This window comes from Trichomycterus rosablanca, chromosome 20, assembly GCF_030014385.1.
Source record: "Trichomycterus rosablanca isolate fTriRos1 chromosome 20, fTriRos1.hap1, whole genome shotgun sequence".
NCBI lineage: Eukaryota > Metazoa > Chordata > Actinopteri > Siluriformes > Trichomycteridae > Trichomycterus > Trichomycterus rosablanca.
This window is the reverse complement of record NC_086007.1, coordinates 23,127,094-23,271,272: the sequence shown is the minus strand read 5'-3', so window position 1 is coordinate 23,271,272 and position 144,179 is coordinate 23,127,094. Positions and strand designations below refer to the sequence as shown.

General features: G+C 39.0%; 7 protein-coding genes and 1 non-coding gene across 10 annotated transcripts; 5 read left to right on the top strand and 3 right to left on the bottom strand.

Annotated features, from left to right (window-relative positions):
* Positions 1 to 6,650: 6,650 nt before the first annotated feature.
* On the top strand, positions 6,651 to 23,098 carry itgae.2 (integrin, alpha E, tandem duplicate 2). Its single transcript, XM_063016265.1, has 33 exons — positions 6,651 to 6,729; positions 6,831 to 6,933; positions 7,044 to 7,120; positions 7,239 to 7,312; positions 8,267 to 8,372; positions 8,469 to 8,519; positions 8,607 to 8,666; positions 8,742 to 8,863; positions 10,520 to 10,671; positions 10,776 to 10,929; positions 11,397 to 11,544; positions 12,078 to 12,148; positions 12,261 to 12,387; positions 12,798 to 12,925; positions 13,021 to 13,158; positions 13,251 to 13,472; positions 14,292 to 14,422; positions 15,361 to 15,506; positions 15,630 to 15,778; positions 15,882 to 15,998; positions 16,154 to 16,227; positions 18,409 to 18,532; positions 18,624 to 18,710; positions 18,808 to 18,887; positions 18,977 to 19,057; positions 19,151 to 19,229; positions 19,730 to 19,831; positions 19,923 to 19,955; positions 20,864 to 20,944; positions 21,667 to 21,753; positions 22,330 to 22,440; positions 22,530 to 22,585; positions 22,892 to 23,098. Exons 1-32 carry the CDS (start codon positions 6,699 to 6,701, stop codon positions 22,581 to 22,583), a joined length of 3,300 nt encoding a protein of 1,099 aa, XP_062872335.1. The 5' UTR covers positions 6,651 to 6,698; the 3' UTR covers positions 22,584 to 22,585; positions 22,892 to 23,098.
* Positions 23,099 to 26,899: 3,801 nt separating this feature from the next.
* On the bottom strand, positions 26,900 to 36,949 carry cul5a (cullin 5a). The gene is made up of 19 exons (XM_063016266.1): positions 36,910 to 36,949; positions 33,918 to 34,027; positions 33,712 to 33,811; positions 33,406 to 33,582; positions 32,638 to 32,779; positions 32,008 to 32,153; positions 31,770 to 31,850; positions 31,546 to 31,639; positions 31,317 to 31,447; positions 30,611 to 30,718; positions 30,151 to 30,215; positions 29,893 to 30,025; positions 29,667 to 29,798; positions 29,432 to 29,555; positions 29,164 to 29,339; positions 28,913 to 29,074; positions 28,097 to 28,215; positions 27,469 to 27,592; positions 26,900 to 27,353 (listed from the first exon to the last, which is right to left on the bottom strand). Exons 1-19 carry the CDS (start codon positions 36,925 to 36,927, stop codon positions 27,159 to 27,161), a joined length of 2,337 nt encoding a protein of 778 aa, XP_062872336.1. The 5' UTR covers positions 36,928 to 36,949; the 3' UTR covers positions 26,900 to 27,158.
* A 2,273-nt stretch (positions 36,950 to 39,222) lies between these two features.
* trnastop-uca (transfer RNA opal suppressor (anticodon UCA)) lies at positions 39,223 to 39,309 on the top strand. The gene has a single exon. It is a non-coding gene; the product is annotated as a tRNA-Sec (tRNA).
* Positions 39,310 to 39,862: 553 nt separating this feature from the next.
* mrpl28 (mitochondrial ribosomal protein L28) lies at positions 39,863 to 43,674 on the top strand. Of its 3 annotated transcripts, none has more exons than XM_063016885.1 (6): positions 39,863 to 39,967; positions 41,428 to 41,726; positions 42,057 to 42,209; positions 42,467 to 42,601; positions 42,724 to 42,807; positions 43,472 to 43,674. In XM_063016885.1, exons 2-6 carry the CDS (start codon positions 41,439 to 41,441, stop codon positions 43,565 to 43,567), a joined length of 756 nt encoding a protein of 251 aa, XP_062872955.1. In that variant the 5' UTR covers positions 39,863 to 39,967; positions 41,428 to 41,438; the 3' UTR covers positions 43,568 to 43,674. The 3 variants fall into 3 exon arrangements, with proteins under 3 accessions (XP_062872955.1, XP_062872953.1, XP_062872954.1); XM_063016883.1 differs by having other exon boundaries at positions 42,721 to 42,807; XM_063016884.1 differs by having other exon boundaries at positions 41,425 to 41,726; positions 42,721 to 42,807.
* Positions 43,675 to 45,602: 1,928 nt separating this feature from the next.
* Positions 45,603 to 61,890, bottom strand: relb (v-rel avian reticuloendotheliosis viral oncogene homolog B). Its single transcript, XM_063016459.1, has 10 exons — positions 61,609 to 61,890; positions 58,476 to 58,630; positions 55,719 to 56,000; positions 52,570 to 52,730; positions 52,158 to 52,249; positions 51,900 to 52,031; positions 50,610 to 50,714; positions 49,957 to 50,172; positions 48,402 to 48,473; positions 45,603 to 47,389 (listed from the first exon to the last, which is right to left on the bottom strand). Exons 1-10 carry the CDS (start codon positions 61,655 to 61,657, stop codon positions 46,962 to 46,964), a joined length of 1,692 nt encoding a protein of 563 aa, XP_062872529.1. The 5' UTR covers positions 61,658 to 61,890; the 3' UTR covers positions 45,603 to 46,961.
* Positions 61,891 to 64,714: 2,824 nt separating this feature from the next.
* On the top strand, positions 64,715 to 65,933 carry mos (v-mos Moloney murine sarcoma viral oncogene homolog). The gene has a single exon (XM_063017132.1). The coding sequence runs from the start codon at positions 64,715 to 64,717 to the stop codon at positions 65,705 to 65,707; it is 993 nt and encodes a 330-aa protein (XP_062873202.1). The 3' UTR covers positions 65,708 to 65,933.
* Positions 65,934 to 70,042: 4,109 nt separating this feature from the next.
* clptm1 (CLPTM1 regulator of GABA type A receptor forward trafficking) lies at positions 70,043 to 84,013 on the bottom strand. The gene is made up of 14 exons (XM_063017050.1): positions 83,960 to 84,013; positions 80,363 to 80,499; positions 79,676 to 79,799; positions 78,906 to 79,064; positions 78,241 to 78,358; positions 78,056 to 78,141; positions 77,791 to 77,911; positions 76,571 to 76,815; positions 76,287 to 76,380; positions 75,666 to 75,856; positions 75,474 to 75,569; positions 75,252 to 75,387; positions 71,557 to 71,724; positions 70,043 to 71,282 (listed from the first exon to the last, which is right to left on the bottom strand). The coding sequence occupies exons 1-14, from the start codon at positions 84,011 to 84,013 to the stop codon at positions 71,113 to 71,115; spliced, it is 1,899 nt and encodes a 632-aa protein (XP_062873120.1). The 3' UTR covers positions 70,043 to 71,112.
* Positions 84,014 to 87,235: 3,222 nt separating this feature from the next.
* hip1 (huntingtin interacting protein 1) lies at positions 87,236 to 139,422 on the top strand. Its single transcript, XM_063017202.1, has 31 exons — positions 87,236 to 87,429; positions 114,406 to 114,469; positions 115,474 to 115,616; positions 116,668 to 116,724; positions 119,773 to 119,853; positions 120,071 to 120,147; positions 120,291 to 120,352; positions 121,126 to 121,266; positions 121,664 to 121,721; positions 121,917 to 121,992; positions 122,128 to 122,271; positions 122,579 to 122,676; positions 123,294 to 123,366; positions 123,455 to 123,638; positions 123,742 to 123,830; positions 123,937 to 124,053; positions 124,572 to 124,673; positions 125,855 to 126,049; positions 130,108 to 130,255; positions 130,360 to 130,446; positions 130,980 to 131,087; positions 132,245 to 132,381; positions 132,557 to 132,667; positions 132,799 to 132,857; positions 132,945 to 133,038; positions 133,711 to 133,811; positions 133,908 to 134,013; positions 134,454 to 134,577; positions 135,137 to 135,198; positions 135,293 to 135,410; positions 136,171 to 139,422. Exons 1-31 carry the CDS (start codon positions 87,310 to 87,312, stop codon positions 136,179 to 136,181), a joined length of 3,147 nt encoding a protein of 1,048 aa, XP_062873272.1. The 5' UTR covers positions 87,236 to 87,309; the 3' UTR covers positions 136,182 to 139,422.
* Positions 139,423 to 144,179: the final 4,757 nt, after the last annotated feature.

Below are 144,179 nucleotides of genomic sequence, written 5' to 3'. Positions count from 1 at the left end.
ACCTCATTTATCATCCAGGATGTTTTTTGTTTGTTTTTTACTGGAACTACACTATGTGTCAAAAAATGTAGACACCCCTTCTAATTACTGCTGTTTTGTCACACCTATTGCTGATAGGTGTATACAATCAATTACAGTATATAAAATAAATAATGTTTCATGTATCCAAGTCTGTGGCAACAGCTTGGGGAGGGCTCTTTCATGTTCCCACTGCTATGATTGTGCCTCTGTGCTCAAAGTGCAGTCTATTTGACTATTTAGACTAATTAGACGGGCACAGTCCAAAATCATCCAAAATAGAGGCTGTTATAGTTGCAAAAGACTGTTGATTGTGATGTCCAACAAGCCAATGGATAGGTATCCACACAGTTTTGGCCATATAGTAAAAGTTCAATTGTTGTGTAGTTTAGCATAAATGTGTTTCTTTTACTTGGAAATAACTTGGATAATTTTACAACTGATGCAAAATTAATGCTGACATTTTAGTAGTTTCCATACAGTACAGAAAGCTTTTACTAGCAACTGGATCCTTCTGATTACAACTATTGGGATATTTAAATACTTTCTCCTCCAGTGCATACCTTTGGATGCCCTGTGTTCACCAGTGTCCTCACTCTCTGAATTGATCTCTCCCATGACTGTATTTACATAAACTTCCTCCCGATCTTCCTGAACTTCTTCTTCATGCTGACCATCAAGCTCCTCTTCACACATGTTTACATAATCACCACCTTCCTCGCTACTCTCGATTTCTTCATAGGCACCATCACACTCGTTGTCGTTAGCATTCTGGTTCTGTACCCCATTTTCCGACTCGCTATTGCCTTTGGAGAAATTAGCTGGTTAAGAAATCTTTAGCGTACGGTGATTGCAAATTGTTTAAAACTAAGTTAAAACATCTGAAGAAGGCTGGATGCCATTCAGAACTCACCTTGGTTGTGCTTGGAGTTAACATAGTAGGAACTATTTTTTCTTTTTGACCATTTTCCTGTGAAAGCAAAGAAACTATGTAGCTATACCTACTTTCCAGAGACATTAGTAGTGTGGGTTTATTTGAGACAACAAACTTTTAAAGAGCTAAAAACCTTACTGTGGCCAATACATAAAATGCTTTTTGTTTATCTGTACATATATTTTAACATTTTTACTACTTTTAATTTTATGAATTTTGCCTATAACTGCTGAATGCTGATTAAAACATAACCCTCTATGGGGAGTTTGGCATGTCCTCCCCTTGTCTGTGTGGGTCCATTACAAATTGTGATAAATTTGTATTACAAATTATAAAAATGACAAGAAAGGGTGGGTAAACCATTAAGAGCAATTATTTGTAGGACAGTTAGTCACTAGCTAAAATGTTCCAGTCCGTTCCAATAATTCACACACTAGGACCCTGAATTAGGACCTTTAAAGGCTGCCTATAAGGTTAAAACTGTAAAAAACTAAAACAATGCTTACTTCTGAATTCATATGTCAGACTAGAAACAATCACAAGCAGAACTAGGCATCCAAGTCCAGCAGCAATATAATACCATTGAAAAGGAAGACCTGCACCGACAAGAAGAACTCAGTGTTAATATTGAGTGAAACAGAAAGTGGCTACAAGTTTAACACATAGCTAAAGGTCTGGGTTTTTTTTCTGTATAACTATGCTTTCTGTTTGCCTCTTTTTTCATACTTTATTGCTTTAGTTAATTACTAATTACTTAAATTGAAACATGACAGGCCTAAGTTTTATTGTTTTAAATTATATTAATGATATTAATTAAAGAAAATGTTACAAGATCAACTGATTAACTACATTTGATTAATAACTGACTTGTATTAGACTGCACACACCCATAACTGATTGCTGTCATTCCTGATGAGTCTAAACATGACTTGAATAGAACCATTCTAAGAATGTTCAAGAATGTTTGAGTGACGTCAACGCAATTTAGTTTGATAGAAGTTTATATTAATTATTAATATAATATTTATAATATTAACAATAATTATTGTTATTGTACACAGAATTTTTTTTATTTAAATTTTTTAAATACTTTTCCTGCTGACACTAGACTTCATTTAACTCTATTTAGCTGGTTTTACAGTCCTTCTAAAACATCACTTTGGGTTTATTTGATGTCACTGATGTTAAGTTTTATTACTTACTACTTGCTTGGCTTTTGGTTTTACCTAATCATGTCAAAACTGAGAAGTAACTGATACATAAAACAAATCTTGAATTTTACTTTCTGAGAGGTTTATTTCCACTCGTTGGCACTCATGACTTAGCTGGCAGCAGTATGTCCCCAAGTCAGAGGCCTTAAACTGATGAATGAGGATGGAGAAGTTTCCTCTGCTGAACAGGAAAGGAAACACAGTTACTCTTCCATCTCTGGGATCCTCAAAGTTGACAGTTCCATTGTGCTTAATGACTAGCAGGCTGGAATTCTGGCTCCACTTTGCTACTTCCGTTTTTTTGCTTTTTAAAAGGGTGCACGGGAGTGTAACCTCTGAGCCCAGTGGGACGCTGATGGTGATGCTGTTACATGCCACTGAGCAGTTCAGACCTAAACAATTTCAGGGAGAATCATGATGAGTTTCAAAATTCCTCCTCAGCTGATTTGCAGCTCATTGTCTAAAAGACATAATTTGGCCCAAGTACAACGCAAAGCTCAAATTATACATATACAAATTAAGATCTTTAATTTACAATATTAAAAAAAACTAATTTTAAAGTATTTTGTACTTACCGTGTGGCACGAGGGCACTGAAAAATGCTGAAAGATAAATAAAGTATTTAACAAGCATGACCAGCCAGTCAGCTGCACTGAGTTACAATCAAGATGTGAAGTCTGGAGGACAAAAAACATTCTGTAGGTGGACGACCTCTGTCATTTCCTGGCAAACAGCATCTTCTTAAGCCATCAACATGTATGGACACCAGCAAGAAGACTCTGCTACATGCTCCTCTCTAAGAATTAGATGTAAATACTTTGTGATTCAGTGATTGCTATTTGACAAACTTTGTATTTTTGTGTTTTTCAGCATTGAATCAAATTAAATAAATACTGTAAATATCATTTCATTTATAGTTTTACAGGTTACTAGGTTGTAAGTGCTTGACTTAAACCACACAGAGGTAGTGCCTCAGCTTTGCAGTTTTAAAACCACATCCTGTCATACTCTGCATTTTATTTGAATCAACCATACAATCAAAAAGAGATAATAATTTTGTAAAAGTGCAAAAACTGCAAAAGCAAAAACAGTATCTACAGATATTACAGTTGTATGTTTTAAATATATAAAGTATATATAATGTTTGGAATTATATTATATTAATTATATAAATACAGGGAGGGTGACAGAGTGTACAGAGCAACAGATGGTCTAAATGGAACAGAGTTCTCCACCCCTCACCTTTCAAAAACAATTAATGTCATTAGTTCCCATTCACATGCACATCCTACTTTCAGTTCAGCTTTTCATGTCAGACATGACCCTTTTTGAGAATTGCAAACCACATTTGCAGTATTTCCACTACGTTGTATTGCCACCAACTAAATGAATGTGTTAAACCTGCTCTGTTAATATTGAACAAATTATAAATTAATTATATATTTACTAGACCTAATGATATTTTTTTTGTTAGGAACATTCATTTACTCACTAAACATCCTTAATTTTTTGAAGCAAGATGTGAAGGAGAACATTTCTTTAAGAATTAGGTCCATGTTGACATAACTGTCTAACATAATTTTTGCAGATTTGTCACTTAAATTATAGCTTAAATAGTATATCTACTATTGTTAATTCAAAATATCTTCCTATGTTAGATGGAAAGTTTGGTTTAGTTAATTTTCATTATAAGATCATGTTGTGTAATTTTGGGCTTACATTATAAAAAATGACCTAACTGCATCATGGAATCAGTGTTTTTATTATCAGTGTTTAAGCGTTGTGTTAACGAAGGAACACGAAAGCTGACGAAGAATCATGAAGGCACACGAAGCAGGACAAGGACTCACGACAACACACGAAGATGCACGTAGGCCTACGAACGCCCTTAATAACACGCGATAGAGGACGAAGGTTCACAAAACAGACACAAACATGCACAGCAACAAATCGGATAGACTTTGAGTACGCTATTTTTGTTTTAATTTTTTAATTTCTCTCTTTATCCGGCTGCAAGAGTTGCTTTAGCCGACAGTCTGAAGGATTGTGCTGGATGTGGGCTTTCACAGGCGAGCAACTGCATGCAAGCCTGGACCACCAAAAACAATGACAAGAGTCAAATAGAATGGTATAAAGCATGCAACTGTTGGATTGAGTCTTACTGGTAATCAATACCAGTCAAATGCAGTATTTAAGTCACTGCTATCTGGCCTTATTTGCATTATACTTACTATAACTCTGAACCACATGCAAAATCAAAAGGAGATCATGAAAAAAAGGTTATGTAAATATTTCAGTTTGGAAAGGGTAAAAGCCTTTTTATGGCTATAAGACTTTAGTGAACCACACTGAGAGATTGATATTGTCTTTAGACGAAGGACAGCCTACCACAGTTCCTCCAGAAGTGCATTTACAACATATGCAAGAAGACAACTGAACAGAACAGTTGGCCAAATGTGGCCTTATGATCTGCTGTGCTGTTAATATATCAATTTCTGTCTGGATTGTTTACATGAGAATTTGCATCACAGCAAACTGTTCCAGCATCCTCTGGCTCATAGAGCTTCAGAACCAGTATTTTAGTTGCCATCTGAACAGCTGTCAGAAGTTGTAGATGCAATACTGTAAAAAAAATGTTTTTTTTTAAGTTAGTCAAGTCTGTTTTAACAGTAAAGCAATACAACTGATACTTTAAGATTGTGCTTCTTCTTACATGTCTTTTTTGTTTTTAAAAAAAGAAATAGTTTAGTTAATCTGTAGCATCACTTACTACTGGTGAAAGCTTGCAAGAGGGAGAACTGAGGGAGAATTTTAGCTTTGCTGTTTTTACCACATCCTGTCATAGTGTATCAAGCAAGCAGATTACTTATACACCTCCTTCTCACAGGTGAAGCGCCGCACTTACATTTTGCTAATTTGAAGTCTTAAAAATGTAATATTTGTTTTATAATTCATCACGCATTGGCCAGTTTGAAATGGTGCTTTAGTCATTCATGTCAAATCACAGCTGTCTGTTCTTATCCAAAACAGTTCAGTCCAGCACTTAAATTCTATATTCCTTTACAACATTATTCTGAGACTAGAACACTTAACAGGTTAGAGTTTAAACCATTTTGTTGTTTTTATTTATCATTGTTCTTGTAGGGGGGTGGTATATGTATGTATGTTTTACTATCTGAAACAACATATCACAGAAATTAAGCTACCAAAAGCACCAGTAGAGTTTGTAGTGTTTTAAATACTACTTTGTATGTATTATGTATAAACAATTTAATATTAAAGCTGATTTGACAAATTAATCACCCTAAAAAAAATATAGTCAAATCTTAGTGATTTTTCTTAATTACTCCTGTAGGATCAACTCCAAACACAAACATCAGAACAACTGACTTTATGACGAAATTCTACGTGACATGCTCAGCCTACTTTCAGTTCATCTTTTCAACACAGCTTAAAGACCACAGAAAACACATGACCCTCTCTTTTTTTAGCACAGTAAACCATATTTTGACTAAATAATTAAATAATTACAAACATTTTGCCATTACACCATAAAACACAATGCTGATCCCCAAGCACTGGGATGACACACCTTTGTGAAAGGTATGGGTCCTGTAACATCTGTTGTAAAGCTAACAGAGCATTTTACATATCAATACTAAAACATAAGTTATATATGGTATAGAAAAGAACTGTGTTAATAAAGTACTTAGAAAAAGTAAGAAAACTTTTAAACAAAAGGGTTTAGGGTGCGAGAGGTCCTGGGTTCAAATAACTGACGAGCCCTTGTTTACCCACGTCCTATTTCATAGTTCTGGGAACAGTGGTAGCTCAGCGGTTAAGGTACTGGACTAGTAATCATGAGGTTGCCGGTTCGCCATCGCCTTATTGCCACTGTTGGGCCCCTGAGCAAGGGCCTTAACCCTCAATTGCTTAGACTGTATTCTGTCACAGTACTGTAAGTCACTTTGGATAAAAGTGTCTGCTAAATGCTGAAAATGTAAATGTAAATGTAAACCAGATCAGCATTTCTGTCAGGTCTGTTACACACTGATCCATCAGTACACTAGTTCAGTTGTTTTGTAACTGCATTACTTTTCTGGTGACAGAATTTAGTCATATACAGTACAGGTATGAAAACAATATTGTGGTAAATTTGCTGTAATAAAACACTAGACGTGTGTGTGTGTGTGTGTGTGTGTGTGTGTTTTAAATCCTGTGTTTCACTTTCTATCAGCATCAGTCTGTCTCGGTTGGTTAATAAAGGAACGTCACACCCTCATGTCAGTCACCTCAACTTAACGACCAACCTTCAGGCTAATGTCAGTGCATGACATGGATAATATTCTTAATACCTTTAATCAGGGAATCGACTCTTTTTGGAATTAGTTAACGGTTTTACAAATTATGGCGAAGCTGGCAAACAAAATTTGTTAAAAACGTCAAACCAGAATTAAGAAGCACGACAGAGGAAGCGGTTTTATCTTCTAAAAGCTGACTGACAGACGAGTTTCTCATTCAGCCATTTTAGCAAGATGATGTTAGCAGCTGTGCTGTTGTTGACGGGTATGTGTTTTGTTTTTAAATTGTTTGTTTTTTTGTACTATCAAGTTACAGCTATGTATATTGTATAATATTAACATTAATTTTATTATAATTAATTCTAGGTATATACTCAACATTGGAATTCAATATATACCCAAAGCCAGAGTATAATTATTCCAGTGCTGATTTACTGTTTGGACAAACTATTATTCAGACAAGGGATGGGTTAGTAAATTCCTTTTTTTACAAAATTAATTTTTTTTTAATATAATTTTGCATAAGTTTATAACTCATGATCATAAATATCAATCACCAAATCGTCTTTATTTTTTTAGAGTTCTTGTTTTATCTCCCAGTAAAGGAGATGTTTTCAGATGCACAATGAAAAGCTGTTCAAATATGAATGATAAAGGTGAGTAGATCTTTTCTTGTTGTAATTAAAGCAATGTGTGCTGCAATTCTTAATTATTACATTATTTTTATTTTTTGAAATAGTTGACTGAATATTTATGCTAATGAATAATTCACAGAGGGAGTAGGTAAATATGTGAGACCAGTATCTTCTGCCACATCCAGCATAAATGAAGACAAAGAGCAGCTGCTGGTATATTTTCCCCTATTATTTATTGCCATAAAATGAGACATTTTCTTTAATTTTAACTTTATTCTTTAAAGTTATTGAGCGTAAATTGTAAATCTACAGTTAAGACTTAGTGTCTGCTTCTCACGGCAGTTTGCTCTTTGTGTTTAACCACAGTTTCCTCTGTTAAAGCATCAGACACGCTGACACAAAAGATACCCTGTAATGTTTTTTCTCTTATCATGCAGTCACTAACCAGTAGCCTGGTGTATAAATGTTTAGTAAAGGATGTTCCAATTTTAAACTTTTTTTTGTTGTTGTTTGGGTTGTGGAGTATCCTAAAGGCCATCCCAAAACATCTCAAAATGTATTTTCAGTAGTCAGCTGCATTGAAAAGACCAAGGTTGTTAATTTTAAGTTAGAGAATTTATTAAATTCTGTAATTGTCTACGGATGGCAATTCAGAATAAAAATACCTTTACTTTATTATCCCTGGCTTTTTATTTCATTTGTATCGCTCTTCACACTCATGCATACTGACTATAGGTAAGTATTTACTTTGATTTTATTTGGCATTGTGGGGGGGCTCTCTCTGTTCGCTGTTGGTGGGCCTGTCCATGAGATATATTTTGTGTCTGGGTTTGGTCATTGCAAAATTTTTGAATGGAACCTAAACCAACCTAAACATGCAAAGTTCTCTTTACGTGGGTCCTTTATGATATTTAACGTTGCCTAGGAACATTCCTATTACTGTTCAACACTGTGAAATACTGTGACTCATGACCTGTATTAGTCATAATTCTGACCACACACCTACACATTACTGGTTGCCTCAGAGTTATGCAAACAACCTGAGACAATACCACAAATCTAAAAGAACTGTTTGCAACCATGTTCTTGTTCTGCTTTTTTAAACTAATGATTCAAACGTCAGCTGACAAAACATGAATAAAACAACCTCTGCTCTCTCAACTAAAGGTCTGTGGCCAAGTCCGGACCTTGAATTCTTCAACAGAGTATTTGAATGCAGATTGTGTGCATATGTCAAACCAAGAAAAGTACATTATCTATCCTGCCAAATTACGTAAGTACTTGTTTGCACTAAATTATATAATAAATAATTATGTCATGTAAAAGTGTGTTCATAATTTCTGCTCAATACCCTTAAACCTTTTCACAGAACAGAACAACAGCAACAATAATCCAGGCATAACAACACATCTTAATCAAGGTAAAACAAACAAAATAAATTATCATTTATATATTCTGCAAAATGTACTTTTTATAGCTTTTAAATCACATTGTTATTTGCAATTAGATCACTGGAGAATGAAAAGAGATGCTGGCAGTGCTAACACAGATGAAGAGGAAGAAGAAGGTATTTTTTATTAGTGTCACTGCTTTCATAGAAAATACTACATTCCAGTATGGATAACCTTTCTGAAATGTACAGATGCTGGAACGGAAATTGCGTTTGTGCTGGATGGCTCAGGTAGCATTGATGAGGAAGATTTTGAAAGAGCCAAGGACTTTATAATTAATGTGACAACTAAAGTTTGGACAACATGCTTCAGTGTAAGTATTAAGATCTTTTATTAGGCATAATTACAATGAAGTTTAAAGCACTTGGAGAGATTAATAATCAGTCTAGAAAAGGATTTAAATCTATATTGGCCAAATAATCTTCAAGGTTCACAGCTGGGAAATTGCTGATACTGGTTACGTCTTGGTTTAGGACGTCTTCCTGACTACTATTAAATAAAACCTACGTAACCAGAAGTTGTTTGGGAGGGTTGCTAGAAATAGCTTATTGGGCATTTTAGTGCTGGACAATAATTCGATATCGATATATATCGCGATAGAAAATGTTTCAATAACGGTGATAAGATTTTTAAACAAATTCGAACGACATATATTACGTCAGCTTTGCCGGTGTTACTTTTTTGCGGAAGCATTTTTGCACGCAGGTGTTCCCACAGGGACGCAATTCAACAGCGCACCTTAAGTACAGTAGTTCTCCATCAAAACAGTGCAGTAATACACTCAACATAAATGTCAACCACCAACACAATTACAGAAGAACTACTAATACTGAGTACTAATGATACTTAGTAGTTATACTAAGTTATAATACTTATTAGTTGTGGCGCGTTTTTTTTTTCCGAAAAACAATTTAATGGAATTTAAATAACACTTCTATTTAACAGAAAATATTCAGTTTTAAGAAGTAAAAATGAAGTGAGATAATTACAGTTTCACTTTGAACTTTATATTCAAAGAACATAATTCTGTTTAATGCAGTGATACACTAAAAATGAACAAAAATCTCCACTCACAAGTGGTGTAGCAGCTTAACTTGAATATAAAAAAACAAATAAGTTACTTAACAGCATTACAGTAAAACCTGAATACCAAAATAAAATGGAAAGTCACTCTTTTGTTATGAATGATGGACGGGTCTACGCAAAGTGAGTGTGTTTTGACCCTTTGGGGCTTTCATAGTGCATGGGATAGCGTGCTCGGCTCTGGCTGTCCGCTATTCGGAACAGAAGAAGTTAATAAAGTGTTTTGCTCCCGACAATTGGTGACTATACCGTGTATTTTATTTCTTTATTAAGCGAGTGCATCACTACGACGCTCGGTTACATAACTAAGCCAATCAGAGAGCTTGATACTGAGATGTCGTTCAGTCTTGTAACAGGTAAACTTGTAAAAGCTGTATGTTATGGTCCTGAAGTTTTCATACTCGGATTAAAAGTTATTGTTTTGTAAACCGGAGTGATCCTCGACTCACACACCATATAAACAGTAAAATTCTACAGTAATGAACGCAGCTCTGCTCCTACCGCCTCATGAAACGCTTGCATTGCAGACATTACACCGCTGTTGGACAGCGGACATGCTGACGTAAGACAAAAGATCGGGTTATGATTGGCATTAGTAAAGCCGATTTCCGATCAGTTAAAAATGCCTTGATCGGCCCCGATCCCGATCTGTGAGATCGGATCGGGACATCCCTAGAACTAAGTACTGTTTGCTATGAAGAATGGGTCAGAGTTAGACCACAGCTCCAAAAGCTCATTAAAAGATAACTGAAAGTACTAATGTTATTTTTTTTAACCTGTTTTGGCTTTATAGACTCATACTTTATAGAATACATACTTATTCTTTTTATATGCATTAGTGCAATGTGAATGTATGTGAATTAAAATGATTTTACACTCTTGTCAGTGCAATTTTGGAATAGTTCAGTTTGGAAGAAAAATAAGGACAGAACTCTCTCTAGAAGAAAATAACGACACTGCCCGGGCTTTGGAGAAAATAAAGAGCATAGAACAGATTGGCGAGATTACCATAACAGCCTCCGCCCTGCACCATGTTCTGTAAGTATTTTATCATATGTAAGTAATTTCAACCAAAAATTTTATTTAAAATAAAAAAAGCTAACTATAAGCTGTGTTTATAAGCTATTATGCATCACTCACAGCACAGATATTTTTGTTCCTGAAAATGGGTCAAAAAAGAACGCCAAAAAAATGATTATTCTGTTGTCTGATGGGCAAATGTCAGGAGATAAGCGAACCCTTCCAGAAGTTTTGGAAATGCCAGAGATGAAGGGTATTGTTCGCTATGCTATAGGGGTAAGTGTACTATTGTTTTGAGCTCTTGTCACTGAGCAAAGCAATGTAATATACACAAGTATAGAAACTAGAATCATAGGATCTGTTGATTTATATAGTACTTTATTTGATTGCTGACACAGATTGGCTAATGTCCGAGCGGGGACGTCCAAAACAGCCAAGTTAGGTATGCGGACCAGAATGATCCGCTGTGGCGACCTCTACAAATAAAGGTGCAGCCAAAAAAAGTGTCGTTTTTAAATTATTTTGCTGAATTATAATAATGTATATTCCATATATGTAATGAAAGCACAGTTTAAGTGGGGTCCTCCATGTGCATAATACAGTCACACTAAATTGATAATTTTTTACAGAGGCAAATAAATAAATACATTACAAAGTTCACATGCACAAAACAAAATTGTAATTCCTAAAATACAATAAAATTGTTGTTATTATTACCAAGACATTCTCTGTTCTCTTCTTAGGTTGGACCAGAAATTGTGAAAAGAACTGAAGCAATAGATGAGATGATAGAGATATCCGGGAGCGGAGACAGATTTTTTAATGTTTCTAACTATGCAGGCTTGGAAAACATTATATCTTCTTTAGAACAAAGCATTGTTGGGATTGAAGGTAAGAAGAATTATATATCAGCGGTATGAATGCATGATAATACTTAGACCTAGTCAGTAGTGTTTGAAGGAAATGATACTTGGTATGTTAGTCATGTTATCCTAATCATGAGTGGACCAACTGATTAGGCGAGCTGGGGCAGTGGTCAGCACTGAGCTGGACTCACTGGTAACAGTGGCAGAAAGAAGGACCCTGAGTAAACTGCACTCCATCATAGACAATGATAGTAACCCATTACTTACAGTCATCATAAAACAGAGGAACAGAGGAGTATGTTCAGTGACAGGCTGCTGTCATAGAGCTGCTCCACAGACAGGTAAAGAAGCTCCTTCGTCCACAGAGCCATTAGGTTCTACAACTCCATGCTAAAAGATACCAAAATCCCACCCATACCAGCCTGTGCCTAATGCATTAACTACCTGGTCTGATATTATTACATGGTAGGAGGAAAGAGAACATATCCAAATTGCATACTATCTATATTAATACATAAAACATAAGGATCTAAAAATGTTTTGTTTTATCTATACCAGGCATTCAGAAGGGAGCTGGATTTCAATTTGAACTTGCAGAGGCGGGTTTCAGCTCTCACCTTACTCATGATGTAAGTTGCTAAAATTCCATTTTAGGAGTTTCTTAACACATTTATTGTTTAATAAACAATTTAAAGAGGTCATTATGAATAACACTGGATCTGTTTCTCCTATAACTTAAAGGGGTCCATGCTGTTTGGGGCTGTGGGGGCCTATGACTGGAGCGGTGGAATCATTTTGAAACAAAAAGACAAAGAGACTGTGGCATTTCTAAATGCAACCAGTGAAGAGCCCAGATTTTCCTATTTGGGTATGTTCATGAGATATTACATGTAACATATGCAGCATGGACAGTGACGATAACTAGGTGCATTCGGTCTATTAATTATTGCATCACTCAGTTGCACTTTTCAAACATCAGAGCTCGCAACCACAGTGACTGATAGGTGGTATGTAAGCATAGGCTGCATTCCAAATTATTACTTGTTCCCTACATAAGAGTACTACATAGTGCTGTAAAATGTATTTGCCCACCTCTGATTTCCTTAGTTTTTGCATATATTACACTTTGCATGTCAATTATATGTAAGACAAAAACAATGTTTGTATTATAAAACTAACTACACAGTGAGATGAGTGTATTTTACATCCTTATCAAATAGTATCACTGTTTCAAAAAATGACATTTTAATACACTATGGTTTATTTTGGTTATTACAGGTTACAGTGTGGCATCTGCACATGTTGGTGCTAATACACTCTACATATCTGGAGCTCCCAGGTACAATTTGACTGGTGCAGTGTACATATTTGATGGAAACAAACAGGATTTGCTAAAAGGAGATCAGGTTTGAAATAGTCTTTGTGGCTAAAGATAAATAATGCATTAAAAAAAACAATGTGACACATGAACATCTTACTGATGTAACTATTGGTTTTGCAGGTTGGCTCATACTTTGGATCAGTTCTCTGTGCACTTGACATAGATAACAATAAAGAGACGGATTACCTTTTGGTTGGCGCACCGCACTTTCATGAAAAAGGAGAAGAGGGCAAAGTGCTGGTGTACAAACTGCATCAGGTTTATTTAATAATTATATATAAATATTCACCTTTTTCTATTAGTGTTAAACTGTTACTCATTGAGATGAACTGCCTGATGAACTGCTCTAGGGAAAGTTCGAGCTTCAAAAATATGAACTGCGACATCTGGAAAAGTACATCTATGCAAGGTTTGGCTCTGCTATAGCTGATATTGGAGACATTGATGGGGATGGATTTAGGGACATAGCAGTTGGAGCTCCTCTTGAGGAAGCAGATGATCTGCCGGGAAGTTCAGGAAGTGTCTACGTGTTTAATACAGTTGGCACAACAATAAGTCAACAGTTTTCACAGGTGAGGTTAATCTGTGCATCTTTGATCTGATGCAGATTTCAATACCAAGTATGTACATACATGCAGTGGATTGGCATCTTGTCTGGGGTGTGGTGCTGCATTGCAGCTGGGGATACCAGACTCACTGCAAATTTTACAGTGTTTAGTTTTTTAAATGATTGCTTATTAAAATTACTTCTGTAAACCAAACTACAGATTTTTGTTGGCACAGAGAACAATTTACTCAGTAGCTCAGTGGCCTTGTGCTCCCGAACAGTCAGACAAGTGGGAAAGTTAATGTCATTAAATGTCTTGAAAATGTTTCAAATTGATATATTTTTTAATTAATTGTTTGAGATTTTGGAGAATGCTGATCTCAACATTGGTCCCAAGCCCAGATAGAAATAGGAGGGTTGTGTCAGGAAGGGCATCTGGTGTAAAAACTGTGCCAAGTCTGATATGCGGACCAGATCCACTGGGGTGACCCCTAAGACCCCTAGGATTTTGGTCAAAACCAGGATGAAATGGGTTTTAGACAGTGTTGGGACCTAAATCAAAGAACTCAAGAGGTCTTAAAACCAAAAACGTTCTCATAGACTTGGCAACCTTGCTCATAAGGGCTGACCAGCTGAAAAACAAAGTTCTTACAAAGCTGCCTATAAAATACTTGGAAACACTGTAACATAGTCTGTGAACTGCTTTATAGAATATCCTTCTCCATTCAAGTGATTTAACCAGCAGAAACCAACAACCCTAAACATCAACAATACATGATCTGCGGTCATGGTCTGCGTAATCTGAAGTTTTTGTTTTGTTTGTTTATTTTGCTTCTTCTCACAGAGAATCTCACCATCAGATTTCAGAGAAAAACTCGTGCATTTTGGCCAGGCTGTAAGTGCCATGTCTGCCTCAAACAATGATAAAGCAAAACTCATCTGTGTTGGGAGTGAAGGGGCCATAACCACGTTTAAGTGAGTAAAGACAGTTTAATTATTAAGAAGCAGGGGAAAAGCACTTAAAGAAGTGACCAATATCCCATGTATTATATTTTTGGTTTCAAATATTACATTATTTTAACAACAAGCCAATCAAGACAACCACTCATAGTTTTGGGACATTTAAGTTTTGTTTTTTATTAACCCTAATTACTGCAGTTTTATTTTTTATTAACCCTAATTAATGCAGTTTCAATACTAGTCTGTATCATGTATTGAAATGTTTCATGAATACTGTTTCTGCGCAGATAAAGAATAAGTAATTCTTTAAGTAAGCATGTTAGAATAGAGTTAAGTAGATGTCATGATGTCTATGAAGATTTAATCAGTAAAGTTAACTTTCTTGCATCTAAGCCCATGCTGATGTAAAGCATGCTTGATTGTGGACAGTCACCCATGTTCCAGCAGGTTCTAATTCATAGAAAACATTTTCAGGGTTTTCTTGGATTGCACTTGACCATCCAGACAATTGTTCTCACATCATGATGTAACAGTTTGGGCTTTCTTTTTAACCTTGACCAAGATATCATTGTCTATCATTATTTTATGGTCATTATGATATGTAGTTGTACGCATTTTTGACCCACTATATTTGGTCGTATTAAAAACAGCAAAGACTAAATATGTGTTGACAGCCAACTATATACTTGTTGGATGATTCCAAAAATCTGACCATGAATATTGTCTTGCCCCTCAAGCCTTCACTTCCATGGGGAAGCTTTTCACATGAATTTGGAGTGTTTCTAAAAAACTCATTTAGCCCATTTAGTCCAAAACACATTTGTAAGGTAATGCACTAACGTCCTTTACAAATGTATGGGAACTTAAAACTGTCTGTAATTTGTCTTGTTATTCTGCAGCTAGAGAAGATTCTTGTATAATTTTACCTTTATTTACATTTTGTTTGTTAATAGGACACTTTCAGTCATCATTATCAATCCACAATTCAAAAAAATTGATGATGAACCCATTCCTCTTAACATGCAAACCGATAAGAAATCAGTTCCACTAAACAAAAACTTCCAAATCTGTTTTAATACAGACAGAGGAAGACTTATCTGTAAGTAGTGCTGCCAGTTGTAGAATTTTTTTAGCATAAACCATATTTTCTTTTTTAAATGTATATATTTAACTATTATTTAACTATTATTTCCTCTCCTCACTTTGTACTCCTTTATTTTAGCTGATGATGAACTACCAATACAGTATGATATAGATTTGGACTATGGTAAAGAAATCAAAAGATTTAGTTTTGTAAATCCTCATGAAAGAAACACCTTTACTCTAACAGAATCACTTGCCTGCACAGACGTAATTAAGATAAAATATGAGGTAAGTTGATCTGGACAGAATCTGTTTGATCTAGTAGAGTTTTCAGCAGTGTTGTGTATTAATTTAATTAGATTTGCTATTATGCATTTCATCTTTTTGGCAGGGATGCACTGACTGTTTCTCACCTATCAAAATAAGGGTGAATTTTACTTTGGCTCCAACGTCTGGAATACCTTTGCGGGTTCTTGATTTGTATAGCTCAAGAGAGGCCATAAAAGAGGTAAATACAGACTACATAGATAGAGTTTTTTCATCTGTGGTCACAGAATGGTTAATAAATTAATCAGCGCATCTTTGTACTTTGATTCTGGAACTGTAATAACTAATAAGACAAGTGTGCATAATTTGCATTAAATTAGATTTTTAATTGTCTAGATTCTTTTTGAAAAGGACTGCAAAGACAAAGAAAACTGCACAGCAAAAATTTCACTAGCTAACTTTACACTGAGGTGAGTCTGTCATCCTTTTTTTTTTTTTTTTAGAATTTTGAATAGGTGAAGGTACAGTGTATCACAAAAGTGAGTACACCCCTCACATTTATGCAGATATTTAAGTATATCTTTTCATGGGACAACACTGACAAAATGACACTTTGACACAATGAAAAGTAGTCTGTGTGCAGCTTATATAACAGTGTAAATTTATTCTTCCCTCAAAATAACTCAATATACAGCCATTAATGTCTAAACCACCGGCAACAAAAGTGAGTACACCCCTTAGTGAAAGTTCCTGAAGTGTCAATATTTTGTGTGGCCACCATTATTTCCAAGAACTGCCTTAACTCTCCTGGGCATGGAGTTTACCAGAGCTTCACAGGTTGCCACTGGAATGCTTTTCCACTCCTCCATGACGACATCACGGAGCTGGCGGATATTCGAGACTTTGCGCTCCTCCACCTTCCGCTTGAGGATGCCCCAAAGATGTTCTACTGGGTTTAGGTCTGGAGACATGCTTGGCCAGTCCATCACCTTTACCCTCAGCCTCTTCAATAAAGCAGTGGTCGTCTTAGAGGTGTGTTTGGGGTCATTATCATGCTGGAACACTGCCCTGCGACCCAGTTTCCGGAGGGAGGGGATCATGCTCTGCTTCAGTATTTCCCAGTACATATTGGAGTTCATGTGTCCCTCAATGAAATGTAACTCCCCAACACCTGCTGCACTCATGCAGCCCCAGACCATGGCATTCCCACCACCATGCTTGACTGTAGGCATGACACACTTATCTTTGTACTCCTCACCTGATTGCCGCCACACATGCTTGAGACCATCTGAACCAAACAAATTAATCTTGGTCTCATCAGACCATAGGACATGGTTCCAGTAATCCATGTCCTTTGTTGACATGTCTTCAGCAAACTGTTTGCGGGCTTTCTTGTGTAGAGACTTCAGAAGAGGCTTCCTTCTGGGGTGACAGCCATGCAGACCAATTTGATGTAGTGTGCGGCGTATGGTCTGAGCACTGACAGGCTGACCCCCCACCTTTTCAATCTCTGCAGCAATGCTGACAGCACTCCTGCGCCTATCTTTCAAAGACAGCAGTTGGATGTGACGCTGAGCACGTGCACTCAGCTTCTTTGGACGACCAACACGAGGTCTGTTCTGAGTGGACCCTGCTCTTTTAAAACGCTGGATGATCTTGGCCACTGTGCTGCAGCTCAGTTTCAGGGTGTTGGCAATCTTCTTGTAGCCTTGGCCATCTTCATGTAGCGCAACAATTCGTCTTTTAAGATCCTCAGAGAGTTCTTTGCCATGAGGTGCCATGTTGGAACTTTCAGTGACCAGTATGAGAGAGTGTGAGAGCTGTACTACTAAATTGAACACACCTGCTCCCTATGCACACCTGAGACCTAGTAACACTAACAAATCACATGACATTTTGGAGGGAAAATGACAAGCAGTGCTCAATTTGGACATTTAGGGGTGTAGTCTCTTAGGGGTGTACTCACTTTTGTTGCCGGTGGTTTAGACATTAATGGCTGTATATTGAGTTATTTTGAGGGAAGAATAAATGTACACTGTTATATAAGCTGCACACAGATTACTTTTCATTGTGTCAAAGTGTCATTTTGTCAGTGTTGTCCCATGAAAAGATATACTTAAATATCTGCAGAAATGTGAGGGGTGTACTCACTTTTGTGATACACTGTATATACTGCAGATAAACAGTATATAATAAAAGCAATTAACCACAATTTTACTATTTGCTATATGCACTACATGGCCTAAAGTATGTGGAATCCTATTACTAATCCTAATACTAATTATTAGCTTTGAATATTTTGGCAAAACTTACTATTAAAGTGTGTAAAATTAATTAAAATAAATTTATGAACAAAATAGGGCTAGTAGGAACAAATAGGGCAAAGCTATTTCCTTTTTCAGTGTGACTGGGCGCCTGTGCACAAACCAAGGTGGACAAAGACATGGTTTAAACAATATGTGTGTTTCCAGTGCCCTGACTCTGTACTTTTGTCCATATAACTACCTGCAGATTTGCAAAGGAAGCCGCACCAACTTTGCAATGCAAAAAAGGCATGCATGAAATAAAAAACAGGATAAAATAATAAACATGAAAATGCATGTGTTGCTATTTGTGCAGACTACTTATTTTTTCAATATGTGTCATTGCAGCAACGACTTGATTCTAATGGGATCCAGTCAAACCCTGAATTTAAGGTTTGATTTTACGAACAAGGGTTACAGCTCGTATATGACCACTCTGATTTTAACTTATCCAGCAATACTAAACACAAAGGTAAATCATATTTCTGCATACAGTTATCAAACTTTAAAACACTTTCACCGTGCTTTAACTGTAGTTAACACGTTTCTGTTGGATGTTACAGAAAGCTGAGGGATTCTGTGAGGTCAACAAGGATGAAAATCAAATCATTTGCAAACTTTTACATCCAGTTTTCAAAAGGAATGAATTGGTATTAATCTAACATGCTGCAAAATACAATCCAAATCATTTTGTAAGTATATAATATGACTACAGTATTCTTTTTTTTATATACTTTTGTTCTACAGATCAGTGTTGAAGCTGCCTGGCAGTCTAAAGGTAGCAAATCAGACCTGGGAAATGCTGCAATTACTGCTGTCCTAATAGGGTGCGTACATAAACATCCTCTGTTTTTAATTAAAACGATTCTGTATATTATTTTAAACTCAATATTTTATGTCTGTATTTTATTTCCAGTGGAAATAATGGCACTGAAGAGCTTGGCAGTAAAAGCTTTCCTTTCAAAGTGAAGAATCCCCTTAAAGTTTTGCTCTCTGGGTAAATAGAATATGCAGAACTTAAAATATTAAAATATTAATATAGTCATGTGTGTGAATACAGTTCATTTGCTGTTTTTTTTTTTTTTAACAGAACAGCACATCCAACAAGACTCACTATTGGAGAGGGTAAAGAACACACCGGCAAACAAGAGCTGAAGTTTACATTTAAGGTAAATGATTTGTAGGCAGCTACAAAGACAGTTGAAATATTTTGCAGTCATGAATTTTAGCCCTGTTGGTTAAGGGGTCTATTTATACAGTCAGATTTAGAATTGGTATGTTTGGTAAAAGTGTACCAAGGAATGAAAAATTTATTTGTGGTTAATTTGCTCAGTCGTACACAGATTATTGTTATGCGCTCTACAATTGTATAGTACTTATTTGAGTTATCATAGCCTTCCTTTCAGAATAAATCTTTCCATACATCCAGCAGAAATGCTGTTTGTGTGTTTTTTGTGCCAGTCTTTGTAAAATGTAGAGACTGTTGCATACACAAAAACCTGAAAGATTAGTGATGATTTGTAAAAGGTTTATGTCATAATTTTGGCATGATTTTAGGCTAATTAGCCACAAAGACAATCTGTACTGACAGTTTTAGAATAAGTTTTATACTTATAGCAGGCTACTTGTTTCATAAATGACGTGTATGTGTTCATGTTGTTGTTTGCAGTTGTTGGGTGAAAACAAATATATGGACAAATTGAACGTCACTATAAGGATAATAAAGAACACAACTAAAACTGATGTCAGAATTGTTAAAGTTCAACCTGAGGTAAATGCAATGATGGAAGTTTTTTTTTAACTGCAAATGCTGGCACGTTCAATATTAACTTGTGACTTCTGACCTGTTTTCTTTTGATTAGAACTGCACGTATCCCTCCAACACAGAAGTTATGGTAAAGTACTTCCATCAAATTCATGTTGTTTTTGAGGTCAGAAGTTTGCATACACTTGTAGGGAAGATGTGTTTGATGACCGGCAGGCTTTTGATCTAATTCTGATTAAATCATTGATTTTGTCAGACTGGGTCAACATATTATTGATAGGGTTGGGGTCAGGATTTTGGAAAGGCCATCCCAAATTCCTAATTTTAACCTAATTAATTGCTTGGATGTCTGTTTTGAGTCAGTGTTCAGATGAAACATCCAAACAGCCTCAGAGCGTAATACTATAGTACATCATTTATAGTATAGAAGGCAAATAAAGAATATAGAATAGAATATAGAATAAAGTGTGCTTGACTGTAGACTGTAGGTCACACCCGTGTATAGCAGCTTCTAATTATTTAAAGACCTGTTTTTGGTGGTTGCTGGATTACATCTGACCATCCAGACAAATTTTATTTAAGGCTTTGACACTTTGGTGAAAAGACCACTGTTCCATCCATGTTTTAAATATGCAGAACCGTTTGTAAATTTAATTCTGGGACTTCTGGGAAATCTAATGTAATTAAATTAACCTTTAATTAACCTTTTTATATGGGCACACAGAAATCTCCAGTTGTTCCAAGCCACGATCACTAACAAGGAATTAGGGGTCATACTAAAAGGTCACATCACATTATAACTCTTTCTACACCAATGAATTATGAATCTAATTTATTGCATGAAATATCCTTGACCCAGTAGTTACATCTTATTAAAAAAACTCGACAAAGATAAGTGCTACAATACCAAATACTGGAATGATAAACATGTCCCTCACAAGTGCATGTAACTGTTGACCTCATCTGATTCTTTTAAAGACACTAAATTTAATTCTGTTGAGTTTCTCTTACTGTGATTTTTGTTTGTTGTGCTTGTAGAGCATCTTTGAGATTGTATGCACGCTGACAAATCTGCAAGACATTAACGTTATCGCTGACACAGATATCCATGACATTGAGGTACAGTAGATGAACTTTATAATGATCATTTCTTTGTTTAGATGTTTTATTTTGATTTTGTATTAATTATAATGATTTTGAAGATGATTAATGACAATTAACAGGTCAACTGGTCCAACATCAAAACAGCTGTTTACAGTTGGATTCTTTGCAGTAAATGACCTTAAGGTTACCCTACATTCATTCATGCTGTTACTATAACTGCTGCTAAATGCATTTATTTTTTTGTAAATTCCTTTAACACAAAGGCTTACAAGTACATCAGAAATGAAAATAAAATGATTATGATTACTGAAGAAAAGAAGAAAATCCTAGTTTCTTTCAAATTGTGCAGGTTGTTTTAACCGAACAATTAATAATATTATACTGTGGGGCGGTTCGGGTCCTTTCTGTTCGGAGTTTGAATGTCCTCGCAGTGTTTGCGTGGGTTTCCTCCGGGAGCTCCGGTTTCCTCCCACAGTACAAAAACATGCAGTCAGGTTAACTGGAGACACTGAATTGACCTGTAGGTGAATGGGAATGTGTGTGTGTGTGTGTGTATGTGTCTGCCCTGCGATGGACTGGCGCCCCGTCCAGGGTGTTACTGTGTGCTTTGCGCCCATTGAAAAGCTGGGATAGGCTCCAGCACCCAACAGACCAAAACGTACATTTACAGTATGCAAAGATGTTACAGCAAATCAGTGTGAACAACTTGTTTTTTTATTTGTTTTTTTATTTAACAGAACAAAGATGAGAAGATCACTGCTATTGGAGAACTGAGCTTTAATGAGACCATCTTTGATGGAACAGGCATAACAAAGACAGATAAAGTAGGTTAAAATTTGATTCTATTTTTAGGAAACTTACAGACCTAGTCTTGCATGTTTGAAGAGTTTTCACTAAAGGATAGTTATAAACCCTGCTTATATTAAGCACAGGCTAGCACCCCTGAAGCAGACAAGCTTAAGCACCTTACTCAAGGGCCCAACAGTGGCTGCATAGCAGTCTGGATTTGAACCAACAATCTTCCGATTATTAGCCCCTAGGCACCACTGTCCCTAAACTAGGTTTCCCATTTGTGTAGGTTTTCTCAGAGGTTTCTTTCATGTATTACTTTCATGTTTACGACCGACAGTCATTGTTAACATGGTGCCAGTGATTTTCTGCCTTTGTACTGAACTGCATCATGTGTGCTACATATTGCGTAAACACACCACTCGTAGTAACTGACATACTGTTTAGTAAAGTATGGTGCAATTTGGGATACACTGTAAATTAAATGTTAGTCCTGCTCTAGTAAGTCCTCATTCCCTCCCACTTTCAGAATAAAATCCATCACAAGTACCTCTTCTTCTAGACAATTTGAAGTGTTTTACTGTGTCATGATTGTCTTTGTCTCACTGCAGGTGGTGGTTTTACTTGAAAAGCTGAAAGTTAAGACAAATTATGGCTATATTATAGGCAGCGCCATTGGAGGCTTTCTTTTGTTAATCATCATTATCATTATTCTTGTCAAGGTAAATTCTCTTATTCTTTTTTTCTTCATGTTAAAAAGAGCTTATTTACACATAAAACGTCTATTTAAATGTAAAATGTTTTTATGCAGTGTGGATTTTTCAGTCGTCGCCAACATATGGATCGCACACGGAGTTCACACTGAAGGTCTGAACAGCATAAATACTGTATATTCATTTCTTATTAAATCTGTACGTGTAGATGCCATTACTGCTCTTCAGATCTTTACCATCGTAACGTTTTCTTATTCTCTCTGATTTGTTATGTCAAGAACATACTGCGAAAATCTCATTTTCATTTTATTCTTCTTTAAATCAAATGTAAATCATGAGATGAATGTGCTCGTTTCTTTTATGCTGGAGCTTTAAGTTTAATGTAACAATGTAACTAAAGTAAATGCTTGGGGTTGTGACTAATACAACTTTACAATGTATGTCTTGCCTTAAAATTCAGCTTGTCCTATGGTCTGCTGTTTTACAATCAATTTAAAGTTGTACCAAAAAGACAAGGACCAAAGTGTCAGGAATTCAGCACTGGTGACGACAGCGCCCCCAGTAGAGGATCACCTAAATTGTGCAGAAGCTACGACCATGAGATAGTTTGAATATAAATTAATAATAAATAATAACAAATAAAACTCTATAATATAATAATGAATAATTGTAAATAATTTTCTGGAATAAAAGCACATCAGCATCATTAAAAGAATTCTTTATTTTGCAAGGAAATAAATTATACACCATAAAAAGAAAACCATCTGAAGAGGGAAAAACAGACTGTGTAATAAACATCCACTCGAGCGTCCTACACCTACAAACGCCCACTGCACATAGTGGCCAACATTCACTTGATCATTTCAGTACGGGGTTTAAAAACGCAATTCTTCAAGTTTATAGGTGTCAGGTTTGCAGGATTTTAAAATGTACAGATGATCCTAATCCAAGTAAATGCATGTTTAATAATGAACTGAATATTTTTACTCGTGTTGCAGAAGTGCTGTTTCACATTGTACGTGCAATTTCCTACCAAAAATAAAAATGTTAAGTGCAGAAACTTAGAAATTAACACTGAAATTTGTTTATTTATCTTTCTATAACCCTTGAGACACCGGTGAAATAAAATACTGATTAATATGCTTCACTGCAGCTGTTCACTCTTGGATAACGTAACAGTTTGTGTTTCATGTTAACGAAAGTGAAAAGACAAAAACAGACCTCTTATGAAATGAACATGCTGAAACCTAGAGTCTGGGTTACAGATACAGATGCTGTTTGTGAATGCAAGTATAAAACAAAGTGAACCATGGAAGTCAATTTAAGCTACTGTTTCCTGTATCACTTGACATAAGTATGATGCTCATAAGGCTACATAAACACTTATAAATGCTCATTCCAGAAATTGACATTGACTGTCATTTTAATGTTGATTGAACCTAACTCCTCTTAGTCAGGCCACATAGGTTGATTTTGATATACGGTTGTTACTGGAGTAGGTTTACTTTGTTGATATTTCCTTGCTTAATTATTGCTTATATCGAGCAGACTTTAATACATATGCACACTGTCTGCCTGCAAAAATGCTTCACAAAGCTTGATTAATTATAGTATTTTTAATTTGGTGAATTTATTCATTTATTCATCTTTGAAATATCATTTAGTCAGTGCATTTAATGTAAAGCTTGAAACGGATGGGGGCATAGAGTACACAAAATACTACTACATGGCCAATAGCTTAATAAACTTACACCTGCTACACATAAGTGAGTTCTGTTTGGACTAAGAACTGATTAACTAGCTCATTAGCCAAGTAAATCCTCTAATGTGTTAGGACAGTCTTAGGCTTTGGTTGCCCAGAAGCATTTTTAATCCGCTAAAAAAGCCAGTCACACACGTTATCCCAAATGTCTGACATGCTAGATATCTAATTATGATTGCGTTCATTCGACTTGACTTAATTAGGGATAAACTACTAAAGTACCGCTGTAGACCTGCTACCTGTTGCCTCAAAATCTTTCGACTGACCCGAAAACCATGGTGCTAGAAGAACGAAAATCACAACAGGTAATTTTAATAAAGACTACAGGTGATACAGATGCCCCGCACACTAAAAAGACTCCAATAAGCTCTGTAGTGACATAGCAAAGTGTGACCTTTAGTACTTCAGAGAAAAAGAAGGTAAAAGCAAGATTAAGCCATTGGCACAGCCTGAGCATTTCATTACTCTCTTACATTCTGTTTAACTTGTTCACTGGGCTACTACAAATATGAATATGGTACACTAGACTAGAAAATCTGCTCGTCCTGAGCCTGTGTCCGCACCCACAAGGTGCTTCATGTCTTAAACAGCCTGCTTCAGAACCCTTATACACCTGTCAAGACCTGAGCAGGCACTGCAGACGTCATGTCATTCATAAAGCCAAAACTGAAACGGAATACTAAAGTAGCTAAAGGTGAAGAAAATGATATAGTACATGTACATGCCCTGATGCTCCCCCAATCATCTCAACATCAAACATCTCAATTATGAATAAATAAATCACCAACCATATTTTAACTGGCCTTAAAGCACGTTTAACGGAGCTCTATGTTTAAAAAAAAAAAAAAGCAGCAGTCCTTCCTGTGTGTTACGTGCTTTCTTGTTAAATCATCATGAGACCTGTGTGTCATGAAAAATGAGGATCGTTTTATGTTCCTTGTGTGTGAAGATTTTAAACGAGCGATAGATTAAATTAAACCTGGAGTATAAAATAAAGGGAGTGAAAATATAGAGATCTCACAAGTAGAAATATTTTACTGAATATAACTTGTAGAAGAACACAGCTCAGCTCTCCCGGCTTAAAGAATAACAATGGCAAGAAATGTCAGGTGAATAACCAATCAACAGTCTGTCGTTATATATCCAGGAACTCGTATTATGCACGATTTAATTTCCATCGGGATCAATAAAGTATCTATTTATCTATCTCGCCATCTCTGATTGAGCTGCATTTGCATTTTAGTTTTTTTTTGGGCACAAGTCTTAATATTTTCTCCTCTCGACTGAGCACTAGTGCAACTTTCTACATTTTAAACTTCTTGTGCCAAATGATTCCAACAATCCAGAAGACTTGAGGTTCATGAGCCGAACGGTTTAATACTTAAATACAGGCTGTGCAAATATTAGCGACTAAATATTTTGACATTTACTTGATCACTGAACATCAACGTCATTTCTCACAATTCTCAAATCTGCAAACTGATTGCAATAAAAAGTAACTGAACTAACTTACACAGTGTAGATTAAAGGAGGCTTTTCCACTCCAGGTGGCGAAACAAGAACTGAAGGAAAGTAAGGAAGGAAATGAAACAAAAATGGATTTTAGTTTTGCTTCGTATCCATCAATTGTTAAAGGCATAGTTCTTGTTTCCGGGTATCAAATCTACAAGTAATCTGTGCAGTGAAAAAATCTCATGGTATCTAAGAGTGCCATCTCAAAAATGTCTTTCATTACTTATCTGTTCACGACTCTGACTGGTGGAATCGTCTTAACTTGATTAACAGGTTTGAGAATAGAAGGAAAACTAAATATACTTCAAAATCTTCCCTACAGTATTTTATGTACTGGTAATATCACCTTCCATGCTTTGCTTTGGCAATGTGTGCAGGAGTAAGTCACTCTGTATTAGGAGCTGCTTTAAGCATTTAAACTATTCCAGCATCATTCATCAAACATATAAAACTCGGTTTCCATCCTAGGCCTCTGGTTCATCACAGACTGCCACATCAGAAAACCATTAAGTCTTTCAAAACCTTAAAGGTCAGCAGAATAGGAAGAAAAAACACCCTGGGAATGGCAACATTGCCCAATGACATTTTCATTATATTCAGGTTGTCGTGTCTAATAATAACGGAAAACCACGGCCAAAGACACCTACAAATCACCAACATCCTACAGCTGGCTTATAAAGACTGCACGTATCACACTGCATCATCTAAGCCAGACACCAAATGTTATAGAGATGGAAAATCAAACGCAGGTCTTTGTGGAATCAAGATGGCCATCTTGCAGCGTAAAACTGCAAAAAAAATAAGAATTCAAAAAAAAAAAAAGAACACACACACACACGGGTGACAGAAACACGGCCATGCTGACAGTGTCGCGAATTAAATAGAGTGCTAACACGCCAGTCTTCTATCCTGATGCAGGGAGCGCCAACGTGGCGGCAACGTTTGCTTTTTTTAGGCCGGGTCGAGAGCCGAGCCGGAGAGGTGGAGAGTGGATACAGCCTGGTCCAGACAAGGTAGCGCAGGTGTGTGCGCACACACAAACACGGCACACACAAACAAGTCCGCAGTTGACAGAGACCACAGACAGCATGCTGTTGGAGATGTCGACACTCAAACAAAAAAAATAATAATAAGAAGAAGAAGAAGAAGAAGGCAAACCACCCACCATGCATGTTGACTACCAGTTGGCAAAAATAGTTCATTTTTTTGTGTGTGTTTAGTTTTTCAACTGAAATCTCCCATCCTCATCTCAGGTTTCTTTACTGTAAGGTAAGGCAGGGATTTTTTCTTGAAAACAAGCTATTCTGGTGATGTGTGACTGCTAGAAAACAAGCCCATCACTCCACAGCAGCCAGCATGGTTTTTTTTCTGTGGTGTCAGCACTCGTCTTCCACTGCTGAGCTGCTGCATGTTCACCGACTTTATTGTGATTGAAACGCTAAGCACCTTTGCGCTACGCCATATAGATGAAGGTGTTAATGTCCAACTCGTCGCGCTTGATGTACTTGTGCTCGATGAGCCATTCGATCTGCTCTTTGATCATCTTCTTCTGGGGAAGAAACATGTTCTTCAGGATCTCCACCAGCTCGGTCTGCAGCTGGGCGTTATTGATCTTCTTTCGCATCTTCATGATCTGAATAATAGCTTCCTGTTTTATTAAAGGGAGCAAAAGAAAATCAATGTGTGTTATAATGAAGAACATATAGCTATTAAATTCCAGCAGTTACAGTGCATGTTTTCTTTTTTATAAAAGGATTGCATACCTGTGTTCTTAAAATTCGTAACTGAACAATGCCCTCGTTCTCCTCTTCTCTCATTCGTTCTGTAGTCAGCTGAAGTCGGCCAATCAGGTTAATCTTACCGCGCTTCTGCACCTTGGAGTTTTTTCTGATGAGCACAATAGTGGACAAAAATGTACAAAAAAAATCAGACATAATAATCTATTCACTATTTACAGTGTGTGCAGTGCACAAATCCATCAACTGTCCATGTAACCACCTCTTTATCCTGGTCAGGGTTGCAGCTGGTCTGATTCACTTGGCAAAAAGTAGGGAAAACCCCAGACAGATCGCCAGTCCATCACAGGGCAAACGCACACGCACACAATTTTTAGTAGATCCAATTGGCCTGACCGCATTGGGTTTCCTCCCTCAAGTCCCAAGGCATGCAGACACGAGGAGAACATGCAAACTCAACCCCAGGCCCTCCTTGCTCTGAGGTGACAGTGTTACCCACTGCGCCACAGTGATGCCCCTTAGTGCACAAATGACAGTATTTCTTGTATTGTTAAATAAGTGCATCCTAACACCCCCTCTATATCTAATATTTAGCTGTTTTAACCTGGATGGGTGGGTGTTTGGCTGTTTAAATAGTACAAAACAATATACTCACATCAAGGAGAACTCCTGATTGACGAAGAACAGTGTACTGTCTGTGAAGTCTTTGGGAGAGCTCACTTGAGGTTCATATGACAGGACCTGCCGTTTGAGTTTTGGGAAGGCAACGAGAGACTAAAGGCAGAGAGACACAGACAGGCCAAATGTTATACAGAACTTCTATCAACCTAAGTTGAAAAGTTAACACAAAACATCCATCCTAAATCAATAATTAAAGCTAAATTCTGTAATGTAAAATATCTATACATTAACTGCAATTAAAGAGACATTTAAGGTGCTACAGAGGCGTAGCATTCTACTACGTGAGCCCATTACTGGTGGTGCTTGATTCAGAGTTTAAATCTAAGCCATTTTACCAAATCTCAGGCTCACATGTCGATTGCAGCCCCTTTAGTGGTGGACAGGAGAAAGTATGGGCACTTTGACTGGTCTGCAGCTATGCAACTCCATGTGCAAGAAGCTGCAATGGACAATGTGTCCTGACACATGACAGGTTTTTTAGCAATTTGTGCTACAGTTGCTCTTCTGTGGGGGGTGCCAATCAAATCGGTTCACCAGTCCTCCTTTGACTGACCATTCATGGTAGTTTCTAACCACTGAATGCCAAGAAAACCCCACAAAGCCCTGCCATCTTGGAGATGCTCTGACTCCAGCGTTCTCGCCATCACACTTTATCCCTTGTCAAAGTCACTCAGATCCTTAAGTTTGCCCAACAGATCAGCTTTAAGAAACAACTGTTTACTTGCTTAATAGACAAAGCACTTAATAGATCTACAAACACAATGCTGAACTTTAGACTATCAGCACTCACCCATAATGTACGTCTAAGCTCGGCATCAGGCAGCTCGGTGGCAAGCTTCAAGTTTTCAAAGCTGATCCTCTCCCTGGGTCTTTGATTCCAGGCAAAAAGAACCGCCAGCTGGAAGGTAGTCACCTCCAAATCATACTGACCCACTTCATTTTTAAATGTGATCTGTGGGATGAACAGATGCTGTAATAATCTGCAGGTGCTACTTTATGCTTAATTCCACACATAATAGAATAAAAACAATCCTGGCTTACAATGCCATTAGACATGAGGTGGTGCCAGTGGAGCTTTCTACCACTGTGGTTCTTTTTGTAAAAGTCTTCAACTTCAGGAATGAGGTCCTCCAGCTCAGTGGGAAGTGAAACAAAGACCTTCTCTGAGCTGCGGGACCATGCTCCAGCATTCAGGATCTTTATATTTACAGAGTCAGCTGTAAAACAGATTATACGATGATATTAGAACTGGGATGTTTTAGGATTTGGGCTATTTGGACTTGGTAACACTGATAGGTTTTTATGTCACCTGGTAAAGCGAGCTTGTTGTGTTTATGCATCTCCTTGAAGACCTGGTTTAGATCCTCAGAGACTTTAATGTCCTGAAACATTCTAGCCAGCTTGTTAACATAATCAGCTGGCATACCAACTTCCTAAAGAATAAAGAAAAAAAGCATTTCTATGACTGTCAATAATGAAGAAGTGTTTGCGCTTATCTTGACCAATCTAAAATCAGACAGCAGTATTGTCCGGCCTCTCCTTACCCTGAGCCACTCCACCATGTTTTCCTCAATCTCACTGTCGGCTGAAATATCCAGGATCAGCCTTCTGGTCAGATGAGCTTTATGGTACCTCATGAACACATCCTTATTCTGGACGTATTTTAGCACCAGTAACTACAACCAAAAGAACATCTCAAGGTCAAAGGCAAGGTTTCTCAGGAATATGGGATCATTCTCTGTTGTCTATGACCTTAAACTGAAGTCTTACCACTTCTTTTAATTTCAGCTCGATCTCCTCAGAGGTGAGCTTCTTGCTAAGCGGTGTCTTTCTGAGCAGCATGTCACAGTAGTTGGCTAGCAGCTCTGGACACTTGGATTCAGGTTGCGTTTTGAGGCCCACTCTGCATATAAGCACCAAAAACATACAGCCAGCATATTTATGTGTTTCAGAGTCTATGTATATAAGGAGTTCCAAAATGTAGTAGTGTAATAGCAGGACATGAATCACAGAGCTGCACTGACTCACCCTTTCTGCTTCATAGGTAGCTCCAACTTAAATATTGTGGCATCATTTACAACTGCTTTGTAAGCCTAGATGAAACGGGTAAAACTGTTAGATCTGTTAGAACTGAAATGGGTAAAACTGTTAGATCATCTGGTCAGAAAATATTTTGGTAATAAATGTTTAATTAGCCCAGATTTGAATCTCAGGTTGCTATATGCTAGCTAGGAGTCTACACATTTATAACTGGCTGTGTTGAAAGGGTGAAAACGATGGAAGCCCTGCACAGGATCGGCACCCTGTCCTGGTTTTTCCTGCCATGCACCAAGTGTTTCATTGTAAAACGTGGCTATCCAACTGCCACTGGAACCTAAGCTAACCTAAGCCAATTTTTTAAGATCTGAAATGATCTAACAATGCTCACTACATCACAGTGTTTATTAGAATCACTATTTCAAAACAATCAGATGTTTAACAGACTTACTTTATCTCTAGCTGTAAGAAATCGAGGATCATCCTGGAAAGCCTCCTTTACAAGTTTACTAAAGCGGTTAAACAGGGTTAGAAGCTGCTCCACATACTTCTCTGAGTCCTGAACACAAAAATATAAGTTACTCATTTCAAAATCCCTCACATCACTTACAGCATGACATTTTAATTCAAGGTGCTACTGATCTACACAAAACAATAAAGTGGACAAAAAACTGCCAGCTTTTTGTCCTGCATTCTTTTATTTATTATTGTTAGGTTGAATGGGAATCGGGTTCTTAATCTCGAGCTGAAATCTCAGCTAGCATGTTTCAAACCCAGACTTCTTTTGATATTTATTTTTCTTTGTGATGCTGTTAAACTGTGGGCCACTTATGTACCACTTTATTGCACAGCTGTATTTTATTTAACAGAAGCACATACATAACCATAGCTTATTTATGGGCTTTACAAAGAAGGAAGAAATATAAAAGGTAATAAAGAATTTGTAATTATGGGATATGTTAATTTCTCGTCACCATAATTGCAGGTTTGTGTGTGTAGATCAGTACCATACAATTGAAGACAAATGTAATTTTCAGGCTTTGACAACATTGGAAAAGTACAGTAGGATAAACACTTACACGCGGCACTGAACAACAAATCATATAACCATTAAAACCTCTGATATGCATAAATGAATAGTTTTATTTGTTACTCACAGTTGTGATGGTCTCAGCAGCAGCAACCATGTCAGCCAGGCCAGCACTGATTATGTGTTCTTCTAGATCTTTAAGCATGGGTTCAATTCCACTAGGCACTTTATCCATCAGTGAGAACATCAGATGCAGCTCTGAACAATTGTAAAGCACTATTATTATTTACACTACAGACATCAGCAACAAACCAGCTAATCAGCAAAAGAATAAGTGAATATGTTCTTTAACTCACTGTCAGTTTCATTGCGTTTAATCATGCCTGGACATTCTGCCAAAATAGTTTCTTTGAATGAAGTCACCAGTGCATTTACACAGCATTCCATAAGCTAGAGGAAAAAATCATTTTACAATCAGTAACTCTGAATAGACAAACATTATATGTTTAGCTGTAACACAAAGAGCTACTGCGAGAAAAAGTCAGTGTTTCTAAAATCTTAACTCATAATTCATACTCACTGCTTGAACAGAGTTACATTCACGTCGCGTCTCTAAATACCGTAGTGCTCGTTTCTCTTCCTCCCTTAACTTAGCGTCTGCCTGCAATTAACAAACATGAAAAAATATAAAATGACCTTTGATGGAATATAAAGGTTTTTAAGCATAGATTTTCCATTTATGTAAAATAATACATTATTTAAATTTCCTTAAATAAAAATGACATATCCTTAGCAACACATAAAACACATATACATACATATTTCATGTAATTTTGCACTCCATTTTGCTGCAAGTAGGAGGGTGCCTGAGTCCTGTAGAACCTCTCGGTGGAGTCCAAGTAAGCCTTCTCAAAGTTATCCCTGTAGATCTGCAGCTTATCATCAGGGTTGGAACACAGGTTTACTGCAAAAAGGGAACATTAGGGGGCCTCAGCTAAAGGTTGTATACACACCCTGCCTCTATGTTGCTCCTAATTCATTAAAAATATACCAAAATATAAAGGTGCTTACGCATTACTTTGACCGATGAATACTGAACACAAACACTGACAAAATTGTTACTTAAATTTAAGACATAAAAACAAAAGTTTAAAATAAAACCATGGATGTTTTCCAATAAGTTATTTATTTTAAATTATTTAATAAGTTTTGACTTTATATTTCTATTGTTGGTTTAACTACGTCTGTTTTGCAAGTTTGAGATTTAGAGAAATCTTTTATTTGTTACATATTTAAAATCACGTAAAATTTAATTCGCCAATATTGAAGTTATCTGAAATTTCAGAATCTTAAAATCAGTATTAAAAAACAACGTTTATATTGAAGTTCTAGCAAAACTCCAATTAATTCCAATTAATGTCTAGTGCAACAAATCAGGATTTTCTCACCATATGATTCCCGAACCCCGATGACCAGTTGGGAGTCAAAAGCCTCTCCAAGTCTTTCTGCATGGACCAGCTTCATTGCACTGTCCTGCAGCCTGTTCTTGATGTTGGAAAAAATTGATTCATTCCAAGTGTCCAGCATCAGCTAAGAATGGACAAAAGCACAAGAGAGAGAGTAAAAGTCACATTACATGTGGTGCTTGCTCAGACCATGCATTCGTTCTTTCTGCTACCATCTAAATCAAAGCATTTGGTTGCTGTTTCAGGTTAATGTATCAAAACACCAAGCAAGCGACACCAGTTCTACATTGTCACACACTTTTATTCTGAAACAGTGCAAAATTTAAATTATTTGCATTTCATTTTCATGTTTTTAATAACGTTTTATCCTGGTCAGGGTCGTGGCAGACCCGGCTTCCCCAGAATCACTGGCGCAATGCAGTAACATGGCCTTGACAGGAGGCCAATTTAGCATGTGGTCTTAGCTATCCCTGTCTGTATGCAGATGGCCGACCAACCCGACTACCCAGCGGTAGTGGGGTTAGCATAATTTACCATGGTAATAAATATTTTGATCAATTATGCCAGATTATGCTTTTTCACAGTTACCATTTTAGAATCTCACACACAAAATGTGCTTTTACAACCTACCCCTTGTTTGGTCAGCGACAAACCCCCAGTACCCCCATAAATGATCAAGGCTTTTTGAAGGACATCTCAGGCTGCTATCCAAAATATTTTCTAATAAAGCATACTGCACATTTAACTCACCTTCCGCACTATGCTGTCCTCCACATTAGACTTCTTGTTGCTTCCTTGTTTGCCCATAAGGGTGATCTCAAGCTGGCAAAATGGCTTAGGTAGTATGTCACACTGTGTAAAGAACTTCCTCCACTCCACAATGTAGGCCTTGAGAAGGGCTGTATCATCTTGGTGACTGAGCACCCTCTAAAAATCACAAAGTACAAGTGCAGGGCACCAGCTTGATCAGCAGGGATTATTCTAACAGGTTAATTTTAAGCAGAATCACTAAGGCAGTGTAAATAGACAATTGACTTTCATTCAAGTTCTGCTTACCGCTTGGGCTTGCTTAATAAAATCTAAAATGTCCTCCTTAAGAGCCTGATGGATCTTCGCTGGGCCTTTGTCATCCCACAGACAGACTGCATGCACATCTCTGGGGCAAAAGAAAAACAACAAACCTATTAGAAAGATGCTTCAAACTAAATGTAAAAATGTCAGCATGAATAACAGGATAAATGATTATTTATTAATATTCTTACGAGAAAAGGTCGAACCACTGCTGCTTCGTTACAGATTCCTGGCGAAGTAACTTGAGGACAATTGGGCGCATCAGGTCCCACTTGTCCTCAAACTGAAGGGACCCTTTGTTCTATTGAAAGATTAAGAAAAATATAAATGTCTTCAATATGAAGATTAAAAGGCAAAAAAGAACACTTATGATGCAATGTTTTTCAGAGCTTCAAAGGTTTTTTTATCAAGTGCTACAATGAAAGTCACCAAAACACACAAATACTAGGACAGCTGAGGATCGGCATTTGCCAAAATCTAATTATAAATAGACTGAATATAAATAAAAAAGCTTAAAGAGGATCCATAGCTGCCCTAATTTTAATCAAACTTTAATGTTTTACTATGTTTGACTTAAAGGCTAAAGCTTTAAAGTCTTTGCATGGTTTTAATGACTTAAGAATCATGCAGTAAATACAAGTATATATCACTTTCCTCACTGCTGTAATGAAAACACAACTTGTTTAATTTGAATTTGGCTCATGTAACAGTATACTTGATTAATTTGAAGACTTAAAATAATACTCATATTTACTGTATATTATATATGAATATATATGTACCACCTGTACCAATCATGTGCAAACGATAACACATACATTTATTAAAGTACACTCTAGATTCGTACACCTTGCTCATCTCTGTGTCCGGACAATCAGATCAGACCAGATCCAATTTAAAAAATAAAATAAAAAAAAAGACTAGGTAGGTAGGGAACAGAAGGCAGTGTTTTGTAAACAGTCTTGTTGGTGTATTTAAATAAAACAGAACAAATAAGATATTTAATGTTTTATCTTTATTGATTTTTGCAAATACATACTTATTCCTAATGGGACACTTGTAACTCAAAATACTGGAATAAGGCAGACAGTAAAGTTTGTGGAATAATCAAAACCTGCCTTAATCCTGTCGTGGAGCTTTCCACAGGTAAAGAGATAAACGGGTAACAGGCAAGACTATTATAAGAAGAATAAATAAAAAACTTAATAATTTGGGAGGCTTGCCACTGCAAAGTGTATAGTTCAGCAGTTTAACAACAGGCTTTTTAAAGCACAAATGGAAGTAATTTAGGGTTTTCTCCATCTACAGTACATAACATTATTTAAACATTTCAGGAATCCAGAGAACTCTGTGTGCAGTCAATACTGAATGGCTGTATATTTCAATCCCTTGAACAGGACAACATAAAAACCAGCATGCCTGTGTATTAGGTATGACTCTCTAAAAATCCTATTCAGTAAACAGTTTGTGGTGGCATCTGCAAGTGCAGTCTAAGACTCTACTATACAAAACATGAGCCATATATCCACAACATCCAAAAACGCTGTCAAGTTCTTTACGGCTTACACTCATCTAAAGTTGGAATGATGCAAAGTGGAAATGTGTGCAGTCGTCAGACGAGTCCACTTTTTTCAAATTGTTTTTGATCATCGCTGATTGTTTTCCTCTCTACTGTCCCAGCTTTATGGAATTTGGCTCGTTTGTTTGTTTGTTTATTAGGATTTTAACGTCATGTTTTACACTTCGGTTACATTCATGACAGGAACGGTAGTTACTCATTACACAAGATTCATCAGTTCACAAGGTTATATCAAACACAGTCATGGACAATTTAGTGTCTCCAATTCACCTCACTTGCACGTCTTTGGACTGTGGGAGGAAACCGGAGCACCCGGAGGAAAGCCACGCGGACACGGGGAGAACATGCAAACTCCACACAGAAAGCACCCGGATCGCCCCACCTGGGGTTCGAACCCAGGACCTTCTTGCTGTGAGGCGACAGTGCTACCCACCTAGCCACCGCACCGCCCCAGAATTTGGCCTGTGACAAACCTAAGGTCTGGCGTTTTTGTATATGTAATTTACAAAAAGGTGTAACATTTAAACACAATTTTCAGACATACATGTCATGACAAAGAAACTAAATGCTTATCGCCTTTTTAAATGTTTGTCAAGTAGTCAAAAGAGTTATGGGGGCCAGCCAGGGTATGATGTCAGATTCCCAAGATGTACAAATAAAGGATAAATAATTAAAGGGGGACCCAGCGAGCCCAGTTACCAGTAGTGCGGACGTGTAGTTCAAAAATCAGTACTCAATGTCAGTAAACCAGTGCTAAACCAGTAAACCATATACCGCAAATTCATGCACTAGTTACAATCTCATCAGTATCGCGATATGGCTTTTTGATCATATCGAAGATCCGTAAATCAGGGCAGCGATCTGCAGCCAACCTACACAGCTGCTGAGCACAGATGACAGTTAATATAAGCCTGATATCGGTCTCGTCACATTGTTGTATCTGTGCATGAAAATGTTTAATTCACGCAAATCTAAACCTAATTTTAGCTGTTAACCGGTATCCGTCAGCCGACGTTATCAACCTGTTTGCTAACTACCTTTCTAACGCAGAATAACCAAAGAAACTACTGACTCTTTAAATAGCATGCCGGCATTAACTGCACTAGGAGGGACAGAAATGAACTCATTGTTATTCTGACATATACCAGTATTAACATTACTGTACTTGCCAGCCAGCAAGCTAAAACGGGCCATTACTAGGCTTGCATGCTAGCTAGCTTTAGCTTAATGTCCGGCATTTTTCCCCCCACTCATATTCGGATAAGCACCGCCCTGCTGCATTCGGATTGGCTGGTAGGTACAGTAGCGTGGGAATCTGACAAATTAGCCAATCGCATAGAAGGACATCGCATACTAGTGACCAATCACAATGAAAGAAGAACGAACTGCCCTAATACGGGTGGGAAAAAAGGTGTTTATGTGCACTACCCAAAAAAGCTATATAGCCGCTAGTCAGTCTTGTGCAAACTACCTGACTGAAAACTGGTTTGCAAGGATAACACATATGTGTACAATGCATAAGAAAATATATTTCGTTCAACCCAAAAACACAAAGTATTGGTTAATAAAAGTGGAATTTAAAGCACCGAGCTGTAGCTTCTTACCTTTAACAAATTAGACATCGCTGTTTCTGTAACTCTCTGTCCCTCGGTAGATCTCGCGAGAGTTCGGTTGACATGAGACTGGAGTGTAGCAAAGGTTTAGGTGCCCGGTGCATCCGGAGCTACTCATTTATGACATGCTCCCACTGTTTGGCAAAGTACTTTTAAATGCATTGATGATTAAATACAGAAACAGTAAACATTGTAAGAGCACACTATTCACAAGTGTATCATTGTATCTGTATATCAGTATTTGCAAACTTGCACATGGCACTATTTCACTGTTTACACCAGCACAAACAATAATGCATATAGTGTATATATCTGCTATACTTGTGTCTCCTCATTTCACTTATCTGTCCACTTCTAAATACTTTTAAATGTATTAATGAATAAATACAGAAACAGTAAACATTGTAAGAGCACACTATTCACAAGTGTATCATTGTATCTGTATATCAGTATTTGCAAACTTGCACATGGCACTATTTCACTGTTTACACCAGCACAAACAATAATGCATATAGTGTATATATCTGCTATACTTGTGTCTCCTCATTTCACTTATCTGTCCACTTCTAAATACTTTTAAATGTATTAATGAATAAATACAGAAACAGTAAACATTGTAAGAGCACACTATTCACAAGTGTATCAGTATTTGTAAACTTGCACATGGCACTATTTATTTACACCAGCACAAACAATAATGCATATATTGCATTTATCTGCTATACTTGTGTCTCCTCATTTCACTTATCTGTCCACTTCTAAATACTTTTAAATGCATTGATGATTAAATACAGAAACAGTAAACATTGTAAGAGCACACTATTCACAAGTGTATCATTGTATCTGTATATTAATATTTGCAAACTTGCACATGGCACTATTTCACTATTTACATCAGCACGAACAATAATGCATATATTGTATATATCTGCTATACTTGTGTCTCCTCATTTTACTTATCTGGTCACTTCTGCACATTAACTGTATTATATGTAAATAATCTCTAACTTGCACTCTGGTTAGATGCTACTGCATTTCATTGGCTCTGTTCTTGTACTATGCACAATGACAATAAAGTTGAATCTTATCTACTGTAATCTAAAGAAATATGTTCTGTTACATATGTGATTAAAGTAGACAAAGTGACGTGACAGAATACATTTACCTAAGTAACACAGCTGAAGTTTACATTCCCTTGTAAGAATGACATCGGTATATCTTTTCTGTCACAGAATGAACACATTATTTTGTCTACAAAAACCTTTTCTACAAGTGTATTTTGTTTTGTGTTCATTTTGTTGTTGTGTTTCCTGGAAATCAACTTCTGGATCGAAAATCTACAGCAAGTTCTGTTATATAATTTAACTTTGTGGCCTCCAATCCTCTATTTAATTGATTATGATTGACCTCAACCGCTGACCTTTCTCTGACTATGTAAATAGGGTTAGTTTGACTGAGACAAGATCTGAAAAATGTTTTGCCTTCCCAAAAGTGTGTTTCTACTTTATACTTCTGTGGTGTACTGTACAAAAGGGTTTGAGTGCAATTCTTGACATTAAACCAAATGCTTTAAATTTGAATTATGTAAATTTAATTTACTAATTAGAAGTTTAAATCAAAACCATTGTTCACCTATTATAAATATGGCCATGACCAACTTAATTGTATTTTGTATTGTACTTGGGCAATATCTGACATTATATACACCCATAACTGACCATCTCACTTTAAAGTTTTCAGTTTTCAGGGACATATTCATGTTTACACCACATGAATGTCCCTCTGTGGAGCCCTGCGATTGATAGGTGCATTTCCCACTGTGTCCCGGTGAAACAGGATCCCCAGCGAACCTGATCAGGTTAATGAAAATGAAATAGGGGGAGATGAGTGTGTAAAATACCCTCAAAAATACAATGGGGTCGACTGATCTATATCGCCACTAGAATTTAATCACCTAAATACCAAACATATTTTTAAACAAACAAACAAACAAAAGCATTTTTTAGCATTTTGTCTGTTTTGTTTAGTTTATTTCTGCTTCGTTACAGACTCTGAGTTTTAACCAATGACATACAAGTGATTTGCATTTACAGGACCACAATGCACGGCGGCGCTTATTCTTGTTCTTCTTTGTTTAATGTTATAAAATAATAAAATTATTTAATATTTATGAATACATATTTGTACAGTATCTAGTAAAAGCTTATCATATAAAGCAAAAAAAAGGTTTTAATTACCTACCATCAACACAAAAGCTTTGTCTGAACTGCGGTATATTTACCTGTGTTGACAGCTGTTAGAAATGCCCGGATGATCCTCGGTGGTCCGGGGTGCAGGCTTCAAACCTGTAGCTGCTTAGCGGCAGAGTGGTTCAATTCCACCTTTCGGGCGGTGGAATTAGGTTTTGTTTATAGAAGCTTATTGTTCTATAGATCAGTGGACGATGTTTGGTTTACATACACTGGATAGCGAATACAAGACAGGCGCTAAACTGTTAAACTAATATAAAGAATCCAACAGAGATTAAGTCTTATATTTGATCGTTTTAAAGGACACTCATGAGGTAGTGTACTACTATATAGACATGCTGTTTAAATGACTCAAATTTAAACTAATTTAAGTAACTGGCTGGTAAATAAAGCATTCACCGCTTATAACGTAATCCTGCTGCCTGTCTAAATCCACACCATATTCACTTTGTAGTGCACTAGTTAAAGTGGTTGTGATTGTATAAACCAGACCTGGAACACTAGTGTAAATTACACAGACTATTATAAACATTTATCAACAGTCTAAAAGAAAACAGTGTTTAAATAATATAGCAAATGAGACGCTGAACACACAAAAACACATTATATTGAGTAGATAATAGGGAGCATGTAGGGAATATGATTGTATTTGAGACACTCGGTCAGAACCAATCACTGCTGTTTTTCAGCGGAAACGGTTTTGTGCCCTTGACAGACATGTGTGTTCAGACCCGACTGTGATGCACAGAAACTGTGTTTCAAAGGAAAACCTCGTTATAAACTGAGCCACGGTTCATAAGGTGCGTATGTTACAAGTGATAGTTTCAAACTTTAGTGCAAACAATTAACTGTACGACCAAAACGCTTGCAAAATGCTAAGTTTTTAGCTCATTAGCCTGTTAGCTGGTGGAACTGCAGTAACACTGTACATGTACCGGTAGTTTAGCAACAGCAAATGTCTAATCTGACTGATCATGTAACTCAGATATCAGATCCCAATAATCTGCAAAAGACTAATTTTTATAATATAAAACCAGCCATAATTATAGTATTTTTATACACACCAGTAGCTACAGTATATAGTGTGTTTTTGCTGCAGTGTATTCCACAGTTACAAGTTACACCTTCTGATCTTCAGACTCATTGTTGTTGTATTTGCATGCTGCTTGTATTTTTATTATTTATATTTATTTATAATTTACACAAAGTCCATTCGGGTATTAATGTCATAACAAAGCTGTTTGTATTAATACGTATATGTTGTAATTAAAATGAATAAGGTAAAAGTATTCAAACATCACAAATTAATAACAAAAATTGTTATTTAAACCTGTAGTTTATTTAAACCTGTCTTTGGCAAATAGTATGTTTTTAATTTTAAGATTACAGGGTTTCTTTTATAAGTAGATTTTTCTGTGGTTTATGAACAGAGAGGATTTCAGTGTTGTAATTTGCTCACTGTTTTCTGTGTAACTGTTGCTACTGCTGTTTTCAGGTTGTCCTGCTACTTTTTTGAATAAGTGCTGGTTTGTTATTATGCCTAGAGCACATTTTAAAATCTTGTTTGGATCCGGGTAATAGTTTGTGGTTCCATGAATTTTTAAATTGTGGATTATTATATGACTCTTTTTATTGATTTTTCATTCTAGTATTTATTTATTTTGGTCCTGAGAAATTTATGAAGCTCATTTACTTAATTTAAATTGTGAAATTCTCTCAGTTATCTTTTTTTCTACATTATTATAAAATTATTTGTTACAAATCTATTAATTTAAAACTAGTTTTTCAAAAATATTGTTGTGTATAAATATAAATAAATACTGCACATTTATAAACATAAATGTGACAGTTTGAAGGAGATTTATGGAGGTATATTAAATAAGAAAAAAACAAAAGTTGTTAAATACTTTTCTCTCTGCTGTATATCCTAATTAAACCTGTTCCCATGCCATTGCTGATTAACAGAAATACTGTACAACACATGGTAATACAATCTGTCTACATGTGTGATTTATTAAAATGTCTTTGAATGCAACATTCATACCACTATGACACTTTTATTGACACACAACTAACTCGTAAACTCAGGTTTAAAAAATATCTAAAACTGTTTTTTTATCATTATTTGAGATTGAGGTGGTGTTCTTGTAATTACAATATTTAGAAAGGTCTTTAAGTCAGCATGTCTGTATATTATTGGTTGATATATTTTACATTTGCTGATTTTTTTTATTCTGCTTTGTTGTTTGTGTCTTAGCAGCTTAAATCAAGATGCCTTTACACAAATATCCGCCACGCCTGTGGGAAGCCATGAAGTTACAAAAAGGCATCTATTCTCGGTTACCGCAGCACTACCTGAAGGCAATGCAGGACACAACACCTCAGACTCCAGTGCACTGGAAACCTCTGGGAGTGAAGTATAGGGCAAACCCAAAAACAGGCCACAGGGAGCGGGTGCAGGATATACCCATCCCAGTATATTACCCACCTGAATCTCAGCATGGTCTGTGGGGTGGAGAGGGCTGGATACAAGGCTACAGATATGCCAATAATGATAAGGTGAGTTATCGTTTTGTCAAAGGTCACGTCATAGCAGCAGTATGGAGTGCACAGCTTAGCCCTTAAAATTGTTTTACCATCCAGCATGACAGAGTCATAAACATGCTATCTGGCCAAAAGGATGTAGGTGTTTAAAGTCATTTCCTTAAAATCTACCACATAATTGGAAACATTACTCTCTAGTTTTTGCTACTCCAGAGTTCAATAGCGTTGTGCTGCAGTATTTTTGGGTATTTTGTTTAGCTGCTTGGCAAAAAATCTAAATAATTAAGCTCAGCAAAGTCATGTTTTTTATGTTTATAAATGTTGTTAAATATTGTGTGTTTGCAGCTCTCTGCCAGAGTGAAAAAGACATGGAAGCCTCAGCTTTTCCAGAAGGAGCTGTACAGTGAAATCCTCGACCAAAAATGTAACATCACAGTCACAGCTCGCACTTTAGATCTTATCGATGCCGCTTATGGCTTTGACTTCTACATTCTTAAGGTAACTGTGGAAAAAACATTGTATCTCGTTTTTTCTTTGTGTATATTTCTGTACAGATAGATTTGGTAAGGTTATCAAGTATTTGTTATCAAGTTGCTGTCAGTGCCCTTTGTAAAAAGTTCTAAAAAAAAAAGATGAAATTACTTTTCCTCCCAAATCCACTTTACTTTTTGCTCTTTGTTTACAGAAAGTAACTAAACAATAATGCAATACTACTCAGGTTGGTAATTTGTAATCAGATCTTGTTTTTGGTATAGACATCTAAGCAGGACTTAAATTCAAAGTTTGGGATGGACCTGAAACGTGCGATGCTCCTCCGGTTAGCACGGAAAGACACAGAGCTATACCCAGAAGATCCAGCTCAAAGGGGGAAGATCTACAGCAAGTATAAGGTACATCAAGTGTACAAAAATATATATGTTTAAATTGTATAATGCATCTAGAATAGTTGGGTACTCAGTACTTACCTTGGTATGTGTTTATTTTTTTTGGCTTGTACATGACGAGACAGCAGTTTGAAATTCTAGCTGAAGAGGCAGAGTGGGTCGGTTTGACTTTGGAAGAGGCAGTTGAAAAACAGAGAGTCCTGGAGCACAAGGTGATTTAATAAACAGTTCTTTTTTTGTTTTGTTTCTGTCTGCAAATTGTTGTTCTTTTTGGTATTAGGATTGTGAGGAAATAGATCCAACAGGCATTTCAATCAGGAATTAAAAGTAGGGTCTTAAACTCTAACGTCTTTGTTCCAGTGTAGCTCTATCTCCAACCAGTAGTTTTCCACTGAAAAGATACTGGGGCTACTGGCAACATCAATTCAGTTCACTTAAACCATTTAGTAAAATGTAGCTGGTCTGAAATGAAGGCATGAGGTTCTACACAGGAGTGATTAGGGTTCACGCTTTATTACTCCTGCTAGGTTTTATTCTGATCTCACGGGGTGGCACGTTGGCTCAGGTGGGTATCACTGTTGCCTCACAGCAAGAAGGTCCTGGGTTTGATTTCCAGGTGGAGCGGTCCGAGTCCTTTCTGTCTGGTGTTTGCATGTTCTCCCCGTGCCTTAAGTGAGGTGAATTGGAGATACAAAATTGTCCATGACTGTGTTTGACAATAAACTTGTGAACTAATTAATCTTGTGTAACCAGTCCTGTCATGAATGTAACCAAAGAGTGTAGTAAATAAATACAGTTTTTCAGTGCATGAATCAATGGCATTAAGGCCTTGAGTGACCAACTTTGTTCAACCTCTGTTTTTATATTGTCCTTTAGGATCCTGAGCCGCTGTACAAAGGCCTTGTGGAGACCCTGGTTAAGGAACTGGCAGAGCAGAAACTGGTTGAACCACAGATTGTAAAAAAGGACTGATGGCATGGACATAAATGTATTTATTAAAGACTTTGCTTTCACTTCATTCTTTTGTATGAATGGCATTTACAATATGCCAGTTACCTGTAAATATTAAAACATCCTCAATATTGTATTATAATTGTGTGGACTCTTCTCTGTGGACACATTTTGCTGAACACCAGCAGATGGCAGTGGATTTTTCTGTGAGGTGTCACTTAAGAGGAAAACTGCTGTGTCATACCAGGTTTTCAAAATCCAAACTGCTCACTTTATTTAAAACTTTATCTAATGTAATTATTATGTAATTATCGAACCTGTCAGTCATTAGTTGATACATAAAGTCACAAGAGCTTGAGTTAACGACCACATCAATTATCAGAGTAAAAAAAAAAAAGTGTGTGTGTAGGTGATTATGCCCTGGTATGATTGTTTGTGCTAAAGGCTGGTTTAAAAATGTTCACAAACTGCTGAGCATCCAGCAGGGGCAGTTAGGTGGCAGAAACCTTTCGTTAATGAAAGTTATGGGAGAGGAATCACCAGACCGGTTTGAGCTGACAGAGAGGCTACTTTAACTCCATTACTTAAACACCCATTACACCTGTTGGCTTCTTGTCAGCCAGGAACAGAAATCCGATCAACAGAGTATCACTGAAACTGGAAGGTGAAAAATGAATGACCTTAAGAATGCTCTGAAACATTATTTAGTACAGTGGGGAGCACAACAAGATCAAGGTTTAGTTCTGGCCCTCTACTCTTCTAACAATTTCTGAAGAGTTTGGCCTGTTTACCGTGTTTAGCATGTTATTTAGCTTTCCTCCAGGTACTTTGAGAATGTTTGGCTACTCCAAATTGTCCCTCGGTGAGTGTGAGTGAGTAAATGTGACCATGTGTGGTCTTGTGATGACAAAATGATGTAGATCACCACACCATATATGATGCTTGAAATGTGATCAGCAGATACATTGTGAATTTCTAAATAGTATGCTATAAATAAACACCACAAACTGAAAAGAGTTATGCAACAGTGGAGTTTCCTGCTGGCTTCAGGCTGAGCTTCCTTTCATAGACTGTTAATGACATGATGGAATTTTCATTGCAACAATATTCAGTCAATTAATTAGAAGCTAAAAAAAAGCAGAACCTTTACACCGTGACTAATGTTTTCCATGTGAGAAACACCCATTTTTATGATAAAAAAAACTCCTACTTTTAGACATGTCTATCCTGATTTTTAAAGTGGTAATTGCACAGCTTCAGGATCCTGGATTTGATTCTCACCTCTGGTCACTATAAACTAGCTTTATTTTTAGCTTAAAAATAAGTATACATTTATTAATCAAAAGAAATAAAAGGCTGCTTGTGCAAAATTGTTCTCTGTAGCAGAGGGGTAACTTATATTCACTTAAAATGTAGCCTACCTTTTGTTCATCTAAAATAGCTCTATTTAAAGAGGAAGAGTTTTGTTTAGTTAATTTCAATTTCAAAAACATGTTATGTAATGTCAGAGCTCAAATGCTTTAAAACTATGAGGGGAAACTGGCTCAATTGCATCATGGAATCACTGTGTTTGTATTATCAGTGATTTATGACAAGTGTTAACATAAGCGCATGAAGAATAACGAAAGCGTACGAAAAATCACGAAGGCGCACGAAGATGCACGAAAGCTCACGAAGGCGCACGAAGATGCACGAAAGCTCACGAAGGCGCACGAAGATACACGAAAGCTCACGAAGGCAAACGGAGACGCCCGAAAGCGCACGAAGGCATTTAAGGACACACGATAGCGAACGAAGACGCACGAACTTGCACGGAGGCTTAAAGAAACGCACAAAACATCAACATGTACTGCTCCCAGTTTCAATATTCAAACTCGCTTTATTAGGCTTGAAACGCGGGAGAGAGGACGCAGTGGCGGTTCTAGACCATGTGAGGTCAGGCAGGGGCCAGAGGCTATGTTAGAGGGGCCAATTACTTTCTGCCCAAATGTGCATTGTGGGCATTAAGAGGCAACAGTCGATATTCAATAGAATTCAACATTTTATTTATGCAGTTTTCAGTCTACATTTTCTTGAGTTTGATGTAAACAGATCAACAAAGAATCACCATTTAAGGCATTTGCTCTGCTTAAATGTCAAGTCCTTTTCTTTTTCATATTTAATTTGAGTTACATATACTGTATTCCTAGGGGGGGCCGTAGGGGGGACCAAGCTGGTTGTCACAGGGGTACTGGCCCCCTGCTGACCCCCCCAGAACCGCCACTGAGAGGACGCTGCTTTAGCCGACAATCTGAAGGGCTGTGTTTCAATCCACGCCAAAAATAGTGGCTGCATGAACTCGCTTTATCAGGCTGCACACGAAGCAGAAGATTAATATAGTGTGATTAATAATAGTGTGATTACAGCCTTGGATTGTGCTGCCATTGTCAAGTATAAAAGCCACACCTCACCCATTCTATTTTCTTTGTTGTTGTAGGTAGAGATCTGTTTAAAATATAATGCAGTGTGGTGAGTAATAATAATAAAAAACACTAAAACTAGAATCAGACATTTTGGAAAATGATTTAAGTTTAGACAGTTTAATCTATTATTAACCAGCAGCTAATATTTAACATCAGTGATTCAAAACCAAAGTTTGGATACTTTTTAATATAAGACACACATTTAAACACTTACTTACATTACTTCCCAGGCAGAGATAGTGCATTTTGCTTAAGACTTACTATTTACAAGCTCTACACGCAGAATTAGATGTTTTGTGTATCGCTAGACATTTAGGACTTCACTGTTTCTAATCTGCTACGTACTTCAAAACAACATACACACAAGAAACGTAACATGCCTGCTATTTGACAGCGTTGACATCACAGAATGGTCAAGCAAAACCTAAAATGTCAATAATGCATTTATTGACAAGGAAATATGCCTTAGCAGAAATTTTCTTCTAAAACAGTCTATAATACAATGCTTAATGATATATTGATAAAGGTGGGAATGTTAATAACTGGTCAGAATATTTACAGCCCAGTGGACTGACTGTATGAAGGTAAAAAGCATATACAACCTGACAATAAACAAGCATTTTACAGGCATCTTTTCACAATTTAGTGCATGAAGGCATAAAGGCACATGCATAACCTTCCAGATTTTACATGACCTCCTCATTCCTTTTTCTAAAGGGCATCAAGTTCATGTCTACCAGCTCTAACAACACAGCCCCAAACTGTAAAGGTTATGAACAGCCTTTTTATCACATACCCACACACAGTGCTGGAGCAGGGCATTTCAAATTTCTAGATGTTCTACCCAAATCCTCATTAACTGGACATGGCATCCAGTGTGGATCCTAATGTGCATGCATACTTCAGAGTGCAGACCCTGTCCTAACAGACAAGGGTTTAATCAATCACAGCCCTCAGGATTCCTCCTCATTTTCAGTCTTAACCTGACGTAAGAAAACATCCTGTATGTGCATGTCTTGTGGTATTTCAGGGTTCATATACAAGTCATTTAAAGCAGCAGCATTTGCAGAAGGCTGGCTAACATCCTGGGGATTCATGTTTAAATCTGTGAAGTTGGAGTTGAGATCTTGGCTGTTTAAAAGCTGAAGAAAGTTTTGCGGACCCAGGCACTCTGTAATGTTTGCCAGTATGCTGCTTAATGTATCTTGGTCCAGACTCACGCAGCTGTCCTCCTCTTTGAGATCGTCGTCGTATTGAATGAATTCCGGAAGCTGAGCCTGTGTGGATTGGTTCACTTCTGGGGCTGAAATGTTGCAGTTTAAATTGCCGAAGGAAAATGGATCTAACTGGTGAGACAGACCTGGTGTGCTTCCAATCGCATCTAAAGCAAAAACAGACATATGTTCTTTATTAAAACAACAACTACAATCATAATCACAAAATAATAACACTAAAATAACTACAATTAAGGCACAAACTAAAACTAGAAATACTTTCCACATCTAATTATTAAAAATAAATTTCTTTCTTTCCTTTTTTGTCCTTTATTAGAAATAAATCCATGCATCCTGCTTAGGTTTACAATAAGTCCATTGTCAAATGTTTATTGTCAAATGTGTTACTGTTCCAGTGATAGATGGTAAAAAACAGCATGTATTACCTACAAAGAGCTCTAACAATTAGAGGAACATGAGAAATCCAACATGAGGAAACAAGGCCTGCTAAATTGCTGATGCACCAGAAAGATTACATTAAAAGCTAGAAAATGATTTAATGTTTCACGTTCAGTGTTCGAACAAACGATCCACATCAGCAAAGATGAACTGTGGTCTCATGTAAAAGCTCACTGACAGGGACAGACGGCACTTTAAAGGACAGCCACAGGAACACACCAAATTTAATAAAGTACTTTTAAGCTCAATGGCAGTGAGCATTGGTCTATTGCACTAGCCTACCACTGAGGCATGGGCTCGAATGTTAATAGTGCTATCAGCCATTTTGGTGTCTTTCCAGACATGATTTGTTATGTCTTTTGGTGGGTTGGGGGCCAAAGCCCTGCAATGGATTGGCACCCTGTCCAGGGTTTTTCTGCCTTGCACCCCGAGTTTCTGGTTGAACCAAACCCAAAGCAGTTGATAAATATAATATGAATTTTAACATCCCATCATAAACCGTTCAAGACTTAAGTAACATAATTCCATGTATTTTCACATCAAACACACCACAACTGAAACTAAAATAACTAAAACTAGAACTTAAACTAAAATATTTAAATAAAAAAATTGATCTAAAATAAACAGAAACAAAAGGAAACTACATAAGACTAAACTGAAATTCATGTGGAGGTTTAAAAAAACAGGCTGTGTGTTTACTTAAGGGGTGAAATTCCATACCTGAGCTGATACTGCAGTCAGTGTTGAACTTATCTGCTTTTAATTTCAGTTTGCGTTTAACCTCATAAGGATCTGCATAACAAGCAAAAAACAGAAACTGTTTAGCTGAAGTGTGTTTGTTTTATCACATGATGTGCAATAGCAATCATTATTATGAAAGAATCATCCTACAATTTTACAATCCTACATTTTTTATGTATAGGCAAACACCAGGCTCATTATTAACTACCTAGCAAATCACACTTTTATTATAGTTTTATTGTTTTTGTCAGTGGGGTTTTGGTTTATTTTTGTTTATGTTTATACATTTTATATTTAAACTATTTTTGTGTGTGGGTGGGTGGGTGTAATGGATTATTATGGTAAAAAAAATAAGATACTGTATCAAGCAGACAGCGGATGTTTGTGAGATCCTGTGAAATGTCAGTTAGATAATTTATGGATTCTTGAAAAAAAAAAAAACTAAGAAAAGGAATGATGAAATTCTCCTGTTTTTAATGATATGTGGTTGATGTCTGTGTATTTTATGTAATGAATGCTATACAACGACCTCCAGTATATTACAATTTTAAATTCAAGGTATTATTAAGTGCCTATAAATCAATAATTAATGCGTGGTAATTTTTGAGAGTTAGAAACATGTTAGTCATGCAGTCATTATAAATGTGTAAGTACACAGCCAAATTTTCAAGGTTTTTTACCTGTTCTTTGGTAAAACCAACTGTCAAGGAATTTAGAAGTTCAAAATTGAACTAAAAGGTACTATTTTTGGCTCTCATGGGCACAATTTTGTACACTTTTCTTGTAATGTGACTCTTTCTCTTGATGTCACTTTTATCTCTCTTTAAATCAATAGTCTTTAATACTTTTAAAATCACCTTTAATTTCCTTGTGTATGAATTGTTAAAATGGAAAGACAAAGGTGTGCAAATGATGCCAAACTGCATTCATGTGTTTGGCGTGATACATGCTGTTCAGAACAGTAGTGTGCAGTTTGGAATGCAGCCTTCTACTGACTTTTTAAAGTCTATTATATAAAACAAGTTATTTAATAACTCTGTAAGTTACAAAATAAATATAAATATTTATGTTTGGTCAAAATAAAAATGAGTACTGTAGTAAACTACAGTACTGTATTACAATACATCTCTGATAACAGGAGAAAATCAAAGGGAAAATTATTTTGCAATTAATTAAAAAATATAAAAGTGATGATACAGCAGCGTCCAGTTTCACTTCTAAAAATGAAGTAATGAGGTAAATAAGCTTTCCACACCAAACTGTCTCTCATGAACTCTGGGTCCCTCTACTATAACTAATATACATTGTTACAGTTCCTTATTTTGTAGGTTGAAGTCAGTGAAGGGGGTATTAAAGATTAAAATGGACAATCTGAAACTGAAAGTGTTTTAGTTGCCAGGCTTGGCTTAATCGGGGATTTTTATAGCCTCTGCCCTTATTATATATAAACAACATGCTGTGTTATGACTGACAAAACCACCGTGACCAGTGAAAGAACCATGTTGTTCATGCAAACCATGCAGAATGTGCTGACCTGGATTATCAGGCAGGTAGGTGAATTGAACAGGCTCGCTGTTCATGCGATCAGAAATGCGACGCAGACACACGTTCACTTCAACCTCCTCGCTGATGTCCTGCTCCTGATACGGTGGCGATTTAAAGATGATGGCGATCTGGCGATGCACATCGGTGTGAGCAAACTCAGCCTTCGCCTCCCAGCTGCCCAAACTGAAGATTATCTCAATGTCCTCTGGACACAAACATTTTTGGTTATACAGGTAATGCATTATATTGCAGGTTATGCCATTTTTATTTACTTCCATGCCTTCTGACTCTTTAGGCTTTGGCTGATAAAACTTAATTTTGTTCCAACAGGCCTTTCCTGCTCCAATCAGGTTTTCTTACATTACATGAAATGCCCTAGTATCAAATGGCCTTGTAGATATGGTTGAATATTTATATTTCCACAGTGTTTTCAGGTATGATTGAGATATGACAGCCAGCCTTGCTTTACCGGATCTACTGTGTTTAGCCTGTATAGGCAAACTTCCTTTATATACTGCATGACACTGCATTATTTTAAGGCTAGTTTATTGTAGCTACCACAGTGTCACAATACAAAAGCACAGTTTTGCAGTGTGTTATTTATTACCTCAGTTCCTAACAGAATGTAGGAGTGGCGCTCACCTTTTTGCACTTTGTCACAGAGCATGTAGATCTCCGTTTTGCCATTACAGGGACCTTTCACAATGTTCAGCCTGTTGATTTTCAGCTCTGCGGTCGTTGTAGCTTCTGTTCAGGTATAAACGGAGTTAATTATAGCAACATATTTGGCCTGCTATTGAGTCATTGTTCAAACAATGCATCGATTATAGACTACTCTGCATCTTTACCTATAATTTTTTACATCTGCATTTCACTTTTTAAAGACATGATCACACACTACAATATCTGTATGATCAACTATTCATTCACTGAATTAACAGAACATTTATGTTAATATTTTTTTTGTTGTACCTGCATTGTTTTATTACTGGCACAACAATGTATTACTGACTACATTCCCTAATCTTAATCTTCTTTTGGCTGGAAACGGTGAGGGTGGGAGGAGAAGTAATCGGTCATGTCTGAGAGACTGAGAGACGCTAATAGTCCGGATTTAGCGGCATCTAATTTCCACCTTTTTGGACGCTCAAAAAAGCTTTAAAGGAAAGAAGATTGTGATGTGATGATCGCGCTGCATCAGTGAAAACATTTTGCTGATGCCATTAAAATGGTACGACGCTAAGAGAAATGCATCACAAAGGAAGGTGACTATGTACAAAAGTGATGTCACTTGTTTTCAAAAAGTGGAGAAACTTTTTGAAGAACCCTCGTATATAAAGCCCAGTTAAAGTAGTTAATTTTCTCTTAATAATTAAACAATTTTTTGTATTTTATTAATCTACATCTACTTTTTTTCATTCTGTAATTGCTTAGAAAGTTCTTTGTAAGCCATAAGCTGTTTAGAATTAGGATGTAAAATCAACATTCTTTTTAATTGTTCCGAGTGAATGAAAGTCTACTTAATAGCACCTCCTTTTAAGTGTGTTATTCTGCCCAATGACAATTTAAATAATTAAAATACAGCTTCAGACAAACTAAAGGCCTTTTAGAAACTTATGGGCACCCTAAAGAGTAAATTCTGAATAAAAAGTGACAAAATAAATGTGAATGGAGACTAAATTTATATTTACAGCATTTAGCAAACGCCTTTATCCAAAGTGACTTATGACTAAATACAATTCAACAACTGAGAATAAAGGCAGTGGTAATGCTTGAACTGGCAACCTTCTGATTACAAGTCCAGTACCTTAACCACTGAGCTACCACTTCCTTTAATCAAGTCTTATTTTTCTTATTTACATTCAACTTATTAATATTATTTCATGTATTAAGCCACAGTTCTGGATTTATTCCAATACATCAGGGTCTTACTCTTGTCATAGATGGGGTTGGACACCACAGGGCCAAGATGGATCCTGTCCCCGTCGTCCCTCTCCAGCTCACACTGGAAGCACAGCCTCACCACGTTCATGTCCATGTCCTCAATACTCTTTGAGTGACCAGCTGTTAGAGAGAAAGGACAAACTAAACAAACAGGAAGCTCCTCATAGTATTCTATCACAGCAGGCGGAAAGTTGGTGTGATTTGCATATGAATGAACATGATTAAGAGGTTGATGTGTTGACTTACTGTTGAATGGATCTATATTTTTCTTCTTCCTCCTCATCAAGGAGGCATCTAATTCCTTCCTTCGAACACACTGGACGCCTAAATTTACAAAACTGAAAAACAGCTATTGATTAGATTACTAAACACACAAATGCTATATTTAACTTCTTATTCAAATTCATATAAATAAATTTTTCTACATGAAAGAATTACATCAATATTTTGATATGTGATTCATAGACTAGCCCCTTTGTCGTAAACTGAACCTAAACTGAACCTAAATATATATAAAATATAATAATAAAACTTAACACCATGGTAATGTTGCATGATACCATTGTAGATTATTTGAATATTTACTAGGTAAAAAGATTAGAAACCACAGATCTAAACAGTGTCTACCAAAACAGTAGTGAACCAGACTTCAATATACCTGTGGCGGCGAGTGATGTGGGGGTTGAAGCTGATCAGACATATTCCATCTGTACAGTCTTTTCCAACTAAGCAGTGTGGGTGTGGGCGGTGAGGGATGTCCTTCGTCACAAGAGACACAGTAACTGTCACATTCTGTATTCCCTCGATTGGCCCGTGGAGCTATAAGGGGTGCACAAAAAATTAAAACAGCAGATGAAAATAGAGCTTGAGTTTAAAGTGACTAAATCTCAAGTACAAACACCAAGTTGCACTGGTAGGTTTTGTTTGGAAGGTTTTATTGCAGGTGGTTTAACCTGGCAGTAGTCAATACAGGGCAATGAGGTGATACCCCAGCAGGCCCTCCCTCCCTACACTATGAAGACTCAAACTTCATATTATTCACGCAGACAGATTTATGCTTAAAAAAAGCCAAATAATGACTTAAACCACAATTTCTGCTGCCAGCTTTTAAATTGGGGATTTGTACTGGTATGGGTACCATTTTGTGCTTGGCCACACTATTTTGATAATGCTTCCATATTAAAGTAAGATGATGCCACTATTTAATCTGCTAAAATGATTTAAAATCACCACACCTAAACTATAATCACTAAACTTTACTGAAAAATTAAAAAAAGAAAAACATGCTGAAGTAGCTAATTAAAGTTGTTCTGAAAGCTAAATGCTGAAATGTGTTGGAGTTTCATTGTGTTGAAGTTATAATGTTATAAAGTTTGCATACCATATTTGCTCTGATGTGGTGTTAAAAAGGGAATTACGAATCACAATAACAACACACATTTTCCACTCGAACAGCTAGATTGTCTATATATGGCTGTTGATATTGAAGAATTATGTCATCCACTTAATACTCCAATATCAACAGCCATATATAGACAATCTAGCTGTTAGAATGGAAAATGTGTGTTGTTAATGTGATTGGTAATTCCCTTTTTAATACCACATCAATGACACCTTTTACAGTGGGGCTTTTTTATTGTTGTAAACCTCAGGAACATCGGCATTCACTAAAACCAAAACAGGGGAACCCCCTGTAGATTGGGGTACCCGGTGCATTCCAGAAGAGCTACAGAAACGTCCTCGACCCTGCTTATTGTTTTTCTTACAAGCAAATAAGAAGCTTGTGCAAAATTCAAATGTAGGCTTATTCAAATTATACAACATGACCCATGGTTAAGCAGCATCAACAAGCAAGTGATTTATATCTTTATTTAAGCATCAGTGAAACAGGACAGACTTTACTTTAGGCAAACAGCTAATGCTAATACAGCATTTAACTTTCTACTGTACAAAAACTACTAGGAGGAAAAATCAACACATTGTCTAGTTAAGCTCCCTTTTGAAACCTAGTTAAACTTAAAAAGCAGTGTTATTGATTAAGCATGTGCAAGATATTTTACAAAAGGGGCATTTTAGAAGAGACATTTAAACTGTAATTGTAATGTAAATTGAATCAGCTAAGTGTTATGTGTGTAGGAATCCTAATAAGACACACCAGGCAGTTAAAACTTAAAATTTCCAATGTGAAATATGATGGTGATAGCATTGTTATGAAGATGCATTTCAGTCACAAGGAATGACAGTCTAAACATGATATACAGAAAATTGAATGATACACAGTGATGTTTCCCCATTTCCCAAAAACTTTGTCTGAAGTGTGTCTGTTAGCAAGACAATGCAAAAAGTTATGACTTTAAAAGTCTGGATGTCAGCTAGGCCTTGTGGCAAGGCTTTTTACATAAAATAAAATTAGGAACTGAAAATAGGTACAGTAGATACAGTGTGTTTTTATGAGAAATAAGTGTCTAATTCCAAAGTTAAACAGTTATAAATAAGTCAAATTGCTAAAAATTCCAGGTTGTGACAATCAATGCAAAGAAATAAATGACTAAATACCCTGTCACTCAACTCAATAATTCAGTAGTATTGTCTGAGATAACAATCTCACCTTAAAAACATTTCAAACCAGTTTATCTTCTTTCAATTAAAAGTAATAGGTCACACAGGGCTATGTTTATCCTGAAAGGTTACAAGCTTAATAATGTTTTTTCTTTGTTTGTTTAACTTGCTAAACTACAGTTTGTTAGATTGTTTACCTATGCCTATGCGATCAATATTACACTTGACTGAAGAGAACTACTGATCCATATGGACAAAAACAACTCCCTACTCCAAATGTATTCCCTTTGGTGCTTTGAGAGTAATGCATCGAGCCAAGAAGAAACAATCTGCAGGATCCCATGTTCTATTTTTAGTCACATTTTGGAATTTCAACAATATGTGGTTGATGACATTTTAGTTTGAGCCCATGATGAAGTGATAGCTCAACAGTTAAAGTACAGGACTAGTAACGGGAAAGTCTGCCAAGTTGCCACTGTTCGGCCCTTGAGCAAAGCCCTTAACCCTCAATTGCTTGCAATGTATACAGTCTCAGTTGTAAGTCGCTTTGGATAAAGATGTCTGCTAAATAATGAAAATGATGATATTGTGTTCTCATGGTTTTACAGAAGCAAGTAAGTAAATTTTTCTGATAATGTTAGCATTCTTCAATCTACCAAAACGATTTTAAAATGCTTTGTTAAACACAAACTAAATCCTCTTCCACAACTGCCAAATCACTATATTATAACCGTTTTAGTGGTTTACAAGCACATAATCTTGAACATCTGCATTTATATTATCTATAAATCAGTATAAATCCAGAAGAGCTGTTATAACTTTAACACCAACACATGCACATTTATCACAAATATCAAGTTAGAATTTTGTAGAAGCTGCAAGATTTAAAATCTGGCTGTTTAGACTGGGTAGGTCACCACACATCAAATATATTGGAATTTAGTAAAAGTGGCTCAGATCAGAATGAGAAAATAACAAATACCCATGTGATATTTGCTGTTCAAAGTGCATGTGTCAATAACTATTGTTAAAAGCTCCTATTGTAAAGAAAGTTCTAGCTTCTAAATGCCAGTAAGTAGGCAAATAAGTAACTAATATAAGAGCCAGGTCCTTGAGGTGGTTCACAGCCAAAAACCTCAGATACCTGCTGTGTAGGCCTGACCAAAAATCATCACTGTATTTTATGTATGAATCTAAAAAAAACTATTATAAAAAAATTTAGTCATGATGATGTGTTCCCACACTCACCTCAATGGCAGGAAGCGTCTTGTTGACATCAGTGCTCGAGGCTCCCAAGATACTACCGGCTGATCTTCCTTCGCACTCATAGCGGAACCTCATACCCCGTTCTTTGGGCTGTTCTACTACCTTCAGTGTGGGCTTGTCCAGCAGCTGCTCTAGCTGCTCTGTGTCTGTGTGATGAGTGCGTATACGCGGAACCGGAACTTGAGCTGTACCACGCCGCTGCCCTTTGGAGCCGCGAGAGGAAGGAAATGTGGATGTGTTGCCTGAGGGAAACATCGTATGATGCTGAAGATAGAGAGATAGAAAAAATGCAGGTCAATGCAGGCATTTCAAAAGTTATAAACAAAAGTTTTAAAAGAAGGTACAAATAGAAAATAAAAATAAAATACAGCACATTGGGTAGTATTTGAGATATTTATGCATTAAGATCAGTAATCTCCCTTTGTATGTTTCTATATGAGCAGAGAAAAGGAAAGGAAAAGTTCTTCAGTAGTTCAATAAACTGTTTTGTTACACTCAGTTCATGATCAATTCTAAACTGTGTGATCAATATAACCAAGTTAAGAACTGTTAATTTAATCTAAATAGGAACAAAACAACATTTAATATCAACCATCAAAAAACAACAACAGAACAATATGGATACAGGGGAGGAGTAAAAAGGCTAGACAGTGTTAGAAAAAAACAACAACCCAGCCATTCGAAAATCTCAAATCAACACTGTGGCAACAACAAGTACAAACTCAGTAAGTAAAAAACCAAAAGCAACAGTTTAACATTGACCCACAGTCGAGCAAAGAAGTGAGAAAAGTGTCCTGACATGCCTGAGGAAAGACACAGATGGCCTGCACAAAGAACGGCTAACAAGAGCAGAGGAGCATGGTGAAGAAACAGGAAACTCATGCAGGAGAAATAGCAGCCAATGAGAACGTACAGAGGAGGGGCTGGTACATGCTCACTGTGGTGAGAGAGACATACATAAGGTAGAGATCACCAGCTGAACTGAGGAATCAGATTTCAACCCTGAACTCAGCTTTGCTAAAGCCTCTTATGAGAAAATGTGACAGTTACATCATATTGTATCCAACTGACCAGCCAGCGCATTTTAAACTGTGGCATTTTAAGCTTCTGTCTTGTTTGCCAAGGAAGAACTACATTCTCTGACATTCTGTTTTTCAACTAACCACCTGATCTTGGTGGGTCCAACCCATAATGTATCCATTTTTTTTTAATTGGAGCAGAAATGAACATGAGGCTGACTAAAAATTCCTTTAACTTAGTAATAACAAAAGTTGCCAAGAGCTCAACAGACAGTTAGCAACACTAAACTCACAGTAACAAGAGCAAAACACCAACTGAAGAAATAACCCCAGTACCATACCAGAAATCTGAATCTGTGAGAATCTCTTGGAATCTATGCTGAGGTGCACTGAAGCTATTGTGGTGACTGATAGTGGCCCAACATCTTACTAACATGCAGCAATCTATTATGTTAGCCCATTATCACTGAGAACCGTGTTTGAATCTCAGTAATGTTAGTGGCTGGTCAGACATCTACACAGACATGATTGGCTATGTCTGAGAAAGTGGGTGGCTAAAGCCCTTTGTTTCCACAAACAAGTGAAAAGACTATAATATTTTGATCGGATGCACATGGTGCATTAAGCCCATCTGCGTCTCACTGTCTCCACAGAATGAAACCATATGTCATACATGCACTTAACTGTCATGAAGACCATTTTTTCTAAATGTCTTTAAAATTTAAGCCAGAATAGTGCAAGATGCAGTAACAGTCAAGTAGCCATTGTCTAACATCAAAAGCTCTTACATCAACAGCTCTCTAGTTAATCTCTTTTTATCGCCAATATAAAAACACAATCATTTATACTAGGGCTGTCAAACGATTAAATTTTTTAATCGCGATTAATCTCAGAATTTCATATAGTTAATCGCGATTAATCGCATTAAAAAAAAATCTGTGTAAATGTTATAGAAAACAAGATTTTTAAGTGAAATGTTACAATTAAAATGGTGAACACATTTTATGCTAAATGTACTGATGTTAAAAACTGCTGGGACAAGAGAAAACTGTAAGGGAGTTTTATTCACTCACATACTAGGCAGTAAATGTCAGATTGTAGGTTAGAATTTCTCCATCAGCAAACATTGTAGATCAGCGGTGCTTTAGGTGGGATAAGGCGTAGTTATTGTAACAGACTTGTCTGTGGTTGTATCGTGACGATGGTTTGATGGACGTTTCTACACGAAGTGAGTGTGTTTTGACCCTTTGGGGCTTCCATAGTTCATGAACTAACGTGCTCGACTCAGCTTTCCGGTATTCGGTACAGAAGAAGAAGTTAATTAAGTGTAATAAAGTGTTCTGCTCCCGACAACTTGTGAATATAGCGTGTATTTATTTATTTATTATGCAAGTGCATCACTACCACGATCGGTTACATTATGTTAACAAACCGCAAATGAAAAACGGTGGCAAGTCCGACATTAAAACGTTTGTTCTACCAGTCAAGTGTCAACATGAACTAGAATTTGCGTTAATGGCACTAATTTTTTTAATCGCGTTAAATTGAGGTCGCGTTAATGCGTTATTATCGCGTTAACTTCGACAGCCCTAATTTATACACAAATGCACTATGGCCTATAACAACCTATAGCCTCACCTAGTTAACTTAATTTATCTGAAAACAAAGAAAGCTCGATTTCATTTTTGTGTACGTGAACTGTGTTGTTGCTGCTGCTGACCTGGGAGTCTGTGCATCTGGAGACAAGTTTGGGAGTACGTCCACTGAGTGGTGTTATGGTAAGAAGCTCATCAAGCTCCATGGGTGGAGGAGGAGGAGGACCAGGAAGTCTTCTATTTACAGGTTCATTCTCTCTAAGAAATTCTTCTATAACATCTGCAAATCAACAAAAATGTAAAAACAGAAATAAATAAGTAAATAATGTTAGACTTGGGTAAACAGACTGACAGAGTCAAGGGGGATAGAGTGTCTAAAAAGTATCCATCTATCAGCTTTTACATAAATATGTGTAGTTGTTGCCTAGAGGTTAAGGTACTGGACTAGCAATCAAAAGGTTGCAGGTTCAAGCCCCACCACTGCCAGGTTGCCACTGTTGGGTCCTTAAGCAAGGCCCTTAACCCTCAATTGCTTAGACAATATTCTGCAGGTTATAATGAGAGGTAGGTTATAATGAGAGGCAGGTAATAATGAGAGGCAGGTAATAATGAGAGGCAGGTTATAATGAGAGGCAGGTTATAATGAGAGGCAGGTAATAATGAGAGGCAGGTTATAATGAGAGACAGGTTATAATGAGAGTCAGGTAATAATGAGAGGTAGGTTATAATGACAGGCAGGTTATAATGAGAGGCAGGTAATAATGAGAGGCAGGTTATAATGAGAGGCAGGTAATAATGAGAGACAGGTTATAATGAGAGGCAGGTTATAATGAGAGTCAGGTAATAATGAGAGGTAGGTTATAATGAGAGTCAGGTAATAATGAGAGGCAGGTTATAATGAGAGGCAGGTTATAATGAGAGGTAGGTTATAATGAGAGGCAGGTTATAATGAGAGGCAGGTAATAATGAGAGGTAGGTTATAATGAGAGGTAGGTTATAATGAGAGGCAGGTAATATGAGAGGTAGATTATAATGAGAGGCAGGTTATAATGAGAGTCAGGTAATAATGAGAGTCAGGTAATAATGAGAGGTAGGTTATAATGAGAGGCAGGTTATAATGAGAGGCAGGTAATAATGAGAGGCAGGTTATAATGAGAGTCAGGTAATATGAGAGGTAGGTTATAATGAGAGGCAGGTAATAATGAGAGGCAAGTAATAATGAGAGTCAGGTTATAATGAGAGGTAGATTATAATGAGAGGCAGGTTATAATGAGAGGCAGGTTATAATGAGAGGCAGGTAATATGAGAGGCAGGTTATAATGAGAGTCAGGTAATATAAGAGGTAGGTTATAATGAGAGGCAGGTTATAATGAGAGGCAGGTAATAATGAGAGTCAGGTTATAATGAGAGGTAGATTATAATGAGAGGCAGGTTACAATTAGAGGCAGGTTATAATGAGAGGCAGGTCATAATGAGAGGCAGGTTATAATGAGAGGTAGGTTATAATGAGAGGCAGGTTATAATGAGAGGCAGGTAATATGAGAGGTAGATTATAATGAGAGGCAGGTTATAATGAGAGTCAGGTAATAATGAGAGTTAGGTAATAATGAGAGGTAGGTTATAATGAGAGACAGGTTATAATGAGAGGCAGGTTATAATGAGAGTCAGGTAATAATGAGAGGTAGGTTATAATGAGAGGCAGGTTATAATGAGAGGCAGGTTATAATGAGAGACAGGTTATAATGAGAAGCAGGTTATAATGAGAGTCAGGTAATAATGAGAGGTAGGTTATAATGAGAGGCAGGTTATAATGAGAGGCAGGTCATAATGAGAGGCAGGTTATAATGAGAGTCAGGTAATATGAGAGGTAGGTTATAATGAGAGGCAGGTTATAATGAGAGTCAGGTAATAATGAGAGGCAGGTTATAATGAGAGGCAGGTTATAATGAGAGGTAGGTTATAATGAGAGTCAGGTAATAATGAGAGTCAGGTTATAATTAGAGGCAGGTTATAATGAGAGGCAGGTTATAATGAGAGGTAGGTTATAATGAGAGTCAGGTAATAATGAAAGGCAGGTTATAATGAGAGGCAGGTCATAATTAGAGGCAGGTTATAATGAGAGGCAGGTAATAATGAGAGGCAGGTTATAATGAGAGGCAGGTTATAATGAGAGGCAGGTAATAATGAGAGGCAGGTTATAATGAGAGGCAGGTTATAATGAGAGGCAGGTTATAATGAGAGGCAGGTTATAATTAGAGGCAGGTTATAATGAGAGGCAGGTCATAATGAGAGGTAGGTTATAATGAGAGGCAGGTTATAATGAGAGGCAGGTCATAATGAGAGGCAGGTTATAATGAGAGTCAGGTAATATGAGAGGTAGGTTATAATGAGAGGCAGGTTATAATGAGAGTCAGGTAATAATGAGAGGCAGGTTATAATGAGAGGCAGGTTATAATGAGAGTCAGGTAATAATGAGAGTCAGGTTATAATTAGAGGCAGGTTATAATGAGAGGCAGGTTATAATGAGAGGTAGGTTATAATGAGAGTCAGGTAATAATGAAAGGCAGGTTATAATGAGAGGCAGGTCATAATTAGAGGCAGGTTATAATGAGAGGCAGGTAATAATGAGAGGCAGGTTATAATGAGAGGCAGGTTATAATGAGAGGCAGGTAATAATGAGAGGCAGGTTATAATGAGAGGCAGGTTATAATTAGAGGCAGGTTATAATGAGAGGCAGGTTATAATTAGAGGCAGGTTATAATGAGAGGCAGGTAATAATGGACTCACCAAGGTCGAGAGCTGTGAAGGAGAAAAACAAACAAGCGTTACATCTAACACACCCGCAACAAAGTGAAACTGAAAGTGCCTCAATACGCAGTGCTGCACAACCATGTACACTAAAAAATTACAATCGATTACAATTACAAGCTTAAAGCTTTAAAAATGATATTTGCAAACATATAATTCCAGACAAAGTGTTTTACAGAGCGTTTAACATGTATCACACAGTCATGTGTGTAGCCTACATAAACAAGTCATCAGATTACATCAGCCGACACTGACCGTCAGTTTTGTTAATTTAAGGTTTAAACAGTTCGTTTTTATGTTGTTTTCTGGTTTAATTGCCTCTGCTCGAAGACTTTAGATGAATTTGGATGATGTGAACTCGATGAGTCGCGCGATCTGTGGGTTATTGGCCTAGTCCGTTTAACTTCATACAACAAGCCTGATAAAACAATGAACAGAGTTCACACTCACCTCCTGTACCGAAGCTGCCGTTGTGAGTAGATCCGTTCATTATTTTCATGGCAGGTTAAATTAAATAAGAGAAAATGTTTCTCACTCGCAGATGTTTGAGCTCCGTCCCGGGTCCTCGCTACACTCGCATTAGCGCTGGTTCCTCCGCGTTATTATTCAGCGATCGCGGGTGTTGACGGTGAGATTTACGCCACAACAGTGAAGCTTCTGCTTCTGCTTCTGCTTCTGCCTGATCTGTCAGCAGACGCGACACAAAAACATCTCACGTTTTCTAACGACACTCTTTCACTTTAGAGTCACCTAACTGCGGCTGGGTGGAAATCCCCTTACGTCATCGTTGGGAAAGCCCCTTAAACTGTTGCCAGGGCAACTAACTAAAACCAGGTAAAAGAAAAGCAGCAAACTACATGACTAAATTTGGTCTGCTGGGGGCCAAGCCAATAAGAGACACGTTTTTGTGACAGTTTACTATTTTGTAATTAGACTAAATTTTGAAAATCCACTTAAAATGTTTATGGAATTGCAACAATGCTAGTATGAATACTGCTTAGCATTAGTTGCTGGTCAGGGTCTAATATATATATTCATACATCACATTTGCAGCATCAAACTGTTGCTTTTATCAAAAGAGACTTACAAATATTAGTAATATACAATTTAAGCATCTAAGGATTAAGGGCCTTGATCAGGGGCCCAACTGTTAGCATCAGTTGCTGGTTAGGGTCAAGTATAGATTCATACATCACATCATTTACATTTGCAGCATCTAACTGTCACTTTATCCAATCCAAATAGGCTAACAATTATCATTGATATACAGTTTAAGCAATTGAGGATTAAGGGCCTTGATCAGGGGCCCAACTGTTAGCATCAGTTGCTGGTTAGGGTCAAGTATAGATTCATACATCCCATCATTTACATTTGCAGCATCTAACTGTCACTTTTATCCAAAGAGGCTAACAATTATCATTGATATACAGTTTAAGCAATTGAGGATTAAGGGCCTTGATCAGGGGCCCAACAGTTAGCATCAGTTGCTGGTTAGGGTCAAGTATAGATTCATACATCACATCATTTACATTTGCAGCATCTAACTGTCACTTCATCCAAAGAGGCTAACAACTATCACTGATATACAGTTTAAGCAATTGAGGATTAAGGGTCTTGATCAGGAGCCCAACTGTGGAAACTTGGCATTCGTGGGGCTTGAACCAGCAACCTTCTGATTACTAGTCCAGTACCTTAGCCACTAAGTTACCTTATTAAATCGTACAAACCTGAATCAAGGCAGAAAGTCTCCTATAACCTACTCAGCCACTCTTTACAACGAGAAGGAAAGCATCTCAGAACAATCACCACATGTCAAACCTTGAGGCAAATGGGCAACATCAGCCTATCTGAGTACTGGTGCTAACAATGTGCCACTATTTATGGACAGAATTTACCATCTTATAATAGTAACTTAAAGTATGATAATGAACCATGTTAAAATAACAATGAGTTCATTGTACTTTAATGGCTTCCCTAGTCACCAGATCTAAATTTACTGGAGAACTTTTGGGATTTGGTAGCAATTACATTATGCAGTTGTCTCATTTCACCCTGTACCACCACATTTGTCAACCCTGGACAACTTTGCACTTGCAGTAAGCAGTTGTCACCAGCCAGTGGACACATTAAGTACTACAGGCTGCCTTACTTAATTACTCACTCAATTATTCACTTAGTTTATTGTTAATTGCTCAGATTCAAATTTGCCATTGGCGCCATTTCAGACTGACCCCTTTGCTGTATGTTTTACATTCATGGTTAATACTGTCTAAAAAAAAGCAGGCCAACAAAATTACAATGCTGTTAACATAAAAATAGTATATCTATTAAAACTTGTCAAACATGCTTGTGGTAACCTTATTATGTAAACATTAAAGTTTTCCACAGATTAAATGTTGGTTTTGAGTCAAAATGACATTTCTGCTTCCTTAAGTGGCATACCAGTAACAACGTTGTCCTGATCAGAAATGCAGCCTGGACAGGGTGCTCATAGCAGGGCAGTACAAACATATCAATCCATTAACTCCCTTACAGAAGCAGTTTAAAGATGTATACGGTAAAAGTGAATGTTTACATGTTTACTCTCTGGACAAAAACATTGTAATAATTTGTTTGACATGGTGGTCAAACATTTGGGGTTGATAAATGAAAGGCTACAATTTGCCCACCTTGCCAAGTGCCGTGCCACACTAGTAGAAATATACTGTTGGTCAACCCAGTGTTTTTAGAAGAATGCCTTTGTCATTTATACATATACAGATGTACAGTACAACGAAATTCTCTCTTCGCATATCCCAGCTTGTTTTGGAAGCTGGGGTCAGAGCGAAGGGTCAGCTTTTGTACGGCGCCCTTGGAGCAGAGAGGGTTCAGGGCCTTGCTAAAAGGTCCAACAGTGGCTGCATGGTAGAGCTGGGGTTCGACATTTTGCTGTCACAGTATAAGATGACACAACAGATTACATAACACTTTATTCCATACAGTATCTATAAATTATAAAGTGTTCAAAATGCTGTATATTCATTTTTTACCTTTTACTGTTCTCAAATTATTTAAATAAAACTTTTTTCCCCAGTGTTTCCCAGGAAAATGAATTATTTGACTTATTTGTCCACGTCAGAACTGTTATTATAGAGACCTAATACATTCTGCCAGACAATCAGAAATTAGAATATTTTTAAATACAGAACGTGTGCTGCAGAATTTTGCATCAATAGGCTCACAACACCACTTTTATTTTGAAACTGTGGGGTCCAGCCTTAACTTGAGCCTGCAGCCAATAAATGACCTTCGTGCAACTGGGAGCTTCATGGCTTTATTTTAACTCGAGGTTTTATTTAACCGGGTGGTTCTTCCAGCAGAAGGTTATATCTGCAACTAGAAAATACTGGATTTCCATAGGAATTATTTAGCAACTGTGTTTGCCAGTCACCGGTGGAATAATAACTAGGTGGGATTCCGCACCAATCTGGCAACACTTTGAGCGAGGCAAATACAAAATGCTGTAACAGGTGTGTGTGTGTGTGTGTGAGCAGCGTGTAATCTCTTGATCAGCAGCATGCCGTCTCCAATCCCCGTAACCCGCCTGCTGCCCACAGACTTCGGCCTGCTGGTGGGGGTGTGCAGCAGCCCTTTAACCAAACACACGGGCGCACTTACACTCCGCGTCCCGAACCGCACTGTTCCAACCAAACTCGCCAGCAGACTCTGGTCCTCTGTGATCTACTGGCGGGAGCTGCGCGATCTGGAACCCATCGGATCGGGTGGATTCGGCCTGGTGTTTAAGGGCTCCTACCTGGGCGAGACGGTCGCTGTGAAGCGGGTGAAGTGCGCAAAGAACAAACTGGCGTCGCGTCAGAGCTTTTGGGCCGAACTGAACGCGGCGCACCTGCGGCACCCAAACCTGGTGCGGGTGATCGCCGCCAGCACCCAAGCCAACGGCGATGATGTGATGGGGGAGAGCGGGGACAGCGTGATTGGCACGATCGTGATGGAGTTTGCTGGGGAGATGAACCTCCAGCAGGTGATCTACAGCCCCGCGGAGCCTCTGCGCCCTGAATCGTACGCCACCGATATAGTGCGCGCCCTCCAACACCTGCACTCCCAAGGCATCGTGCACTTGGACCTCAAACCTGCCAATGTGATCCTCACCCGGAACGGGGTGTGCAAACTGGCTGATTTCGGCTGCTCGGTGAAAGTGGAAACCCAGCACGCATCGGTTTGCAGGAGTGAGATCGGTGGTACGTACACGCACCGCGCACCAGAACTTCTTAAAGGACATGAGGTCACACCTAGTGTAGATGTCTACTCTTTTGGAATCACGCTTTGGCAGATGTTCACGCGTGAACCACCCTATGAAGGAGATAGGCAGCACATAATCTATGCCGTGGTGGCTTACGAACTGAGGCCTGACCTCAACAAGGACGTGTTTAGTCCCACTGGACCTGGCTGTGTGTTTAAGGAACTCATCGGTAGGTGCTGGAGTGCAGAACCGAGTAACCGACCCACTGCAGAGCAGCTTCTAACTGAACTCTGTGAGCTCTCACTTTGAATCATTGGATTGATTACTACCTTCTGTAATAGTGAGGATACCCCATTCCACCACCCATCAGTATTAGACCTGATAATAGCCTGAAATGCTGGTTTGATTGGTGTTAGGAAATAAACAGAGCTCTAATATTGAAGTCATATTAAAATGGGACATCTCTACTAAGTAAATAAGTCATAAAAGAAGCCAGCTTGGATGCCATTTCATTAGCAATGCATAATCTCATTAGTCCACACAACTGTTTTATGTAAAAGAAAATTGTATTTTAAATGGCTTATAATTTTACAGAATTCATTAGAATTTCCATAGATATAAACATAACCAAAACTACACTGTAAAATTATTCTTTCAATTGCTACTGTCACCTCAAAACATAAAGGCATAAAAAACATAAATCAGTTGTTGTAAAATTTCACATGAATTACTGATTGAATGCCAGGTTTAATGGTCAATTACACTTAACACAACTATCCAAATATACCAGTGAAAATACCTTTTATTTTTTTTATGAAGAATAAATAATAAAAAAATATACATAACAATAAATAATATAACAGAATAAAGCAGTTTTTTTTAAAGAAAAATCATTGTTTTTGAATCTGTAATTAAAAAGTGTGCGATGTAGATTATGTAACTTTGGAAATGGTGTAATTGTGATAATCATTCTATAAGATGTCGGGGTTATTTTGCTCATTTTGAAATGTACTAAACAGGAGGAAACTTTTCATACTCTAAGGAGAGAACTAAAATTACATATGCATTCCCAAAACTAACCCAGTATTTTAAACATGAATTTAATAACCTGAATAAAGCTAAACTAATGACTTTTTTAAAAATGTAATGTTAATATGTCAGATACAGATCAACCAAATCTTGTATTTGTTTTTTTATTTAGTTAAACACAAATCAAATGGGATGGCACCAAACACCTTTTAGGTTTTGTCTGCCCTCTTTTCTTTTCTTTTTTACAGTGGTTATGGGTCTCTCCTGGTGGCTGCAGAGTTTTAAGCAGCTACTTTTTTGCTTATGAATTGGAGTCGGTACATTTCAGAACGTAACCTGTTTAACACCTGATTTACCTGTGAGAACGGAACCATTTCTGGCGATCTCTTTGTAATAGATCTCATTCATATACTACTGCTTTTCTTTATTCTAATCTCTATCCACTAGATCTGTACCCTATATGTGACTACCAAGGACGGGAATGTCATTGGATTTGGCCGCCCCATATCATCTGCCCAAACAACAAACAAAACAAAGTTGTCTTAGTTCTTGCCCATGGTAATCAATCATGTGCCACAGATGCTGTAGATAAGAGTCTCTACTTTAAGTAAAGGACCATGGTTTTGGTCGTTTCTTAAGGTACAGCAAAACGTGTTCTGTTTTAGTGTGATCTTATTGTGTTTTCTGTGATGTCCCTTTGTTATCGGTGTTGTAAATAACTAATATCTGTATAAAATGACATGTACATTTAAATATAATTCTGAACTATGTTTTACATTTACAACATAATTTGATTAAAACTTTGTCTTAACAGTGTCTTTATTGTGATTTATTACTGGGTAAACCCATTGCTACATCACAGATTTAAAAAGCCATTTGTGTTAGGCCCTTCTGTATGCTTTTTATAATTTTAGGTCAAAATATGTCAGTCAGTCTAGATTGTTCCTTTCTTTTTTTATCCGTCAAGTACTAATGCCCATTTGGGATCCCTGAGACCCCAGAGCCACTTTAGCAAAATATACTTGGCCTTTTTTTTTTTAATGAACTTCATATTTGTTCCAAACACCACCTAACTTACCGTATATACTTCTGTTTGGGGTCTTGGGCACCCCAGAATACAAGATTAAGTGCAATAGATTTTTACACATTTTCATGTTTTTAGTTTCTGTCTGGTGTTGAAGGTACAAAAAAATGATCTTGGAACGCACACACTCACACAACCACAACCCTCTACAAAAATCTTCCACCACTTTCTCCCTGGTGGAGTGGTCTGAGTCCTTTCTGTGTGGAGTTACCATGTTTGCCGTGCGTCTGCATGGGTTTTGTCTGGGAGCTCCGGTTTTGTCCCAAATCCAAAGACATGTAAGCTAAATTAGGTGGTTATACTATATTTATTTATAATTGGGGATACAAAATTGCTCGTGATGGTGTTTGACATTGACCTTGAACTGATGTAAATATCTGTGCTGTCATGAATATAACCAAACACCGGGGTCTCTGCTTGGCCCCCAAAGAACAAGGCTTTAAAGTCAATGTCATCAGAACACAAGGATTAAGAGATTTTGAAAGTAGTGCAGTGTAGGTATTTGTACATAGATTGATTGTTGGTCTATTTAGAAGTTTTACAGTGGTATGGTGTATATCAAGAGCAGATCTGCTTACATTACGGTACAATAGTACTACAGTAGATGCTCCACTATCCAGCTCATTGTTACATATATATAAAGTTTTATTAGTAAGTGAACGAATCTCGGAAAACCTAACAAAGTTCAGCTGATCTCTTGAGTTGAAACAAATTAGACATATAAATATATTAATAATCACTTTGTCTTATTATTCCTTATAATTTCTATAAAACTGCAGCAGTAATGAGACCCGCCCATATCTAAACAACAGGCCAATCGTTGTTCATGTGGCTGCTCAGCCTAACCAGCAGGCAGAGCTGAGATTCGATACGATGTATTCGAGATCCCAACTCTGGTTCCAGCATGTGTTACCGCTGCGCCACCTGAGTGGCCCACTGGGTTATTTTTTAATAGCTGGTGGCAGATAATGCACAGAAGAACACGCTACACTCAAGTATTCTCAAGTACCACATTCTACCAGCCCTGGCTAGACAGCAAATGTCTGGTCTATAGACTTCCCTCTTTTAGACCTAGCCCATCTGTAGAGCACCAGAACAGGCCAGTGGCACCACTGTAACTTGAAGCTGGGCTGGATTAATAGACATTAGCATCTGAGCACTCCTTTCCCTAATTAATTCTTGCTGTGATTTACTCTACTGTGATTTTTTTTTTACTGTGAACGTATGTCAATTACAATATAACTGTTTGATCAATGTTTTTGCTTTGCATATGAATCAATAAAAAAAAATTGAGAATGTCTTTTGTCATATGTTTTGCTGATTTGTAACTAGATGGTGCAGCTGTTAGTGCAGGAACTCAGCACCAAAGTCCTGGTTTTAAATCTTTCAGCTTGTTTATCATGCCCATGTGAGTTTCCGTTGGTTACTCGCCTAACAAAAATATGAACTGTGTGCTGTAAACTAACCCCAGGTGGAAATAAATTAGTAAAATGATGAGTTCTTGACACCCTGTGTTATAGTGCTAGAAGTATATGACTGCTTTGCACCCAGTACTTCCAGGAGGACCCACACTGACCCTGAATGCTGGGTCTGGATTGGCATTACTCCAGAAAACACTGGGAACTAAAGCAAACGTATCAGGGGGGTTTCTTACCTGATTACTCATCCATTCAACCACATTTTCTTCTTGGCAAATTACCTTCAGCTGCAAATATCATCATGATCTCTTATGGACTCGCAATTTTAATGTCCTCTATAAATTCATAGTAATGTTTAAATCAGGAGATTGGCTGGGCCAGATATTAACCATCACCTTTTTTAAAAACACTTAAGTTACTTTAGCTGTTTGTTTGGGCTTGTTGACTTGTTTAAAAATTCAGATTGGGTTGCTCATCTGATTAAATTCTTCTCTGATCTGTCCCAGTACATCATCCCATTGACATTTCCCTCTGTGTCATATGACCAACAGTACTTTGCAGTAAGCAACCCAATATCATGACGCTCCAACTTTTATACTTCATTTGATGGATACTGTGTTTTCAGGATCATGCACACATTACCCTTCCTTATTCATAACATGACAAGGTAAATACAATCTAGTTCTGCTTCATCTGTTGGCTGTTTAGTATAAAGAAGGACTGGGATTGAGCTCCATCTCAGAAGACTACATTTGGAGTGGCAGGGGTAGCTCAGTGCTTAAGGTACTGGACTAGTGATAGACGGGTCTCTGGTTTAAGCTCTACTACAGCTAGGATGCCACTGTTGGGCCCATGAGCAAAGCTCTTAACCCTTAATTGCTTGTATTGTACATGGTCACAACTGTCTTTACACTTCCAGGTAGTACATAAATATGTTTTTTAGTTATTTTCTTGGTACAGAAAAATATGGTGATTAAATTCGTGGCTGTTCGTGAACTTGATAAAAGTGAAAATTGATTCACATTAAATTCCATATAAGCATAATTTAAAAAATGAAAAATAAAGCAAGCTGTGCACCAGATTATCAAACTGCACTGACACTTTACTATAAACATGAGTGATCAAATTTTAATGTACCAAAATAAAAAGCCAACAACTCCAATTTTTTTAGGGAAATAAATAAATAAAAACAAGACAAACGGAAGCGTTTCATCCCTTGGATTAGACGACCCAAGTCCTGCATTCATTAGAGCCAGCAGCTTACACAACAGCTGTACACAACACTACATTAATTAATGGTCCTGCTTTGGAGTGTAAATGCAACCAGAAAAAAATAGTTTTAGTCAGTCATTCTTAACCAGACTTTCTGTGAATGTTAGAACATTTGACATCAGTAAAATTAGATTTTACAAGCTTAGATTGTACAGTTTAATGACAAAAAAGACATCTGAAGATGAAAAACTGAACGATCATGAATCACCATTATTAATATTATTAATATTATCTTTAGATTAATACCTACAAGGCTGCGTTTTCTTGTTCAAACTTGGAACACCAACCATTAAAAAAAGAAAGAAAATAAATCTTGGGAAGTCACAGTTTCCTATGAGTAGTGTTAACATGGCAGCAGCACCATCTTTTACCAAAAAATGTGCTGCTTACTCTTACACTACTCACCCACTTTCTGGTACAAATTACTGCCTCCTTCTCACACATGGAATGAGAAAAGGTAAGGACGAGGAATCCACAGAAAAAAAAAAAAAAGACCCTAAAAAAAACCACCCAAACACAAGCTTCCACTTTGGCCTCTTTTTGCCTTCTTACATATTAAAATCTGAACTGCAACAGCCTCATCAAACTAAAGGGACTGAAGGACTGATTTAATGATCTAAACCTTCGACATGTTAACCAACCCAAAAATCTACAATACAGGACACGACACATTTTCACTTCACCTTTACCACAAAATGTTAGAGATGAAAAAATATTAGGGAGGTTACGATAAATTACTTTTTTTGTTTCTTTCTGCAGATTCCATACAAAAAGAGGAAAGCAGAACTGAGATTTCCTGCAGCGTCCTTTATAGAATACCATTCTTCCAGTTCTCTTTCCTGACAATCACACATAAACTCAGCCTTGAAGATGTCACACACCTTCAAAAAAACAAAAGGGTGGAAAATTTGTTAATCATTTTTCTTCTCCCCCTCTGGTTTATCTGTCAGGGCAAGGGTGGCTGTGTCTTCTGCTGATGGCTGGGCTGAGTTTTCTACTCCACTCGTGCCAAACTCGTTGACGCGGTTGGGATCCACTCTGTAGATCCACCTCTGGTACAGGTAGACGAAGAACACTACATCTGTTGAGTGATAAAAAAAGGAACAGATCAGGGACTGGAATACTGGAGAGAATTAAATCAACAACACATGGAATTTGACCAGAACTTCATTTGGTAGTTGGTTGCACCTCCTGTCATTTTTGCTCACATATTGTAGGATAATTGTGTATTCATGGATATTTAGGATCCAAAATGCAGTAAAACATGTAACATGGCCATTACTGCAGATTTCAAAACTGTATCCATCAGCAAACTTGTCAAAAGAATTCAGTGTTGCTTCAGAGTTTATACATACCGTCTCGAAGACAGCCTATCCTGTACATCATGGGCATTTTAATGACAAAGGCAAACAGGTCATCTATAAATGTGTTTAGCGCCTTATAGGTGAGCATTCTCCATGGAAGATGTGCCACGGACTTCATCTTGTAGTTGATGAAAAGCTGTGGCGTCATAGTGATGAAACCTGCAGTAAAACAGAAGATTAAAAAATAAACAACACACACAAACGTTGTCCTGGACAAAGATTTCACATGGAGTTTAAGGGTTTTGGTGAAAAATTACCAAACTGAAATATCCTCACATGCAGCCAACAGATATACGTTCGGTTATTTATTAATTGTTTATTTTACCAGCGGTTTGTCTTGGTCAGAGTTGCAATGATTAATTGAGGAAAAGGTAGTTAAAACCTTGGACAGGTTGCCAGTCCATCACAGGATAGACACAAACACTCAAGGCAATGTAGTAGCTCCAACTAGCCTGACTGCATGAGAAAACCCATTTGGATACAGGGAGAACATGCACCATACAGAAGGGACCCTGGCTTTCCAGTTGGGTAATCAAACCCAGGCCCTTCTTGCTGTGAATCGACAGCACTAATCACTGCGCCATGTTGCCGCCCTGCACAGATATACTGATAGCTAATACTAAAGCCCCATTAAATTTAAGTGTCAACTAGGGTTGGGCGGTATGACGGTATTACGGTATACCGCGGTATTTAAAAATGTTGACGCGCCAAATTTCTGCTTCAGGTTTACCTTGAAAACTGAGACTTTAAGACATTCGCGCATCCACAGTAAGGGAGGGGTGGGAGGGGTAGGCGGTTGGAGCTCACTGATTGGTTGTAGTGATGGGAATTATGGCTCCTTGAAGGGAGCAGGATCTTTTGGCTCGGTTCCTTTTAAAGAGCCGTTCAAAAAAATTACTCTTCGTTCCTCGGGAAGCGCTACTGGGTAAACTATAAGACAGCCCCGATATTAATATCAATGATGAACAACCATGAACATTTTGCTACCTTGCCTTAAATGTAGGCCTAATTCAAACAACAATTAAATGAGAAAAAAAGATTTATTTTAAAAGAAGAGACAAAACTACAAAGAGACATATTGTGGTTGCATCGCATTAAGTTTCAGAACAATCCTCTTTTGTGCAGAGATGTGCCTGTGTTTATTTCTGCTTTAAAACATACGCACCATGAAATAATCAGATTTAACATAATTAAACAAGTTTATTTTCTAGTTATTTGTGCTTGTTTTTGTTCTCTCTGTAGCTCGATTACGTCTCTCTCTCTCTCTCTCTCAGTCTCTCAGTCTCTCTGTGTGTGTGTGTGTGTGTGTGTGTGTGTGTGTGTGTGCGTCTCGCTCGTGTTTTCGGATTTAAATTTCGACAATAAAGAGCTCTTATTATGACTGACTGATTCCTTCTACTGATGCCAAGCTGAATGGGTGGATTACAGCCGATAAGAACTGCGCAGAAATAAAAAAAATATATAAAGAGACGCATTTACACTTATGCGTGAAATATTTATTATAGATCAGATAGGATAAGCAATGACTATGATATTTTATAGAGACACAAAGCCTTTGTGTCAAAAATATTTTTAAAACAATGAATCTTTCATCATCAGTCCAGTACTGCAGGGGTTCTCAATCACTGGGCGGGTGGATGTAAACAACTGTGGTCCTTCTAGTGGATTGTAGACCTACACTCAGAATAAACCAGTGCAGCTCACTTGGTTTGTAACGGCACATCATATGATTTATGATGTGTTCAGATCATTGTGTAAGTCGCTTTGGATAAAAGCGTCTGCTAAATGCTAAATGCTGAAAATGTAAATGTAAATATGATTTATAAAAGCCTTAAAAGCTCAGCCTTAAAATGTTCAGGTGCTTGGGTCTAATGTGCTGGATTGGAATTCACCTCTTTACTGCTGCAACAGTGAGGAATATGGAGAAAATATCATGTTCCTATGTGTGTACTAAGGCTTTTTGTAAGATCTTTTTGATATTAATAACATCATGTTTTTCTTTTTCTCCAGGTGTTGAGGGTTTTGGGGGTGAATTCTTTTCTTTCTCTCTTGTTTTTTTTCTGTTCCTGCCACCACCACCTCTTGTTCATCATGTCTTTCCGTAAGGAGATGGAAAAGTATCGGGACGTAAATGAGGATGAGCTTCTGCAGGAACTCGGTGAGGAAGAACTAAGGAGATTAGAGGATGAGCTTGAAGAACTCGATCCTGATGTAAGAACAAATTGTTTATATTTGTAATATAACGTAGAACATTTGGGTGGATTGCTGAGAAAACGTTTGGGTGGACTGTTGAGAAAACGTTTGGGTGGATTGTTGAGAAAACGTTTGGGTGGATTGTTGAGAAAACGTTTGGGTGGATTGTTGAGAAAACGTTTGGGTGGATTGTTGAGAAAACGTTTGGGTGGACTGTTGAGAAAACGTTTGGGTGGATTGTTGAGAAAACGTTTGGGTGGACTGTTGAGAAAACGTTTGGGTGGATTGTTGAGAAAACGTTTGGGTGGACTGTTGAGAAAACGTTTGGGTGGATTGTTGAGAAAACGTTTGGGTGGACTGTTGAGAAAACGTTTGGGTGGATTGTTGAGAAAACGTTTGGGTGGATTGTTGAGAAAACGTTTGGGTGGACTGTTGAGAAAACGTTTGGGTGGATTGTTGAGAAAACGTTTGGGTGGACTGTTGAGAAAACGTTTGGGTGGATTGTTGAGAAAACGTTTGGGTGGACTGTTGAGAAAACGTTTGGGTGGATTGTTGAGAAAACGTTTGGGTGGACTGTTGAGAAAACGTTTGGGTGGATTGTTGAGAAAACGTTTGGGTGGATTGTTGGGAAAACGTTTGGGTGGATTGTTGGGAAAACGTTTGGGTGGATTGTTGGGAAAACGTTTGGGTGGATTGTTTAGAAAACGTTTGGGTGGATTGTTGAGAAAACGTTTGGGTGGATTGTTGGGAAAACGTTTGGGTGGATTGTTGGGAAAACGTTTGGGTGGATTGTTGAGAAAACGTTTGGGTGGATTGTTGAGAAAACGTTTGGGTGGATTGTTGAGAAAACGTTTGGGTGGATTGTTGAGAAAACGTTTGGGTGGATTGTTGGGAAAACGTTTGGGTGGATTGTTGAGAAAACGTTTGGGTGGATTGTTGGGAAAACGTTTGGGTGGATTGTTGAGAAAACGTTTGGGTGGATTGTTGAGAAAACGTTTGGGTGGATTGTTGATGGAATTTTTAGGTAGATTGTTGGGAATGTTTGGGTGAATTGTTGAATACTGTGATTACACTGTAAAGTTTGTCCAACCCCCTAATCCCCCCCCTGACTGTTCAAACTGTTAGAAATACCAGATACCAACTGCAAATGAGCCTGGATGAGCAGCATTCACTCTGTGCCTGTGTGTGCAGCTCTGTTCATTGTTTTTGTACTAAAAAAGGTCTAACAATGGGTTTGATTGTTTACTTGTGAACAAATGCTTTTACACAATTCTGATTCTGATTCAGCCCCACCACTCGCTAATCCTTATAGCTTTACTAACATGTAATACTGACACCCTATAGAGGCTCAGTTCCAAATGGCGCTGTAATAACTTTATTATGCATGTACGCATATAGTCTTTTTTGCATTGTAGATTTTCTAATGACCTGAAAAACATGCACATGTGTTGTACTTGTATATGAAAGTGAAGTGTGATGAACGCTGCACTCACCAAATGTTAACAAGAAACCATAGAGCATACTGAGCACCCACGAGTACCATCCTTTGTGCTCTACGTAGATTAAGCTGTAAACGGCGTAACACCCGAAAAGCGGGTAGAGCAGCCACGACAGGTACTTAAACGCCATCTGAATAAACAGCAGGCAGAAGTCAAGCTTATTACATGAATCACATGTTTACAAGAACACTAGAACATGATTGAGGGCACACTTACATCATCATAGATTTTGGTTGAAGATTCAACATAAGTGGATTTGTCTTTGAATACCAGTCGTGGAAATATTCCTGCAATCTTGTTCTCTCTGTCTAACTGAAATGGTCAAAGAACAACAACAAAAAAGATTTGTAAAGCACTTCTCCTTATCTGATGAACCGTGATTAAGAAATAGTGGTAGTCGAGTCTCACCCTGACGTCCATAACTTTAGTGATCTTCCAGAAATCGATGAGCAGCCCGATGAAGACGCTAACCTGCACCACGAAGTTGGTCTCGTTATCCAGGATGTAAAGCAGCACTACAAGTGACTGGAAAACCCCGAATATGATGGAGCGTACAGACAGCCCCTCTAAAGACTGGCGACTGTTCCAAAACTGGATATCTGAGAAAAAAGGGAGGATGAAAAAACAATATGGGTTACACACATTTCACAAAGGTTAATGGGTTATCTGCAGACCAGCCGTGAGTACCATGTTGTTTCGGACAACACTGTTATTGATAGGGCTAGTTCATAATATGAGCAAGATGTTTAATAACCATGTAACTAATGACCTAGAACCCAAACCATTACATAATCAGATGTTGAAAGTACTTTACTTTAAGATTTGACAAGCTCTATGTGCTCTGAACAGATTTTACTTTTGACAGTATAGAGCAAGTGTCTAGTTCACCAACAGGAACAGAGACCACATGGCATGGGTTGATAAATAATTAATCTCACTGGTGCTTTGGTGGTGTTTAGGAATTAAAATGGGTTCAAAAAGTACAGAGGCTGAATCATGCATTGTAAAAGCCAAGATGATGATACTCACCATTCTTAAAAGCCAAGAACTCAAAGATGCTGTGTACAATTGACACAACAATCGTCAGTCCCAGGAGGTAGGGGTTGGTCTCCAACAATGCCACCTGTTAAACAAGAGTACACTTAAAACTGGTCCAGCAAACTTCATAACTTATTTCCTTTAATGTCTTAAAATCTTACGACATTAAAAAGAACTACACAAGGAAAATATATGATCTAAAATAGGGGCCCCCAATTATTATTTAGTTTGGTTGCAGGACAGTAAGCATTCAAGATAAAAAAAAGGTGCAAGACCTTAACAGAATCCTGGTCCTCATCAGACTGCTCGTACGTGTCCTCGCCCATAAAGTTCCAGGGTGAGCGGGCATTCTGGGCAGCATACAGCTGCCAGCGCCACAGAGAGAGCGGGCAGAAGGTGAGGCGCAGAGGCAGCTTTTCTTGAGTATCGTTTATGGGATAGTAGTCTTTCTGCAGATTCCAGTAGTCGTTGAAGTAAACTATAGGGTAGTAGTCACCGCTCACAGCATCAAACTTCACATCTGTAAATTAATAAGGACATTTAAAAAATGTATTCTTTAAAAAGTCTTACGGACACTACAGTATGTGAACGATCATTTCTGTGTTTTAGAAGAAAGCTTCTTGATTCAGGCTTTTCAAAAAAAGACTTACAACATTACAAAGCTTCAGAATTCCTCTGTCCTCTGATTAAACAATGCTGCTTATTTAGTCTTACAAATCAAATCTGCTGCATGGTGCTTGGGTGGCACAGCAGTCTATTACAATAGCAAACCACCTTGTTAGCAGCTGGCCAGGCATGGATGGGGGGAATGCCCGAAGCAACATGATGATACACCTTTAAAGCCAAGTACTGCACTAAACATGCACTTATTACAAAGGGGTCTGTTTATCTATTCTTTTTATTTTCATTTTATTTCCATCAACCGCTTTATCCAGGTCGGGTTTCATCAAGAAACACTAGGCTCAGGACAGGAACGGACAGGATTTAACAAGGTGCCAATTCATCCCAAGCTTGGATTGTTCTCTGTTGTTGGATGTCTCTGTGTATGCATGTGGTCGCTGTTCATCTGCTCTGATGTGTAATGACTAAATTATGTAAAACAGAGGCTTCAGTTGTTTAATTAGTGTTGTGTGTGTGTGTGTGTGTGTGTGTGTGTGTGTGAGTGAGAGTTAATGTGTTGGACAAGCAAACTGAGGTACCATTAACAGCTTTATTAAAAGATCATTTTAATTTGTTCCTGCTACACACCAAGTCTAGCAGCTTTACTGCTCGAGAACTATAAACAAATGCCATCTCTGTATTTACTTATTTACTTAAATTGCCACCGTCTCAAAACATATAAAGCCAAAAGATGAGAGTCAAAAACCCCTGCTGAGCAAGCCGAGGGCGACAATGGCAAGGAAAAACTCCCTTAAAATTACAGGAACCAGACTCAACAGGGTCCCATCCTCATAGACCTTAGATGAACAAAGGTATATTCTGGGAAAATACTCACGCTGGTCAAGGGGTGGAGGCACAGAGCCTTTCACCCAGGCTGTATGATCGTCCACCATGTTGATAGTTAGGTTGGGATGCCAGTGGGATATGATCTCCACAGGGCCATGACTCTCTGCCCGCTGTACATGAGCACAGACACACACACAGACCTTAATATAACTTTTAATTTGATTCATCTGTGCCAGTATGAGCCACTTGGACTATTCAGAAAATAAATAAATACTTTTTTGATTATACATCAGCACATGCCATAAAAAACAGACCTTAATCATCTCAGGATCAGCTTCTGTCTCTCCTGTAAGCAGGTTCTTGGTCTTGAGAAATTTCCTTCGCTTGAACTTGTTCAGCACTGAAACAGATGTAAAACCAAACAGTTTCTACCAAAGCCTCAAATTTAACTAAGTGCTTCTACTTAATATAAAGGTCAGTGCTGACTCTGCTGACTTACTTCGTGCTGCGTGGACGGTGGATAGTCTGCGATACTGGCCCTTGCGTTTTGGATCTGGATGGAAGCCGCTCTTGGTGAAGTACAAGTGGATGTACAGAGAGCCGTTCTGCTGGACACTCTAGAGCAGAAAGTCACATCAACTGACAAACTCCAATTAGCCCCGAGTCCATATTCTATTTTTATACGCTGCTGCTGTGTGTTGTTAGGAAAACTGAAATAGGAATCTTGGGGCAACATTTGATTCAAAGCACAAAAGGCTGTTTCAAACATTTGCTTTACTCAGACAGGGGTGAGCTGATTTGCCCACAACTTTAAAGAGAATGGAAATAAAGAAAATGTATTTCAATTCCGTCAACCACTTCATCCTGGTCAGGGTCACAACAGGTCAGCTTCCACCAATAAACACTGGGTGCAAGACAGGAACACCCTGAACAAGGTGTTAATTCATCGCAAAGTCAGAGGCCAGGGCCACCGCCCAGACTTAGCCAATCATGTCTGTGTAGATGCCTGACCAGCCAATAGCACTGTTTGAATCCGAACCAGGTCTCAGCAATGGTGGGCTAACATTAAAGATTCATGTATTCAAAGATTCGTTCATGTACTTTCACAAGAGACGACACAATAACCTTCAGCATAAGCGCTGGTCATTGTTTAAGAACATTTACCTCTGGTGTGTCCAGTTCTAAATTACGTTCGTAGCAGCCATCCCCTGCTTCTCCTGTGCTCCAGTCTCCATAGACCAGATCCTGCTGGAACCAGAACAGGGCTTCTGTGTTGTTAAAGTCTGAGAATACCTCATTCTCAGATATGTACACATAAAAATCCTGGAGGGGGGAATCAAAGGAAAAACAAGCATGCTTGTGTTAAAATCGGTGACTCCTTAGATCCCCCAAAACTGCTGTATGTTGTATGACATAAGCAAATCACATAAGAACCCGTCACTTTTTACACTGTGGCTAATTACAAGGTTTTACTCATGTGGTTGTATTCACTACAGAAGCATGGCGGGTTTTAATGCAGTTCTGTCTAACAAATGAAAGTTCACACTCATTAAAATTGCTTTCACGGACAACAGGATTATCTGGATCTTTTAACAGTGTTATGGACTGTAGGTGGTAAAATCCCTCATTTTGTACACTACTCTTAAATGACTGGATTATTTGCTCACACATATGCTTCTAATTATTTGAAATAAACCCCATTAATAAAACAATATACAGTCAAAACTCTACATTAGGAAACAAGTCCATTTTAATGACCATGGTTTAGATTTTTGGGATGTCCAAGAAGCTAATAGGGTTTTTGAATACCTTGCCATATGGTGGACACTTTCACCTGTACCATAAATGTGCAAAATACAGACTAAATTTGATATGCTTCAAAAGAAAGACATAATTAATGATGTCTGAAGCAGGTTGATTCCTGTGCTTAGTACCATTAGGGTGTCTTTAGGGAAGAGATTGCGGCTGGGCACCCGAGGAGCACCTGCAGGGGTGTTTGGGTCTGGGGTCGATGTGCCTCTGCGGAACCAGCTGCTGATGGCCCATATAATGAAGATCCTAGAAAATGTAAAACACATCAGGGTATTACAAATACAAATTTGGGAACCCGGCCAAAAGTATGTGGACACGTAATGTTTCAAAGTGAAAGAAATTGCAAACTCAAGCAACACAAAGACAAAATAATACAGGAAGGCTGGACTGGAGTATGTATTTGGATTAACACTGATAAAAATGTTAGATTCCTGACAAAACTACACACTGCAAGTCAAACAAGTTGGACTGCTTAAGAGCTGGATGATAAAATTCTAAACTACTACATGAACCATTATCGTTATTCGATTCATAAAAAATGTCCTAATGGTATTTTGGTAAACTTGATTAAGTAATGGCTTGTTTATTATGTACTGACAAGACATTTTAAGAACACTTAAGACAGACCACTGGGACAGAAGGTGTTGCTAGTGTTACAGACTATAAGATAAAGTCCCTACCGTATCAATTCCTGCTCCTAAATGTAACAGGGGAAAATCAAAGCTTAAAAAACAACTAAAACCCTTTTTCTTAAAGGAGCCCAAGTGGAGCCCTGTCACCATGATTAAGAACCGGACGAATGCACTTACCGGAAGAGGACGCCTTTGATGACCTGCCATGCATTGGGCTGCTGCTGCTGTTGTTGCTGCTGCTGCTGCTGAGAGTCCGGTGCTGTAGCACCCAACTGTGCAACCTGGTCTGAGGTAGCTGCACCATTACTGCTCACCTGATCAAACACACCCCACCAGTTCATTAATGAATAATAATAACAACATCACAAAACAAATACAATGAACTCAAGCTCTCATGTGAATAATAATACAAGACCAGAACTCAAATGTGCTGTTGTACTGTGTCTGTACAACGAAATTCTTTTTCCACGTATCCCAGCTTGTTTGGAGGTTGGGGTCAGAGTGCAGGGTCAGCCATTGTACGGCACCCCGGGAGCAGACAGAGTTTAGGACCTTGCTCAAGAGCCCAGAAGTGGATGCATCGCAGAGCCCGGATTCAAACCGACAATCATCCAATTGGCAGCACAAAGCTCTACCTACCCAGCTACCACTGACCCTGCTTATGGATCTTTTAACAATGTTATGAACTGTAAACCCTCATTTCATACATACACTCTTGAACGATTTGATTAGAAGCGGTGGATTGCTAACTAAACACAAGTGTTCCTACATGGGTCACTAGAAACAACAATCACAAAACAGCCATAAACGCTGGATGCTTAACTCAGCACTTATCAGTTTTACACACATATGAAGGTATTTATGACATTTTGGCAACAAAATACAAAGTCTAGGACTTTAAAACAATGCATAAGGGCTAAGGGCAGTAACTAGTTAAACCTGGTGGTACATTTCTGAGTATTACAACATCCCATAATGTGGGTTGGCCAAACAGAAATAAGGAACTAGAATTCAAGGACCACTGGGGTGTAAATGATTAAACGTGTTGCTTCAGGGCTCATGCCCACATGACATGAGCTTAAAATAAACCACAAAGCTTAATCAGGTTCCAGCTTTCATGAATAGTGACTGAAAATGTGCAGCACTGGAGACACTTGGAACACCAAGCTCACCATTTTTTTTCCGGTGGATAAGGGCATTGCCATCCTGGAAGAAGGGTCATACTTTTTAACCAAGCAAATTAACCTTACACTGATTTGCAGTGACCCAGGACAAATGAACCCAAACCAGCTCGATCATACACCCTTCATTCAGATCTTGGTGCACAGCCACACACTTCATAAAACATACAGAAAATACTAGCTAGTTGGTACCATTTGCAACCGAGTCAATTGAATTGTTTTCAATTTGATTCACCCACTTCATTCACTTTTACTAAATGTCCTCCTGATCAGAGTTTTCTTGGGTCCAAAAATGAACCCAACACAATACAACAATGCATAGCAGAGCATCAAACTCTCACACATTTAATCATTCACTTTCACCTGGGAGCAATTAAGTAAAGCCAATTTCTGCTTACTAAGAAAACCCTCATGCCTATATAGTAAGAACATACCAGATACCACACAGACAGTGACCAGAGATAAAGATCAAACCTCATGTCGTTGTGCAGCTTGGCCTGGTTAGTATTTTTAGAGTAACATGCATATTACATAGCACCCACCCAGCTAGAAAGATTTTCCTATAATTTGTCAAACGCCAGTATGAGACCAGCTAACCAGGCCGGAACCAGCCATGAAGAGCAGATCATTTTCTAACCCTCTGATTAATCCAGTCAGTAGCATACATCAACATGCCTGACAATGCAAATGAATTCAAAAGAAGCTGCTGATCAAACATGACGTTACTATGCATAAGCTAGCGAACAACTGAGTTCATTTCCATTAGCTACGGATCATTAGACAGACTCGGAGTCGACACCAAAAAGAGTCGATTCTCCGATGCCATGGTCTCGGAATCTAGAGTCGATTGCATTGCGAAATCAAGCTTCACACTGAGTACGTAAATTAGTAAAAATCTAAAACATTTTGTGCTAATAAATGGATTAACTAAGCACCTATTTGTGTACATAAATAGCTATTTGTAATGTTAAAATCTTGCTTTAAACTGATCCATGTTCTGAGAAAGGATTAGTCCAGTTGACTACTTTTATATTAAGCACTGTTAAATAAAAGTATGCGATTAGAACAGAGTAACACAGACCCTCACTACAGGGTTAAGTGGAAAAACGTGAATATTTTATGTCTTTATTATGCCAGACAATCTGGCATTTTGGGGTATGTCTGATTTTTTGCAGTGCGAGTCATCACAAACACACTGAGGAGCCAAAACACTAGGACCAATCACCTGATATGCTGTGATATGCACAGATCTGACCTGCCGAGACCTCTAAAAGAGTCCTGTGCTGTTAGACATTATCAAAAGGTCTGTACGTTTTGAGGTGGATCGTTCTACAGTGCATCCTGGTGCCATCTCTTAAAGAGGTAAATGGTGCACATGTGCCTGGTCGTCTACATGATCTTGGACTTTGGTCTTTCCAGCGTTCCAATGCCTGCCTGGCCATTATGGGTGCTTTCACTACTTAGCTTTTTACACAGAAGAGTTTGATGTACTGTGTTGTGACACATTTACCTCAACACCAGCGTTAAAATGTTTTGAGCCACAGCATCCTTTTGTTGATCTTACCAGATGCCATAGCTTTCATGTCTTTTTAGATCGAGGAGTCTTGACCACCCAACAACCAGTTGACGGTTTGAGAGTTGACCCTTCTTGGACAGTCTGTTGGTACTCACCGTGGCTGCCTGTGCAACCCACCCCTTGCTGTTTCTGAGATACTTCAACCAAGCTATCTTGCCATAACGTTTTGGCAATTTTCAGGGTCACCCAGGTCTTTATACTACTCTAATCTGCTCCACTCAGCACGTCATATTACGAGTAACTACAATCAGCCCGATAATATATACCCCTGACCATCACCTGTCCAGCTATTACGAAATAGGCACTGCTATGAACACTTTTTGGAGGGTTGTTCAAATGTTTTGGCTCACTGGTGTCATTCATACATCAAAATATAAGTAAACGACAAGGAGAATCGAATTCGAATGGACAGAAATGTCGACTCGGAGTCGATTCAAACTGGTTTACTTAATGAGTCCATTAGCTTGCTAGCTAACACAGGGCCAAACTGTAATTCTCAAGTCTGACAAGAGTACCAAATTGTCCTTAAATAGTCGTATGTAAAAATCATGTCAATAACTACATATTTAAATCGATATATAATATTTTTCCGAATTACATTAAAATAAGCTATAAGTTTAGCATTAGTTAGCTTAGCTACGATTAAATTGAGCAGCCTGATTTCCCCTACCCATATTCAGTCAAATCCCGCCTCTTACCAGCGATTGACCAATAGTTCGTACTCTACATGGAGAATGCGATTAAGCATACACTATCAGCCAACCGCAGTAAAGACATCAATGAGTCCTAACCAATTGTAACTAAGGAGGCGGGACTAAGTAGAAAACGGGTAGGATTATTGAGAGTACGGTGAATCAGGGAATCGGTCATTCTGACCGGCATCAATACGGATTACTTAATAAAAAACAAAGAAGCGACGCCTTTAACACAATAATTTTATACATAGAATTCACAAAACCACATGGAATATAAAGAGCTGTGTGTTATGTCTGTGTTTAGTATTTCTGCCGTTCTTACCTCGCCGTTGCTTACAGTGGACTGCTGTGTTGCTGCGGTCTCCTGCGCCGCCATCTTCCTGTCTCTGTCCTCCGCTCTAATGTGGCGCTGTTGGTATGTAACAGGAAGTCTCGCGAGATTATAATTGTAATAGGACACCACATATGTGTTCTGACAGATCTCGCGAGATCCGTGAGTGCTTACCCATCACTGGGAGTCTTACGCAAGATGATTTTATGACGGACAAAAAAAAATCGATGAACGTCTTCAGTTTATTTCGTTTTTCGAATAAACTACTCGTATCTGAATCCCTGAAGTCCTGCAAAATTATAAAAATGACTGTAACATTCATTTATTTATTTCTACCACCCACGTAATTCTGGTCACGGTCGCGGTGTACACGGAGCACTACATTAACATTTTTTTTTTTTACAGATTCACTAAAATGTAATGGTCTGCAATGGGCACCCAGAGTTTTTCATGTGCTGTTTTTTCAGTCTTATGAAACAGAATTTGGACGTACGTTTTTAACAATTCTGTTACTGCGTTGTCTAGATACATTGGGGAATGGAAGTAAGGTAGTAAGGTAGTAATGTAACAGTGCAACTCCTGACTATAAGCTTAGTTTACATCCCATTCCAGAAGCATGTGCATTAATCTGGAGTCCTCGTCTCCCCATCCTTATTTCCTATGTTTTAACAATTCTGTTACCGCGGGTTTGCTAGATACATTGGGGCTATAGTATTTTACCACTATTTACCACTATGCTTTTATTTTCCATTTTTTCTTAAATTGAATACTTTGTTTTACTAATAATATAATAACCACACCAATGGCCATATTTATAATAGGTGAACAATGGCTACAAATTAGTGGTGTGCGATACTGCAAAATTTGGTATCGATCCGATACCAAGTAAATACAGGGCCAATATCGCCGATATTGATACTGCCACATCACCCCACTGCTACGTTCTCTTCACTGGCTTCCTGTAGCTGCACGCATTCAGTTTAAAACACTGACGCTCGCCTACAAAGCCAAAAATGGACCAGCCCCAAGCTACCTTCGTGGCCTAATCAAACCCCGCTCTGTACCACGCAACCTCCGAGCCTCTAGTCTCGCTCGACTTGAGCCTCCACCCAGGACTCGAGGAAGACAAGCATCAAGGCTGTTCTCTGTTCTAGCGCCGAAGTGGTGGAATGAACTTCCTCTGTCTGTCCGAACATCTGAGTCTCTTGCTGTCTTTAAAAAACGATTAAAAACTCACCTTTTTACTAATCACTTAGGCTGACTTGTACTTATTTACTAACATTTTGTTCCATTCTTTTCCATTTCCAAAAAAAAAAAAAAAAAAAAAAGGCACTTTGGTTCTAACAGGTTTTAGCAGATTTATGTTCTTCGACTGTTGTTTACCTAAACTTGAGAAATGAAATGTTCACTATAGAAGCACTTCTGTAAGTCGCTCTGGATAAGAGCGTCTGCTAAATGCTGAAAATGTAAATGATACTGATACTTTTTAATAATTAAGGTAGATGCATCATCAAATTGCTAAATCTGAATGAATTTTCATGACCCTGAAGTGTGTTATTGTAATACATAAATTTTTGTAAGTAACTGCTTTCAGTAGGGTTGTAAATAAATACAGTTGTTAAAAGCGGTCCGATTTCTTCTTTCTGGTGCTTTACTGTCTCACAACATTACCATCATGCTGTATCACCACAAAGCGACTCATACCACATAGTTGTGTTTGCTGGGTGAATACATTTGTAAATTTTAATAACTAATAGTGACCGAATATATGTGTCCTTGGTCATTTAAAATAAAAAAATAGATGCTATTCTGTTTACATTTATAAGCACGTCAAAAGAAAAGAGCTCTCATTCACCAAAACACGGAAAAAGAGCCTCAGTGCGCATGCTCCGATTCATTTGCGTAGGGTGAGCAAAGTGCGTAAGGTGTGTCCGTACTTTACGTACGTATAGTTTACACTATTATTTCCATAAAATTGCCCCAATTTCTGTATCTGCAAAGCAAAGTATTCAAAAACTTACAATCTTCCAATGCCTACCAATGTACTGATGTCTGTTAGGATTATAACATAACGTGACGGTACCACAACAAAACACAGCAGAGCAGGAGGGGAGAAGTAAGTTGTGCATGTAAGATGTGAGATGAGCTGCTACTGTCTGTACAGTGTACACACATGATCTTTACTTTCTGATGAAATAAGAGAAACGTGCTAAATGTAGCGGAGAAAAAGTAAAACTAAAGTATCAATCCCATAACACTATTATCGATCCTATACCAATACCAACATTGGTATCGATCATATTGATATTTGGATCGATCCGCCCACCACTACTACAAATGTATTAAATGAGCTTCTAATGAGTATATCAAATAAACATGGTAATAATAAATAAACATGGTAATAATAAATAAACATGGTCAAATTGCTTAAACAAATGTGCTTACTTCACAGTAGTGCCAAACACTAAGAAATCCTTAAATTAATGTGAATTTTCATGTAAAAGATTCAACTTTATACTCTAATTGTTATAAAGATTAGATGATATAGGGCAAGCCGTAGCCTAGTGGTTAAGGTACTGGACTAGTAATCAGAAGGTTGCTGTTTCAAGCCTCACAGCTGCCAGGTTGCTGCTGTTGGGCCCTTGAGCAAGGCCCTTAACCCTTAATTGCTCAGACTGTATACTGTAATGTAAGTCGCTTTGGATAAAGGCGTCTGCTAAATGCCGAAAATGTAAAATGATATGTAATAAAAATTATTAAATAAAAAAAAAAAGCTAAATTGCTAACGGTCTCAGACATTTAGTTCCCACAGTGTGTCCAGTCAACGGTACATAAATATTTAAATGCATTATTAAACATGCCCCATTTCATTCGTGACAATTAAATCAATTAATTTTTTTTTTACTTTTTAACTAGTTGTTTTGGTATTTATTTACTATTAGCAAAAGAAAATCTTCGTGCTAGAGTTCAATACTGACCAATCATATCTCACAAAATACCTAAGTGGGCGTATTGAATTCCTACCAGCCAATCGCTGCTGTGATAGGATGACTCCTGCTGCTTCAATTTGCTGAATCCTGTGGCGTTGAAAAGCCGCTGATTTATATTCCATATGTGTACAGTGTCTGTAGTGGAAATGGTTTGGAGATCAAGTGTTTCACGCTACACACATGCATACATACACGCACAATACACACACAGGAGTCGCACTAGAATGAAATCCTGAGAGCAGACTGAACCCGTCATAACGTTCAGGGAAATCTCAGCAGCTCACACCGTTATTCTCGGTTGTGTTTTTGATCGCGCATTTTCAGTATTAATATTTTGAATGAAATTTTGAAATGGATCGAGTGAAGAGCTCCATGCAGCAAGTTCCGAACCCCATTCCAAAAGTACTGAGCCGCCGCGCTGGAGCTGCCAACAGTTTGGAAATGGAGAGAGAAAACTTCGAGCGCACTCAGGTAACTACAGCATTACAGACTTGTGCAGCATTATTAAAGCATTTTATTTATTTTGACGAGGAAACAATGTTTTAATACAGCTTGTGTATGGAGACTAACATCAGTATTGAATGGAAGTGAGGGACTCGTGTAACGGTGCAGCGTTATATAACCAAAAGTATGTGGACTCCTGACTTTAAGCTTGGTTTACATCCCATTCCAGAAGCATGTGCATTAATCTGGAGTCCCCATCTCCCCTACCCTTATTTGCCACGTTAACAGCCTCCACACTTCTGAATAGGCTTTTCATAAGATTTTGGAGTTGGTCTGTAGGAATCTGTCCCCATTCAGTTAAGAGCATTTGTAGGGTCAGGCACATCTCAAAGCTGTTCAGTGGGGCTGTGTTCGTCCACACCAAACCATGTCTTTATGAAGTTTGCTTTGTGTACAGGGGCACAATCCTGCTGGAATATGTAAGGACCTTTTCCAAAGGTTTGCCACAAAGTTGGATGCACATAGTTTATTGAACATATTTGATTTATTAGACCTGTTAACAATGAGTGTGTTTAAAAATCATTAGAAGGGGTGTCCAGATTTTGAGCCATACAGAGTATTTATTTAGGGTGTAATTATTAATGTAATTATTGTAAATACTGTGTACAAGTAAACAGTACAATGAACTACTTTTCTCGACATGTTTTAGCTTGTTATGTTACGGTGCTTCAAGACGTGAGAGGATTAAGGGCCTTGCTCAAGGGCCCAACAGTGGTTGCTTGGAAGATTTGATAGCTCAGAACCCTAACCACAGAGCAACCACTCCACATTGTTATTTGTTCATGCTGAAAGTGTTATTGTTTTTGGAATCACAGATTTATGAATCACTGTCTGAGTTCAGCGTATGTGAGGTCAGTCTTAATATTAGAACGTCAATCATACACACAAGCTCAAGTCCAGTTTACCAGTATGGTAGTGTTACTAAGACATGACGGCTGTAAAAAGAAAATACCTTCAATTCAGAGCTAATAAGGTAAAATATCTGGATAGGAGAGTGAAAAAACCCTCTTTATCCTGGTCTGGGTCTGGAATCACTGGGTGCGGTGCAGTAAAACACAGGACGCCAATCCATGGGTCCTCAGCAACCCCCTCTCAGACATAGCCGAACACATCTGTATGTAGACGCCTGACTGGCTGATAGCAACGTTGGGGATGCAAACCCTGGACCCCAGTAGTAGCAGGCTATCGCAATTTACCACTGTGGCATCCAGGCACCTTTATATAATTATAAATAGTCATATTTAGCATCTCGAACCACAGACTATGTTAAACATTGAGCCAGCTGGGCTACAACAGCAGAAAACCACATCAAGTTTCACTTCATTTCTGAAACCACAGTGGCTGTATGCTCAACAAAACTGAATAATCATATATTAAAAACATCTTGATTCATCCGCGACCCCTAACAAAAACAACTGAAAGAAGATCACAGCCTCGATAATCTATGACCGAATCACAGCTGTGATGTTATTTAAAATATCACACTGACATTTGTGTTCTATTGCTTAATTATACATCTGGACCAGAAGACTTGTGGAAACGTTTTAAGGAAGCGCTGATTTCAGATTGTGTAAGTGGACTTTTGGTCACTGACATATCTGCATGAGGTCAACCCAGTACACACCCTTATTTAATCAATGCTTGATTGTCCTGCCATAGCTTGGTTGTTTCAGCTGACAATGCTCATAGGATGTCTGAATAATTCTTTTTTCCCTTAATAGTGGAACCATTTGCAGAAAATGTTTGACACTAATACATTTAATGCAATCATCAATCATTTAGCACTGAGGTTTGTCTTTATCCTTGTTATTTAGCAATAATATTGTTTATTGCTACTGTCAGTGAACTCACCACTGGTTTTCCACGTTAAACACAGGATTGCTGTGTGTGCTCATGAGCGTATCCCATCCAGAACTTCCTGTCTTAACAAATTACACTTTCCTAGGTTTAACAAACCTCTTTTGGTGCAGATCGGTACAAATTGTTCCAAAATATTCACGTCTGTTTATGCTCTGTTCATCCAAGTTTAGCACATATGAACAAGACTGTTTTGTTGCAGTTTGGATTTAGTTGGGGTGCAGAATGATGCATTACAGGTAGAGATACAACAAAACAAGTGTTTTATTGCCAGCACAAACATACCACAGATGAACAAGACAACCTAACTGGAACTTTTTAATGTTGATGTGAACACAACTATGGAAAACCAGTGGTGAGATGTTTGACAATTGTTCCTTGGTTGGAAGTAGACTTGGTGGTCAAGTTACACTTGTGGCTGTGAGATGAGAGACGTAGTTTGCATTGGAATCCATGTTGCCAAGTTTGTGTCAAAACCGTGGACACATGGAAAGATTCACAAGATGTTTGGAGTGTCTGTGGGGAATTGTCCATTCATTCAAAAGAAAAGGTCAGGCTTACAACTGATGTTCCAATTTCTAAATAAATAATGTAAATAATTGTAACTAATGTTTTAACATCAATACATTTCCATGACAGGTTTTTTCTTAACATTTGTGTCTTTGGTGTTTGCATTAGGATTGTAATACACACTTTATTTAGTCTTATAGGAAACTCTCAGATATGTCTGTGAATAACTCTGGTCCTTAAAACTTAATTCAACTACAAGATCATTTTTTAGGATTAGTCATTAATTCCAGGTCTAGATCTGGCAACCCTGCAACCCTGCTTTGAAGATCTCTTAATTGCTTTATTAAAACTGGCTCTGTTCTCAGGTGTTCATGGATTCTACTAAGTTTACAACCACTACAAAAAAAGCACCATGCTGTCTTATTTTTGGCACCAAGTAAAACTAGCAGGAAGCGGAATCATTATCTCACAGGATTAAGTCAGATGCTCGGGCTTGTTCTGATTTGCGGCGTTTATGGAAGCTGAAGAGGGAAAATTGCACTCTTGTTGTGCTTCCTGCTGCGCTGAGGGTCTTTACTCGATTCCAGTCAAGAGACAGCTGGACAGTAGGTCACACCAAGCATGCTGTCTGGACTTGCTGGTGGGCTTCTGGTAGTAATACCTCCACGATTAGAAAGATTCTGAAATTAATTTGAAAATTTCATAACAGGGTGTTAGAAAGAGAATTTACCATAATTACAAACAAAATGTAGAGATCATGGTAAAATTATGATAATGTGTAATACATCAATTACATATAGAACATGAAATTCTTCCAACATTGCAGCAACAGTTTAGGCAAGGCCAATTCCTGTTTTAGCATGACTGTGTTCCTGTGCACAAAGCAAGGTCTAGAAAACATGGAGAAAAGCTTGGTTCAAAGAAACTTCAGGGATCTACACAGAGCTCTGACCTCAGCTCCACAGACCAGCTTTGGAATAAACTGGAACATCAATTGAGGCTTTCTTGACCAACATTAGTGCCCAGCCATACAAACATGCTTCAAAGTCTTGTGAGAAGCCTTCTCAGAAGAGTAGCTGAAATAGGGTTGTAGCCTAGTGGTTAAGGTACTGGACCAGGAATCTAAAGGTCGCTGGTTCAAGACCCATCACTGCCAGGTTGTCACTGTTGGGCCCTTAAACCTCAATTGCTTAGACAATATACTGTCATAGTACTGTAAGTTGCTTTGGATAAAAAGGTCTGCTGAGTGCTGAAAATGTAAATACCATTAATTACATTTGTTTTAGAAATAGGCTTGAGTTCAGGTGTCCAAATACTTTTGGCCATGTAGTGTACATTGACTAAAATATGAAAATCTATAAAAAAGCTAAAATGGTTAATTTGGTTAAAAATGCAGATTCTAAGCTTAAGATGGTACATTCTGTGTCTTGATGTGTATATAGATTTTTCTATATATGCTGTGATGTATAAAATATGATTTAATTTGTACCCGCTGGTTGGTCCAGGAATATTTGGAGGACCTTGTTCTGGTTTGAATTTGTATAATAACCTCATGATTACACCAGTAACCTTCACCAAGTTGCCACTATCAGGGCCCATGAGCAGTTCCCCTAACCCTCAATTGCTTGAGTTGTATTCAGTGATAGTTGTAAGTCACTTTAAATAAGAGCATCTGCTAAATGCCACAGATGTAAATGTAAATATTATATCATGGCAGAATGTGTGCAGGTTTGCTTAAATGCAGTCAGATGTTTCCAGTCAGCTCTGTTTTGAATTAGGACGGTGGCATAGATTAGCGCCGCTGGTCTGGTGATGCATGAGCACTGAGGCTTTGCTGGGTCACTGGGTCAGACCGTGTTATTTAAGCTGAGTGTGCAGGCTTAACACCGTCTGGTTGTTTGTTTGCTTTTTGACTGGGGTCAGACAGAGCAGACAAAACAAAGCTCAATTTAGATGCATTATTTATAATATATGTACAAATACAGCATCAGAGTGTCTTGAATATTAGCACTTTTAAGCTAATACTAGAAGTACATTTGTCCAGATGTAATCTTTAAACCTGTATAAAATTGGTCTGTAATAAATTAGAAGCTGCTAGAACATCAGTAAAACTGTCCACAGTTTTACTTCACCAGTGATTTAAAAGCTTTAGAAACCTTAGTGCAAGAAAAAAGCCCCCTGGCCAAAACTGGCACTTTAAAGCTCTACTGAAATGTGCTAATGATCACATTGATGCATAAATTACAGATGCCTGGGCATGTGAAGCTTGCTTGCCTGTGGTCTGTGGTCAGCGCAACCCATTTTCAACAGTTTCAGCCACTTATAATTTATAACAGACCTGTTTTCTTTTGGTGGCTGATCATCCTGATCATTTTTTCATTGATGTCAAGGTGACAGTTGGGTTTTCGTCCTGGTCCTGGCAAGAGACCACTGTTCCATGCAACCTAGCCCTATTTATACTGGCAAAAGAAGCAACACCATATAAATGTTCTGAGTTGTGGTGTGTAAATTCTGACCCAGCAGATTTTTTAAAAAGTCACAGAAAAGAATCAATTATGGAAATTACTGAAATCTCAAGACTGCTGTGACTTACACAATATAGCCAAAAGTATTTGGACACCTGACATTAAGCTTGTTTGTCGTTGCATTCTAAACCTGTGGGTATTTACTGTATATTCAGTTGCCCAACCCTCTGTGCCTGTAACAACCACCACTCTTCAGAAAAAGTGTTTCACAGATTGAAGTGTGTCTGTGGGATTTTTTGTCCATTCAGTCAGTGCAGGTTTTTATTGTGTTTTAATTTTTTAGCAATGAATGTGGTTCAAACATCCAAACTTAAAAATTACAAGTGGTGTCCACATACTTTGGGTCGTATAGTGTATATTTGGATTGTCATAATTATACTGGGCTTGGTGCAGATAGACCAGTCATTTAGTTAATCCGAAGACTTTAGTTGGTGTTGAAAATGAGCACCTTTGCACATCCCAACAACCAACTGGGATTTGACTGGTTTAAATACACCTCAGCCTACAAGAACTGAAAGACTGTGGAGAACTTTAGACTGGCTTCATTAACAAACTAAAAATGGTTTTCTTCCAAAGCCATTGTTAGTGGGAAAGAGCTCCAGGCTGAGATGTTTGTTGTGGCTTCAGCTTAGTGGCATCTGGCCAGGCAAACGTCCCAGCCCATGGATTCCTCATAGATGCAACATGGCTTTATTCTGAACTGCTGTGGTCTGAAATAGAAATGGTTGAGAAATTGATTTCAGTATGTGGTTCAGCCTCAGCAGAATGTAAGTATTGGTCTTCTCATCCGTTCTCATCAGAACTCATTTGTCTGCGACAGACCGTCAGGCTAATTTAGGCCCTTCTATTTTAATGCACGAGTGCACCCATATCTTCTTGTGCTCCCATTATTTTAACCGTGTCCTTGTCACTATTAAAAGTCCTGGCTTTCTGTAGACTATTTTCCATTGAAGGTTGGACGATTCCAAGCATGGAAAGCAGGAATTCCAAAGGAATTTCCACCTTCACGCCGTATGTCATGAAGTGCTTACATTCCTGCACTGTTTTATCTACGAGGTTAGATAAGTGAGCTGAGTACAGCAGGACCGTTCAGGTGGGATGGCATAAAGATGAGGGTATTTATACATACAGAATATTGTAATGACTGCAAGAAATCAACCTGATCAACAGGTCTACATGTCTGTGTTTCATTTGCTGCATCCTTTTTTCTATCCCTGTTTTGCGTCATCAGCTGCTGGACGATGTGGTGCAGTTGTGACTGTGGCAACCAGGGTCAGCTGAAAATGGGAGTACTGTGATTCAGTACACGATTGCCCCTAAAAGTAATAAATAAGCCAATCATTCTGAGCTGAGCTTGGTTCACTGGCACGTACACCGATTAGCCAAAACTTTATGACCAGCCTCCAATAATAAAATTGATTACTCCTATTTCATTACAATTGTGCATGCCCCAGAAGGGGGTATATTAAAGTGACGTTGATAAGGCCCAAACCATTATGCCTAGATTGCTGGGTCAAAATATCAAGGGGCAAGGGGTTCTCACAGGCAGCCATGGTGGGTGCACACCAACAGAGGTTCAAGGAATGAGTAACCACCAAACGGTGACAAGGTCTTGAGTGGCCAAGACTCAATATTTCCAAAGAACCTATGGAAATAAAGGCTATGATGTCTGCAATGAACCTAACAGACTTAAATAGCAGATCATTTTAATACTAAATGCCCAAAGTAACGTTAATTGCTCCTTTGCTGTTCTGGCCATCTCGTTCGCTTGCTCAGTGGTCATTATTTTCTTAAAGCATTTGGCCATATAGTGTATGAGTATTTAATGCACAAATGCATCACCGGTATGTTTATATTCTCTGTTCCAATTCGCCTACCTAATACTTTACCCTAAAAACAAGAAGACAAGGTGAGTGAAGGAATACAATTCTTACAGGTCTGGGAAAATCCTCCCGTTAGGTGCACATTGCCAGTATCAAGTCTACTGTAGTGGTTTACAGTAAGTACAATAGGCTGCCACTTCTGTATGGTTTTAATCCACTGCTTGTGGGTTGAGGACACAGGCCAAGACCTGCATGTTTTGCTGTCTCAGTTCTTTGTGTGCACCCCCCCCACACACACTACCACCAACAACCTCTCCCTGTCTCTCTCTCTCTCGCTCTTTCTCATTCTCATTCTTTACACCCATTTGTGATACCACACAGTGTGAGAATGACTACAAGCAAGCCCGAGTAGTAGCTCAGGAAACAACTACAATGCTCTGAATGACCAGGGGACAATGGCTAACGAAATACCAAAGTACAGGAAGAAGTAGTAGCGGAAAAGGGTGCTATGAGTGATAAGAACGTCTCAATAGGTGCCGAGCAGTATTCACAGTTGCTTATGGCCCCAAGACACCAATGAGTCTCGCTAGATTGCAGTGATTCTTTGTACTTTATCATCTGTTTGTAGTTTATCATCTGTTATAAACAGCATGGTGCTACAGGCGTAGTCTAGGAATTCCACAGCTCCAGCCAATAATGCCAATAATATTTGGTTACCTGACCTTGAGCTTGTTAGACATTTAAAAAGCAAATTATATTACATTAGTGACTTATGTCTCATCGAATTTGTGCCCATTCAGTCAAAGAGCATTTGTAAATCTAAAGTGTTTAATAATGGAACCGACAGGTAAGAATGGTTGCAGTTTCTTTTTCTAGCTGTAATGCTGCCTAATCAGGAGTCGGAAAAAAATAATCCAGTATTGACAGGAAGTGATGAAGCAGTGGTGCCCCATGTTTTAATCAGTTTGTCTTGATTGGGTTGTTGCGGCGGATCTGACACTGGAAACACCTGGTGCGAGGCAGGAAAAAACCCTCGACTGAGCACAAATCATAATGCATAACGTACTAGATACAGTGTATCACAAAAGTGAGTACACCCCTCACATTTCTGCAGATATTGAAGTATATCTTTTCATGGGACAACACTGACAAAATGACACTTTGACACAATGAAAAGTAGTCTGTGTGCAGCTTATATAACAGTGTAAATTTATTCTTCCCTCAAAATAACTCAATATACAGCCATTAATGTCTAAACCACCGGCAACAAAAGTGAGTACACCCCTTAGTGAAAGTTCCTGAAGTGTCAATATTTTGTGTGGCCACCATTATTTCCCAGAACTGCCTTAACTCTCCTGGGCATGGAGTTTACCAGAGCTTCACAGGTTGCCACTGGAATGCTTTTCCACTCCTCCATGACGACATCACGGAGCTGGCGGATATTCGAGACTTTGCGCTCCTCCACCTTCCGCTTGAGGATGCCCCAAAGATGTTCTATTGGGTTTAGGTCTGGAGACATGCTTGGCCAGTCCATCACCTTTACCCTCAGCCTCTTCAATAAAGCAGTGGTCGTCTTAGAAGTGTGATTGGGGTCATTATCATGCTGGAACACTGCCCTGCGACCCAGTTTCCGGAGGGAGGGGATCATGCTCTGCTTCAGTATTTCACAGTACATATTGGAGTTCATGTGTCCCTCAATGAAATGTAACTCCCCAACACCTGCTGCACTCATGCAGCCCCAGACCATGGCATTCCCACCACCATGCTTGACTGTAAGCATGACACACTTATCTTTGTACTCCTCACCTGATTGCCGCCACACATGCTTGAGACCATCTGAACCAAACAAATTAATCTTGGTCTCATCAGACCATAGGACATGGTTCCAGTAATCCATGTCCTTTGTTGACATGTCTTCAGCAAACTGTTTGCGGGCTTTCTTGTGTAGAGACTTCAGAAGAGGCTTCCTTCTGGGGTGACAGCCATGCAGACCAATTTGATGTAGTGTGCGGTGTATGGTCTGAGCACTGACAGGCTGACCCCCCACCTTTTCAATCTCTGCAGCAATGCTGACAGCACTCCTGCGCCTATCTTTCAAAGACAGCAGTTGGATGTGACGCTGAGCACGTGCACTCAGCTTCTTTGGACGACCAACGCGAGGTCTGTTCTGAGTGGACCCTGCTCTTTTAAAACGCTGGATGATCTTGGCCACTGTGCTGCAGCTCAGTTTCAGGGTGTTGGCAATCTTCTTGTAGCCTTGGCCATCTTCATGTAGCGCAACAATTCGTCTTTTAAGATCCTCAGAGAGTTCTTTGCCATGAGGTGCCATGTTGGAACTTTCAGTGACCAGTATGAGAGAGTGTGAGAGCTGTACTACTAAATTGAACACACCTGCTCCCTATGCACACCTGAGACCTAGTAACATTAACGAGTCACATGACATTTTGGAGGGAAAATGACAAGCAGTGCTCAATTTGGACATTAAGGGGTGTAGTCTCTTAGGGGTGTACTCACTTTTGTTGCCGGTGGTTTAGACATTAATGGCTGTATATTGAGTTATTTTGAGGGAAGAATAAATTTACACTGTTATATAAGCTGCACACAGACTACTTTTCATTGTGTCAAAGTGTCATTTTGTCAGTGTTGTCCCATGAAAAGATATACTTAAATATCTGCAGAAATGTGAGGGGTGTACTCACTTTTGTGATACACTGTATGTTCACACAGGGCCAATTTATAGTAGCAAGTCCACCTACTGGAATACCTCAGGATAGAAACTGTTGTGTTATATTCATTGGTGTTTTCATCTGGAAGCCAGGAAGATTATGGTGGAGTAAAAAACAACTGGGTATTTAAAGAAGTCAGCCCTTCGATGTGCTTTTCAGTCCTATAAAACTCCCACTGTGTTGTAAAAAGAATGAGGACGCTTGACCATGAGCTTGTTGGACTTCCAATTCTAAAACGATGGGCATTTATGTAGAAATGCAGCTAATTCCAAAAGTTATACAAACTTTTTCCTAACAACACTGTGTGCTGTGTACACTGCAGTAGATTTCAGATTTTGACTTGCATTGGTTTTACAAGTTCAGACACGTGGAAGAGTGGTACACCCTAATAGCAGGAAGCAAGAATGATTTCTAAAGCAACGTTTAATACGCCTCTGTTGGATCAGCTAATAAAAATATAAGGCAGAGTTTCAAATCTTACATGCTGCATGAGGTGTGTAACTGCTCTAGCTTTATCTTGTGCCAGTCATTTGTTGGGTCTGTCTATCTGGTCCGCTCAAGGCTGACCTCTGCTCACTGATGTGTAGTAATAAACAGATATACACTGATGACGAAGAACATTAGGACCAGCCTGATAATGCTGTCAAAACAGCTCTGACCTGCCAAGACGTGGGCTTTCCAAACATTTGAAGGAGTTTTGTGGTATCTGGTACCAGGACGATTTGGTGCCAGGTTCTTCAGTTTCTGTGTGTTATGAGGTGGATTGGTAAATGAAGCATGTGTGCCTGTTTGTACAGTGATCTTGGAGACTATGGACGCACAACTTTCTTCTGTTCTTTCAATGTCCAATTCCAATGCCTGTGAGTCCATTGTAGGTGCTTTCAATAGTGGACAGGAATTAGCATGGGAACTTTGACTGAATGGTGTGACACACCCATGGTCTGCAATTTAAGCCTCAGTAGCTCTTCTGTCGGTCCGTACCGGATGCCAGAGCCTTCATGTTCTCTGGCATGAAAGAGTCTCAGCCGCCCAACAACCTGTTTGTGGTTTGTTCTTCCTCTGACCACTTTTGGTGGGTACTCATTATAGCTGCCTTTATAACAGCCACAACTTCATCTTTCCTTCTCATCCAGAGCCTCTCCAGATCATTTATAAACCTGCCAATGCGAATATAAAAGCTGCCACTGGATGGCGCCATTTATCTAAAACCAGGAGGTTTTTCCTCACCCTGAAGCTTAATTGAATTTACAGCAGTGTACAGTTTCACTTACTGGATAATGTGATATCAGAGATATGAAGTAGACTAGTATGCCTCGCATTTAGGGTATTGATTTAGCATTATTTATTCATCTTGATTATACAGTCCTGAAGTTTGCACCCCGATCAAATGTCATGTTTTGTTGATTCTAAGTGAAAGTAGAAGAAGAACAAAGAATGCTTTTATTTGTCATATATACAGATACACATGAACAGTACAATGAAATTGTTTTCCCACATATCCCATCTTGTTTGGAAGCTGGGGTCAGAGCGCAGGGTCAGCCATTGTACAGCTTCACTGGAGCAGACAGACTTAAGGGCCTTGCTCAAGGGCCCAACAGTGGCTGTATAGCAGAGCCTGGATTTGAACTGTCAATCAAGTTAGCACATTCTATAAAAGAAACAAGCTTAGGCACAATTTAAAGCTCAATTACAATGTTATTAAACAGTATTTGTGCATTGCAGTGTACCTCAGTTTGCACTCTGTCTCTTTTTGATCCTGCCATCTGTATGCCAAAGCAAACACCAGTATTTATCACACTTGGCAACATTTTTTTTAGTAAATATGTGCCTACTGTAGTCTCAGATTTTTGTTCTCTAATGTGTTGCTTAATCAAAATGCGTTTGTGTGTACTACAATTGTAAGACCGGCTATTTGACTTGCAGTAGGTTTGCTGGTAGCTCAGAGTATTATAGTCCTGCCTAATATATTATATAATGATAAAAATAGTAATAGTAATAACAACATTAATAATGTAATTACAACAGCAATACTCCTATTACCATTATTACTATCATTTCCTCCTTCACTACTACTACAACTACTAATAATATTAATAGTAATTATTTTTATTTTATGAAATCATTCTAATTTACTTCGAGCGTGAAATAGATTTTCCCAGATTCTCTCTCTCTCTCTCTCTCTCTCTCTCTCTCTCTCTCTCTCTCTCTCTTTATCTCTTTCAGTTTCGATAAGCTTTATTGGCATGACCGTATCCAGTATACAGTATTGCCAAAGCAAAGCATTATCAAACAAGAAACATACATAAAAAGGAGTAAAAAATAATCATTAAAAATAACTTAATTATAACTTTTATAATAGGACAGTGGTAGCCTAGTGGATAGAGCTGTGGGCTTGAGCAAGCCCCTTAATAATAGCTGCCCCTGTGTGCTGACCCCAGCTTCCAAAAAAGCTGTGATATGCAAGTATTGTACTCCACACGTGTATCTGTGTATATGACAAATATAAACATATACAGGGGTTGGACAAAATAACTGAAACACCTGTCATTTTAGTGTGGTAGGTTTCATGGCTAAATTGGACCAGTCTGGTGGCCAATCTTCATTAATTGCACATTGCACCAGTAAGAGCAGAGTGTGAAGGTTCAATTAGCAGGGTAAGAGCACAGTTTTGCTCAAAATATTGCAATGCACACAACATTATGGGTGACATACCAGAGTTCAAAAGAGGACAAATTGTTGGTGCACGTCTTGCTGGCGCATCTGTGACCAAGACAGCAAGTCTTTGTGATGTATCAAGAGCCACGGTATCCAGGGTAATGTCAGCATACCACCAAGAAGGACAAACCACATCCAACAGGATTAACTGTGGACGCAAGAGGAAGCTGTCTGAAAGGGATGTTCGGGTGCTAACCCGGATTGTATCCAAACAACATAAAACCACGGCTGCCCAAATCACGGCAGAATTAAATGTGCACCTCAACTCTCCTGTTTCCACCAGAACTGTCCGTCGGGAGCTCCACAGGGTCAATATACACGGCCGGGCTGCTATAGCCAAACCTTTGGTCACTCGTGCCGATGCCAAACGTCGGTTTCAATGGTGCAAGGAGCGCAAATCTTGGGCTGTGGACAATGTGAAACATGTATTGTTCTCTGATGAGTCCACCTTTACTGTTTTCCCCACATCCGGGAGAGTTACGGTGTGGAGAAGCCCCAAAGAAGCGTACCACCCAGACTGTTGCATGCCCAGAGTAAAGCATGGGGGTGGATCAGTGATGGTTTGGGCTGCCATATCATGGCATTCCCTTGGCCCAATACTTGTGCTAGATGGGCGCGTCACTGCCAAGGACTACCGAACCATTCTGGAGGACCATGTGCATCCAATGGCGGTGCCGTGTATCAGGATGACAATGCACCAATACACACAGCAAGACTGGTGAAAGATTGGTTTGATGAACATGAAAGTGAAGTTGAACATCTCCCATGGCCTGCACAGTCACCAGATCTAAATATTATTGAGCCACTTTGGGGTGTTTTGGAGAAGCGAGTCAGGAAACGTTTTCCTCCACCAGCATCACGTAGTGACCTGGCCACTATCCTGCAAGAAGAATGGCTTAAAATCCCTCTGACCACTGTGCAGGACTTGTATATGTCATTTCCAAGACGAATTGACGCTGTATTGGCCGCAAAAGGAGGCCCTACACCATACTAATAAATTATTGTGGTCTAAAACCAGGTGTTTCAGTTATTTTGTCCAACCCCTGTATATACTGCCATATATTGTCTGTATCACAGCTATATGTACAGTGTATCACAAAAGTGAGTACACCCCTCACATTTCTGCAGATATTTAAGTATATCTTTTCATGGGACAACACTGACAAAATGACACTTTGACACAATGAAAAGTAGTCTGTGTGCAGCTTATATAACAGTGTAAATTTATTCTTCCCTCAAAATAACTCAATATACAGCCATTAATGTCTAAACCACCGGCAACAAAAGTGAGTACACCCCTAAGAGACTACACCCCTAAATGTCCAAATTGAGCACTGCTTGTCATTTTCCCTCAAAAATGTCATGTGATTTGTTAGTGTTACTAGGTCTCAGGTGTGCATAGGGAGCAGGTGTGTTCAATTTAGTAGTACAGCTCTCACACTCTCTCATACTGGTCACTGAAAGTTCCAACATGGCACCTCATGGCAAAGAACTCTCTGAGGATCTTAAAAGACGAATTGTTGCGCTACATGAAGATGGCCAAGGCTACAAGAAGATTGCCAACACCCTGAAACTGAGCTGCAGCACAGTGGCCAAGATCATCCAGCGTTTTTAAAGAGCAGGGTCCACTCAGAACAGACCTCGCGTTGGTCGTCCAAAGAAGCTGAGTGCACGTGCTCAGCGTCACATCCAACTGCTGTCTTTGAAAGATAGGCGCAGGAGTGCTGTCAGCATTGCTGCAGAGATTGAAAAGGTGGGGGGTCAGCCTGGCAGTGCTCAGACCATACGCCGCACACTACATCAAATTGGTCTGCATTGCTGTCACCCCAGAAGGAAGCCTTTTCTGAAGTCTCTACACAAGAAAGCCCGCAAACAGTTTGCTGAAGACATGTCAACAAAGGACATGGATTACTGGAACCATGTCCTATGGTCTGATGAGACCAAGATTAATTTGTTTGGTTCAGATGGTCTCAAGCATGAGTGGCGGCAATCAGGTGAGGAGTACAAAGATAAGTGTGTCATGCCTACAGTCAAGCATGGTGGTGGGAATGCCATGGTCTGGGGCTGCATGAGTGCAGCAGGTGTTGGGGAGTTACATTTCATTGAGGGACACATGAACTCCAATATGTACTGTGAAATACTGAAGCAGAGCATGATCCCCTCCCTCCGGAAACTGGGTCGCAGGGCAGTGTTCCAGCATGATAATGACCCCAAACACACCTCTAAGACGACCACTGCTTTATTGAAGAGGCTGAGGGTAAAGGTGATGGACTGGCCAAGCATGTTTCCAGACCTAAACCCAATAGAACATCTTTGGGGCATCCTCAAGCGGAAGGTGGAGGAGCGCAAAGTCTCGAATATCCGCCAGCTCCGTGATGTCGTCATGGAGGAGTGGAAAAGCATTCCAGTGGCAACCTGTGAAGCTCTGGTAAACTCCATGCCCAGGAGAGTTAAGGCAGTTCTGGGAAATAATGGTGGCCACACAAAATATTGACACTTCAGGACTTTTTACTAAGGGGTGTACTCACTTTTGTTGCCGGTGGTTTAGACATTAATGGCTGTATATTGAGTTATTTTGAGGAAAGAATAAATTTACACTGTTATATAAGCTGCACACAGACTACTTTTCATTGTGTCAAAGTGTCATTTTGTCAGTGTTGTCCCATGAAAAGATATACTTAAATATCTGCAGAAATGTGAGGGGTGTACTCACTTATGTGATACACTGTATATGTATGTATATAAGGGATAGTGGTAGCCTAGTGGGTAGGGCTTTGGGCTAGCAAATGAAAGGTTGAGGGTTCGAATCCCAGCTCTGTCATTGTTGGGCCCTTGAGCAAGGCCCTTAACCGTCTCTACTCCAGGGGCACCTCTCTGCTCTGACCCCAACTTTCAAACAAGCTGAGATATGTGGAGAGGAAATTTCATTGTACTGTACACCTGTATATGTACATATGACAAATAAAGGAGTTCTATATATATATGTACATATGTACAGTATGTGTATATATAATATATGTACACACATATACAGACACAAATAATAGTAACAATAATTAATAATGGTACTAGTTATTATTATTTTATACACACACACAAACACACACATTTTAGGCATTTAGCAGACGCTTTTATCCAAAGCAAAAAACAGTTGTGACAGTATACAATCTAAGCAATTGAGGGTTAAGGGCCTTGCTCAAGGGCCCAACAGTGGCAACCTGGCAGTGGTGAGGCTTGAACCGGCAACACACACACACACACACACACACACACACACACACACACACACACACACTCTCGCTCTCTCTCATTAGTTTGGAGTGTCTCTCGCTCTCTCATTACTGCTACTGTCTCTCTCTCAAACTCAACTCAAAAGAAGCTTCTTTATTGGCATGACAAAATAGGACATTCGTATTGTTACAATAGGTGCAAAAATATAAAATAGAATAAAATAATAATAAAAACAGTGCAAATAATAACAATTAAGAAGGTGACATTTACAATATTGAGGTAGTAAAAAACGTTTGTTGTGTGTGTGTGTGTGTGTGAGACATGGTCACCCACTGTCCCTCTCTCTCTCATTAGTTTGGAGTGTCTCTCGCTCTCTCATTAAAGCTGCTCTCTCTCTCTCTCTCTCTCTCTCTCTCTGTCTCATTAGTTTGGAGTGTCTCTCGCTCTCATTACAGCTTCTCTCTCTCTCTCTCTCTCTCTCAGTTTGGAGTCTCTCTCTCTCTCTCTCTAGTTTGGAGTGTCTCTCGCTCTCATTAAAGCTCCTCTCTCTCTCTCTCTCACTCATTAGTTTGGAGTGTCTCTCGCTCTCTCATTACAGCTTCTCTATCTCTCTCTCTCTCTCATTAGTTTGGAGTCTCTCTCTCTCTCTCGCTCATTAGTTTGGAGTGTCTCTCGCTCTCTCATTACAGCTGCTCTCTCTCTCTCTCTCTCTCTCTCTCTCTCTCTCTCTCTCTCTCTCTCTCATTAGTTTGGAGTGTCTCTCGCTCTCTCATTAAAGCTGCTCTCTCTCTCTCTCTCTCTCTCTCTCTCTCTCTCTCTCTCTCACACTCATTAGTTTGGAGTGTCTCTCGCTCTCTCATTACAGCTTCTCTATCTCTCTCTCTCTCTCTCTCTCTCACTCATTAGTTTGGAGTGTCTCTCGCTCTCTCATTACAGCTTCTCTATCTCTCTCTCTCTCTCTCTCTCTCTCTCTCACTCATTAGTTTGGAGTGTCTCTCGCTCTCTCATTACAGCTTCTCTATCTCTCTCTCTCTCTCTCTCATTAGTTTGGAGTCTCTCTCTCTCTCTCGCTCATTAGTTTGGAGTGTCTCTCGCTCTCTCATTACAGCTGCTCTCTCTCTCTCTCTCTCTCTCTCTCTCTCTCATTAGTTCGGAGTGTCTCTCGCTCTCTCATTACAGCTGCTCTCTCTCTCTCTCTCTCTCTCTCTCTTCCTCTTTCTCCTCCCCCGGTCCGCTCTGGTCCTGCTTGAATTAGCGGGACTTTGCTTTGCTCTGCGCCTGTTTTCACTATGGACAGTAAAATGGTAAGAGCGCTCGGTTTATTTCTTTTTCTCGCTGTAGAGTTGGTGTTTTGTTGGGGAGGTGGGGATTGGTTTAGCGGTGTAAATGTGTGGTTTGGTCCAGGTTCCAGTGTTGAATGCTTTGCAGTGCAGTGTGGAGTGTTTTGCTTGTGCATCAACAGTTTGCTCTGTGCTGTCCGGACCCGCTGCATTTGTACCTCAGTGCTGCTATTGTTGCTACACTGGAGCTAGCCTGTTAGCTCGAATTCTTTCGGCTTGCGTTATTCTCATGGACGGATGTTTTACACAGCCAGAGCAGCTAACGGGCTAACGCGTTATCCGTTATTCTTCTGATATAGAGCTACCGGGAGCTGATAAGCTCTACTGTGTAAAACAACTCTGGGTGAGCGGCTCTTTATGGAGGAAAATCAACTCACCACCAAATGACTGACCTGCCTACTAATGAAACTTCGCAGCTGCCCTAGTCTGTTCGCCTTTATACGGCTGTGTTTGTTATTATTGGCTACACTTTGGTTTTATCAATATCATATTTGACACACATTTTTACAAGCTGTTCATTTCTACACCCCACAGTCAGTAACACAGTGTGCTTTAATCACACCATTTCGGACTTCTTTAGACTTTTAAATAGCAACGTAAGATCACAGTGTTCCGTACATTTTTTTTTCTGATTTAGCTCACTTTTACAAACTGCATGTTAGTCTGACCAAACAGAAGGTGGACATTTGTCCAATGACCTACCCACACTTAAAACCCTTATTTGTTCGATTTTGAGCAGTAAAATAAAAACAATGTGCCAATATCTAACTGCTAACTAGGTGTATGGAATACCGTTAGGGTTAACAGTAATCCGTACAGCGCTGGTTACTTTTCTTCTATATGAACATTCAGTAATAACATAAATATAACATATACATATAACACCATGTTTTTGGCCCTTTTTTGAACTAAAATAAGAATCAACAGTTTGAACAAGTATTTATTCTGTTGGCTTTTTATAGAAGAGTTAAACTGTATGGATCACTGAGACTGTATGGGATACTGGTACCTTATATCTAGGGTTAGCATCCAGTTCCCTAACCCTGGTTCCCTGGAACCCTGGTTCCCTTTCTACATGTTTTTGGGAGGTGCGAGGAAACTGGAGCACCCCATGGAAAGCCTAGTGGACATAAAGAAGATGCAAAACTTTGTACAGACACATACCGGTAGCAAAGATAATTCGCAGGACCCTTGGAACCATGTTTCTGTGTGGTGCCCATTCTAGCAGCTGTGCCACCTTGCCATCTTTCAGTGATTGATTCAGTCATGATGATTCTGGCACAACCTAGAAATGCAGAGGACACTGACCAAACAATCCCAGATTTGTGTTACTGGTTATGTCTAGGTGGTTTGGCATGTTCTCAGGTTTGTTTTGGGCAACAGTATGTCAGTAGATGGTCTGGCTACTTTACAGTGCATGTCTCAGTTGCCGAATATGAAATATAACATGTTTTGTATGTCCAGTGCCTTCAAGGTGTGTTAAGAACTGACTGTACAAGACTTGTAGGTACATCACCAGAACTATGTAGACACTTGACCATGAACATTTTACATTTACATTTTCAGCATTTAGCAGACGCTTTTATCCACAGCGACTTACACGATGAGCTGAACACGATGAGCAATTGAGGGTTAAGGGCCTTGCTCAGGGACCCAACAGTGGCAACTTGGTGGCGGTGGGGCTTGAACCGGCAACCTTCTGTTTACTAGTCCAGTACCTGAACCACATCACTGCCCTGAACATGTTGGACATCAGATTCCAGCAAGACTTGCATAGATAACTCTTTGTGGGTATAATGACGTGTTGACTGACTGTTCCACGTTAGTCAGGTGTAAGTTGTAAAAAGACCTTTTAAGGGTTCGAGAGAAACTTAGCGAGACAGTGGGTGCTTTTCAGTTAAGTGATCTTTTTTGAATAGGGTGGAACAGTAGCTAAAAAAAGTTATTTTTAGTTCTTGCGAAGTTGCCCTACACAAGAGCCAAAGTCTTAGACAGCTAGCTCACTCATTACTCATTATCTACACCGTGCCTGCGTTTGTGGTGGAATGGTGGGTGAAAAAAGGAGATTGTTTGGGTTGGCTCAGTGGAGGAACACTGGTTGAGACAGGCATTCTTTTGTCAACGGGAAATGGGCAGGAGAGGGTGTGCCAACACAGGAAGCTGAAAGTGGCCCTTAGCCATTGCCCTTCCTATTACAGCCCAGTTTAGTGTAATTTCACACTGGAGCTATTTAGGTTTTAGGACGTTTACTGAATTATGTGTGTGTAGTATTTATACGTACTTTACAGCACAGTTTGATAAATGGGTTTGTCATTCTCAGCTGAACCACTTCTGTCCTGAAGATTACATCACAGTTTTAAGACCATGTCTATATCCTCATTTCATTACCTGTTTTTTAATATTGTGTGTTTTTAATATTGTGAATAGGTCATCGTAATCTGTGAAATGTAATCTATATGGAATAATTACTGCTTCGGTATGGGTTGACGATGCTCGTAAAAATGGTCAAACAAGTCAAACCTTCTCAATGTCTTTACCTTGAATGACAATATGAGGGTAAAATCTGTCAGTACTAATGACTAAGAAAATCGGGATAAACCCATGTCCACCACATTCGTCTAAATTATAATTTGCTTACAATTGTGCTAAATAGATTTATTAGCAGTAAATAAACTTAAAAAGAGCCTCACAGTAAAGATAAACCGGAGCAGCACGCGCGTGTGTGTGTTTGTGCCTTTAGAAGATACGCTTTGTTCACAGTATCGCTATAAGTGATTCATTGATTCATGAGTTGATTAGTTTTTATGTGAAGCGTAAGTTTCTCTTCTCAGTTATCTCTCCGTGTTTACTGTTATTAATTAAATGTCGTGGTTTTAAATAAACACCAACTAATACAGAAAATTTTGTGTGACTCTCTTACATTAAAAAGCTTCATTAAACTGCTATTACCACAGATCTGTAACCGAGTCAGACTCGTTCCGTCTAAGGAGCTAAAAGTTTTCTAAAAGTTCAGCAGATGATCCTGAACTAACGAATTTGCTAATGAATAAACTTTTGCCTCTGATTGGCTCTGTAACGTTTTCTGTTCTCATCTACATCACAAGTAAGAACCGCTTACGATTTACCAAAGTGAACCAGGAGTTTATATAACGTGCTGATAGAATCGACTCAGATGTGACCGGGTTGAATTATCTTTTTAAAGTCAATATTACAATCAGCAAAATTACATCGTATGAGCTTTCACGATGGTTTCTGTACGATTGTTGATGAATGGTGATGGTTGGCGCTTCGTAGCTCAAAGTCTGGATCAATCCACTGAGCTGTTAACTTAACATGATCTTTATATATCACACGATCGGATCGGCTACTTTTAGGAAATATCGCCGATCGCCGATAGCATATTTTAATTAAAAATCGGCCGATACCGATTCGTAGCCGATCGATCGTCCCATCTCTACTTTAGACCATTGTACTTGGGATGCACCAATAATGATACTAACACTGTCTATCATAATGTGTTATTTACATGTAAACCAATTTTTATTTTACAAATAAAACATACTAAACTTAAATTGGTGACTTGGTTGGATATGTGAATGCCTCATATACGTCAAGGAGTCTTGTGGTATCTGGTACCAGGACGTTATCAGGTCCTTCTACTTCTGTATGTTGCGAGGTGGTCATCCCACAGGGCATCTTCGGCTGTCCATGTGATATTGGAGAAAACAGGATTCGTATGACCAGTTGACCTTCTGCCATTGGTCCAATGTCCAGTTCTGATGCCTGCTTATTCATTGTAGGTGCTTTAAACGCTCTGCGGGAGTTATCATGGCTATTTTGTCTGGCCTACGACTATGCTTATGATTTGCAATCTGAGCCACAGTAGCTCTTCTGTTGGTTCACACCAGACGTCATAGCCTTCATGTCCTCTGAAATTATCAGTTTTTTTGCTGTCTTCAAATGATCTGTGTTTTGAATAAACTAAAATACTTTTTTTTACAAAACATGTAAATATGTAAACAAACTCAATACTCAGTACTGTCAGTTGTGTTTAGTATTTGACTTGGCACTCAGTGGCACAGCCAGCAGAAAGAGGTTTTGCCGCATATCATGTGAAAGACTTAAACACTGCGGTAAGCATCAATATGCGCCCAGCCTCACACTGAACAAAGTGCATAATGCTTGTCATGTGAAAGCTGCTTTACTCCTATTAGGATCAAGTTGTGAGTCTGCTCTCAAAGTATTAATGCTGATGTTGTATAGATGAAAGTTTTTGGATTTTCTTTTAGGTTAGATACTAATTGAAGAGAACTATAAGCTCCTACTTTTCAGCCGTACAGGTCATCCAGGGACGTGCGCTTGTCTCTGATGCCATTGATTTCATTCATAACAGGCTTTTGGCCCTTTCATAAAAGAGGCTTGTTTTCAAGCACAGATGTTTATAAATCGCTTACAGATGCTTTTCTTGAGCTTCCTTCAGCGTCATTAAGGATCTAATTGTCTGCTATGCCTGGAAGGGGAAACAGTTTGACAATCTAGCCTTAGCATACCATGCTGTAAACATTGGAATAGCACTTAGACTATGATTGTTTTCACTGAAACCATGAGGATTTTAAACAAGTATGTGGACACTTGATCATAAGCTTGTTGGACATCCTATTCCTAGTTGACACTTGTGTGGGAAACATTTTTGTCTTTGGCACAGTGAATGATCTTCTGTTAAATGATTTACACAGATCAGCCATAACATTAAAACCGCCTCCTTGTTTCTACACTCACTGTCCATTTTATCAGCTCCACTTTGTAGTTCTACAATTACTGACTGTAGTCCATCTGTTTCTCTGCATGCTTTGTTAGCCCCCTTTCATGCTGTTCTTCAATGTTCAGGACCACCACAGAGCAGGTATTATTTAGGTGATGGATCATTCTCAGCACTGCAGTGACACTGACATGGTGGTGGTGTGTTGTGCTGGTATGAGTGGATTAAACACAGCAGCGTATATCAGTGTATATACATGACCAGTGGCTGGGTGGGTTGCACTGTTGCCTCACAGCGAAAAGGTCCTGGGTCCGATTCCCAAGTGGAGCAGTCCAGGTCCTTTCTGTGTGTAGTTTGCATGTTCTCCCCGTGTCTGTGTGGGTTTCCTCCAGGAGCTCCGGTTTCCTCCCACAGTCCAAAGACGTGCAAGTGAGGTAAATTGGAGAAGTCAGTGAAGGAGTCTTGCTGATGAAATGTCAAATTGAAATGTATTTCCAACAGCTGATGCTTGATTCCAGCTGGGAACAGAGATAGAGTCTGGATAGCCTTGTCTGGGGTGTGTTACTCCATTGCGCCCAGTGAATCTACAGAAACTGGGCCCCACCCAAGACCCTGACCAGGATAAAACGGTGGTAAAACATGAAAAAAATCACAGACTAAATTTTCTTGTATTAGCCATTTTTGCTTCCGTCCTCCAGCGTTCCTCAGGGAGAAGTGGTAAAAAATGTTCATGACGTAGTTCAGGCCGTGGTCTGGAAACATAAACATGGTCATTTTTTCAAAGCCTGTTTTGTTTTGTGATCGAGCTGTAATCATAGAATCTGTGGTGGTCAGTAATCACAGAGTCATGGAACCGCATGAGCAACGATGCAAAGCTGTTTGTTCAGGAACTCGCCCAAAACTCCTTCTTCATCCAATCTATCGTCTTCCTCCCTGATCCCCAGAGCCCAGCTGTGACTTAATGAGACACTTATCCTTCAAATCTATCTTGCCCAGACAAAGCCTGGCCTTGTCACCTTTAGTTGGGGAGTTTGGCAGCGCAAGCTGAGGCAGAGGATCTGAAAACAGAGCCGAACCTTTTTAAGACTTCCTTTATAAGCCTCTGCTTCTATTGCTTGTTAAAAAAAACATCTCCTGGATTGTAATTTTTTTTTTTATCCATTAGGGATGGACATAAAAAATTATTGACTGAATTTGAAATACATATTGATTGATGTGGAGCTGAAATGGATTTTATGTAAAATGTAAAATGTTATTGATATCACAAACACTATGGCAGTCACTTCGCCTGGGTTGAATTGCAGCTCAGTAGTCGCAAAACAGTGCAAAATTGATTTCTGTTTAAATATGCCATGCTTTCAGGCGTGTGGTCTGGTCTGGGCACCAGCACGAACTGCAGAGGAATACAAATAGCATAGCAGAGGGGTTCTATTGCTGGCAAAACAGTCCTGCTAGTACCTCAAATGGAATTAAATAATAAAGAAAAACTATCTGCCTTGCCAAAAGAGTGGATAAGAAAAGTTGTTAATGAAGAAAAGAAGGGTTTGATTCTGAGGTTCATAAAATCAGTGTTAAGCATCAGACACTGGAGACAACGAAGCTACAGATCAGCTGAGGGCAAAAAATATTCTCTACTAGCTGGGATGACTGCCAGATTATTTGAATATCATGAAACATAGGATGACATGAAGTGATCTACTTAAAGAATGGTACCTGACAGCTGGGGTAAAGTGTCTGGTGAGGACAGTTTAACCCTTTAATGGCCTCACCAAAAAATGATGTTAAAAAAAAAATTTCATTGCATTTCTTAGTTTCTTGGGACTATACCAACAACAAACAACAATATTATTTACTAGTGCTCACAGTAATTTTTAATGAGCTTCTACCAACTAGTTGAAGAAGGTCCTGGGTTCGATCCCCAGGTGGGGCGGTCCGGGTCCTTTCTGTGTGGAGTTTGCATGTTCTCCCCATGTCTGCGTGGGTTTACTCCGGGTGCTCCGGTTTCCTCCCACAGTCCAAAGACAAGCAAATGAGGTTAATTGGAGATACTAAATTGTCCATAACTGTGTTCAGTATAACCTTGTGTGAACTGATGAACCTTGTGTAATGAGTAACTACCGCTTCCTGTCATGAATGTAACCACAGTGTAAAACATGACATTAAAATCCTAATAAACAAACAAACTACCAAACAGTTGAGATGCAACTTTCATGGATGATTTTTCAGCTTCTAGCTTCAAGTTGACATATAGGTTAGAAAGGCTGTTTTCTAAAATACAAACCATCTAACAATATTTTTACCCAAGAATGGTTGAGCAGACCATTAAAGGGTTAAAACAGGCTTCTGGAGGCAGGACTGTAGTCATGCAATTTTAGAGAAAAGCCCTCATCAGCGAGAAGCATGGAAGGATTGAAAAGACCATACAGATTGGACTGTAGATGACTGGAGCAAGATCATCATCTCTAATTAGTCCAATTTTCAGTTTGGCCCAACACCTGGACATTTAATGAAAGACTATAAGTTTGTAAGTCACTGCATCTCTGGTTCAAGCCATATTGTGGAATAAGAATATAAATAAATCATTAGCATTGCATTTAGGAGAGTACATTCTGGACACTTTACTTCTTTACCCCTTTCTAACAGCTGTATAAAATCAATGATATAAATTATTTGCTTCCATCCAACAGGCCCTGTCCTCTTTCAGCATGATTGTGCAACTATGTACAAAGTAATGTCCATTAAGACATTTCTAGTGAACATATGTGGTCAGACGTTCGCGTTTCAGCTTGTTTTCTGAAAAAAACAACTTCGAGTTCTCTGTGGCGAAGATACGTTATGGTATGAAGTATGGAGATATATCAGTGCCTAGGGTACAGAGGATTTGCATATGTATGTAGGTACCATTGACCTATAACAGGGTTATAACTATAACCTTTTTACAAGCAACCCACATTTATCCATGATTTTTATTGCGACCCAGGCAACACAATAGATGCATTAAAACAAAACTAAACGAAATCTACTTAATTAATAAAAATTGTGGCAATCTGTTTCCACAGTGGTTTACAAGATGTAAAGCAAAGCCTCTAAAAGGGGGCGTTCGTGTACATGTTTATTTCGTGTTTGTGCCTGTTAAAATGTGTTGATTTTATTATTATAATTTGGGGGTCTGTGACCCATTTCTTTGGCTCGCGACCCAGGGTTTGAAAAACCTGACGTATGGTACCTTGGAGAGACGTGCTGCCATCAAGGTGACGACTTTTGCTCCGTGGTTGTTTCAGCAAGACAATGCCAGGCTAATTTGCTGTAGACAGAGTGCATGTGCTTGACTGGCTTTCCTGTAGTCCAGATCTGTCTTTTTGAAAATTGAAAATGTACAGCGCATTATGAAGAGGAGATGTAATGTGATGTAATACAGTGGTAAACATGCCTCTGTACCAGTTTTGTGTTGCAGGCATCCAGTCTAAATGTGTTTTTATATTTCAAAACTACAGTTTGGTTGGTCAGTGAAATCTTTTCCTCTTATTTTTGCCAGTTAAATGAAATGTCTTGTTTTTATTACATTTTACAAAATGTCTCAGCTGTTCCAGAAATAGGGTTTCTATTAGAAAGAAAGTAGTGTTATACTACTTGAGTGTTATGTAACTCTAAGTAACATGTGTTTCCTGTGTGCCTTTTTATCTAAAGATGTATTTTTTAGGGCTGTCGAAGTTAACGCGATAATAACGCATTAACGCATTCTCAATTTAACGCGATTAAAAAAACTAGTGCCGTTAACGCACTAATTACATTACGAGATTTTTTCACTTCTAAAACTAAAGCAATTCATTTTTCACCCACGGGAGACAGACTGAATTATTCTCACTGACCACGCTCACATGCACGTTTAATGTTATTTAGTTCCGTTTCACAAAAAAAACCCTTAAAAATAGAGCTAACAGTGAAGATAAACCGGTTACAAAAGCAGCGACCGCTGTTTGTGTTCAATACTCTGTTCACAGTGTCGATACAAGTGATTCAGGAATCGATTCATTGTAAGCGCAGCGTAAGTTTCTTTTCTCAGTCATCTCTCCGTGTTTACTGTTATAATGAATGATGCGGTTGTAATAAACACCAAATACTACAGAACATTTTGTGTGACTCGCTTACATTATAAAGCTCAGGCTTAATTATACTGGTTATTACCACAGAGCGGGAGTCGACTCAGAGTCGTTTACGATTTACCGAGGTGAACCACGAACGTGCTGATAGAATCGGCTCAGATGGGATCGGACTGTATTATCTTTTTAAAGTAAATATTTCAATCAGCAGAATCGCATCGCATGTATGATGTGCACAACGTTAATTACGTGCGTTTATTAATGAACGTTTACGTTAGCTTGTCAGAAGCTTTCTCAATGATGTCTGTGCGGTGTTTTTTTTTTTACAATTAGTGATGGCAAGCAACTGTTCCACTGCACTATTTTACACTAAAAACTCCACTATCCCATAATGCTCCAGATTGCATCATTCTAAATAGGTATCGGCGAGTACAAAAATACTTGTACTTGTACTCGGTTGGGAAAAAATGGTATCGATGCATCCCTAGTGAAAACACACTCACTTTGTGTAGAAACGTCCATCAAACCATCGTCACAATACAACCACAGAAAAGTCTGTTACAATAACTACGCATCTGACATTTATACGAAGTCAAGGTTCTCTGCTGGATTGTATTACTGCCTAGTATGTGAGTGAATAAAACTCCCTTACAGTTTTCTCTTGTCCCAGCAGTTTTTAACATAAGTACATTTAGCATAAAATGTGTTCACCATTTTAATTGTAACATTTCACTTAAAAATCCTTGTTTTCTATAACATTTACACAGATTTTTTTTTAATGCGATTAATCACGATTAACTATGTAAAATTCTGAGATTAATCGCGATTAAAAATTTTAATCGTTTGACAGCCCTAGTATTTTTAAAATGTGACTGCAGTTACACATATTGCATTTAGGACCATTCATTAAGTGTACAGCCATGAATGGTTTCCCTAGCCTTGGTTACATGGAAATTTAATTACAGATGGCTTTGTTTGAGCTGACGTTTGGCACTTGAGTGAAAGACTAGACCAGCATATGTACAGGCAACAGATGGCTGATGGCTTTCAAGATGTCTCTTTTTGGATAGTTCAGCTTCCGAGCTTCTACAGTGTCTCCCCGGTGTGTGTGTTGTGGCTCTGATGAAGCATATTATATTACTTATAAGTCGGTAAAATGGTTTCTTCTGAGCTGTAAGTGTTCAGGTACTGGTACTGGTCGTGCACTGTTTGGGCTGAACGTACAGCTCTCCTTTACATTGATGCTAATCAGGACCATTCAGCAGTGCTTCTGGCTTAGTTGTTAATAATTTACGCATCGCTGATGTGAAATAATCATTCCCAATGTTAAAGCTCTTGTTTTATTCTCTCTGTACAGGCCGTGAGCATCAACAAGGCGATCAACACACAGGAGGTTGCCGTCAAGGAGAAGCACGCCAGGAATATCCTTTTGTTTGCACACGTGGTCCATCAACGTAAAACGATAAAAGTCTCTGAGACTAGTTTGGAGAATCTGGTGGAAGATCTTGAGCAATTAGGGGCGGGGCACCCTCTCTTGAAATGTTAGAACCTAATTACTCCTGACATAGTCACTTTCCCTTACACTACATTCTGCCTCTAACAGGTTAAGCACACGGTTGCTCATGAACATTGTCTGGGCAGCAATAGATATGGTACTGTAAAAATAATATGGCCAAAAACATCACTATGTAGGACAGTTGGCACCCTGTCCAGGGTATTTTTGCCCTGACCCTAATCAGGATAAAAGTGGTCACCTGACCATAAGCTTGTTATACATCCTGTATGAAAACCATGAACATTAATATACAGTTCTTCCCCTGTGGCTGAAACAGCCTCTTCTCTTCTTGAAAGGCTTTCTGTAAGAGTTTGGAGTGTGTCTGTGAGAATCTGTGACCATAAAGTTAAAAAAGCATTTGTAATACCAGGCCTCACTCGCAATCAGTGTTCCTGTTTATTTGAAAGGTGTTTAATGAGGGTTGAGGTCAGGGCTCTGTGCCGGACCTCTGTTTTTCCATGGACCTTGCTGGGGTTATCATGCTGGAACAGGAACAGGCTTTTCCTAACTGTTGCCATATAGGAAGCATATTATTTATTTTATGTATTTTTTTATATACTTGTGGCAATGTGTGTGACTGAACTTAATAATTAGGATACATACTTTATGCTATATTGTATAGTGTATTTTAATAGAAGTATGTAGACAGGTAATGAAAGTGAACGTTCTACATCTTCATCCTACTAAACTGTGTGGCGCATCAAGAAGCAGAAAATACGGGCCGCTTAGGTGCATCCCTGTATAGGTGCATCCCTTAGGTGCACTGGGCTTTAATAATCGTTCATATGTTTTTGGGGATTTGTAACAGATCTAGGGAGAACTCGGGTGTTATAGGAAGGTTCTGTTATCATCTTAACCTTTGTTTTCCACCCTGTATTCTTGGCACTCACCACGAGAAGGGCGCTCACACATTTTGGGCAGCTGTCAACCGACTGCCACTTTCCAGCAATGCCGTGCTTTGCTGGAAATTCTGCCACGTCTTCCACAAACTTCTGAGGGACGGCCATCCAAACGTGAGTAGCGGTGAAGTGTGCGGCTTGTGTGGCTGTTTTATTTCTTCGATGGGTTTGTACAACACATTCATAAGCTACACCGATCATACAGATAAACTTCTGGGTTTACAAATACTGACTGTAGCCCATCTGTGGTTTTATACACTTTGTCACTATTAAGTTGAAAAGGACCCCTGTAAACCTCACTCTTTTAAGAACTGTAAATAATTTTAGCTTATTTTATTTGTTACCTTGGGCCACCATTGCATTACCAATGAGGGACCCTGTCGACCTTCCTCCCTCTCTCAGTCAAGCCAGTTGTGCTTGTTGAATGTTTGGCCGGGTCAGGCTCATGAAAAAGCTCTTCCTGACGACAGAGCTGACTTCCACCTCTGGCCATAAAGGGACCGTAGACTAGCACAGTATTTTTGGAGTATTTTTTTTATGCATTTTACGCCCTTTTTCTCCAATCCACTGCTGGTGACCATAACGGCATCCAAGGATTCGAAAAGGTGTTTATTCTGACACATGTCTGACACAAGGTGTATATTCCCTCTGATGTGTGCACAGTCCACCAATCCCTTCTTATTCACCCATACTTCCGGGGTTTAGAGCGTGAGGTCGGCTTTGCGTACAGAGAGCCACACCCTGATCTCTGTGCTCCTCCACTTTTTGTACAGGCGCCCTTGGGCAACCTTACACAGCGCTGAAGGACCCCTTAGTCCGGTCTTCCGCACCCAGCAGACCGGTGGCAGAGCCGAGATTTGTACCTGGGAGCTCAGAATCTCAGCGCTGGTGTGCTAGCGTATTATCCCGCTGCACCGCCTGGGTGCACCTCCGATGACACATTTAAAGCCTCTGGCCCCACAGAGTAACATACTATGCACCACTGAAACTCAAACTCTGCTTAGGTTTTGTTCCTTTTTTACCCATTCTTATTAAGGGTTCCACTATTCTTCCACTAATTCATAGTGTGTGCACAAACGTGTATCAACTAGTTCTGTCTTAAAACTTTTCAATTCAATACAATCCAATGTACTGATCCTTTTTGTTTTTTCCCCCTTGTCTTTAGGTTATAAAAGACTCCGTGCGAAACAAAGCAGACCTGAACGACATGGGCAGGATGTGGGTAAGGGTGTAATCACAGTTTTACTGACTCTTCTTCCTCATTTATTAATTTACTTTCACAAACGGCTTAGTTCAGGTCAGGGTTGCAATGGGTCACCACTCGAAAACACTAGACACAAAGCTCACTTAGTCAAACACAGGGTTGATTTAGAGAAGCCGGTTCATCCTCTATGTAGTTTTGAGATGTGGAAGAAACCGGGGGCCTGTATGGACATAAGGAGAACATACAAAAATCCACACAGGACGTGACAGGTGGGGGGGGGGGGGGTCGTACACAGATCTTCATGTAGCTGTGTGGCGCCAGTTCTACCAGTTGCAGCCCGTTTCTCCTTATTCTGAATGACAGTGGTCTTAGCTAGACAATGCAGTGTGATTGCTTTGAGGTTGCATCACAGCAGGGCTGCACAGGGCCGCTTGTAAAATTGGTTTTGTAAATCTTTCCATTATGTACATGGTTCAGCTTCTGTGGTGTGTGTGTGTGTGTGTGTGTGTGTGTGTGTGTGTGTGTGTGGCGGGTGGGGGCTTTTAAATGCTCATGGATGACAGCTGTGTGTCATCCTTTCCAAGCTTAGCTCTATTTTTTGAACAGTGGCAGGAATTTGTTTGTTTTATTTTGCTAGAGAAGTAGGAGCATGTTGCATGCTGGTTACTTGAGGCTGGGCACATGTTGATGCTTACCATAGCGTTTAGCTCTTTACATGAGTGGCAAAACCGCTTTGTGCTGACTGTGCCACTTAGCATCAGGCTTGAAATAATAAACACCATTGACAGTATTGACAAGCAGCTTATTTACAAGCAGTTCTGTATTAAATGTATTTTAGTTTATACAGAAAGAACTGGTGATGGTCGTCGTTTTCAGACGTCAGAAGATAAAAAAAACACCCAGCAAAAAAAGAAAAAAACTTTATTGTTTCATTAATCTAAGGCTAAATTAAATCATATTGAAGAGCTATAAAGGCAAGGCAGACGATTTTAGAATGCAATGTGAAATGCAAACCCGCTCTTCACATTTCACAGGTACGGGTTGCCATGTCATGCTTGATTTCAGGTTGAATGTGAAACATTGAGAATCCGTTTCTCTTCACCGTGTCTGCATTTTAATCCTGTCTACGTCACATAAATTGTTAGTCTCGTTGGCAGCACTGAAATAGACTGTAAAAAACGAGCATCAAAGCGGTAAATTTGCACGCCGTTGTGCTTACCGTAGCACAGTGGCAGGGTTTATGTGATGCTGGCTGTAAATAATTCATCATGTCTGTGTCTCATCTAATTAAACCCAAATTATTAATTAAATTTGGTTCATTTGTTTATAAAGTAACTAATGAGCAGTTTTATTCGTTTGTTTGACGATCTGAGAATTAAGTGTCCTAAATATACAACATTAAAGAAAGCAGATGATTCCATATACCAAGCACACATCTACCTGTTGGGTTAGCTGACTTTTACTACAGTAGGTTAAATGAGGAACAGCTTCTCTCCCTAGCCTACAGGAAAGACAGGATGGAGGAAAATGCTTAGCACTCGCTTTTTAACAAGGGACACTTCTAGCTGTTTGCCTGTTGGTGCTGCTGACAATGTGGTTAATGAATTGAGTCAGGAGAAGTGCTTCCTGTAGTCCAGACAGCGTTTATTGATTTCCTTCAGGAGGTGCAAGGAAGCTGGTTCAAAATCTTACTGGCCTTGGCCGGTGAACATAAATCCTGCTGTCATTTAACCTACTGTAGTAAAAGTCAGCTTACCCAACAGGTAGATGAACAGGGATTGGAGGTGGGGGCTGGGTATATGGGATCATCTGCTTTCTTTTATGCTGCATATTTGGGACACTTAATTCTAAAATCGTCAAACAAAAGGGTAAAACTGCTCATTAGTTACTTTATAAACAAATTAACCAAATGTAATTAATAATATTTACACATTTATTTGGACCCAGTTATGAAGATCACACTGGATTTTTCTCCCTTTATCACCCAGTCATTTCCAATTCCCGACTGTGAATCCGTTGCCGCTTGCTCAATCCCTGTTATGATCAAACCGCACCACACGCCCCCTCCTACTTGTGTCCAATCTGCCACCGCTTCTTATCACTGGCAGTGTTGGGTTCCCACACAGAGCCGTATCTCTTTTTTTCCTATTTATTTATGCATCTTCTCCCCTTTTCTACTGATTTATCGTAGCCAATTAGGCTTCCGCTGCTGGGGATCTGGATTGCGTTTAAGGAGGGTATATTCACCTGCTCCATGCCCCCTCCGACGTGTGCGCAGTCCCTCGACCCCTTCTCTTTTGCCCATGCCTCGCACATCAGGCTTTTCCACACAGGCACCTCGGTCTGCTAACCTGGGTCCTTGCACAACATTTGAAGACCCCACACACTTAGTCCGGAATGTCACGTAGAGCTGTATCTTTTACAGAGAACCATGCTAAGCTCTATGTGTCCCACCCCCCACTTATGCAGACCAGTCCTGGAGAACGCATATAACAGTGAAAGAGGGAAGAGACCCGGTCTGAACTTTCCTCCCTCAAACACGGCCAGTTGTGTTTGTGTGGATGCCCAGTCCGTCGGTCACTCTGCTGAGATTTAAACTCACATGTTCAAACACTCCACACTGGTGTGCTAATGGGTTAGACCACTGTTCAACCCAAGTGCCCAAGATCACACACCTGATCAGCTAATCTATATTAAACCTTTTAAAAATGTTTGTTGCTTATTTCAAAAGTACAATTAAAGTCCTTCTATGCTTTATTTTACAGCACCATCCACTTAATTATTTATTATAATGATACATTCATTATGCAGTAATGATACATTTATTATGCAGCGGTGCAGTTCATAAAATGAAACAGACATGGTTCAAACGCTGTAGGCAACGTTCACATAAAACATCAAAATGGGCTACACAGTGTAATCCGATTGACTTTGATCATGGAGTCAGACGGTATGAGTCAGCAAATCTATAAAATTTGTGTTAATAGATAAAGGTAGTTGAAATTATTTAAAAAAAACAGACTAGCACTTTAAGGGTTTGTCTTGTATGTTTTCTGCATGACTTAGGGCCACCTGAGTGAAGGCTATGGGAAGCTTTGCAGCATCTACCTCAAACTGCTCATCACCAAAATGGAGTTTCACGTCAAAGTGAGTAAAGCAGGTCTGCTAAGGTCGAAATTATACTTCCATCTTAGTCCAGTAGTTGTAATTAAACTGATAATTTCAACCTCCACTGTGCTCTTTGTTTGATGTGCTTTTTTTATTTAAATTCTTAATAGGGTGACTTTGTTGGTTAAATCAGACTTAACATCCTGAATGATTTCACATCTTATTCAACCGGTTAATCAATGCATTTCCATCCTAGAATCCTCGTTTCCCTGGAAACCTTCAGATGTCAAACAGACAGCTGGAAGAGGCGGGTGAAAATGACGTCAATAACTTGTGAGTTCTCTTTGTGTGATGTAGGATGATGATGACGTGTGTCCTGTTTACTGCGTGCCTTGAGAACGTGCATATTCTGCAAAATTCTGCATTGATTGTCAGGAGTCAGATTATGATTATGACCCCTTTTTTCTCCCCTCTAGCTTCCAGTTGACAGTAGAGATGTTCGACTACCTGGAGTGTGAGCTGAATCTGTTTCTTGCTGGTGAGTTTTATTACTCTCACTCTCACTGCTGTGCAGCAAAGATGACCGGTCAACGTTCCTCATTAAGAACCTAATCTCAGTATCCGGTGTCATCAAAAAGAGCATTCGAGCCTGGTTCTTTTTAGAGTAGGTACAAGACATTGTAAACATTTCTTATGAGAGCATTAGCTGTAAGAAGCACACTGTAAGTAAGCAGAGGTGACAATCATTTTGGCCCATTTTTGTTATTATTTCTTAATGAGATTTGTTTCTTGCAATATGTTTACTTTAATTGAAGATTGAATTCCTCATTTGTTCATCTCATTTCTTGGAAATATAATAAAAACTTCTGAGCTTAACAGTTTATCATGCAATGCCGTCTAAGGACTCGAATGTCACAAACATTCAGTACTGGTTTCTGGCCTTGTCCCTACATAGGCTGAGATTTCTTCAGATTCCCTGGATCTTTTCACAATATTATGTGCAGTAGATGGTGAAAGATGATATCATTTCCATATTATTCGTTTAAAACTGATGACACAACGTTTGCAGCTGAGCCTTTTATTTCCAATCATGAAAACCTAATCTGTCACCAATTCACCTGCTTATTGTGGAATGTTTTAAAAAGATGAGTGTGTTGCAAGCATTAAAATATAAATTGTGTTTAAATTTACGAAATACAATACAAATTGGTTGGAAAATAACATGGAAAATAACATACATACTATGTTTTTGCATAATGCATTTTAAAAGTCTTTAAGCTAATTTCTATTTGTTTAACTGTGTCTCACCAGTGTTCAGCTCATTGGACATGTCCCGCTCCGTGTCTGTGACTGCAGCCGGTCAGTGTCGTCTGGCTCCTCTTATTCAAGTCATTCTGGACTCCAGTCATCTGTACGACTACACAGTCAAGCTGCTCTTCAAACTGCATTCCTGTGAGTGAGCCTCTTATTGTTTAGCCATATTTCAGAAGATGATTTTTAACTGAACTAGCACAGGGCTCCCATCAGATGTCTGGTGTAGTCTAAGATAAATTCAGGGCTGGTTTCTGTTGGTTCCTGTGGAGGGAACAGGCTTAGATAATGCATCATGAATCAGTAATGCTAATTTCTCTCAAATTATGGTGTGTTTATTTAATTTTTATCTCTAATAAGCTTTCAGAATTGGTAGTGAACTGTTGCAATTTGGAAGCAAATCACCTCCATGATTTCCTCGTTTTCTCATTTTGTTGGAGACGTAACATCTGTGTTTTGATTTAACACCACACCACAGTGTCTGAGCTTTTCAGTGCAGTCTCAGACTTATTATTGCTGTCTTTCTCTCTCTGTAAAGGTCTTCCAGCCGACACACTGCAGGGACACAGGGATCGCTTCAATGAACAGTTTAAAAAGTAAGTCTGCTTGATCAGAACCCCGCTGAACCTATCAGCTTTTGGCGTCTGGGTCCGTCTCCGTCCTGTTGGATGCCGTCACATAGACACATCATCATTGCAGTGATGCAAGCTAGAGCTTTTTCTGACTTCGCAGTTATATAATGCTCAATGCCTTGTAATTTTTTCTCTTTCTCCCACGTCTTGTCTTTCTAGGCTGAAAAGTTTGTTCTATCGCTCCAGTAACCTGCAGTATTTCAAAAGGCTCATCCAGATTCCACAGCTTCCTGAGGTACAACTATCTCTGAACCCTGTCTAGTAAAGGGATATTGCATAATCTTCACACATACTTGTAGATCATTTTGCTTCCCTCGCAAAGCTGGCTTTGGGAGAGAATTTACAAAACCTGTTCTTTTTCTGTGTCCAGAATCCACCAAACTTTCTGCGGGCCTCGGCACTGTCTGAGCACATCAGTCCAGTGGTGGTGATCCCTGCAGAGGCCTCATCCCCTGAGAGCGAGCACATGGTGGAGACCGAGGATCTCGTAGACACAGACATCCCACCTCTGCCGGTACTTCACATACACATGCATAATTAGATTTGGGTCCATTTTATTAAACGCTTTTGCCAAGGTCACAACGGGTCCAGTTCCACAGGAAAACATTGCAGGGCTTTGGTCATCCTTCCTCCCCTCACACATAGCCAATTGTGTCTATGTAGACGCCTGGCTGGTTGATTGCAGTCTAGACTTCCTACTTGATATCTTGGCTTTTTTTCTATAATACAGCCAACTACAATGATAAGAATCTTGAAAAAACATATTATTCGACTGTTTGGCCCTGTAGGAGTAATTTTGGGTTTGATTCTGTTGAATGTAGACTGCAGTGGAGAGCAGGTTTGATGACCTCTTTGGCACCTCAGCTGCCACAGACCCCTTCAACTTCAACAGTCAGAACGGCATGCGCAAGGACGACAAGTAAGTCTAGTATCTGCCTTCTCTGCTCATGTTCCACTAAATTACTCCACCTTTACTTAACTGCTCACTTTAAGGAAAGATCCATCAAATAACGAGTAGCCCAGAGTTTGAAATACCTTTATTTTTTGCTCTTACAATTCAACATGCCAGGCGAACATATCCCACATGCCATAGACTGTCTGTCCTCGCTCTAGAGTAACACTATCCATATGGTCGCCAGGAGTAGGAATCGACTTGATGGCACCTAATAATAATAAATGGGCAGCCTGGTGGCTCGGTGGGTAGCACTGTCGCCTCACAGCAAGAAGGTCCTGGGTTTGATTTCAAGGTGGAGCGTTCCGGGTCCTTTCTGGGTGGAGTTTGCATGCTCTAAATACAAATACAATCCTAAAAAATAAATAGAGATCATTAAAGAGTTAAAGATGTTAGGAATGCACTGATAATGCTTGCAATCAGTCTGAGATTATGGACTACATGTTCTTGAGAAACCCTAATTTTGGCCACAGCAAGGCGAAGCTAGTTTCTGGGGGGAAAAAACATCTCCATGTGGACTGTTGGTACCAAGTGTTTTTTATATATATATATAATCCCAGTCTCATGTGTTTGTGTTCCCTCAGGGACCGACTCATAGAGCAGTTGACGGCGGAGCTCCAGGCACTGAAAGAAGAGCTTGAGACCTTCAGGCTGGAGGTCAGTGAATGTTGTACAGGGTGTGAAAGAGATTACCGGGTGGAAGGGAACTCCTTGGATACGTTTCTCATACTGGTTTGTCCCTCAGAGCGGCCGTCTGTGCCAGGCACTGCGGGGTCGCGTCAATGAGCTGGAAGCAGAGCTGGCTGAACAGAGCCATCTGAAACAACAGGCGCTGGGCGAATGCGAGTTCCTGAGGGCAGAGCTGGACGACCTGCGTAGGGTCCAAGAAGATACAGAGAAGGAGCAGCGGAGCTTGACTGAGATTGAAAGTAGGACCACGCTCCTCCTCTTTTTTATAATAACACTCAAAATACTCAATATACACAATACTCATATGTCTGTTTGAATGTGTGTGTGTGAATGTGCATGCAGAAAAGGCCCAGGCCAATGAGCAGCGCTACACTAAGCTAAAGGAGAAGTACACTGAGCTGGTCCAGAACCATGCTGATCTACTAAGGAAGGTAGGTGGACCTTATTGCATCTCCATCTCACACAAGGGGAAAATGCATTTACCACATAGTGTGAAAGTCTGGTCTAACATTCACCACTATAATGTGTGTGTTGCAGAATGCAGAGGTGACTCGGCAGATGACTGTGGCCCGTGCAGCTCAGGATGAGGTGGAGAACGTGAGGAAAGAGGTGGAGGAGAGGGTGAAGGCAGCTCAGGAGGTCACCAGCAAACAGGCAGGAGTTCTAGTAGTGGGCTGTATAACAGTAAATATACTAAATGGCCAATAGTATTTAAGACAGATATTTCTCTTTATTATTATTCAGTTCAGGTAGTTTCAGCCACACAACTTGCTAACAGGTGGATAAATTCTGTAGTCAACAGCCTGACTTGGCCTGCACAAAGCGAAAGTACTTAAAGACATTTTACAGTTCTGTGTGGAGAAACCCCAGTGGACTGCATGTCCTGACCTCAAGGCCACTGAACACCATCAGGTCAATTTGAAACCTTTCTTGCAAACCAGGGCTGTTCAACTTGAGTGCCAGACCTTACAAATGCTCTTGATAAGATGGACTAGAATTACCCCAACCACTCTACATTAATGCCTGTGGTTTAAAAACAGGATCTCCACATACTTTTGGCCATATAGTGTGTATGTAATCGAATGCCGAAGTGCTGTTTGTGTGTAGGAGACCCTCCCAACACCTTTGTGTGTATGACTTACATTATTTTGTGTGTGTGTGTGTGTGTTTAGGAGAAATCCCAAACAGAGCTGCTTCACGCCCTGCAAGCTGACCTAACGACCAGCAGAACAGAACTAGAAACTCTCAAAACCACCATGGCCTCCTCCCAAAAGGTTCAGTCCTACACTGTCGCCCATTTTTCCTGTATCTTTTTATAATCCGTGCCCTTTAAGCAGTCTGTTTTCCTGTCGAATCAAAAGCTTCCTGAGACCTGCTTTGCTCCCTTGTCACAATAGCTTCCTTGGTGTACAACAGTCACTCTTTGTCGGCACTTAATTCTACTGCTCATTCATACTCATACAAGAAAGAGTTCTGCGCTATCAATAAGCCTAAGAAGTGTGTGGAAGTTCAAACCTCAGACTTTTAGAACGACTTGGGCTAATGCTATAGTTTTAGCTTTTTATTTCAGTGAAGAGCCTACCTCGCAAACATAAAAATTAAATTATAAAATGGCCCCACGATATAAAGACAAGATACAATAAGCCGACTCAAACATAATACCGATCATGCCATAACATGACGAATGTGTTAAACATGAGGTTAAAAATCCAAACAAACTCGTTTAAACCAGCAAATTTCCTGCTTGCTTTTCTTGTAAAAGTGGCTTCATAAATTTAATAAAGCATCCTGAAAATAACTTGTGCTAAGTCAATGATGGGGTCACTCAGGTGGTGCAGTGGTCTAACGTGCTAATGTACAAACTTGCAAGTTTGAATCTCAGCAGAGCCTGGCCAGCGTCCACACCAAAACAATTGGCTGTGTTTGAGTGAAGGAAGGTCAGAAGGAGTCACTTCCCGTTGCTGCTGCGATATGCAGTCTTCGGGACTGTCACTGTTGTTAAAGCCTGTGCAGCCAAGTATTAGGAAAGGGCACCTTTAATTCTGTCCATGTCATTTACTATGTTTCTTTTTTTAAATGACTTCATGTCATTTTTTTTAATGTATTTGGACATGCTATTAAATTACTCTAATGATCCAAGATTGGTACATGTTCACTTATTTCTGAAGATATTGGATATATATTTTCATACCAAACAATCAATAATGATTGTCTGTTGTAATGATCAATAATCTGTTGCTAATACTGTTGACTGCAACTCAAAAGTTGTTGCAAATAGCTTCAACAGGTTTGAAAGGAATTTGGTGCTGTTCTCTCAGAACAGTCAAAATTCCAGGCGGCATGTTATAAAAATGGAATTCAGAAGCATAAAGTATTTGTTCTGTGAGACATGTGTCCGCCAGATAATTGAAATTTCTGACTCCCTGTATCTTTGTTTTCATCTGTTTCTCTCCAGTCGAGTGAGGATCTCAGTTCTCAGCTGACTGCTCTGGAGGCCGAGAAGGCCGGGCTTGCCGGGACTGCGTCTCAGAAGGAGGCGGAACTGGCAGGCCTTGGGGAGGAATTAGAGCGTCTGCAGAGAAGTCTAGCTACTGAGAGGGAGAGCGGCGTGAAGGCTGCGGAAGCCTTACAGAACCAGCTCAATGAGAAGGTAAAAAGCAGGCAAAAATATACCCCTTTACTTACAGGCATGGGAAGGTGGGGGTGTTGGGGTCCTTAAAACTTGAGCAGTAGAGAGTTGAGAAAAGTGAGAATGCAAACATAAACTAATGAAATAAATAAGAATATTATCCTGCATTTAATTTTGACTAGTGATGTGGCTAATATTTCGAGCACACTGTAGCACACTCTTTGCTGCACTGTTTACACAGCTTCAGACGGCGACTTACATGCACTCTGATTCAAAAGATGCTGTCACATCTAACTGTAATGCATATAATATTATGTTTTGGAAGTCTCATCACAGCAGAACATCAAAATGCCATGCAGTGAGGGTTTTATTATTTAGCACCTGGAACGGCGGCTAAGAGAACGTTCAGAGCTTTGTTGGTAACATTGTCCGCCAAAGCCAAACGCTTCCTTTCTCTCTGATTTTTCAGATTTTTTAACCCAGCTTAGTGCCCTCTCATCCTCTGTACTGCTTATGGGTGATTTTAACATCCATATTGATGACAACAACTGTAAATTTGCCAGGGAATTTTTGGAATTGTTACAGTGTTTTAATTTCACACAACATATACATTTTCCAACTCATAAAAAAGGTCATACTCTTGACCTTGTCTGCTCTACTGGTGTCCTAGTTCATCAGCCGTCCAGCCATGACCTTACTGTCTCTGATCATTTGACAATCATCATGGACATTGAGGTCACTAGGCCCATCACTAGAGCTAAACGTAAAATATCCTTCAGGAATCTTCAATATATCTCTCCCTCTGCTTTCTCAGATTCTCTTGTTAAAAAGATGTCTGTCTGTCCTGTACTGTCTAGTAATTCATCTGACCTTGTCGATTACTATAATGACATACTCGCCTCATGTCTTGATGAGCTGGCTCCTTTGAGAACCAAATTTGTTTCATTTAGTCATTCCGCACCATGGTACACAATTGAGCTTCACCAAATGAAATCCCGTAAACGCCAGCTTGAAAGACTTTATAAGAAAACCGGTCTAACAGTACATTATCAGATTTATTCTGATTATCTTCAACATTACAAAGACGCTCTTACGGCAGCCCGATCCACTTACTATTCCGAACTCATACATGCTGGATCAACAAATCCTAAGACTCTCTTTTCCACAATAAATAAACTTCTCAAACCAGTTGACAATACTACCAATTCCTTTACAGTTGACAAGTGTAACTCTTACCTCTCATTTTTTCAAACAAAAGTTGAGAATATCCACAATTTTCTGACAGTTTCCCCTGTCATCTCTGTTTCTCCGCCTATCTCATCTCAATTTATTACCCAGCCTCTGTCTCAGTTCTCACCTGTGTCTCATTTGGACCTATCTGAGATCTTAACAGGGATGCGAAGCTCCACTTGTGTTTTGGATCCTGCTCCATCAAAACTTGTTAAGGGTTGTTTTCCAGTTATCTCATCACTTATCACAGAGATAATCAATTCCTCTCTTAGTTCTGGCTCAGTCCCTCAATCACTCAAATTGGCTGCTGTTACTCCCATACTTAAAAAACCTGGACTTGACTCTAACATTATGAGTAACTTTCGGCCCATTTCCAATCTTCCATTTCTGTCGAAAATACTGGAACGTGTTGTTGCCTCACAGCTCAAAGATCACCTAAATTCCAATAATCTATTTGAATCATTTCAGTCTGGTTTCCGCCCCCAGCACAGCACTGAGTCAGCCCTCCTCAAAGTCACAAATGACCTTCTTCTTTCCTCAGACTCTGGACAAATTAATATTCTCGTCCTCCTTGATCTTACTGCAGCTTTTGACACCATTAATCACTCCATTCTTCTGTCCCGCCTTGAATCCTCTGTCAACATCACTGGTACTGCCCTTTTGTGGTTAAGGTCATATCTCGTAAACAGACAACAGTTTGTTAATATCAACAATTGTAGTTCTGCCATTGCTCCACTGTCCCAAGGCGTTCCCCAAGGCTCAGTGTTAGGTCCCCTTTTGTTTATTCTTTATATGCTCCCCCTTGGTGACATCATACGTCGGCATGGTTTACATTTCCACTGCTATGCTGATGATATTCAGCTTTACATCTCCTCCAAATCCATTAATACTGAACTTCACTCCACTCTGACAAATTGCATCACTGAAATGAAATTGTGGATGAAAGCTAATTTCCTCAAATTAAACTGTGAAAAATCAGATATGATCATCGTAGGTCCTACAACCCTGGCAAAAACCACAAAAAATTTTCAAATTACCATTGATAATGACACTTTGTCTCCGTCTTCTAACATCCGAAATCTTGGTGTAATTTTTGATAGCAACCTCTCTTTTGACCGCCATGTAAATCACATCACCAAAACTGCTTTCTTTCATCTAAAAAACATAGCACGTCTACGTCCATCACTCTCCTTTTCTGCCGCCGAAACCTTGATTCATGCTTTTATTACATCCAGAATTGATTATTGCAATAGCATCCTTTATGGTACATCTAACAAAATCCTAAAAAAACTTCAGTATATCCAGAATTCAGCTGCTCGCCTCCTTACTCATACTCGCTCCCGTGATCATATTACACCTGTTCTACAAAAACTTCATTGGCTTCCCGTTGCTCAACGCATTCAATTCAAAATTCTTCTATTCACTCACAAAGCTCTCCATAATCAGGCCCCATCCTACCTCACCGACCTGCTCCATCAGCACATTCCCTCCCGTAGCCTTCGCTCTTCTGAGGCTAACCTACTGTCCATACCCTCTAGGACCAAGCACCGGACCTGGGGTGACAGGGCCTTTTCCATAGCTGCTCCATCTTTATGGAATGCTCTCCCCAAACACCTACGAGATTGTCCTGACCTGTCCAAATTCAAGTCACTTCTCAAAACTCATCTATTCAATATGGCATTTAACTTGTAACAACACGAAATAAATGCTTTTATTTTTGCTATTCTTTTTAATAGTTTTTATACTTAGATCACGACAGAAATGTGAAGTCCTAGATCCTAAAACTTGTAAAGTTTTCAGTTTCCTGATTGCATGTAAATCTGTCCTGTTTCTGTCTAATTTTAAGAAATTGTTCTATATTTGTTGTTCTCTCTCATAATTTAGCTAATTTTTAATGAACTGTCTTATGCTGCTCTCTTTGTTTTTATCTTAATTATTCTTGATGTTGATGTACTATTTTGATTTTGTACTATGATTTGTATGGTGTATGTACGTATTTGTTTTGATTATTTGTCTTATGTAAAGCGTCTTTGAGTATCTTGAAAAGCGCTATATAAATAAAATGTATTATTATTATTATTATTGCAGGAAAGCAGTTGTTGCTTGCTTGGTCTGTTTATTTCAGTCCCCCTGTGTGTGTGTGTGTGTGTGTGTGTGTGTGTGTGTGTGTGTGTTTATTTAGATTCAGTTAGCAGCCCCACCTACTCAAAACCTCTTCCTGTGTGCCTCCATTTAAATGGCGAAACTAGCTTGCTAATTTACTCAGTCGTTTGTTAGTTAACACCCAAATATGGAATTTGTGGGTCATCTGAGGCCTGTAATGTTAGAGTCTGACTACATAATCAATCAAAATTAAGTAAAAAGGAATTAGAAAACGAGCCAGCGATCTTACAATAGAGAAGCAAAGATCTAAAGCATTGAAACTCAATTCAAAAAAAGTGGAACAAATATAGAACTGCAACCACACTGCTTAGGACAGGCCATCCATATATATCCACTCATACTAGGTCATAATAGAATTAGAATGGTTACTGTTCCAACAATCATCCTAACACTGGACATCTGTTGGAGTCTTGTGGTATCTGGCAGCAGGCCACTACCAGCAAGTCCATTAGCTTCTGTGCGTTGGTGTCTACAAGGTAGATCATCATACACTGCATCCTGGTGCCACATGTGTCCTGCCATCCACATGATCTTAGAGAAAACAGGATTGGTCAGACCAATCAGTTTTCTCCAGCTTTGATGTCCAGTTCACTTGTGGGAACAGATCGTTTAAAGTACTTGAAAGCATTCACAGACTGACAACTTACATCAGACCTTTTCTTCTCCCTTTGTGTTTGTGTTTATAGGAGAGTCGTGAGCAGGCACTGGAGAGCGAGCTCGTGGCTTTGCGCTGGGCCACAGTGAGGGCAGCTATTGAGGAGGGAGAGAGGATTGTCCAGGACAGCCTGGCTCAGTTGGATGAGCCAGCACACATCAGCTGCACCAGCTCAGCCGGTTAGTAGGACACAGCCTTTCACACATCCATTTAGAAAATACGTTTCCTCACAAACAGGAATTAAAAAAATAACTTTCATGAACCTTTTTCTGTGTCTGTGTAGATTACCTGATTTCCAGATGCCAGGCCACTTTAGAGTGTGTGGACAGACTGCAGTTAGCTAGGGATCGCTTTGTAACTGATAACGCAGGTGAGTTTTCCTTGGATTTACATTTATGGCATTTAGCAGATGCTTTCATCCAACATTAATCTGTTAATCATTAAATTGTGTGCAGTTAAGGGTCAAGGGTCTTGCTCACGAGCCCAGCTTGGTTGTAGTAGGGCTCACCACTGAGCTACCACTTCCCCTATTTTGTCCTACCCACCCCTTGCTTTTTGTATGAGTTCTTTCAGCCCTTGCCTCTCTCCCCTAAGCCCCACTTTGGCTTCTTCCCCCTTGTTTGGACCTTTATATTTGCTTGCAAAGACTGAGCCTTTAATAGATTTTTTTTATTGTGAAATGTTTCAAAATGGTTTAAAGTAAAATTCTATAAACTTTTCGATCTTAATTTGCCCTTTGCACAACTTTTTTGAGTGTGGTACAGGCATCAAATTTAAATTTTTTGTTTTATTATTTACAAAATATAATCATGCCACAATGTGACTTGCCCTAGACAGAAATAAATGTATAGTTGGATTTTGTGTTGGTTGGAGAATATTGATCACTGTGCTCATCTGTGATAGACGTGGCAGAGCTGGTGAGGGCCGTGGCTCAGTTGGTCCACCTGGTGGGTGATACCATTGTTCAAGGCAGTGCCACCGCCCACATGGTGCCAGTGGAACAATCTGATGGTGAGTGAGAGGCATCTATCCTTTCTGCATCTATGGACAAATCTCTGTAATCAGATTTCTACAGTAAGCTTTAACACAAATTTAGGAACACGGTATGCTCACTGTATTCCTCTACCAGTCTACGCCGATCTTAGAAGGCCTTGTTTTCCTCAGACATGACCAGTTTGTGTCGGTTGGGCACCCAGTCAGGCCAGTGGCATGGCTAACACCTGAACCCGATCTCTGCAGTGGTGGACTATCGCAATAGACTTCACCTGAGCACTGCAGACTATTTAACATATTTGAAATAATATTATTATTATCATCTATTATTAATATTTAATTAATATTTTTAAGTGGTCACACAGTTCATCAGGTCCATGGGTAGAATTAAGATACACCACGTAGGGGGCACTCAGGTGGCTCAGAGGTCTAATGTGCTAGCCCACTACTGTTGAGATCCGAGTTTGAATGTACTATCAACAGGCGTTTACATACGATCTCTCAGTTGGTCGAGGCACCTGCAAAAGAGGTGATTGATTCTGGATAGTAGTGCATCGCTTTTCGAACTCGATATGCCAGTCTGTGAGACCCCACCTTGGGCAGATAAAAACAGTGGTCAGTGGCAGAGTGTGTGTCTGAGGTGATGTCTGACAGCTTACAGCCCTCCTCGTTCAGAGGTTGCCTTTAGACCCGACTAGATTGGGTGAAAAGGGGGTAAACAAATAAAAAAAGATACATCATGCTGTTCTGAGAGTAATTTTTTTGGCACCGTGAATCTTAATCGCATTAAATCTAAATATTTATTCCTCTTTTGACAAAACATTGTCAAGGTTTTTCCTTGCCTTAGGAGATGCATAAAAAATTCCTCCGAGCTGGCAATGAAGCTGACAAAATTTGAGAAACCGCAACATACCTCTAAAAATAATTGACAGCTATTAATCAGCCGTCTCCTGGGTGTTGGATTGCTGGCATGCCGACACAAACAGTCTGCCTGCCAACCCATTAGGAGCTTTCCGTGATCATGTCATGATTTGACTGGCTTAGAAAGTAAACAGATACAGACAAGCAGCAAAGCTGTGCTAGGTGGTGCTAGACATGTGCTTGCTGTCTCTTAGAAATTGTGTTCTCTGTGTGTGTGTGTGTGTGTGTGTGTGTGTGTTGGGGTGTGGGTGTAGCGCTTGCATCGTGTGTGAAGGTTGCTGGCACTGAGGCGCTGGCACTTCTATCTCAGCTAAAGGAACAGGACACGCTGGGCACCGCAGGCAGCAGTGGGCTCAGAGCAGCTCTGGAGAATGTGCTGAACACAGCAGAGGTAAAGTCCGGTGATCCTTAATTCGAAAGCGTTCAGTAAATAAGGTTTGATCCTGCAATTGATTTAGCTTGCATTAAAAATGACATTTCCTTTTGTGTTGTGTGAAGTTATGAAATGAACTTGCGCTATTAAAAGTTAGCACTGAAACATCTGCATTTTAAATATTCGAGTGCAGAAGCTGCGGCCGCGCGGTTTGGAGCTGCAGCAGGGGGAGCTGGGAGATTTGGTGGAGCAGGAGATGGCTGGCACCTCAGCAGCTGTTGAATCTGCTGTGGCCCGAATAGAGGTGAGCACTGACAAATCAGAACATGCATAATAAATAGCTAATGAGTTAATATTAGTTAATTATTAGTTTTGCTTTGTACATGGTGCAGTGTTTTTACTTTCTGTTTAAATGTCACATTCCCACTTCCACAGGAAATGCTCAACAAGTCAAGAGCGGTTGACTCGGGTGTCAAAATGGAAGTGAATGAAAGGTAATGCGACACCAAGTAAAAATGGATAAAAAAAAATACTAGTACATATAGTAAACTAAAGCATTTTTTTGCTTTTTCTCTCTTTAGGATTTTGGCCTCCTGCACTGATCTCATGCAGGCTATTAAAGTGCTAGTGCTGGCCTCCAAGGACCTGCAGCATGATATTGTGGAGGGTGGCAGGGTGAGTACACTGGCTGTGCCTGTATGGGAGGAAAAAGGTTGAAAGATTGTTGCTGCAGTACAGTTGTGGCATCTGCTGTCTGAAGAACTTAGCAGGTCTTTCCAAATGTGATGCGGCTCTCTGAGATGCCATTGTGGGAAGTGGTAGCTTGGGGGTAAAGGTACTGGACTAGTAATCATAAGGTTGCCGGTTCAAGCCCCACCATTTCCAAGTTGTCACTGTTGGCCCCTGAGCAAGGCCCTTAATCCTCAATTGCTTAAATTGTATATAATAATAATTGTGAGTCGGTTTGGAAAACAGTGTCTGCAAATGTAAATGTAAGGTAAAAATGTGCGGCAGGGGATAGTTTCAGCCATCCTTGGCCAGTGTGGGGACGGTACTAGCATCATGATTCCAGCTGGAGGGAATTGGAGAGGACTAAATTGGAAGCAAATGGGGAAAATTTGTAAATTCTAAGTGAACATTAGGCTTGTGGAACAATAGTGGATACTTGGCCTGTGTTTACATGATGTGCAGCAAAACCACTAAAAGGTTTGTGCAAACTTCATTATGTAATTTGCTGTTTTGGAAGCTATTCAGTGTAGTAGATGTATATAGTTGTATATACTGTCAGTGTAGTAGATGTTTTAAACACTGTGAGTTATTTAGGGTGGAATTTTCTCTGCATTTCAGGGTGCAGCAACTATAAAAGAATTCTACGTTAAGAACTCCCGCTGGACCGAAGGTCTCATCTCAGCCTCGAAGGCGGTGGGCTGGGGTGCCACTGTGATGGTGTAAGTTTGCTGGAATGTGTGTGTGAGTTCTGGGTTTGCCTGCTGAAATGAGTTTAAAGAAATGCAGTGTGTGTGTGTGTGTGTTTGTTACTGCAGGGATGCAGCTGATCTGGTGGTGCAGGGTAAAGGAAAATTCGAGGAGCTGATGGTGTGCTCCCACGAGATAGCAGCCAGCACAGCACAGCTTGTAGCAGCATCAAAGGTACGAGCTGGGAGCCGACTTCTGTCTGTCTGCGCTAAGGCTGTGTTCTCACTAGGACTGTGTCAGAAGAGCGGCTGTTTTAGCTGAAAGGATCACTGATAGGTCACTTTATTCAAATAGCACTGATGTTGGAAGCAAAAGCCTGGCAAGCTATTACCATTCCAATTCATCCCAGTGGTATGTAGAGTCAGGGCTCTGTGTAGGCCTTTTACTTAAAATTCCAATGCAGTTGGGCAAACAGTGTAGCAACTGTGATCACTCACTGACTTGTTTTTTTCTGCTTATACCCCTTTAGCTGTTAGATGATAAAACGGGGCTGTATGTGACCCTGTGCTTTGTTTTAAAGCTTGCCTAGTGTGAACACACCCTCATCGATTCTGACAAGGACATACAGATGTAATGTAATATTGGTGATCACTCTCTCACACACAAACACACAGGTAAAAGCGGACAAAGACAGTCCCAACTTGGCTCGTCTACAGCAGGCATCTAGGGGTGTCACCCAAGCAACTGCAGGCGTTGTGGCGTCAACCAAGTCGGGCAAGTCCCAAATTGAAGAGACTAGTAAGTGTGTGCGCATGTGCTGTTTATATCATACCTACATACCGTATATGTGCTTATTTGCAACCAGCAGTGGGTGGAGAGAAATTTTCTTTACTGATGTGAAAGCTGGGACAGGAAGAAGAATATTGATGTGATAACCTCTCTCTCAAAGCCCACATAACCTAACTGAAGCTTTCTTGTTTTGAACCAATGATTGGAAAAGACAATTATGCTTGGATTAGTTGAAGTTAAAAGAGGAAGAGGGTGGCAAGCAACAAGATAGAATAAATATTAATATAAGAATAAATAGCTGTGTCTAATCCCAAATAGCTCCCCATTCACCATGTGTACTTTATAGTACCTTCAACATTCTATGTAATGCATAATATGTGCAATAGAACTGTTGTAGTGTAAGTGGATTTCCTTTCCCCTTCATGCTTTGAGCAGTCCGGGTTTTCACTTCTGCTTTAGGCTTGGACTAAATTTCTTGCAATTGTGCATAGAGAAGCATTGCTCTTAAACCTTGACTGAGTATTATTTGATATTTCCAACTCATTCTTGTTTTCTGTTGCTCTTTTAGACACTATGGATTTCTCCAGCATGACGCTCACACAGATCAAGAGGAAAGAAATGGACTCGCAGGTAATAAACTGTGTGTGTGTGTGTGTGTGTATGTATGTGTGTGTGTGTTTGTTGCTTGCTCTGTTGATCTAACTCTTGCTACTACATGGCGCAGGTGCGAGTACTGGAGTTGGAGACCCAGCTTCAGAAGGAGCGTGAGCATCTGGGCGAGCTGAGGAAGAAGCACTACGAGCTGGCCGGTGTGGCTGAAGGCTGGGGCGAGGAATATGAGGGTGGGATTTCTTACTATATTTTATGTTTTATTTTAAGTGTTATTTTAACGTACCACAGAACTGTGGGTGACTAACTGAGAGGGTGTGAGAGTATGTATTCATAATTCCCATTTACACTCATGGAATTCCCATTTATACTCGGAATTCCCATTTACACTCATAGAATTCCAATTCACACATAGAATTGCACTCATAGAATTCTCATTTACACTCATAGAATTTCAGTTTATGGAATTCCCATACACACTTATAGAATTTTAGTACACTAATTACACTAATAGAATTTACATTCACACTCATAGAATTCCCATTTACACTGATGTAATTCCCATTTTCACTTATAGAATTCCCATTCACCTCATAGAATTCCCATTTACACTTATAGAATTTCAGTTTACCTCATGGAATTCCCATACACACTTATAGAATTTTAGTACACTAATTACACTAATAGAATTTACATTCACACTCATAGAATTCCCATTTACACTGATGTAATTCCCATTTTCTCTAATAGAATTCCCATTTTCACTTATAGAATTCCCATTTACCTCATAGAATTCCCATTTACCTCATAGAATTCCCATTTACACTTATAGAATTCCAATTTACCTTACATAATTTCCAATTACACTAATGAATTTCCCATTTACACTAATAGAATTCCCACTTACACACACATTCATATTCCTATTATTTATTTAAAATGCTTAAATATTTACCAAACCTACACATGACCTTCTTTTCTTCATGTCTACAGGAACTGGCTGAGGCTCCTATTGATGCAGTAGCCCAGACTGGGCTTGCTTTTGCTTTCCGGCACTCACTCTATTCCTTCTCATTCTCAACACCTCTCCCACCTCCCTCTTCATCCCTTATTCCATCTTCTTTTCTAAATCACAAATGAAAAGCCAAATCACAAGGTGCTTTTTTAACCCTTTTCCTGCCATGCCTGTGGAGTACAGAGCCGCCCAGCAGGAGTGAAAGAGGACTTTGATGAAATCGGAAGCCTGGTTGGAACATTCCCCAGTGGACAGACCCAGAACTGCAGTCTCGCTGACATGTCGGCTTTCTCGAGTTTTGTTGCCCCTCCACTTCCTCCACTTCCTGCTCCCCAAGGGTTACACGAGGTGCTTTAATGCTTCAGCACAATTTTCAGTCGAGACATCCTGAAATTCATCACACAGGAATTATTGACACTGTGCTGTGAACTTCCGGGCCTGTCGGCCTCTTCCTGAGCAGCAGCAGTGTGTGACTTCCAGAACTCATTCCTCACTCTGTGGACAAATGGGGAAGCTAAACAGGACTTTTAACACCCACACACAGACACACACACACACACACACACACACACACACACACACACACACACAAACACATACAGGCTTCTGACGTAAAGCCAGCCTTCTTAAAACTTCCACCTCCCTACCATATAACACCTCCCACAGCGGCCTTGCTCTGGACTCTGAGATAACAGAGAGTGTACGGCCAATGAGCAATTACTGTTTTGAAACCATTACTTTAACGACTTTGACTGATCTAAACTTTATGGCCAAAAGTATGTAGACACCTGACCATAAGCTTGTCGGATGTCTAATTTTAAACTATGAGCATTCTTATTAAGTCAAAACCCCCTCTGCCCTTGCAGCTTTAACAGCCTTGACTCTTTTGGGAAGTCTTTTCACAAGATTTTGGAGTGTCTAAGAATTTGGACATTGATTTGGTCAAAAAGCATTTGTAAGATTTGCAATAGACATTCCAGTTCATCTCAAAGGTGCTTAATGGGGTTGTTGAGGTCAGGGCTCTGTGCAGGCCACTAGAGGTCCTTCACCAAGTTCATCAGGTTTAAAGCAAATATTCATCCTCATCAACAATGGCTGTAACAAACACAAACTCAGTAATTAACAGGGGTGTCTATACTTTTGGCCACCGTGTAGCTAAAGTTTTACTTGATTACTCTCTGTATACGTACGTACAGTTTCAGTGTTTATTCTTCCACTTTTTTAATGGCTAGTTTTGAATAAGATGTCCTGACCTGTAGCTTCTTAAAGGTATCACTACTACACTTTGAACTGTTTTAATGGATGACGTTTTTTGTGTACACATCTAAAAGGAACCGACTGTTTTCGTGTTTTGCTGCTGCAAACCGTTGACTTTTCAACCTACTTTTCAAGCTCAGTTCTTCTCAACACAAAGTGACTGTTCAGACACAACACAAAGTGCACTAATCAGAAGCCTCGGTCCACATCCAAATCAAGTGCTGTTAATAGTGTTATTAATAGTGTGTCTGTTGACTTGTGTTTTCTACTTCCGGTCCATGTCTCCAGGTCATCAGCACACGAGTGACAAAAAAAATTCTGCGTGCCTTTTAAAAGAGAAATGCTTCAGAAGTTCGGTTGCCCGAGAGTGAAATCCAGGGTTAGAAGGTTAGGTTTACCAGTACTGTCCGGAGTTTGTGTCTTTCACACGTAGGTTTTTACACAGATCCCACACAGGGTGGTTTTGGAGAGCTTTACATTTACACTCGAGTTCCTCGATCAGCCGTGTCAGTGCCACTTTGTTGAAGCGATTTGCTTAAACTCTATGATATTACAGTACTTCTATTTACAGTAATAGATTAATGAATTAAAGGGTCGCCATGAGCCACCAGAACATCTTTATTGCACCTTGGCTTATTTTCTATAAGTTCCTAAAGCCTTACTGAGGTCTAAAGGACCATTCCTGTAAAAGATGTCCTCAGTTGATGATAATGGTTGAGAGATTTGTCAAACACTTTTGTTCAAAAGCTTCTAAAGTTTCATTTTGTTGAGATCTGGCAACTACAAAGATCATCACCCTGGTTAATAACGATATGGATACTTGGCCATAAGCTTGTTGGACAATTCATTCCAAACCAAGAGCATCAATATGGATTTACATCTCCCTTCAGTGTTTTTATGTCTATAACAGACATTTGGAAGGTCACGCGCTGAATCCAATTAATTTCAAAGGTGTTCAGTTGGGTTTGAGGTCAGGACTCTGTGCTGGCTACTGGAGTTCTGTCACACCAAACTTAATGAACATGCTTTATGCACAAAGGCACAAAATTGGAAGCATTTTTTATAACGTATGTGTTAAACCTGTAAGCAATTGGGTTTGGCTAAAGCCCTGAACCTTTAAAAAATGTCTTGGCCATATGGTGTACCGTTTGTACTGATGTATTGATATTTTTCTTCATTGATACATGCTGAATGTCACTGACCAGTTGAGGTTTTGTGATCAAAGCTACTGCCATTTGGGACCAACAACCTCTGTCGAATTTACTTAAGAGTTTTTACTTTCTGTTGTGTGAAAGAGGTTTTGAGATGTGTTCACCCGGTTGAATAATTTATTGATTGACACATTTTGGAGCTTCCAGTATAAAGCTCTCCAGCTGTGAGCTTCTGAGAGAGAATTCACAGAAATCCCACTAAAGCAATCTAGACCATAGAGCCTTGTAGACCACCACTGTTTTGTGAGCACAGCCCATAGTCGGGCCCCAAAAATAAATTGGCTTGAGCGGGGAGCAGCTACCTTGTAAAAGCCAAACAAGCAGATAACACAAGTTTATTATAACTAATGATAATCAGACTCGTGTGTACATATGCGAGTGAGCGTTCCGTTAGTACTTATACCGGGATGAACTGGCTGTGAGAGTGTTAGATCGAGTTGAAAAAAGGCCCGTAAATGTGTTCCTACGTCGTAACAGCTTTCTGATTTTGTTGCACTGCTTCAGCTGTTTGGTAAAGTTGTGACACTGGGTATTTAATTTAATCTGTTTGTCGTCACCGAACATCTGTTTTCACGTCTCACCTCGCTGCTTTGGTTCAGGACTTGTAGTCTTACCAGCCTTTCAACTGCCTCTCACTTAGTCAGAGAAAATATAAATACACAGTAATAACTCATTGTGGGAAAAATTCTTTGTATGACAAACTAAACCATGAGTTTTTATTTGTATTTTTTCCCCAATAAATATAGTAATGTGTTGAACTCATTTATTGTTTGCCTCTATTCTTTTCACCTCTTGCTAGGTTCTCCTGATATTCCTGTAATTGTTGATTGCATTTTTACTATCTGATTCTATGTTGGAAATATTTTATTGCTCTGTAAACGTCTGGCACACTGACTGAGAAGAGCTGCAGGTGAGCACACGCCTTCTCTACATCTATCCAGCAGCGGAGCCTTTTTTCTTAGAGGAGGTGTGGAAAACTTGAGTAGCTAATGGGTGTGGGGAAGAGGGCGATGGGGTTGGCGCTGGAGTATAGTAATAACTCCTCACAGACAGTGACCACAGGTGATGCTTACTTACAGTGTGCCGCCCAGAGGTACTTTTTTCAATTATTTTTAATATTATTTGTTTACTACCCCTCCATACTGGTCATGGTCCAGTGCCTCTTGATAAACCTGGAGCTCAAGTGTGCACTAGTGAACCATGACTCTTAAATCTCGGCCGTCATTGCAGCTAGCACAGCAGGTAAACTTATAACAAAGCCCACCAATTTAGATAGACAGTTTTTAAATTGATCAATCATATAATTTTAAATTGTTTGTTTATTAAGTTCCTATTGCGCATCTCTGAAAATCAGTAGCTGGACCACCAATCACAGTGCAGTTTTCTTTCTAGCAACAACAGAGGGCAATAACAGGGCTTCTTTAATTTAACTCTTCACATTCCAACACCAATAGCAGGTATGAATGATTTATTTATTTAGAATATTGTAGGCCCTCTCAGAGGATCTAGGAAGCCTTGACAGTTCCCCTCCGCCACAGAGCCACCCCAGGTGTCTTTGCTACTGTGCGTGAGTGGTGGTATGTTTTCCTGTGCCATCGTATTTCTGCTTTGTCCTTTTTTGGGTTAGGCTTTAGACAAGCCTTAATCAGGATAAACGACTGCATCTGCTTTGATTTTCCATACATTGAAGGACTTTGTTTTATTCACAAAGGGTCACAGTGGCTGGAGTTTTTATTCCAGACAAGCAGGAGCTACACCTGATTCACTTGTTAAAATATCATAATAATAATAAAAAAAATCATTAAAAACAATTTAACAAATAACAAATGGAGCTCATGTTTGGCTGAGAAATTAAAACTACTATAATTAAAATTGTACTACAGGAAAGTTACAAGACCACAATGTAGTGAATGACCAGCAGGGGGCATCACACCCAGAAGTTTACATCATCTAATGAGTATACACATCCGTGGTTATATTACATTACATTTTCATGTTTTACCACCAAGGGTCACGGTCGCGGTTGGTCTGAAATCACTGGTCACAGTGCTTTTTTTACTTTTTTTTTTTAAGTCTGTGGGATGTAAAAAATCCAAAAAAGATCAAGTTTGTCATATACCTAAACCAGTCGCACTGCAACCATGACCAGGATAAAGACGTATGCTTTCAGTTTTATGGTGTGAGTTTGGGGAAGGCCCTTTCCTGTTCTAGCATAGTCAAAGTCAAATTTGACTATAAAATCTATATAAGTTGTTTTATCTAGTTTATGGTGTTTAACCTCCTCACCCCCGAGATTGGACGCTTTGAAAACAAACAATATCCTGTAACAACACTTGTTCATTTCAGCCTTTTAAATGACATTATACAAAAAAAAAAAGAAATTTTGCTTGGGGACTGTGAGTTATTTAGTGTCCAGTATACTGGACATTTGGAATTAAGAGCATGAAATGTGCAAGATTCTGAAAAAATTTACATATTATTATTACCATTATAACATGTGACATGTCAAGTATTGTACATTTATGGCATAATGTAATACATGTTTATAATAGTAAAAAGCATATACTAGTTCATACAGAAGTTAAAATTTACATTTTAATTATTTATATGAATATTTTAAATATTTAATTTAAAACTTTTAATTTTAAAAACTCAAACCTTAAAAATGAAAACTCAAACTTTTTAATTAAAACATTTAGCTTTGTTCATTTCCCCTTTTCTTATAAACAAACTTTCCTTTTATAGATATATTTTAAAAACAAGGAACATTACTAAAACATAAAACAGAATATTCAGTTTGTGAATATTAATTTTAAGTTTTAAATTATCCACATATCTATCTTTTAATATAAATATTTTGAAAATAAATGATATCTAAATTATTCAAATCAAAACCTTTTGCATTTCAGCTTTGAGTTTTTCTTTTCTTTTTTTAACGGGACCTTGTGTGGAACTCATAAAAGCAGTTTTGTTCAACATGAATGCAAAGAAATACATTACATTTTAAACATCTTATGCTTGATTTTTTGGTGCAGCCAGGGTTTCTGCACCTCTGAAAGCTGGTGCTATCACTACCCACCACTGGCAAGTGCTCTGCCCCACTGCATCTAACATCTTGGCTTAGAATCACTTGACTCCCTATCACTATCCTGTTGATATTCATCCCACTACTCTCAACACTGCAGTCTATTACTATCATCTAGTAATTTAAGCACCTCATCTACTGTCAGCCCTTAACATACACGAAAAAGATATGTACAGCACGAAAAATGCAAAAAGTAATACTGATGCACATCTTCTAATTCATAGTTAGCATGACAAACTAAACAACATTCAATACGTTAAATCCAAATGTCCAGCTGGCTGGACATAAAACATTTGCTCGAAATTTAAGTATGCGTAAATACATATTCATCGCTTATATTGTTACCAATCATTACAAAAACCTTCTAAAAATACATCATTTCTAAAACACTTTGGTTATATGTGCACATTAATAGATAAAAACGTATGTTTTGTTCGGTCACGGAGGCAACAAGCGTCTTTCTCAACAGCTGCCATCTTCGGGTCTTTTTTCAAGAAGCTTAAAAAAAATTCTCAATGTCTTTGACCAACCAGTAGAAAGACAGAGTTGTGTTGGAGTGTCTAAAAGTGAGTGTAACAAAGTAAAACTTCCTGTCGAGTAATAAAATCCAGAAAAAAAATGTCCAGTATACTGGACATTAGGAGTGAGGAGGTTAACAGATGCTTTCATCCAAAGCGAAGATGAAAATTAGATCATTTTAAAATTCAATGATTTTACTGTAATACAGATTTTCAAGCATGTATGTATGTGTGTGTGTGTGTGTGTGGTGGTGGTGAAAACACTTTATTATATTATTATAAAATTATTATTTTATACACCTGTTAGCAATGGGTATTAGGAGGGGTGTCCACATACTTTTGAACATATAGTGTATGTATGCATGTTATTCTTAGATTTTTTCCTCTGGTTTAACATGGTAAGGAGTTCAGTTTCCAACTGTTCTATATTTATCCTTTATGGACGCTCACGAGTAGCTGCATCATTGACGTCATGCCAGGATTTAATATCCTGCCTCCATCAGACTCTCATCGTTTTATGTGTGAGAAAAGAGTCGAGTCAGTCTAGAGTCACTGACTGTCATATTGCTCATAGAGCGGCTCTTATTTGAGCTCTGAGCTGTTCTGCTTCGTCAATACTGTTGTGTGTTTTCAATACACTAAATGGCCAAAAGTATGTGGACACCTGACCATGAGCTTATCGGACATTCTATTCCAGACCCATAAAAATAAATTTATTTAATTTGGATTTTAACATCATGTTTTACACATTTTGGTTACATTCATGGCAGGACAGGTCCCACACAGACACGGGGAGAACATGCAAACTCCACACAGAAAGGACCCAGACCGCTCCACCTGGGAATCAAACTCAGGACCTTCTTGCTGTGAGGTGACAGTGCTACCCACCAAGCCACCGTGTCACCCTCCAAAAGCATAAATATGAATAAATAAATATCACCTAGTTTTTTTTCTGGTTCAACTTTTCACATGATTTTGGAATGTTTCTGTGGGAATTTGTGCTTAATAAGTTAAAGGAGATTTTGTAAAGCCAGACATTGATGGCCTGGTTCGCATTTAGTGGAGTTGAGACCAGGGCTCTGAGCACTTCATTCACACCACTTTATTTACACCAAACCCTGTCTTTATAGTTTTGGGTGCATGAACACTGTCATGATGGAACAGCAGAGGTCCTTCCCTTTGCCCAAAAAACTCTAAAAAACAATTACTCCACCTTTTAGGAATAGGTGTGGCTGGAACACCAGCCACCTGGATCCTACAGTAGCAAGAAAAAGTTTGTAAACCCCCAGAAATCATCTAGATGTCTGCAAATAATTCCAAGGGGTGTCCAAATACTTTGGTTATATAGAGTACATTGATTATCAAAGCTGTGTCTTTTCTCATGTTCCAACAAACTGTTTCAGTCGATCACATTTCCCAAAAGCATGGTTGCTGCATGCATGCAGAGGTGGATGCAGATATGAGGTCACTGGTTAAAAAAAGAATGCTTCTCCCCGGAGTTTCACGCTCCTGGAAGCTTATGCAGGGTGGAATGTGTGGAAATTTACCTCCAAGTTTGCTTTTTTCTGAGTGCTCTCAACCTAAAAAGGTCACGCCTAAAAATGTCTCTTTTTAACTGGACACAGGGCAGCACAGGTAGCACTGCTGCCTCACAGCAAGAGGGTCTTGGGTTCAATTCCCAGGTGGAGCGGCCTGGGTCCCTTCTTAAAAGACTTGAACTGATGAATCCTGTCACATATTAAATCACATTTCTTCATTTCAAACAGGGACTTATAGATTACTACCTGTTGCTAGTGTACCTTTAATCTTGAAGATTTTGGTGACATCTACTTTGTCCAAAGTAATACACCAACATATGGCCAATAGTACGTGGACACTTTTCATAACTATCAGGCTCAGATGTTTCTTCGCCACCC

Bases quoted from the DNA above. Each gene is read 5' to 3' on its own strand.
- itgae.2 (XM_063016265.1), top strand. From the start codon at position 6,699: ATGATGTTAGCAGCTGTGCTGTTGTTGACGG. The intron at 18,533-18,623 runs GTAAATCATATT...TGGATGTTACAG, and splicing joins CAGCAATACTAAACACAAAG to AAAGCTGAGGGATTCTGTGA. The intron at 18,888-18,976 runs GTGCGTACATAA...TTTTATTTCCAG, and splicing joins ATTACTGCTGTCCTAATAGG to TGGAAATAATGGCACTGAAG.
- cul5a (XM_063016266.1), bottom strand. The intron at 31,448-31,545 runs GTGAGTTAAAGA...ACAATTGTTCAG, and splicing joins TAAACGCAATGAAACTGACA to AGCTGCATCTGATGTTCTCA. The intron at 30,026-30,150 runs GTGAGTCAGTGC...GCTTATATGCAG, and splicing joins CTACCTATGAAGCAGAAAGG to AGTGGGCCTCAAAACGCAAC.
- mrpl28 (XM_063016883.1), top strand. From the start codon at position 41,439: ATGCCTTTACACAAATATCCGCCACGCCTGTGGGAAGCCATGAAGTTA. The intron at 41,727-42,056 runs GTGAGTTATCGT...GTGTGTTTGCAG, and splicing joins GATATGCCAATAATGATAAG to CTCTCTGCCAGAGTGAAAAA. The intron at 42,602-42,720 runs GTACATCAAGTG...ATGACGAGACAG, and splicing joins AGATCTACAGCAAGTATAAG to CAGTTTGAAATTCTAGCTGA.
- relb (XM_063016459.1), bottom strand. From the start codon at position 61,657: ATGAAAATAATGAACGGATCTACTCACAACGGCAGCTTCGGTACAGGA. The intron at 52,032-52,157 runs GTAAGTCAACAC...TCTCTCTAACAG, and splicing joins AAATATAGATCCATTCAACA to CTGGTCACTCAAAGAGTATT. The intron at 47,390-48,401 runs GTATGGAATTTC...TTTTTGCTTTAG, and splicing joins TGACTGCAGTATCAGCTCAG to ATGCGATTGGAAGCACACCA.
- mos (XM_063017132.1), top strand. From the start codon at position 64,715: ATGCCGTCTCCAATCCCCGTAACCCGCCTGCTGCCCACAGACTTCGGC.
- clptm1 (XM_063017050.1), bottom strand. From the start codon at position 84,013: ATGGCGGCGCAGGAGACCGCAGCAACACAGCAGTCCACTGTAAGCAAC. The intron at 76,816-77,790 runs GTGAGTATTTTC...ATTAATTTACAG, and splicing joins GCCTCCACCCCTTGACCAGC to ATGTGAAGTTTGATGCTGTG. The intron at 75,857-76,286 runs GTGAGTATCATC...CTTTTTTCTCAG, and splicing joins GTTCTTGGCTTTTAAGAATG to ATATCCAGTTTTGGAACAGT.
- hip1 (XM_063017202.1), top strand. From the start codon at position 87,310: ATGGATCGAGTGAAGAGCTCCATGCAGCAAGTTCCGAACCCCATTCCA. The intron at 116,725-119,772 runs GTAAGGGTGTAA...TGCATGACTTAG, and splicing joins ACGACATGGGCAGGATGTGG to GGCCACCTGAGTGAAGGCTA. The intron at 121,722-121,916 runs GTAAGTCTGCTT...TTGTCTTTCTAG, and splicing joins TTCAATGAACAGTTTAAAAA to GCTGAAAAGTTTGTTCTATC.